Below are 144,179 nucleotides of genomic sequence, written 5' to 3'. Positions count from 1 at the left end.
CTCAGATTTCGCGAAACTCGTAGTATTTTGGAAGCTTGGCAACCCGTTTCCATGAAAGTGATTTGCGCCAGTCTCTGCTTAGGGCTACATCAATAGGAAACAAACCATAGAGATAGAACTTGGAACTACTTTATTGTGCCAAGTTTCAAAGAGCTAGCACAAACCGTGTTTGATTTAGAGTTCCAAATCTATGTATCCATATAGGAGAAAACAGAGTGAAACCTAAAAATTAAAACTGTTACTGCGAACGAACGGTTTTAACCTAGAAGAACGAAATTTGGTGAGCCAAGTGCGATTGGGGTACTGATCATTACCTTAAAGTGTCATGAAGATTGGGTGAAAAAATGTGTGCTCAGATTTCACCAAACTCGTAGTTTTTTGGAAGCATGGCAACCCCTTTCAATGAAAGTGATTTGCGCCAGTCTTTGCTTAGGGCTACATCAATAGGAAACAAACCATACAGATAGAACTTGGAACTAATTTATTGTGCCAAGTTTTAAAGAGCTAGCACAAACAGTGTTTGATTTAGAGTCCCAACTCCATGTATCCATATAGGAGAAAACCGAGTGAAACCTAAAAATTAAAACTGTTACTGCCAACGAACGGTTTAACCTAGAAGAACAAAATTTGGTGAGCCAAGTGGGATTGGGGTACTGATCATTACCTGAAAGTGTCATCAAGATTGGGTGAAAAAATGGGTGCTGAGATTTCACGAAACTCGTAGTTTTTTGGAAGCTTGGCAACCCCTTTCCATGAATGTGATTTGCGCCAGTCTCTGCTTAGGGCTACATCAATAGGAAACAAACCATAGAGATAGAACTTGGAACTACTTGATTATGTCAAGTTTCAAAGAGCTAGCACAAACCGTGTTTGATTTAGAGTTCCAACTACATGTATCCATATAGGAGAAAACAGAGTGAAACCTAAAATTTAAAACTGTTACTGCCAACGAACGGTTTAACCTAGAAGAACGAAATTGGTGAGCCAAGTAGGATTGGGGTACTGATCATTACCTGAAAGTGTCATGAAGATTGGTTGAAAAAATGTGAGCTGAGATTTCAGGAAACTCCTAGTTTTTTGGAAGCTTGGCAACCCCTTTCCATGAAAGTGATTTGTGCCAGTCTCTGCTTAGGGCTACATCAATGGGAAACAAACCATAGAGATAGAACTTGGAACTATTGACTGTGTCAAGTTTCAAAGCCTAGCACAAACCGTGTTTGATTTAGAGTTCCAACTACATGTATCGATATAGGAGAAAACAGAGTAAAACCTAAAAATTAAATCTGTTACTGAGAACGAACGTTTTAACCTAGAAGAACGAAATTTGGTAAGCCAAATGGTATTGGGGTACTGATCATTACCTGAAAGTGTCATCAAGATTGGTTGAAAAAATGTGTGCTGAGATTTCAGGAAAGTCGTAGTTTTTTGGAAGCTTGGCAACCCCTATCCATGAAACTGATTTGTGCCAGTCTCTGCTTAGGGCTACATCAATAGGAAACCAACCATAGAGATAGAAGTTGGACCTACTTGATTGTGTCAAGTTTCAAAGAGCTAGCACAAACTGTGTTTGATTTAGAGTTCCAACTACATGTATCCATATAGGAGAAAACAGAGTGAAACCTAAAAGTTAAAACTGTTACTGCCAATGATCGGTTTAACCTAGAAGAACGAAATTTGGTGAGCCAAGTGGGATTGGGGTACTGATCATTACCTGAAAGTGTCATCAAGATTGGGTGAAAAAATGGGTGCTCAGATTTCGCGAAACTCGTAGTATTTTGGAAGCTTGGCAACCCGTTTCCATGAAAGTGATTTGCGCCAGTCTCTGCTTAGGGCTACATCAATAGGAAACAAACCATAGAGATAGAACTTGGAACTACTTTATTGTGCCAAGTTTCAAAGAGCTAGCACAAACCGTGTTTGATTTAGAGTTCCAAATCTATGTATCCATATAGGAGAAAACAGAGTGAAACCTAAAAATTAAAACTGTTACTGCGAACGAACGGTTTTAACCTAGAAGAACGAAATTTGGTGAGCCAAGTGCGATTGGGGTACTGATCATTACCTTAAAGTGTCATGAAGATTGGGTGAAAAAATGTGTGCTCAGATTTCACCAAACTCGTAGTTTTTTGGAAGCATGGCAACCCCTTTCAATGAAAGTGATTTGCGCCAGTCTTTGCTTAGGGCTACATCAATAGGAAACAAACCATACAGATAGAACTTGGAACTAATTTATTGTGCCAAGTTTTAAAGAGCTAGCACAAACAGTGTTTGATTTAGAGTCCCAACTCCATGTATCCATATAGGAGAAAACCGAGTGAAACCTAAAAATTAAAACTGTTACTGCCAACGAACGGTTTAACCTAGAAGAACAAAATTTGGTGAGCCAAGTGGGATTGGGGTACTGATCATTACCTGAAAGTGTCATCAAGATTGGGTGAAAAAATGGGTGCTGAGATTTCACGAAACTCGTAGTTTTTTGGAAGCTTGGCAACCCCTTTCCATGAATGTGATTTGCGCCAGTCTCTGCTTAGGGCTACATCAATAGGAAACAAACCATAGAGATAGAACTTGGAACTACTTTATTGTGTCAAGTTTCAAAGAGCTAGCACAAACCTTGTTTGATTTAGAGTTCCAACTACATGTATCCATATAGGAGAAAACAGAGTGAAACCTAAAAATTAAAACTGTTACTGCCAACGAACGGTTTAACCTAGAAGAACGAAAATTGGTGAGCCAAATGGGATTGGGCTACTGATCATTACCTGAAAGTGTCATGAAGATTGGGTGAAAAAATGTGTGGTGAGATTTCAGGAAACTCGTAGTTTTTGGAAGCTTTGCAACCCCTTTCCACGAAAGGGATTTGCGCCAGTCTCTGCTTCGGGCTACATCAATAGGAAACAAACCATAGAGATAGAACTTGGAACTACTTTATTGTGTCAAGTTCCAAAGAGCTAGCAAAAACCGTGTTTGATTTAGAGTTCCAACTACATGTATCCATATAGGAGAAAACAGAGTGAAACCTAAAAATTAAAACTGTTACTTCCAACGAACGGTTTAACCTAGAAGAACGAAATTTGGTGAGCCAAATGGGATTGGGGTACTGATCATTACCTGAAAGTGTCATCAAGATTGGGTGAAAAAATGTGTGATGGGATTTCAGGAAACTCGTAGTTTTTTGGAAGCTTGGCAACCCCTTTCCATGAAAGTGATTTGTGCCAGCCTCTTCTTAGGGCTACATCAATAGGAAACAAACCATAGAGATAGAACTTGGAACTACTTGATTGTGTCAAGTTTCAAAGAGCTAGCACAAACTGTGTTTGATTTAGAGTTCCAACTACATGTATCCATATAGGAGAAAACAGAGTGAAACCTTAAAATTAAAACTGTTACTGCCAATGATCGGATTAACCTAGAAGAACGAAAGTTGGTGAGTCAAGTGGGATTGGTGTACTGATCATTACCTGAAAGTGTCATCAAGATTGGGTGAAAAAATGTGTGCTGAGATTTCAGGAAACTCCTAGTTTTTTGGAAGCTTGGCAACCCCGTTCCATGAAAGTGATTTGTGCCAGTCTCTGCTTAGGGCTACATCAATGGGAAACAAACCATAGAGATAGAACTTGGAACTATTGACTGTGTCAAGTTTCAAAGCCTAGCACAAACCGTGTTTGATTTAGAGTTCCAACTACATGTATCCATATAGGAGACAAAGAGTGAACCTAAAAGTTAAAACTGTTACTGCCAATGATCGGTTTCACCTAGAAGAACGAAATTTGGTGAGCCAAGTGGGATTGGTGTACTGATCATTACCTGAAAGTGTCATCAAGATTGGGTGAAAAAATGTGTGCTGAAATTTCAGGAAACTCGTAGTTTTTTGGAAGCTTAGCAACCCCTTTCCATGAAAGTGATTTGTGCCAGCCTCTTCTTAGGGCTACATCAATAGGAAACAAACCATAGAGATAGAACTTGGAACTACTTGATTATGTCAAGTTTCAAAGAGCTAGCACAAACCGTGTTTGATTTAGAGTTCCAACTACATGTATCCATATAGGAGAAAACAGAGTGAAACCTAAAATTTAAAACTGTTACTGCCAACGAACGGTTTAACCTAGAAGAACGAAATTGGTGAGCCAAGTAGGATTGGGGTACTGATCATTACCTGAAAGTGTCATGAAGATTGGTTGAAAAAATGTGAGCTGAGATTTCAGGAAACTCCTAGTTTTTTGGAAGCTTGGCAACCCCTTTCCATGAAAGTGATTTGTGCCAGTCTCTGCTTAGGGCTACATCAATGGGAAACAAACCATAGAGATAGAACTTGGAACTATTGACTGTGTCAAGTTTCAAAGCCTAGCACAAACCGTGTTTGATTTAGAGTTCCAACTACATGTATCGATATAGGAGAAAACAGAGTGAAACCTAAAAATTAAATCTGTTACTGAGAACGAACGTTTTAACCTAGAAGAACGAAATTTGGTAAGCCAAATGGTATTGGGGTACTGATCATTACCTGAAAGTGTCATCAAGATTGGTTGAAAAAATGTGTGCTGAGATTTCAGGAAAGTCGTAGTTTTTTGGAAGCTTGGCAACCCCTATCCATGAAACTGATTTGTGCCAGTCTCTGCTTAGGGCTACATCAATAGGAAACCAACCATAGAGATAGAAGTTGGACCTACTTGATTGTGTCAAGTTTCAAAGAGCTAGCACAAACTGTGTTTGATTTAGAGTTCCAACTACATGTATCCATATAGGAGAAAACAGAGTGAAACCTAAAAGTTAAAACTGTTACTGCCAATGATCGGTTTAACCTAGAAGAACGAAATTTGGTGAGCCAAGTGGGATTGGGGTACTGATCATTACCTGAAAGTGTCATCAAGATTGGGTGAAAAAATGGGTGCTCAGATTTCGCGAAACTCGTAGTATTTTGGAAGCTTGGCAACCCGTTTCCATGAAAGTGATTTGCGCCAGTCTCTGCTTAGGGCTACATCAATAGGAAACCAACCATAGAGATAGAACTTGGAACTATTTATTGTGCCAAGTTTCAAAGAGCTAGCACAAACCGTGTTTGATTTAGAGTTCCAACTCAATGTATCCATATAGGAGAAAACAGAGTGAAACCTAAAAATTTAAACTGTTACTGCCAACGATTGGTTTAACCTAGAAGAACGAAATTTGGTGAGTCAAGTGGGATTGGTTTACTGATCATTACCTGAAAGTGTCATCAAGATTGGGTGAAAAAATGTGTGCTGAAATTTCAGGAAACTCCTAGTTTTTTGGAAGCTTGGGCCTCCTTTCCATGAAAGTGATTTGCGCCAGTCTCTACTTAGGGCTACATCAATAGGAAACAAACCATAGAGATAGAACTTGGAACTACTTGATTATGTCAAGTTTCAAAGAGCTAGCACAAACCGTGTTTGATTTAGAGTTCCAACTACATGTATCCATATAGGAGAAAACAGAGTGAAACCTAAAATTTAAAACTGTTACTGCCAACGAACGGTTTAACCTAGAAGAACGAAATTGGTGAGCCAAGTAGGATTGGGGTACTGATCATTACCTGAAAGTGTCATGAAGATTGGTTGAAAAAATGTGAGCTGAGATTTCAGGAAACTCCTAGTTTTTTGGAAGCTTGGCAACCCCTTTCCATGAAAGTGATTTGTGCCAGTCTCTGCTTAGGGCTACATCAATGGGAAACAAACCATAGAGATAGAACTTGGAACTATTGACTGTGTCAAGTTTCAAAGCCTAGCACAAACCGTGTTTGATTTAGAGTTCCAACTACATGTATCGATATAGGAGAAAACAGAGTGAAACCTAAAAATTAAATCTGTTACTGAGAACGAACGTTTTAACCTAGAAGAACGAAATTTGGTAAGCCAAATGGTATTGGGGTACTGATCATTACCTGAAAGTGTCATCAAGATTGGTTGAAAAAATGTGTGCTGAGATTTCAGGAAAGTCGTAGTTTTTTGGAAGCTTGGCAACCCCTATCCATGAAACTGATTTGTGCCAGTCTCTGCTTAGGGCTACATCAATAGGAAACCAACCATAGAGATAGAAGTTGGACCTACTTGATTGTGTCAAGTTTCAAAGAGCTAGCACAAACTGTGTTTGATTTAGAGTTCCAACTACATGTATCCATATAGGAGAAAACAGAGTGAAACCTAAAAGTTAAAACTGTTACTGCCAATGATCGGTTTAACCTAGAAGAACGAAATTTGGTGAGCCAAGTGGGATTGGGGTACTGATCATTACCTGAAAGTGTCATCAAGATTGGGTGAAAAAATGGGTGCTCAGATTTCGCGAAACTCGTAGTATTTTGGAAGCTTGGCAACCCGTTTCCATGAAAGTGATTTGCGCCAGTCTCTGCTTAGGGCTACATCAATAGGAAACAAACCATAGAGATAGAACTTGGAACTACTTTATTGTGCCAAGTTTCAAAGAGCTAGCACAAACCGTGTTTGATTTAGAGTTCCAAATCTATGTATCCATATAGGAGAAAACAGAGTGAAACCTAAAAATTAAAACTGTTACTGCGAACGAACGGTTTTAACCTAGAAGAACGAAATTTGGTGAGCCAAGTGCGATTGGGGTACTGATCATTACCTTAAAGTGTCATGAAGATTGGGTGAAAAAATGTGTGCTCAGATTTCACCAAACTCGTAGTTTTTTGGAAGCATGGCAACCCCTTTCAATGAAAGTGATTTGCGCCAGTCTTTGCTTAGGGCTACATCAATAGGAAACAAACCATACAGATAGAACTTGGAACTAATTTATTGTGCCAAGTTTTAAAGAGCTAGCACAAACAGTGTTTGATTTAGAGTCCCAACTCCATGTATCCATATAGGAGAAAACCGAGTGAAACCTAAAAATTAAAACTGTTACTGCCAACGAACGGTTTAACCTAGAAGAACAAAATTTGGTGAGCCAAGTGGGATTGGGGTACTGATCATTACCTGAAAGTGTCATCAAGATTGGGTGAAAAAATGGGTGCTGAGATTTCACGAAACTCGTAGTTTTTTGGAAGCTTGGCAACCCCTTTCCATGAATGTGATTTGCGCCAGTCTCTGCTTAGGGCTACATCAATAGGAAACAAACCATAGAGATAGAACTTGGAACTACTTTATTGTGTCAAGTTTCAAAGAGCTAGCACAAACCTTGTTTGATTTAGAGTTCCAACTACATGTATCCATATAGGAGAAAACAGAGTGAAACCTAAAAATTAAAACTGTTACTGCCAACGAACGGTTTAACCTAGAAGAACGAAAATTGGTGAGCCAAATGGGATTGGGCTACTGATCATTACCTGAAAGTGTCATGAAGATTGGGTGAAAAAATGTGTGCTGAGATTTCAGGAAACTCGTAGTTTTTGGAAGCTTTGCAACCCCTTTCCATGAAAGGGATTTGCGCCAGTCTCTGCTTCGGGCTACATCAATAGGAAACAAACCATAGAGATAGAACTTGGAACTACTTTATTGTGTCAAGTTCCAAAGAGCTAGCAAAAACCGTGTTTGATTTAGAGTTCCAACTACATGTATCCATATAGGAGAAAACAGAGTGAAACCTAAAAATTAAAACTGTTACTTCCAACGAACGGTTTAACCTAGAAGAACGAAATTTGGTGAGCCAAATGGGATTGGGGTACTGATCATTACCTGAAAGTGTCATCAAGATTGGGTGAAAAAATGTGTGATGGGATTTCAGGAAACTCGTAGTTTTTTGGAAGCTTGGCAACCCCTTTCCATGAAAGTGATTTGTGCCAGCCTCTTCTTAGGGCTACATCAATAGGAAACAAACCATAGAGATAGAACTTGGAACTACTTGATTGTGTCAAGTTTCAAAGAGCTAGCACAAACTGTGTTTGATTTAGAGTTCCAACTACATGTATCCATATAGGAGAAAACAGAGTGAAACCTTAAAATTAAAACTGTTACTGCCAATGATCGGATTAACCTAGAAGAACGAAAGTTGGTGAGTCAAGTGGGATTGGTGTACTGATCATTACCTGAAAGTGTCATCAAGATTGGGTGAAAAAATGTGTGCTGAGATTTCAGGAAACTCCTAGTTTTTTGGAAGCTTGGCAACCCCGTTCCATGAAAGTGATTTGTGCCAGTCTCTGCTTAGGGCTACATCAATGGGAAACAAACCATAGAGATAGAACTTGGAACTATTGACTGTGTCAAGTTTCAAAGCCTAGCACAAACCGTGTTTGATTTAGAGTTCCAACTACATGTATCCATATAGGAGACAAAGAGTGAACCTAAAAGTTAAAACTGTTACTGCCAATGATCGGTTTCACCTAGAAGAACGAAATTTGGTGAGCCAAGTGGGATTGGTGTACTGATCATTACCTGAAAGTGTCATCAAGATTGGGTGAAAAAATGTGTGCTGAAATTTCAGGAAACTCGTAGTTTTTTGGAAGCTTAGCAACCCCTTTCCATGAAAGTGATTTGTGCCAGCCTCTTCTTAGGGCTACATCAATAGGAAACAAACCATAGAGATAGAACTTGGAACTACTTGATTATGTCAAGTTTCAAAGAGCTAGCACAAACCGTGTTTGATTTAGAGTTCCAACTACATGTATCCATATAGGAGAAAACAGAGTGAAACCTAAAATTTAAAACTGTTACTGCCAACGAACGGTTTAACCTAGAAGAACGAAATTGGTGAGCAAAGTAGGATTGGGGTACTGATCATTACCTGAAAGTGTCATGAAGATTGGTTGAAAAAATGTGAGCTGAGATTTCAGGAAACTCCTAGTTTTTTGGAAGCTTGGCAACCCCTTTCCATGAAAGTGATTTGTGCCAGTCTCTGCTTAGGGCTACATCAATGGGAAACAAACCATAGAGATAGAACTTGGAACTATTGACTGTGTCAAGTTTCAAAGCCTAGCACAAACCGTGTTTGATTTAGAGTTCCAACTACATGTATCGATATAGGAGAAAACAGAGTGAAACCTAAAAATTAAATCTGTTACTGAGAACGAACGTTTTAACCTAGAAGAACGAAATTTGGTAAGCCAAATGGTATTGGGGTACTGATCATTACCTGAAAGTGTCATCAAGATTGGTTGAAAAAATGTGTGCTGAGATTTCAGGAAAGTCGTAGTTTTTTGGAAGCTTGGCAACCCCTATCCATGAAACTGATTTGTGCCAGTCTCTGCTTAGGGCTACATCAATAGGAAACCAACCATAGAGATAGAAGTTGGACCTACTTGATTGTGTCAAGTTTCAAAGAGCTAGCACAAACTGTGTTTGATTTAGAGTTCCAACTACATGTATCCATATAGGAGAAAACAGAGTGAAACCTAAAAGTTAAAACTGTTACTGCCAATGATCGGTTTAACCTAGAAGAACGAAATTTGGTGAGCCAAGTGGGATTGGGGTACTGATCATTACCTGAAAGTGTCATCAAGATTGGGTGAAAAAATGGGTGCTCAGATTTCGCGAAACTCGTAGTATTTTGGAAGCTTGGCAACCCGTTTCCATGAAAGTGATTTGCGCCAGTCTCTGCTTAGGGCTACATCAATAGGAAACCAACCATAGAGATAGAACTTGGAACTATTTATTGTGCCAAGTTTCAAAGAGCTAGCACAAACCGTGTTTGATTTAGAGTTCCAACTCAATGTATCCATATAGGAGAAAACAGAGTGAAACCTAAAAATTTAAACTGTTACTGCCAACGATTGGTTTAACCTAGAAGAACGAAATTTGGTGAGTCAAGTGGGATTGGTTTACTGATCATTACCTGAAAGTGTCATCAAGATTGGGTGAAAAAATGTGTGCTGAAATTTCAGGAAACTCCTAGTTTTTTGGAAGCTTGGGCCTCCTTTCCATGAAAGTGATTTGCGCCAGTCTCTACTTAGGGCTACATCAATAGGAAACAAACCATAGAGATAGAACTTGGAACTACTTGATTATGTCAAGTTTCAAAGAGCTAGCACAAACCGTGTTTGATTTAGAGTTCCAACTACATGTATCCATATAGGAGAAAACAGAGTGAAACCTAAAATTTAAAACTGTTACTGCCAACGAACGGTTTAACCTAGAAGAACGAAATTGGTGAGCCAAGTAGGATTGGGGTACTGATCATTACCTGAAAGTGTCATGAAGATTGGTTGAAAAAATGTGAGCTGAGATTTCAGGAAACTCCTAGTTTTTTGGAAGCTTGGCAACCCCTTTCCATGAAAGTGATTTGTGCCAGTCTCTGCTTAGGGCTACATCAATGGGAAACAAACCATAGAGATAGAACTTGGAACTATTGACTGTGTCAAGTTTCAAAGCCTAGCACAAACCGTGTTTGATTTAGAGTTCCAACTACATGTATCGATATAGGAGAAAACAGAGTAAAACCTAAAAATTAAATCTGTTACTGAGAACGAACGTTTTAACCTAGAAGAACGAAATTTGGTAAGCCAAATGGTATTGGGGTACTGATCATTACCTGAAAGTGTCATCAAGATTGGTTGAAAAAATGTGTGCTGAGATTTCAGGAAAGTCGTAGTTTTTTGGAAGCTTGGCAACCCCTATCCATGAAAATGATTTGTGCCAGTCTCTGCTTAGGGCTACATCAATAGGAAACCAACCATAGAGATAGAAGTTGGACCTACTTGATTGTGTCAAGTTTCAAAGAGCTAGCACAAACTGTGTTTGATTTAGAGTTCCAACTACATGTATCCATATAGGAGAAAACAGAGTGAAACCTAAAAGTTAAAACTGTTACTGCCAATGATCGGTTTAACCTAGAAGAACGAAATTTGGTGAGCCAAGTGGGATTGGGGTACTGATCATTACCTGAAAGTGTCATCAAGATTGGGTGAAAAAATGGGTGCTCAGATTTCGCGAAACTCGTAGTATTTTGGAAGCTTGGCAACCCGTTTCCATGAAAGTGATTTGCGCCAGTCTCTGCTTAGGGCTACATCAATAGGAAACAAACCATAGAGATAGAACTTGGAACTACTTTATTGTGCCAAGTTTCAAAGAGCTAGCACAAACCGTGTTTGATTTAGAGTTCCAAATCTATGTATCCATATAGGAGAAAACAGAGTGAAACCTAAAAATTAAAACTGTTACTGCGAACGAACGGTTTTAACCTAGAAGAACGAAATTTGGTGAGCCAAGTGCGATTGGGGTACTGATCATTACCTTAAAGTGTCATGAAGATTGGGTGAAAAAATGTGTGCTCAGATTTCACCAAACTCGTAGTTTTTTGGAAGCATGGCAACCCCTTTCAATGAAAGTGATTTGCGCCAGTCTTTGCTTAGGGCTACATCAATAGGAAACAAACCATACAGATAGAACTTGGAACTAATTTATTGTGCCAAGTTTTAAAGAGCTAGCACAAACAGTGTTTGATTTAGAGTCCCAACTCCATGTATCCATATAGGAGAAAACCGAGTGAAACCTAAAAATTAAAACTGTTACTGCCAACGAACGGTTTAACCTAGAAGAACAAAATTTGGTGAGCCAAGTGGGATTGGGGTACTGATCATTACCTGAAAGTGTCATCAAGATTGGGTGAAAAAATGGGTGCTGAGATTTCACGAAACTCGTAGTTTTTTGGAAGCTTGGCAACCCCTTTCCATGAATGTGATTTGCGCCAGTCTCTGCTTAGGGCTACATCAATAGGAAACAAACCATAGAGATAGAACTTGGAACTACTTTATTGTGTCAAGTTTCAAAGAGCTAGCACAAACCTTGTTTGATTTAGAGTTCCAACTACATGTATCCATATAGGAGAAAACAGAGTGAAACCTAAAAATTAAAACTGTTACTGCCAACGAACGGTTTAACCTAGAAGAACGAAAATTGGTGAGCCAAATGGGATTGGGCTACTGATCATTACCTGAAAGTGTCATGAAGATTGGGTGAAAAAATGTGTGCTGAGATTTCAGGAAACTCGTAGTTTTTGGAAGCTTTGCAACCCCTTTCCACGAAAGGGATTTGCGCCAGTCTCTGCTTCGGGCTACATCAATAGGAAACAAACCATAGAGATAGAACTTGGAACTACTTTATTGTGTCAAGTTCCAAAGAGCTAGCAAAAACCGTGTTTGATTTAGAGTTCCAACTACATGTATCCATATAGGAGAAAACAGAGTGAAACCTAAAAATTAAAACTGTTACTTCCAACGAACGGTTTAACCTAGAAGAACGAAATTTGGTGAGCCAAATGGGATTGGGGTACTGATCATTACCTGAAAGTGTCATCAAGATTGGGTGAAAAAATGTGTGATGGGATTTCAGGAAACTCGTAGTTTTTTGGAAGCTTGGCAACCCCTTTCCATGAAAGTGATTTGTGCCAGCCTCTTCTTAGGGCTACATCAATAGGAAACAAACCATAGAGATAGAACTTGGAACTACTTGATTGTGTCAAGTTTCAAAGAGCTAGCACAAACTGTGTTTGATTTAGAGTTCCAACTACATGTATCCATATAGGAGAAAACAGAGTGAAACCTTAAAATTAAAACTGTTACTGCCAATGATCGGATTAACCTAGAAGAACGAAAGTTGGTGAGTCAAGTGGGATTGGTGTACTGATCATTACCTGAAAGTGTCATCAAGATTGGGTGAAAAAATGTGTGCTGAGATTTCAGGAAACTCCTAGTTTTTTGGAAGCTTGGCAACCCCGTTCCATGAAAGTGATTTGTGCCAGTCTCTGCTTAGGGCTACATCAATGGGAAACAAACCATAGAGATAGAACTTGGAACTATTGACTGTGTCAAGTTTCAAAGCCTAGCACAAACCGTGTTTGATTTAGAGTTCCAACTACATGTATCCATATAGGAGACAAAGAGTGAACCTAAAAGTTAAAACTGTTACTGCCAATGATCGGTTTCACCTAGAAGAACGAAATTTGGTGAGCCAAGTGGGATTGGTGTACTGATCATTACCTGAAAGTGTCATCAAGATTGGGTGAAAAAATGTGTGCTGAAATTTCAGGAAACTCGTAGTTTTTTGGAAGCTTAGCAACCCCTTTCCATGAAAGTGATTTGTGCCAGCCTCTTCTTAGGGCTACATCAATAGGAAACAAACCATAGAGATAGAACTTGGAACTACTTGATTATGTCAAGTTTCAAAGAGCTAGCACAAACCGTGTTTGATTTAGAGTTCCAACTACATGTATCCATATAGGAGAAAACAGAGTGAAACCTAAAATTTAAAACTGTTACTGCCAACGAACGGTTTAACCTAGAAGAACGAAATTGGTGAGCCAAGTAGGATTGGGGTACTGATCATTACCTGAAAGTGTCATGAAGATTGGTTGAAAAAATGTGAGCTGAGATTTCAGGAAACTCCTAGTTTTTTGGAAGCTTGGCAACCCCTTTCCATGAAAGTGATTTGTGCCAGTCTCTGCTTAGGGCTACATCAATGGGAAACAAACCATAGAGATAGAACTTGGAACTATTGACTGTGTCAAGTTTCAAAGCCTAGCACAAACCGTGTTTGATTTAGAGTTCCAACTACATGTATCGATATAGGAGAAAACAGAGTGAAACCTAAAAATTAAATCTGTTACTGAGAACGAACGTTTTAACCTAGAAGAACGAAATTTGGTAAGCCAAATGGTATTGGGGTACTGATCATTACCTGAAAGTGTCATCAAGATTGGTTGAAAAAATGTGTGCTGAGATTTCAGGAAAGTCGTAGTTTTTTGGAAGCTTGGCAACCCCTATCCATGAAACTGATTTGTGCCAGTCTCTGCTTAGGGCTACATCAATAGGAAACCAACCATAGAGATAGAAGTTGGACCTACTTGATTGTGTCAAGTTTCAAAGAGCTAGCACAAACTGTGTTTGATTTAGAGTTCCAACTACATGTATCCATATAGGAGAAAACAGAGTGAAACCTAAAAGTTAAAACTGTTACTGCCAATGATCGGTTTAACCTAGAAGAACGAAATTTGGTGAGCCAAGTGGGATTGGGGTACTGATCATTACCTGAAAGTGTCATCAAGATTGGGTGAAAAAATGGGTGCTCAGATTTCGCGAAACTCGTAGTATTTTGGAAGCTTGGCAACCCGTTTCCATGAAAGTGATTTGCGCCAGTCTCTGCTTAGGGCTACATCAATAGGAAACCAACCATAGAGATAGAACTTGGAACTATTTATTGTGCCAAGTTTCAAAGAGCTAGCACAAACCGTGTTTGATTTAGAGTTCCAACTCAATGTATCCATATAGGAGAAAACAGAGTGAAACCTAAAAATTTAAACTGTTACTGCCAACGATTGGTTTAACCTAGAAGAACGAAATTTGGTGAGTCAAGTGGGATTGGTTTACTGATCATTACCTGAAAGTGTCATCAAGATTGGGTGAAAAATTGTGTGCTGAAATTTCAGGAAACTCCTAGTTTTTTGGAAGCTTGGGCCTCCTTTCCATGAAAGTGATTTGCGCCAGTCTCTACTTAGGGCTACATCAATAGGAAACAAACCATAGAGATAGAACTTGGAACTACTTGATTATGTCAAGTTTCAAAGAGCTAGCACAAACCGTGTTTGATTTAGAGTTCCAACTACATGTATCCATATAGGAGAAAACAGAGTGAAACCTAAAATTTAAAACTGTTACTGCCAACGAACGGTTTAACCTAGAAGAACGAAATTGGTGAGCCAAGTAGGATTGGGGTACTGATCATTACCTGAAAGTGTCATGAAGATTGGTTGAAAAAATGTGAGCTGAGATTTCAGGAAACTCCTAGTTTTTTGGAAGCTTGGCAACCCCTTTCCATGAAAGTGATTTGTGCCAGTCTCTGCTTAGGGCTACATCAATGGGAAACAAACCATAGAGATAGAACTTGGAACTATTGACTGTGTCAAGTTTCAAAGCCTAGCACAAACCGTGTTTGATTTAGAGTTCCAACTACATGTATCGATATAGGAGAAAACAGAGTAAAACCTAAAAATTAAATCTGTTACTGAGAACGAACGTTTTAACCTAGAAGAACGAAATTTGGTAAGCCAAATGGTATTGGGGTACTGATCATTACCTGAAAGTGTCATCAAGATTGGTTGAAAAAATGTGTGCTGAGATTTCAGGAAAGTCGTAGTTTTTTGGAAGCTTGGCAACCCCTATCCATGAAACTGATTTGTGCCAGTCTCTGCTTAGGGCTACATCAATAGGAAACCAACCATAGAGATAGAAGTTGGACCTACTTGATTGTGTCAAGTTTCAAAGAGCTAGCACAAACTGTGTTTGATTTAAAGTTCCAACTACATGTATCCATATAGGAGAAAACAGAGTGAAACCTAAAAGTTAAAACTGTTACTGCCAATGATCGGTTTAACCTAGAAGAACGAAATTTGGTGAGCCAAGTGGGATTGGGGTACTGATCATTACCTGAAAGTGTCATCAAGATTGGGTGAAAAAATGGGTGCTCAGATTTCGCGAAACTCGTAGTATTTTGGAAGCTTGGCAACCCGTTTCCATGAAAGTGATTTGCGCCAGTCTCTGCTTAGGGCTACATCAATAGGAAACAAACCATAGAGATAGAACTTGGAACTACTTTATTGTGCCAAGTTTCAAAGAGCTAGCACAAACCGTGTTTGATTTAGAGTTCCAAATCTATGTATCCATATAGGAGAAAACAGAGTGAAACCTAAAAATTAAAACTGTTACTGCGAACGAACGGTTTTAACCTAGAAGAACGAAATTTGGTGAGCCAAGTGCGATTGGGGTACTGATCATTACCTTAAAGTGTCATGAAGATTGGGTGAAAAAATGTGTGCTCAGATTTCACCAAACTCGTAGTTTTTTGGAAGCATGGCAACCCCTTTCAATGAAAGTGATTTGCGCCAGTCTTTGCTTAGGGCTACATCAATAGGAAACAAACCATACAGATAGAACTTGGAACTAATTTATTGTGCCAAGTTTTAAAGAGCTAGCACAAACAGTGTTTGATTTAGAGTCCCAACTCCATGTATCCATATAGGAGAAAACCGAGTGAAACCTAAAAATTAAAACTGTTACTGCCAACGAACGGTTTAACCTAGAAGAACAAAATTTGGTGAGCCAAGTGGGATTGGGGTACTGATCATTACCTGAAAGTGTCATCAAGATTGGGTGAAAAAATGGGTGCTGAGATTTCACGAAACTCGTAGTTTTTTGGAAGCTTGGCAACCCCTTTCCATGAATGTGATTTGCGCCAGTCTCTGCTTAGGGCTACATCAATAGGAAACAAACCATAGAGATAGAACTTGGAACTACTTTATTGTGTCAAGTTTCAAAGAGCTAGCACAAACCTTGTTTGATTTAGAGTTCCAACTACATGTATCCATATAGGAGAAAACAGAGTGAAACCTAAAAATTAAAACTGTTACTGCCAACGAACGGTTTAACCTAGAAGAACGAAAATTGGTGAGCCAAATGGGATTGGGCTACTGATCATTACCTGAAAGTGTCATGAAGATTGGGTGAAAAAATGTGTGCTGAGATTTCAGGAAACTCGTAGTTTTTGGAAGCTTTGCAACCCCTTTCCATGAAAGGGATTTGCGCCAGTCTCTGCTTCGGGCTACATCAATAGGAAACAAACCATAGAGATAGAACTTGGAACTACTTTATTGTGTCAAGTTCCAAAGAGCTAGCAAAAACCGTGTTTGATTTAGAGTTCCAACTACATGTATCCATATAGGAGAAAACAGAGTGAAACCTAAAAATTAAAACTGTTACTTCCAACGAACGGTTTAACCTAGAAGAACGAAATTTGGTGAGCCAAATGGGATTGGGGTACTGATCATTACCTGAAAGTGTCATCAAGATTGGGTGAAAAAATGTGTGATGGGATTTCAGGAAACTCGTAGTTTTTTGGAAGCTTGGCAACCCCTTTCCATGAAAGTGATTTGTGCCAGCCTCTTCTTAGGGCTACATCAATAGGAAACAAACCATAGAGATAGAACTTGGAACTACTTGATTGTGTCAAGTTTCAAAGAGCTAGCACAAACTGTGTTTGATTTAGAGTTCCAACTACATGTATCCATATAGGAGAAAACAGAGTGAAACCTTAAAATTAAAACTGTTACTGCCAATGATCGGATTAACCTAGAAGAACGAAAGTTGGTGAGTCAAGTGGGATTGGTGTACTGATCATTACCTGAAAGTGTCATCAAGATTGGGTGAAAAAATGTGTGCTGAGATTTCAGGAAACTCCTAGTTTTTTGGAAGCTTGGCAACCCCGTTCCATGAAAGTGATTTGTGCCAGTCTCTGCTTAGGGCTACATCAATGGGAAACAAACCATAGAGATAGAACTTGGAACTATTGACTGTGTCAAGTTTCAAAGCCTAGCACAAACCGTGTTTGATTTAGAGTTCCAACTACATGTATCCATATAGGAGACAAAGAGTGAACCTAAAAGTTAAAACTGTTACTGCCAATGATCGGTTTCACCTAGAAGAACGAAATTTGGTGAGCCAAGTGGGATTGGTGTACTGATAATTACCTGAAAGTGTCATCAAGATTGGGTGAAAAAATGTGTGCTGAAATTTCAGGAAACTCGTAGTTTTTTGGAAGCTTAGCAACCCCTTTCCATGAAAGTGATTTGTGCCGGCCTCTTCTTAGGGCTACATCAATAGGAAACAAACCATAGAGATAGAACTTGGAACTACTTGATTATGTCAAGTTTCAAAGAGCTAGCACAAACCGTGTTTGATTTAGAGTTCCAACTACATGTATCCATATAGGAGAAAACAGAGTGAAACCTAAAATTTAAAACTGTTACTGCCAACGAACGGTTTAACCTAGAAGAACGAAATTGGTGAGCCAAGTAGGATTGGGGTACTGATCATTACCTGAAAGTGTCATGAAGATTGGTTGAAAAAATGTGAGCTGAGATTTCAGGAAACTCCTAGTTTTTTGGAAGCTTGGCAACCCCTTTCCATGAAAGTGATTTGTGCCAGTCTCTGCTTAGGGCTACATCAATGGGAAACAAACCATAGAGATAGAACTTGGAACTATTGACTGTGTCAAGTTTCAAAGCCTAGCACAAACCGTGTTTGATTTAGAGTTCCAACTACATGTATCGATATAGGAGAAAACAGAGTGAAACCTAAAAATTAAATCTGTTACTGAGAACGAACGTTTTAACCTAGAAGAACGAAATTTGGTAAGCCAAATGGTATTGGGGTACTGATCATTACCTGAAAGTGTCATCAAGATTGGTTGAAAAAATGTGTGCTGAGATTTCAGGAAAGTCGTAGTTTGTTGGAAGCTTGGCAACCCCTATCCATGAAACTGATTTGTGCCAGTCTCTGCTTAGGGCTACATCAATAGGAAACCAACCATAGAGATAGAAGTTGGACCTACTTGATTGTGTCAAGTTTCAAAGAGCTAGCACAAACTGTGTTTGATTTAGAGTTCCAACTACATGTATCCATATAGGAGAAAACAGAGTGAAACCTAAAAGTTAAAACTGTTACTGCCAATGATCGGTTTAACCTAGAAGAACGAAATTTGGTGAGCCAAGTGGGATTGGGGTACTGATCATTACCTGAAAGTGTCATCAAGATTGGGTGAAAAAATGGGTGCTCAGATTTCGCGAAACTCGTAGTATTTTGGAAGCTTGGCAACCCGTTTCCATGAAAGTGATTTGCACCAGTCTCTGCTTAGGGCTACATCAATAGGAAACCAACCATAGAGATAGAACTTGGAACTATTTATTGTGCCAAGTTTCAAAGAGCTAGCACAAACCGTGTTTGATTTAGAGTTCCAACTCAATGTATCCATATAGGAGAAAACAGAGTGAAACCTAAAAATTTAAACTGTTACTGCCAACGATTGGTTTAACCTAGAAGAACGAAATTTGGTGAGTCAAGTGGGATTGGTTTACTGATCATTACCTGAAAGTGTCATCAAGATTGGGTGAAAAAATGTGTGCTGAAATTTCAGGAAACTCCTAGTTTTTTGGAAGCTTGGGCCTCCTTTCCATGAAAGTGATTTGCGCCAGTCTCTACTTAGGGCTACATCAATAGGAAACAAACCATAGAGATAGAACTTGGAACTACTTGATTATGTCAAGTTTCAAAGAGCTAGCACAAACCGTGTTTGATTTAGAGTTCCAACTACATGTATCCATATAGGAGAAAACAGAGTGAAACCTAAAATTTAAAACTGTTACTGCCAACGAACGGTTTAACCTAGAAGAACGAAATTGGTGAGCCAAGTAGGATTGGGGTACTGATCATTACCTGAAAGTGTCATGAAGATTGGTTGAAAAAATGTGAGCTGAGATTTCAGGAAACTCCTAGTTTTTTGGAAGCTTGGCAACCCCTTTCCATGAAAGTGATTTGTGCCAGTCTCTGCTTAGGGCTACATCAATGGGAAACAAACCATAGAGATAGAACTTGGAACTATTGACTGTGTCAAGTTTCAAAGCCTAGCACAAACCGTGTTTGATTTAGAGTTCCAACTACATGTATCGATATAGGAGAAAACAGAGTAAAACCTAAAAATTAAATCTGTTACTGAGAACGAACGTTTTAACCTAGAAGAACGAAATTTGGTAAGCCAAATGGTATTGGGGTACTGATCATTACCTGAAAGTGTCATCAAGATTGGTTGAAAAAATGTGTGCTGAGATTTCAGGAAAGTCGTAGTTTTTTGGAAGCTTGGCAACCCCTATCCATGAAACTGATTTGTGCCAGTCTCTGCTTAGGGCTACATCAATAGGAAACCAACCATAGAGATAGAAGTTGGACCTACTTGATTGTGTCAAGTTTCAAAGAGCTAGCACAAACTGTGTTTGATTTAGAGTTCCAACTACATGTATCCATATAGGAGAAAACAGAGTGAAACCTAAAAGTTAAAACTGTTACTGCCAATGATCGGTTTAACCTAGAAGAACGAAATTTGGTGAGCCAAGTGGGATTGGGATACTGATCATTACCTGAAAGTGTCATCAAGATTGGGTGAAAAAATGGGTGCTCAGATTTCGCGAAACTCGTAGTATTTTGGAAGCTTGGCAACCCGTTTCCATGAAAGTGATTTGCGCCAGTCTCTGCTTAGGGCTACATCAATAGGAAACAAACCATAGAGATAGAACTTGGAACTACTTTATTGTGCCAAGTTTCAAAGAGCTAGCACAAACCGTGTTTGATTTAGAGTTCCAAATCTATGTATCCATATAGGAGAAAACAGAGTGAAACCTAAAAATTAAAACTGTTACTGCGAACGAACGGTTTTAACCTAGAAGAACGAAATTTGGTGAGCCAAGTGCGATTGGGGTACTGATCATTACCTTAAAGTGTCATGAAGATTGGGTGAAAAAATGTGTGCTCAGATTTCACCAAACTCGTAGTTTTTTGGAAGCATGGCAACCCCTTTCAATGAAAGTGATTTGCGCCAGTCTTTGCTTAGGGCTACATCAATAGGAAACAAACCATACAGATAGAACTTGGAACTAATTTATTGTGCCAAGTTTTAAAGAGCTAGCAAAAACAGTGTTTGATTTAGAGTCCCAACTCCATGTATCCATATAGGAGAAAACCGAGTGAAACCTAAAAATTAAAACTGTTACTGCCAACGAACGGTTTAACCTAGAAGAACAAAATTTGGTGAGCCAAGTGGGATTGGGGTACTGATCATTACCTGAAAGTGTCATCAAGATTGGGTGAAAAAATGGGTGCTGAGATTTCACGAAACTCGTAGTTTTTTGGAAGCTTGGCAACCCCTTTCCATGAATGTGATTTGCGCCAGTCTCTGCTTAGGGCTACATCAATAGGAAACAAACCATAGAGATAGAACTTGGAACTACTTTATTGTGTCAAGTTTCAAAGAGCTAGCACAAACCTTGTTTGATTTAGAGTTCCAACTACATGTATCCATATAGGAGAAAACAGAGTGAAACCTAAAAATTAAAACTGTTACTGCCAACGAACGGTTTAACCTAGAAGAACGAAAATTGGTGAGCCAAATGGGATTGGGCTACTGATCATTACCTGAAAGTGTCATGAAGATTGGGTGAAAAAATGTGTGCTGAGATTTCAGGAAACTCGTAGTTTTTGGAAGCTTTGCAACCCCTTTCCATGAAAGGGATTTGCGCCAGTCTCTGCTTCGGGCTACATCAATAGGAAACAAACCATAGAGATAGAACTTGGAACTACTTTATTGTGTCAAGTTCCAAAGAGCTAGCAAAAACCGTGTTTGATTTAGAGTTCCAACTACATGTATCCATATAGGAGAAAACAGAGTGAAACCTAAAAATTAAAACTGTAAATTCCAACGAACGGTTTAACCTAGAAGAACGAAATTTGGTGAGCCAAATGGGATTGGGGTACTGATCATTACCTGAAAGTGTCATCAAGATTGGGTGAAAAAATGTGTGATGGGATTTCAGGAAACTCGTAGTTTTTTGGAAGCTTGGCAACCCCTTTCCATGAAAGTGATTTGTGCCAGCCTCTTCTTAGGGCTACATCAATAGGAAACAAACCATAGAGATAGAACTTGGAACTACTTGATTGTGTCAAGTTTCAAAGAGCTAGCACAAACTGTGTTTGATTTAGAGTTCCAACTACATGTATCCATATAGGAGAAAACAGAGTGAAACCTTAAAATTAAAACTGTTACTGCCAATGATCGGATTAACCTAGAAGAACGAAAGTTGGTGAGTCAAGTGGGATTGGTGTACTGATCATTACCTGAAAGTGTCATCAAGATTGGGTGAAAAAATGTGTGCTGAGATTTCAGGAAACTCCTAGTTTTTTGGAAGCTTGGCAACCCCGTTCCATGAAAGTGATTTGTGCCAGTCTCTGCTTAGGGCTACATCAATGGGAAACAAACCATAGAGATAGAACTTGGAACTATTGACTGTGTCAAGTTTCAAAGCCGAGCACAAACCGTGTTTGATTTAGAGTTCCAACTACATGTATCCATATAGGAGACAAAGAGTGAACCTAAAAGTTAAAACTGTTACTGCCAATGATCGGTTTCACCTAGAAGAACGAAATTTGGTGAGCCAAGTGGGATTGGTGTACTGATCATTACCTGAAAGTGTCATCAAGATTGGGTGAAAAAATGTGTGCTGAAATTTCAGGAAACTCGTAGTTTTTTGGAAGCTTAGCAACCCCTTTCCATGAAAGTGATTTGTGCCAGCCTCTTCTTAGGGCTACATCAATAGGAAACAAACCATAGAGATAGAACTTGGAACTACTTGATTATGTCAAGTTTCAAAGAGCTAGCACAAACCGTGTTTGATTTAGAGTTCCAACTACATGTATCCATATAGGAGAAAACAGAGTGAAACCTAAAATTTAAAACTGTTACTGCCAACGAACGGTTTAACCTAGAAGAACGAAATTGGTGAGCCAAGTAGGATTGGGGTACTGATCATTACCTGAAAGTGTCATGAAGATTGGTTGAAAAAATGTGAGCTGAGATTTCAGGAAACTCCTAGTTTTTTGGAAGCTTGGCAACCCCTTTCCATGAAAGTGATTTGTGCCAGTCTCTGCTTAGGGCTACATCAATGGGAAACAAACCATAGAGATAGAACTTGGAACTATTGACTGTGTCAAGTTTCAAAGCCTAGCACAAACCGTGTTTGATTTAGAGTTCCAACTACATGTATCGATATAGGAGAAAACAGAGTGAAACCTAAAAATTAAATCTGTTACTGAGAACGAACGTTTTAACCTAGAAGAACGAAATTTGGTAAGCCAAATGGTATTGGGGTACTGATCATTACCTGAAAGTGTCATCAAGATTGGTTGAAAAAATGTGTGCTGAGATTTCAGGAAAGTCGTAGTTTTTTGGAAGCTTGGCAACCCCTATCCATGAAACTGATTTGTGCCAGTCTCTGCTTAGGGCTACATCAATAGGAAACCAACCATAGAGATAGAAGTTGGACCTACTTGATTGTGTCAAGTTTCAAAGAGCTAGCACAAACTGTGTTTGATTTAGAGTTCCAACTACATGTATCCATATAGGAGAAAACAGAGTGAAACCTAAAAGTTAAAACTGTTACTGCCAATGATCGGTTTAACCTAGAAGAACGAAATTTGGTGAGCCAAGTGGGATTGGGGTACTGATCATTACCTGAAAGTGTCATCAAGATTGGGTGAAAAAATGGGTGCTCAGATTTCGCGAAACTCGTAGTATTTTGGAAGCTTGGCAACCCGTTTCCATGAAAGTGATTTGCGCCAGTCTCTGCTTAGGGCTACATCAATAGGAAACCAACCATAGAGATAGAACTTGGAACTATTTATTGTGCCAAGTTTCAAAGAGCTAGCACAAACCGTGTTTGATTTAGAGTTCCAACTCAATGTATCCATATAGGAGAAAACAGAGTGAAACCTAAAAATTTAAACTGTTACTGCCAACGATTGGTTTAACCTAGAAGAACGAAATTTGGTGAGTCAAGTGGGATTGGTTTACTGATCATTACCTGAAAGTGTCATCAAGATTGGGTGAAAAAATGTGTGCTGAAATTTCAGGAAACTCCTAGTTTTTTGGAAGCTTGGGCCTCCTTTCCATGAAAGTGATTTGCGCCAGTCTCTACTTAGGGCTACATCAATAGGAAACAAACCATAGAGATAGAACTTGGAACTACTTGATTATGTCAAGTTTCAAAGAGCTAGCACAAACCGTGTTTGATTTAGAGTTCCAACTACATGTATCCATATAGGAGAAAACAGAGTGAAACCTAAAATTTAAAACTGTTACTGCCAACGAACGGTTTAACCTAGAAGAACGAAATTGGTGAGCCAAGTAGGATTGGGGTACTGATCATTACCTGAAAGTGTCATGAAGATTGGTTGAAAAAATGTGAGCTGAGATTTCAGGAAACTCCTAGTTTTTTGGAAGCTTGGCAACCCCTTTCCATGAAAGTGATTTGTGCCAGTCTCTGCTTAGGGCTACATCAATGGGAAACAAACCATAGAGATAGAACTTGGAACTATTGACTGTGTCAAGTTTCAAAGCCTAGCACAAACCGTGTTTGATTTAGAGTTCCAACTACATGTATCGATATAGGAGAAAACAGAGTAAAACCTAAAAATTAAATCTGTTACTGAGAACGAACGTTTTAACCTAGAAGAACGAAATTTGGTAAGCCAAATGGTATTGGGGTACTGATCATTACCTGAAAGTGTCATCAAGATTGGTTGAAAAAATGTGTGCTGAGATTTCAGGAAAGTCGTAGTTTTTTGGAAGCTTGGCAACCCCTATCCATGAAACTGATTTGTGCCAGTCTCTGCTTAGGGCTACATCAATAGGAAACCAACCATAGAGATAGAAGTTGGACCTACTTGATTGTGTCAAGTTTCAAAGAGCTAGCACAAACTGTGTTTGATTTAGAGTTCCAACTACATGTATCCATATAGGAGAAAACAGAGTGAAACCTAAAAGTTAAAACTGTTACTGCCAATGATCGGTTTAACCTAGAAGAACGAAATTTGGTGAGCCAAGTGGGATTGGGGTACTGATCATTACCTGAAAGTGTCATCAAGATTGGGTGAAAAAATGGGTGCTCAGATTTCGCGAAACTCGTAGTATTTTGGAAGCTTGGCAACCCGTTTCCATGAAAGTGATTTGCGCCAGTCTCTGCTTAGGGCTACATCAATAGGAAACAAACCATAGAGATAGAACTTGGAACTACTTTATTGTGCCAAGTTTCAAAGAGCTAGCACAAACCGTGTTTGATTTAGAGTTCCAAATCTATGTATCCATATAGGAGAAAACAGAGTGAAACCTAAAAATTAAAACTGTTACTGCGAACGAACGGTTTTAACCTAGAAGAACGAAATTTGGTGAGCCAAGTGCGATTGGGGTACTGATCATTACCTTAAAGTGTCATGAAGATTGGGTGAAAAAATGTGTGCTCAGATTTCACCAAACTCGTAGTTTTTTGGAAGCATGGCAACCCCTTTCAATGAAAGTGATTTGCGCCAGTCTTTGCTTAGGGCTACATCAATAGGAAACAAACCATACAGATAGAACCTGGAACTAATTTATTGTGCCAAGTTTTAAAGAGCTAGCACAAACAGTGTTTGATTTAGAGTCCCAACTCCATGTATCCATATAGGAGAAAACCGAGTGAAACCTAAAAATTAAAACTGTTACTGCCAACGAACGGTTTAACCTAGAAGAACAAAATTTGGTGAGCCAAGTGGGATTGGGGTACTGATCATTACCTGAAAGTGTCATCAAGATTGGGTGAAAAAATGGGTGCTGAGATTTCACGAAACTCGTAGTTTTTTGGAAGCTTGGCAACCCCTTTCCATGAATGTGATTTGCGCCAGTCTCTGCTTAGGGCTACATCAATAGGAAACAAACCATAGAGATAGAACTTGGAACTACTTTATTGTGTCAAGTTTCAAAGAGCTAGCACAAACCTTGTTTGATTTAGAGTTCCAACTACATGTATCCATATAGGAGAAAACAGAGTGAAACCTAAAAATTAAAACTGTTACTGCCAACGAACGGTTTAACCTAGAAGAACGAAAATTGGTGAGCCAAATGGGATTGGGCTACTGATCATTACCTGAAAGTGTCATGAAGATTGGGTGAAAAAATGTGTGCTGAGATTTCAGGAAACTCGTAGTTTTTGGAAGCTTTGCAACCCCTTTCCATGAAAGGGATTTGCGCCAGTCTCTGCTTCGGGCTACATCAATAGGAAACAAACCATAGAGATAGAACTTGGAACTACTTTATTGTGTCAAGTTCCAAAGAGCTAGCAAAAACCGTGTTTGATTTAGAGTTCCAACTACATGTATCCATATAGGAGAAAACAGAGTGAAACCTAAAAATTAAAACTGTTACTTCCAACGAACGGTTTAACCTAGAAGAACGAAATTTGGTGAGCCAAATGGGATTGGGGTACTGATCATTACCTGAAAGTGTCATCAAGATTGGGTGAAAAAATGTGTGATGGGATTTCAGGAAACTCGTAGTTTTTTGGAAGCTTGGCAACCCCTTTCCATGAAAGTGATTTGTGCCAGCCTCTTCTTAGGGCTACATCAATAGGAAACAAACCATAGAGATAGAACTTGGAACTACTTGATTGTGTCAAGTTTCAAAGAGCTAGCACAAACTGTGTTTGATTTAGAGTTCCAACTACATGTATCCATATAGGAGAAAACAGAGTGAAACCTTAAAATTAAAACTGTTACTGCCAATGATCGGATTAACCTAGAAGAACGAAAGTTGGTGAGTCAAGTGGGATTGGTGTACTGATCATTACCTGAAAGTGTCATCAAGATTGGGTGAAAAAATGTGTGCTGAGATTTCAGGAAACTCCTAGTTTTTTGGAAGCTTGGCAACCCCGTTCCATGAAAGTGATTTGTGCCAGTCTCTGCTTAGGGCTACATCAATGGGAAACAAACCATAGAGATAGAACTTGGAACTATTGACTGTGTCAAGTTTCAAAGCCTAGCACAAACCGTGTTTGATTTAGAGTTCCAACTACATGTATCCATATAGGAGACAAAGAGTGAACCTAAAAGTTAAAACTGTTACTGCCAATGATCGGTTTCACCTAGAAGAACGAAATTTGGTGAGCCAAGTGGGATTGGTGTACTGATCATTACCTGAAAGTGTCATCAAGATTGGGTGAAAAAATGTGTGCTGAAATTTCAGGAAACTCGTAGTTTTTTGGAAGCTTAGCAACCCCTTTCCATGAAAGTGATTTGTGCCAGCCTCTTCTTAGGGCTACATCAATAGGAAACAAACCATAGAGATAGAACTTGGAACTACTTGATTATGTCAAGTTTCAAAGAGCTAGCACAAACCGTGTTTGATTTAGAGTTCCAACTACATGTATCCATATAGGAGAAAACAGAGTGAAACCTAAAATTTAAAACTGTTACTGCCAACGAACGGTTTAACCTAGAAGAACGAAATTGGTGAGCCAAGTAGGATTGGGGTACTGATCATTACCTGAAAGTGTCATGAAGATTGGTTGAAAAAATGTGAGCTGAGATTTCAGGAAACTCCTAGTTTTTTGGAAGCTTGGCAACCCCTTTCCATGAAAGTGATTTGTGCCAGTCTCTGCTTAGGGCTACATCAATGGGAAACAAACCATAGAGATAGAACTTGGAACTATTGACTGTGTCAAGTTTCAAAGCCTAGCACAAACCGTGTTTGATTTAGAGTTCCAACTACATGTATCGATATAGGAGAAAACAGAGTGAAACCTAAAAATTAAATCTGTTACTGAGAACGAACGTTTTAACCTAGAAGAACGAAATTTGGTAAGCCAAATGGTATTGGGGTACTGATCATTACCTGAAAGTGTCATCAAGATTGGTTGAAAAAATGTGTGCTGAGATTTCAGGAAAGTCGTAGTTTTTTGGAAGCTTGGCAACCCCTATCCATGAAACTGATTTGTGCCAGTCTCTGCTTAGGGCTACATCAATAGGAAACCAACCATAGAGATAGAAGTTGGACCTACTTGATTGTGTCAAGTTTCAAAGAGCTAGCACAAACTGTGTTTGATTTAGAGTTCCAACTACATGTATCCATATAGGAGAAAACAGAGTGAAACCTAAAAGTTAAAACTGTTACTGCCAATGATCGGTTTAACCTAGAAGAACGAAATTTGGTGAGCCAAGTGGGATTGGGGTACTGATCATTACCTGAAAGTGTCATCAAGATTGGGTGAAAAAATGGGTGCTCAGATTTCGTGAAACTCGTAGTATTTTGGAAGCTTGGCAACCCGTTTCCATGAAAGTGATTTGCGCCAGTCTCTGCTTAGGGCTACATCAATAGGAAACCAACCATAGAGATAGAACTTGGAACTATTTATTGTGCCAAGTTTCAAAGAGCTAGCACAAACCGTGTTTGATTTAGAGTTCCAACTCAATGTATCCATATAGGAGAAAACAGAGTGAAACCTAAAAATTTAAACTGTTACTGCCAACGATTGGTTTAACCTAGAAGAACGAAATTTGGTGAGTCAAGTGGGATTGGTTTACTGATCATTACCTGAAAGTGTCATCAAGATTGGGTGAAAAAATGTGTGCTGAAATTTCAGGAAACTCCTAGTTTTTTGGAAGCTTGGGCCTCCTTTCCATGAAAGTGATTTGCGCCAGTCTCTACTTAGGGCTACATCAATAGGAAACAAACCATAGAGATAGAACTTGGAACTACTTGATTATGTCAAGTTTCAAAGAGCTAGCACAAACCGTGTTTGATTTAGAGTTCCAACTACATGTATCCATATAGGAGAAAACAGAGTGAAACCTAAAATTTAAAACTGTTACTGCCAACGAACGGTTTAACCTAGAAGAACGAAATTGGTGAGCCAAGTAGGATTGGGGTACTGATCATTACCTGAAAGTGTCATGAAGATTGGTTGAAAAAATGTGAGCTGAGATTTCAGGAAACTCCTAGTTTTTTGGAAGCTTGGCAACCCCTTTCCATGAAAGTGATTTGTGCCAGTCTCTGCTTAGGGCTACATCAATGGGAAACAAACCATAGAGATAGAACTTGGAACTATTGACTGTGTCAAGTTTCAAAGCCTAGCACAAACCGTGTTTGATTTAGAGTTCCAACTACATGTATCGATATAGGAGAAAACAGAGTGAAACCTAAAAATTAAATCTGTTACTGAGAACGAACGTTTTAACCTAGAAGAACGAAATTTGGTAAGCCAAATGGTATTGGGGTACTGATCATTACCTGAAAGTGTCATCAAGATTGGTTGAAAAAATGTGTGCTGAGATTTCAGGAAAGTCGTAGTTTTTTGGAAGCTTGGCAACCCCTATCCATGAAACTGATTTGTGCCAGTCTCTGCTTAGGGCTACATCAATAGGAAACCAACCATAGAGATAGAAGTTGGACCTACTTGATTGTGTCAAGTTTCAAAGAGCTAGCACAAACTGTGTTTGATTTAGAGTTCCAACTACAAGTATCCATATAGGAGAAAACAGAGTGAAACCTAAAAGTTAAAACTGTTACTGCCAATGATCGGTTTAACCTAGAAGAACGAAATTTGGTGAGCCAAGTGGGATTGGGGTACTGATCATTACCTGAAAGTGTCATCAAGATTGGGTGAAAAAATGGGTGCTCAGATTTCGCGAAACTCGTAGTATTTTGGAAGCTTGGCAACCCGTTTCCATGAAAGTGATTTGCGCCAGTCTCTGCTTAGGGCTACATCAATAGGAAACCAACCATAGAGATAGAACTTGGAACTATTTATTGTGCCAAGTTTCAAAGAGCTAGCACAAACCGTGTTTGATTTAGAGTTCCAACTCAATGTATCCATATAGGAGAAAACAGAGTGAAACCTAAAAATTTAAACTGTTACTGCCAACGATTGGTTTAACCTAGAAGAACGAAATTTGGTGAGTCAAGTGGGATTGGTTTACTGATCATTACCTGAAAGTGTCATCAAGATTGGGTGAAAAAATGTGTGCTGAAATTTCAGGAAACTCCTAGTTTTTTGGAAGCTTGGGCCTCCTTTCCATGAAAGTGATTTGCGCCAGTCTCTACTTAGGGCTACATCAATAGGAAACAAACCATAGAGATAGAACTTGGAACTACTTGATTATGTCAAGTTTCAAAGAGCTAGCACAAACCGTGTTTGATTTAGAGTTCCAACTACATGTATCCATATAGGAGAAAACAGAGTGAAACCTAAAATTTAAAACTGTTACTGCCAACGAACGGTTTAACCTAGAAGAACGAAATTGGTGAGCCAAGTAGGATTGGGGTACTGATCATTACCTGAAAGTGTCATGAAGATTGGTTGAAAAAATGTGAGCTGAGATTTCAGGAAACTCCTAGTTTTTTGGAAGCTTGGCAACCCCTTTCCATGAAAGTGATTTGTGCCAGTCTCTGCTTAGGGCTACATCAATGGGAAACAAACCATAGAGATAGAACTTGGAACTATTGACTGTGTCAAGTTTCAAAGCCTAGCACAAACCGTGTTTGATTTAGAGTTCCAACTACATGTATCGATATAGGAGAAAACAGAGTAAAACCTAAAAATTAAATCTGTTACTGAGAACGAACGTTTTAACCTAGAAGAACGAAATTTGGTAAGCCAAATGGTATTGGGGTACTGATCATTACCTGAAAGTGTCATCAAGATTGGTTGAAAAAATGTGTGCTGAGATTTCAGGAAAGTCGTAGTTTTTTGGAAGCTTGGCAACCCCTATCCATGAAACTGATTTGTGCCAGTCTCTGCTTAGGGCTACATCAATAGGAAACCAACCATAGAGATAGAAGTTGGACCTACTTGATTGTGTCAAGTTTCAAAGAGCTAGCACAAACTGTGTTTGATTTAGAGTTCCAACTACATGTATCCATATAGGAGAAAACAGAGTGAAACCTAAAAGTTAAAACTGTTACTGCCAATGATCGGTTTAACCTAGAAGAACGAAATTTGGTGAGCCAAGTGGGATTGGGGTACTGATCATTACCTGAAAGTGTCATCAAGATTGGGTGAAAAAATGGGTGCTCAGATTTCGCGAAACTCGTAGTATTTTGGAAGCTTGGCAACCCGTTTCCATGAAAGTGATTTGCGCCAGTCTCTGCTTAGGGCTACATCAATAGGAAACAAACCATAGAGATAGAACTTGGAACTACTTTATTGTGCCAAGTTTCAAAGAGCTAGCACAAACCGTGTTTGATTTAGAGTTCCAAATCTATGTATCCATATAGGAGAAAACAGAGTGAAACCTAAAAATTAAAACTGTTACTGCGAACGAACGGTTTTAACCTAGAAGAACGAAATTTGGTGAGCCAAGTGCGATTGGGGTACTGATCATTACCTTAAAGTGTCATGAAGATTGGGTGAAAAAATGTGTGCTCAGATTTCACCAAACTCGTAGTTTTTTGGAAGCATGGCAACCCCTTTCAATGAAAGTGATTTGCGCCAGTCTTTGCTTAGGGCTACATCAATAGGAAACAAACCATACAGATAGAACTTGGAACTAATTTATTGTGCCAAGTTTTAAAGAGCTAGCACAAACAGTGTTTGATTTAGAGTCCCAACTCCATGTATCCATATAGGAGAAAACCGAGTGAAACCTAAAAATTAAAACTGTTACTGCCAACGAACGGTTTAACCTAGAAGAACAAAATTTGGTGAGCCAAGTGGGATTGGGGTACTGATCATTACCTGAAAGTGTCATCAAGATTGGGTGAAAAAATGGGTGCTGAGATTTCACGAAACTCGTAGTTTTTTGGAAGCTTGGCAACCCCTTTCCATGAATGTGATTTGCGCCAGTCTCTGCTTAGGGCTACATCAATAGGAAACAAACCATAGAGATAGAACTTGGAACTACTTGATTGTGTCAAGTTTCAAAGAGCTAGCACAAACAGTGTTTGATTTAGAGTTCCAACTCCATGTATCCATATAGGAGAAAACAGAGTGAAACCTAAAAATTAAAACTGTTACTTCCAACGAACGGTTTAACCTAGAAGAACGAAATTTGGTGAGCCAAATGGGATTGGGGTACTGATCATTACCTGAAAGTGTCATCAATATAGGGTGAAAAAATGTGTGCTGAGATTTCAGGAAACTCGTAGTTTTTGGAAGCTTGGCAACCCTTTTCCATGAAAGTGATTTGCACCAGTCTCTGCTTAGGGCTACATCAATAGGAAACAAACCATAGAGATAGAACTTGGAACTACTTTATTGTGTCAAGTTTCAAAGAGCTAGCACAAACAGTGTTTGATTTAGAGTTCCAACTCCATGTATCCATATAGGAGAAAACAGAGTGAAACCTAAAAATTAAAACTGTTAATGCCAACCTACGGTTTAATCTAGAATAACGAAATTTGGTGAGCCAAGTGGGATTGGGGTACTGATCATTACCTGAAAGTGTCATGAAGATTGGATGAAAAAATGTGTGCTGAGATTTCAGGAAACTCGTATTTTTTTGGAAGCTTGGGAACCCATTTCCATGAAAGTGATTTGCGTCAGTCTCTGCTTAGGGCTACATCAATAGGAAACCAACCATAGAGATAGAACTTTTAACTACTTGATTGTGTCAAGTTTCAAAGAGCTAGCACAAACTGTGTTTGATTTAGAGTTCCAACTACATGTATTCATATATGGGAAAACAGAGTGAAACATAAAATTTAAAACTGTTACTGCCAAAGAATGGTTTATCCAAGAAGAACGAAATTTGGTGAGCCAAGTGGGATTGGGGTACTGATCATTACCTGAAAGTGTCATGAAGATTGGTTGAAAAAATGTGTCCTCTGATATCACGAAACTCGTAGTTTTTTGGAAGCATGGCAACCCATTTCTATGAAAGTGATTTGTGCCAGTCTCTGCTTAGGGCTACATCAATAGGAAACAAACCATAGTGATAGAACTTGGAACTACTTGATTGTGTCAAGTTTCAAAGAGCTAGCACAAACAGTGTTTGATTTAGAGTTCCAACTACATGTATCCATATAGGAGAAAACAGAGTGAAACCTAAAAATTAAAACTGTTACTGCTAATGAACGGTTTAACTTAGAAGAACGAAATTTGGTGAGCCAAGTGGTATTGGGGTACTGATCATTACCTGAAAGTGTCATGAACATTGGGTGAAAAAATGTGTGCTCAGATTTCACGAAACTCGTAGTTTTTTGGAAGCTTGGCAACCCCTTTACATGAAAGTGATTTGCGCCAGTCTCTGTTTAGGGCTACATCAATAGAAAAAAAGCCATAGAGATAGAACTTGAAACTACTTTATTGTGTCAAGTTTCAAAGAGCTAACACAAACGGTGTTTGATTTAGAGTTCCAACTACATGTATCCACATAGGAGAAAACAGAATGAAACCTAAAAGTTAAAACTGTGACTGCCTACAAACGGTTTAACCTGGAAGAACTAAATTTGGTGAGCCAAGTGAAATTGGGGTACTGATCATTACCTGACAATGTCATGAAGATTGGGTGAAAAAATGTGTGCTGAGATTTCAGGAAACTCGTAGTTTTTGGAAGCTTGGCAACCCCTTTCCATGAAAGTGATTTGCACCAGTCTCTGCTTAGGGCTACATCAATAGGAAACAAACCATAGAGATAGAACTTGGAACTACTTGACTGTGTCAAGTTTCAAAGAGCTCGCACAAACCGTGTTTGATTTAGAGTTCCAACTACATGTATCGATATAGGAGAAAACAGAGTGAAACCTAAAAATTAAAACTGTTACTGCCAACGAACGTTTTAAACTAGAAGAACGAAATTTGGTGAGCCAAATGGGATTGGGGTACTGATCATTACCTGAAAGTGTCATCAATTTTGGGAGAAAAAATGTGTGCTGAGATTTCAGGAAACTCATAGTTTTTGGAAGCTTGGCAACCCCTTTTTATGAAAGTGATTTGTGCCAGTCTCTTCTTAGGGCTACATCAATAGGAAACCAACCATAGAAATAGAACTTGGAACTACTTGATTGTGTCAAGTTTCAAAGAGCTAGCATAAACTGTGTTTGATTTAGAGTTCCAACTACATGTATCGATATAGGAGAAAACAGAGTGAAACCTAAAAATTAAAACTGTTACTGCCAATGATCGGATTAACCTAGAAGAACGAAAGTTGGTGAGTCAAGTGGGATTGGTGTACTGATCATTACCTGAAAGTGTCATCAAGATTGGGTGAAAAAATGTGTGCTGACATTTCAGGAAACTCCTAGTTTTTTGGAAGCTTGGCAACCCCGTTCCATGAAAGTGATTTGTGCCAGTCTCTGCTTAGGGCTACATCAATGGGAAACAAACCATAGAGATAGAACTTGGAACTATTGACTGTGTCAAGTTTCAAAGCCTAGCACAAACCGTGTTTGATTTAGAGTTCCAACTACATGTATCCATATAGGAGACAAAGAGTGAACCTAAAAGTTAAAACTGTTACTGCCAATGATCGGTTTCACCTAGAAGAACGAAATTTGGTGAGCCAAGTGGGATTGGTGTACTGATCATTACCTGAAAGTGTCATCAAGATTGGGTGAAAAAATGTGTGCTGAAATTTCAGGAAACTCGTAGTTTTTTGGAAGCTTGGCAACCCCTTTCCATGAAAGTGATTTGCACCAGTCTCTGCTTATGGCTACATCAATAGGAAACAAACCATAGAGATAGAACTTGGAACTACTTGATTGTGTCAAGTTTCAAAGAGCTAGCACAAACTGTGTTTGATTTAGAGTTCCAACTACATGTATCCATATAGGAGAAAACAGAGTGAAACCTTAAAATTAAAACTGTTACTGCCAACGAACGGTTTAACTTAGAAGAACGAAATTTAGTGAGCCAAGTGGGATTGTGGTACAGATCATTACCTGAAAGTGTCATCAAGAGTGGGTGAAAAAATGTGTGTTCAGATTTCACGAAACTCGTAGTTTTTTGGAAGCTTGGCAACCCCTTTCCATGAAAGTGATTTGCGCCTGTCTCTGCTCAGTGCTACATCAATAGGAAACCAACCATAGAGATAGAACTTGGAACTATTTATTGTGCCAAGTTTCAAAGAGCTAGCACAAACCGTGTTTGATTTAGAGTTCCAACTCAATGTATCCATATAGGAGAAAACAGAGTGAAACCTAAAATTAAAACTGTTACTGTCAACGAACGGTTTAACCTAGAAGAACGAAATTTGGTGAGTCAAGTGGGATTGGTTTACTGATCATTACCTGAAAGTGTCATCAAGATTGGGTGAAAAAATGTGTGCTGAAATTTCAGGAAACTCCTAGTTTTTTGGAAGCTTGGGCCTCCTTTCCATGAAAGTGATTTGCGCCAGTCTCTACTTAGGGCTACATCAATAGGAAACAAACCATAGAGATAGAACTTGGAACTACTTGATTATGTCAAGTTTCAAAGAGCTAGCACAAACCGTGTTTGATTTAGAGTTCCAACTACATGTATCCATATAGGAGAAAACAGAGTGAAACCTAAAATTTAAAACTGTTACTGCCAACGAACGGTTTAACCTAGAAGAACGAAATTGGTGAGCCAAGTAGGATTGGGGTACTGATCATTACCTGAAAGTGTCATGAAGATTGGCTGAAAAAATGTGAGCTGAGATTTCAGGAAACTCCTAGTTTTTTGGAAGCTTGGCAACCCCTTTCCATGAAAGTGATTTGTGCCAGTCTCTGCTTAGGGCTACATCAATGGGAAACAAACCATAGAGATAGAACTTGGAACTATTGACTGTGTCAAGTTTCAAAGCCTAGCACAAACCGTGTTTGATTTAGAGTTCCAACTACATGTATCGATATAGGAGAAAACAGAGTAAAACCTAAAAATTAAATCTGTGACTGAGAACGAACGTTTTAACCTAGAAGAACGAAATTTGGTAAGCCAAATGGTATTGGGGTACTGATCATTACCTGAAAGTGTCATCAAGATTGGTTGAAAAAATGTGTGCTGAGATTTCAGGAAAGTCGTAGTTTTTTGGAAGCTTGGCAACCCCTATCCATGAAACTGATTTGTGCCAGTCTCTGCTTAGGGCTACATCAATAGGAAACCAACCATAGAGATAGAAGTTGGACCTACTTGATTGTGTCAAGTTTCAAAGAGCTAGCACAAACTGTGTTTGATTTAGAGTTCCAACTACATGTATCCATATAGGAGAAAACAGAGTGAAACCTAAAAGTTAAAACTGTTACTGCCAATGATCGGTTTAACCTAGAAGAACGAAATTTGGTGAGCCAAGTGGGATTGGGGTACTGATCATTACCTGAAAGTGTCATCAAGATTGGGTGAAAAAATGGGTGCTCAGATTTCGCGAAACTCGTAGTATTTTGGAAGCTTGGCAACCCGTTTCCATGAAAGTGATTTGCGCCAGTCTCTGCTTAGGGCTACATCAATAGGAAACAAACCATAGAGATAGAACTTGGAACTACTTTATTGTGCCAAGTTTCAAAGAGCTAGCACAAACCGTGTTTGATTTAGAGTTCCAAATCTATGTATCCATATAGGAGAAAACAGAGTGAAACCTAAAAATTAAAACTGTTACTGCGAACGAACGGTTTTAACCTAGAAGAACGAAATTTGGTGAGCCAAGTGCGATTGGGGTACTGATCATTACCTTAAAGTGTCATGAAGATTGGGTGAAAAAATGTGTGCTCAGATTTCACCAAACTCGTAGTTTTTTGGAAGCATGGCAACCCCTTTCAATGAAAGTGATTTGCGCCAGTCTTTGCTTAGGGCTACATCAATAGGAAACAAACCATACAGATAGAACTTGGAACTAATTTATTGTGCCAAGTTTTAAAGAGCTAGCACAAACAGTGTTTGATTTAGAGTCCCAACTCCATGTATCCATATAGGAGAAAACCGAGTGAAACCTAAAAATTAAAACTGTTACTGCCAACGAACAGTTTAACCTAGAAGAACAAAATTTGGTGAGCCAAGTGGGATTGGGGTACTGATCATTACCTGAAAGTGTCATCAAGATTGGGTGAAAAAATGGGTGCTGAGATTTCACGAAACTCGTAGTTTTTTGGAAGCTTGGCAACCCCTTTCCATGAATGTGATTTGCGCCAGTGTCTGCTTAGGGCTACATCAATGGGAAACAAACCATAGAGATAGAACTTGGAACTACTTGATTGTGTCAAGTTTCAAAGAGCTAGCACAAACCGTGTTTGATTTAGAGTTCCAACTACATGTATCGATATAGGAGAAAACAGAGTGAAACCTAAAAATTAAAACTGTTACTGCCAACGAACGGTTTAACCTAGAAGTAACGAAATTTGGTGAGCCTAATGGGATTGGGGAACTGATCATTACCCGAAAGTGTCATCAAGATAGGGTGAAAAAATGTGTGCTGGGATTTCAGGAAACTCGTAGTTTTTTGGAAGCTTGGCAACCCCTTTCCATGAAAGTGATTTGCGCCAGTCTCTTCTTAGGGCTACATCAGTAGGAAACAAACCATAGAGATAGAACTTGGAACTAATGTATTGTGTCAAGTTTCAAAGAGCTAGGACAAACCGTGTTTGATTTAGAGCTCCAACTACATGTATCAATATAGGAGAAAACAGAGTGAAACCTAAAAATTAAAACTGTTCCTGCCAACGAACGGTTTAACCTAGAAGAACGAAATTTGGTGAGCCAAGTGGGATTGGGGTACTGATCATTACCTGAAAGTGTCATGAAGATTGGGTGAAAAAATGTGTGCTGAGATTTCAGGAAACTCGTAGTTTTTTGGATGCTTGGCAATCCCTTTTCATGAAAGTGATTTGTGCCAGTCTCTGCTTAGGGCTACATCAATAGGAAACCAACCGTAGAGATAGAATTTGCAACTACATTATTGTGCCAAGTTTCAAAGAGCTAGCACAAACCGTGTTTGATTTATGGTTCCAAATCCATGTATCCATATAGGAGAAAACAGAGTGAAACCTAAAATATAAACTGTTACTCCCAATGAACGGTTTAACCTAGAAGAACGAAATTTGGTGAGCCAAGTGGGATTGCGGTACTGATCATTACCTGAAAGTGTCATCAAGATTGGGTGAAAAAATGTTTGCTGATATTTCACGAAACTGGTAGTTTTTTGGAAGCTTGGCAACCCCTTTCCATGAAAGTGATTTGCGCCAGTCTCTGCTTAGGGCTACATCAAAAGGAAACAAACCATAGAGATAGAACTTGGAACTAATGTATTGTGTCAAGTTTCAAAGAGCTATGACAAACCGAGTTTGATTTAGAGTTCCAACTATATGTATCCATATAGGAGAAAACAGAGTGAAACCTAAAAATTAAAACTGTTACTGCCAATGAACGGTTTAACCTAGAAGAATGAAATTTGGTGAGCCAAGTGGGATTGCGGTACTGATCATTACCTGAAAGTGTCATCAAGATTGGGTGAAAAAATGTGTGCTCAGATTTCACGAAACTCGTAGTTTTTTGGAAGCTTGGCAACCCCTTTCCATGAAAGTGATTTGCGCCAGTCTCTGCTTAGGGCTACATCAGTAGGAAACAAACCATAGAGATAGAACTTGGAACTAATGTATTGTGTCAAGTTTCAAAGAGCTCGGACAAACCGTGTTTGATTTAGAGTTCCAAATCCATGTATCCATATAGGAGAAAACAGAGTGAAACCTAAAAATTAAAACTGTTACTGCCAACGAACGGTTTAACCTAGAAGAACGTAATTTGGTGAGTCAAGTGGGATTGGTGTACTGATCATTACCTGAAAGTGTCATCAAGATTGGGTGAAAAAATGTGTGCTGAAATTTCAGGAAACTCGTAGTTTTTTGGAAGCTTGGCAACCCCTTTCCATGAAAGTGATTTGCGCCAGTCTCTGCTTAGGGCTACATCAATAGGAAACCAACCGTAGAGATAGAATTTGCAACTACTTTATTGTGCCAAGTTTCAAAGAGCTAGCACAAACCGTGTTTGATTTATGGTTCCAAATCCATGTATCCATATAGGAGAAAACAGAGTGAAACCTAAAATATAAACTGTTACTCCCAATGAACGGTTTAACCTAGAAGAACGTAATTTGGTGAGTCAAGTGGGATTGGAGTACTGATCATTACCTGAAAGTGTCATCAAGATTGGGTGAAAAAATGTGTGCTGAAATTTCAGGAAACTCGTAGTTTTTTGGAAGCTTGGCAACCCCTTTCCATGAAAGTGATTTGCGCCAGTCTCTGCTTAGGGCTACATCAATAGGAAACAAACCGTAGTGATAGAACTTGGAACTACTTGATTGTGTCAAGTTTCAAAGAGCTAGCACAAACTGTGTTTGATTTAGAGTTCCAACTCCATGTATCCATATAGGAGAAAACAGAGTGAAACCTAAAAATTAAAACTGTTACTGCCAACGAAGGGTTTAACCTAGAAGAATGAAATTTGGTAAGCCAAGTGGGATTGGGGTACTGATTATTACCTGAAAGTGTCATGAAGATTGGGTGAAAAAATGTGTGCTCAGATTTCACGAAACTCGTAGTTTTTTGCAACCTTGGCAACCCCTTTCGATTAAAGTGATTTGTGCCAGTCTCTGCTTAGGTCTACATCAATAGGAAACAAACCATAGAGATAGAACTTGGAACTACTTTATTTTGCCAAGTTTTAAAGAGCTAGCACAAACCGTGTTTGATTTAGAGTTCCAAATCCATGTATCCATATGGGAGAAAACAGAGTGAAACCTGAAAATTAAAACTGTTACTGCCAACGAACGGTTTAACCAATGAAGAACGAAATTTGGTGAGCCAAGTGGGATTGGGGTACTGATCATTACCTGAAAGTGTCATCAAAATTGGGTGAAAAAATGTGTGCTCAGATTTCACGAAACTCGTATTTTTTTGGAAGCTTGGCAACCCCTTTCCATGAAAGTGATTTGCGCCAGTCTCTGCTTAGGGCTACATCAATAGGAAACCAACCATAGAGACAGAACTTGCAACTACTTTATTGTGCCAAGTTTCAAGAGCTAGCACAAACCATGTTTGATTTAGAGTTCCAACTACATGTATCCATATAGGAGAAAACAGAGTGAAACCTAAAATATAAACTGTTATGCCAATGAATGGTTTAACCTAGAAGAACGAAATTTGGTGAGCCAAGTGGGATTGGGGTACTGATCATTACCTGAAAGTGTCATGAAGATTGGGTGAAAAAATGTGTGCTCAGATTTCACGAAACTCGTAGTTTTTTGAAAGCTTGGCAACCCCTTTCCATGAAAGTGATTTGCACCAGTCTCTGCTTAGGGATACATCAATAGGAAACAAACCATAGAGACAGAACTTGGAACTAATGTATTGTGTCAAGTTTCAAACAGCTAGGACAAACCGTGTTTGATTTAGAGTTCCAACTCCATGTTTCCATATAGGAGAAAACAGAGTGAAACCTAAAAATTAAAACTGTTACTGCCAACGAACGGTTTAACCTAGAAAAACGAAATTTGGTGAGCCTAATGGGACTGGGGAACTTATCATTACCTTAAAGTGTCATCAAGATAGGGTGAAAAAATGTGTGCTGGGATTTCAGGAAACTCGTAGTTTTTTGGAAGCTTGGCAACCCCTTTCCATGAAAGTGATTTGCGCCAGTCTCTGCTTAGGGCTACATCATTAGGAAACAAACCATAGAGAAAGAACTTGGAACTAATGTATTGTGTCAAGTTTTAAAGAGCTAGCACAAACCGTGTTTGATTTAGAGTTCCAACACAATGTATCCATATAGGAGAAAACAGAGTGAAACCTAAAAATTAAAACTGTTACTGCCAACGAACGGTTTAACCTAGAAGAACGAAATTTGGTGAGCCAAGTGGGACTCGGTTACTGATCATTACCTGAAAGTGTCATGAAGATTGGGTGAAAAAATGTGTGCTGAGATTTCAGGAAACTCGTAGATTTTTGGAAGCTTGTCAACCCTTTTTCATGAAAGTGATTTGTGCCAGTCTCTGCTTAGGGCTACATCAATAGGAAACAAACCCCAGAGAGAGAACTTGGAACTACTTTATTGTGTCAAGTTTCAAAGAGCTAGCACAAACTGTGTTTGATTTAGAGTTCCAAATACATGTATCCATATAGGAGAAAACAGAGTGAAACCTAAAATATAAACTGTTACTGCCAATGAACGGTTTAACCTAGAAGAACGAAATTTGGTGAGTCAAGTGGGATTGGTGTACTGATCATTACCTGAAAATGTCATCAAGATTGGGTGAATAAATGTGTGCTGAAATTTCAGGAAACTCGTAGTTTTTTGAAAGCTTGGCAACCCCTTTCCATTAAAGTGATTTGTGCCAGTCTCTGCTTAGGGCTACATCAATAGGAAACCAACCATAGAGACAGAACTTGCAACTACTTTATTGTGCCAAGTTTCAAAGAGCTAGCACAAACCGTGTTTGATTTAGAGTTCCAACTACATGTATCCATATAGGAGAAAACAGAGTGAAACCTAAAATATAAACTGTTATGCCAATGAATGGTTTAACCTAGAAGAACGAAATTTGGTGAGCCAAGTGGGATTGGGGTACTGATCATTACCTGAAAGTGTCATCAAGATTGGGTGAAAAAATGTGTGCTGAGATTTCACGAAACTGGTAGTTTTTTGGAAGCTTGGCAACCCCTTTCCATGAAAGTGATTTGCGCCAGTCTCTGATTAGGGCTACATCAAAAGGAAACAAACCATAGAGATAGAACTTGGAACTAATGTATTGTGTCAAGTTTCAAAGAGCTATGACAAACCGTGTTTGATTTAGAGTTCCGACTATATGTATCCATATAGGAGAAAACAGAGTGAAACCTAAAAATTAAAACTGTTACTGCCAATGAACGGTTTTACCTAGAAGAATGAAATTTGGTGAGCCAAGTGGGATTGCGGTACTGATCATTATCTGAAAGTGTCATCAAGATTGGGTGAAAAAATGTGTGCTCAGATTTCACGAAACTCGTAGTTTTTTGGAAGCTTGGCAACCCCTTTCCATTAAAGTGATTTGTGCCAGTCTCTGCTTAGGGCTACATCAATAGGAAACAAACCATAGAGATAGAACTTGGAACTACTTTATTTTGCCAAGTTTTAAAGAGCTCGGACAAACCGTGATTGATTTAGAGTTCCAAATCCATGTATCCATATATGAGAAAACAGAGTGAAACCTAAAAATTAAAACTGTTACTGCCAACGAACGGTTTAACCAATGAAGAACGAAATTTGGTGAGCCAAGTGGGATTGGGGTACTGATCATTACCTGAAAGTGTCATCAATATTGGGTGAAAAAATGTGTGCTCAGATTTCACGAAACTCGTAGTTTTTTGGAAGCTTGGCAACCCCTTTCCATGAAAGTGATTTGCGCCAGTCTCTGCTTAGGGCTACATCAGTAGGAAACAAACCATAGAGATAGAACTTGGAACTAATGTATTGTGTCAAGTTTCAAAGAGCTTGGACAAACCGTGTTTGATTTAGAGTTCCAAATCCATGTATCCATATAGGAGAAAACAGAGTGAAACCTAAAAATTAAAACTGTTACTGCCAACGAACGGTTTAACCTAGAAGAACGGAATTTGGTGAGCCAAGTGGGATTGGGGTTGTGATCATTACCTGAAAGTGTCATGAAGATTGGGTGAAAAAATGTGTGCTGAGATTTCAGGAAACTCGTAGATTTTTGGAAGCTTGTCAACCCCTTTTCATGAAAGTGATTTGTGCCAGTCTCTGCTTAGGGCTACATCAATAGGAAACAAACCCCAGAGATAGAAATTCGAACTACTTTATTGTGTCAAGTTTCAAAGAGCTAGCACAAACTGTGTTTGATTTAGAGTTCCAAATACATGTATCTATATAGGAGAAAACAGAGTGAAACCTAAAATTTAAAACTGTTACTGCCAACGAACGGTTTAACCTAGAAAAACGAAATTTGGTGAGCCAAGTGGGATTGGGGTACTGATCATTACCTGAGAGTGTCATGAAGATTGGGTGAAAAAATGTGTGCTCAGATTTCATGAAACTCGTAGTTTTTGGAAGCTTGGCAACCCCTTTCCATGAAAGTGATTTCCGCCAGTCTCTGCTTAGGGCTACATCAATAGGAAACCAACCGTAGAGATAGAATTTGCAACTACTTTATTGTGCCAAGTTTCAAAGAGCTAGCACAAACCGTGTTTGATTTAGGGTTCCAAATCCATGTATCCATATAGGAGAAAACAGAGTGAAACCTAAAATATAAACTGTTACTCCCAATGAACAGTTTAACCTAGAAGAACGTAATTTGGTGAGTCAAGTGGGATTGGTGTACTGATCATTACCTGAAAGTGTCATCAAGATTGGGTGAAAAAATGTGTGCTGAAATTTCAGGAAACTCGTAGTTTTTTGGAAGCTTGGCAACCCCTTTCCATGAAAGTGATTTGCGCCAGTCTCTGCTTAGGGCTACATCAATAGGAAACAAACCGTAGTGATAGAACTTGGAACTACTTGATTGTGTCAAGTTTCAAAGAGCTAGCACAAACTGTGTTTGATTTAGAGTTCCAACTCCATGTATCCATATAGGAGAAAACAGAGTGAAACCTAAAAATTAAAACTGTTACTGCCAACGAAGGGTTTAACCTAGAAGAATGAAATTTGGTAAGCCAAGTGGGATTGGGGTACTGATTATTACCTGAAAGTGTCATGAAGATTGGGTGAAAAAATGTGTGCTCAGATTTCACGAAACTCGTAGTTTTTTGAAAGCTTGGCAACCCCTTTCGATTAAAGTGATTTGTGCCAGTCTCTGCTTAGGTCTACATCAATAGGAAACAAACCATAGAGATAGAACTTGGAACTACTTTATTTTGCCAAGTTTTAAAGAGCTAGCACAAACCGTGTTTGATTTAGATTTCCAAATCCATGTATCCATATGGGAGAAAACAGAGTGAAACCTAAAAATTAAAACTGTTACTGCCAACGAACGGTTTAACCAATGAAGAACGAAATTTGGTGAGCCAAGTGGGATTGGGGTACTGATCATTACCTGAAAGTGTCATCAAAATTGGGTAAAAAATGTGTGCTCAGATTTCACGAAACTCGTATTTTTTTGGAAGCTTGGCAACCCCTTTCCATGAAAGTGATTTGCGCCAGTCTCTGCTTAGGGATACATCAATAGGAAACAAACCATAGAGATAGAACTTGGAACTAATGTATTGTGTCAAGTTTCAAAGAGCTAGGACAAACCGTTTTTGATTTAGAGTTCCAACTCCATGTATCCATATTGAGAAAACAGAGTGAAACCTAAAAATTAAAGCTGTTACTGCCAACGAATGGTTTAACCAATGAAGAACGAAATTTGGTGAGCCAAGTGGGATTGGGGTACTGATCATTACCTGAAAGTGTCATCAAGATTGGGTGAAAAAATGTGTGCTGAGATTTCACGAAACTCGTAGTTTTTGGAAGCTTGGCAACCCCTTTCCATGAAAGTGATTTGCGCCAGTCTCTGCTTAGGGCTACATCAATAGGAAACAAACCGTAGTGATAGAACTTGGAACTAATGTATTGTGTCAAGTTTCAAAGAGCTAGGACAAACTGTGTTTCATTTAGAGTTCCAACTCCATGTATCCATATAGGAGAAAACAGAGTGAAACCTAAAAATTAAAACTGTTACTGCGAACGAACGGTTTAACCTAGAAGAACGAAATTTGATGAGCCTAATGGGATTGGGGAACTGATCATTACCTGAAAGTGTCATCAAGATAGGGTGAAAAAATGTGTGCTGGGATTTCAGGAAACTCGTAGTTTTTTGGAAGCTTGGCAACCCCTTTCCATGAAAGTGATTTGCGCCAGTCTCTGCTTAGGGCTACATCAGTAGGAAACAAACCATAGTGATAGAACTTGGAACTAATGTATTGTGTCAAGTTTTAAAGAGCTAGCACAAACCGTGTTTGATTTAGAGTTCCAACACAATGTATCCATATAGGAGAAAACAGAGTGAAACCTAAAAATTAAAACTGTTACTGCCAACGAACGGTTTAACCTAGAAGAACGAAATTTGGTGAGCCAAGTGGGACTCAGTTACTGATCATTACCTGAAAGTGTCATGAAGATTGGGTGAAAAAATGTGTGCTGAGATTTCAGGAAACTCGTAGATTTTTGGAAGCTTGTCAACCCCTTTTCATGAAAGTGATTTGTGCCAGTCTCTGCTTAGGGCTACATCAAGAGGAAACAAACCCCAGAGAGAGAACTTGGAACTACTTTATTGTGTCAAGTTTCAAAGAGCTAGCACAAACTGTGTTTGATTTAGAGTTCCAAATACATGTAACTATATAGGAGAAAACAGAGTGAAACCTAAAATTTAAAACTGTTACTGCCAAGGAAGGGTTTAACCTAGAAGAATGAAATTTGGTAAGCCAAGTGGGATTGGGGTACTGATCATTACCTGAAAGTGTCATGAAGATTGGGTGAAAAAATTTGTGCTGAAATTTCAGGAAACTCGTAGTTTTTTGGAAGCTTGGCAACCCCTTTCCATGAAAGTGATTTGCGCCAGTCTCTGCTTAGGGCTACATCAATAGGAAACAAACCGTAGAGATAGAACTTGGAACTACTTGATTGTGTCAAGTTTCAAAGAGCTAGCACAAACTGTGTTTGATTTAGAGTTCCAACTCCATGTATCTATATAGGAGAAAACAGAGTGAAACCTAAAAATTAAAACTGCTACTGCCAAGGAAGGGTTTAACCTAGAAGAATGAAATTTGGTAATCCAAGTGGGAATGGGGTACTGATCATTACCTGAAAGTGTCATGAAGATTGGGTGAAAAAATGTGTGCTCAGATTTCACGGAACTCGTAGTTTTTTGAAAGCTTGGCAACCCCTTTCCATTAAAGTGATTTGTGCCAGTCTCTGCTTAGGGCTACATCAATAGGAAACAAACCATAGAGATAGAACTTGGAACTACTTTATTTTGCCAAGTTTTAAAGAGCTAGCACAAACCGTGTTAGATTTAGAGTTCCAACTCCATGTATCCATATAGGAGAAAACAGAGTGAAACCTAAAAATTAAAACTGTTACTGCCAACGAACGGTTTAACCTAGAAGAACGAAATTTGGTGAGCCAAGTGGGATTGGGGTCCTGATCATTACCTGAAAGTGTCATCAAGATTGGGTGAAAAAATGTGTGCTGAGATTTCAGGAAACTCGTAGTTTTTTGGAAGCTTGGCAACCCCTTTCCATGAAAGTGATTTGCGCCAGTCTCTGCTTAGGGCTACATCAATAGGAAACAAACCGTAGAGATAGAAGTTGGAACTACTTGATTGTGTCAAGTTTCAAAGAGCTAGCACAAACTGTGTTTGATTTAGAGTTCCAACTCCATGTATCCATATAGGAGAAAACAGAGTGAAACCTAAAAATTAAAACTGTTACTGCCAACGAAGGGTTTAACCTAGAAGAATGAAATTTGGTAAGCCAAGGGGGATTGGGGTACTGATCATTACCTGAAAGTGTCATGAAGATTGGGTGAAAAAATGTGTGCTCAGATTTCACGAAACTCGTAGTTTTTTGAAAGCTTGGCAACCCCTTTCCATGAAAGTGATTTGTGCCAGTCTCTGCTTTGGGCTACATCAATAGGAAACAAACCCATAGAGATAGAACTTGGAACTACTTTATTTTGCCCAGTTTTAAAGAGCTAGCACAAACCGTGTTTGATTTAGAGTTCCAACTCCATGTATCCATATAGGAGAAAACAGAGTGAAACCTAAAAATTATAACTGTTACTGCCTACGAACGGTTTAACCAATGAAGAACGAAATTTGGTGAGCCAAGTGGGATTGGGGTACTGATCATTACCTGAAAGTGTCATCAAGAGTGGGTGAAAAACTGTGTGCTGAGATTTCACGAAACTCGTAGTTTTTTGGAAGCATGGCAACCCGTTTCAATGAAAGTGATTTGCGCCAGTCTCTGCTTAGGGCTACATCAATAGGAAACAAACCATAGAGATAGAACTTGGAACTAATTTATTGTGCCAAGTTTTAAAGAGCTAGCACAAACAGTGTTTGATTTAGAGTTCCAACTCCATGTATCCATATAGGAGAAAACAGAGTGAAACCTAAAAATTAAAACTGTTACTGCCAACGAACGGTTTAACGTAGAAGAACAAAATTTGGTGAGCCAAGTGGGATTGGTGTACTGATCATTACCTGAAAGTGTCATCAAGATTGGGTGAAAAAATGGGTGCTCAGATTTCATGAAACTCGTAGTTGTTTGGAAGCTTGGCAACGCCTTTCCATGAAAGTGATTTGCGCCAGTCTCTGCTTAGGGCTACATCAATAGGAAACAAACCATAGAGATAGAACTTGGAACTACTTGATTGTGCCAAGTTTCAAAGAGCTAGCACAAACCGTGTTTGATTTAGAGTTCCAAATACATGTATCCATATAGGAGAAAACAGAGTGAAACCTAAAAATGAAAACTGTTACTGCGAACGAACGGTTTAACCTAGAAGAACAAAATTTGGTGAGCCAAGTGGGATTGGGGTACTGATCATTACCTGAAAGTGTCATGACGATTGTGTGAAAAAATGTGTGCTGAGATTTCACGAAACTCGTAGTTTTTTGGAAGCATGGCAACCCCTTTCCATGAAAGTGATTTGCGCCAGTCTCTGCTTAGGGCTACATCAATAGGAAACAAACCACAGAGATAGAACTTAGAACTACTTTATTGTGCCAAGTATTAAAGAGCTCGGACAAACCGTGTTTGATTTAGAGTTCCAACTCCATGTATCCATATAGGAGAAAACAGAGTGAAACCTAAAAATTAAAACTGTTACTGCCAACGAACGGTTTAACCTAGAAGAACAAAATTTGGTTAGCCAAGTGGGATTGGGGTACTGATCATTACCTGAAAGTGTCATTAATATTGGGTGAAAAAATATGTGCTCAGATGTTACCAAACTCGTAGATTTTGGAAGCATGGCAACCCATTTCAATGAAAGTGATTTGCGCCAGTCTCTGCTTAGGGCTACATCAATAGGAAACAAACCATAGAGATAGAACTTGGAACTACTTTATTTTGCCAAGTTTTAAAGAGCTAGCACAAACCGTGTTTGATTTAGATTTCCAAATCCATGTATCCATATGGGAGAAAACAGAGTGAAACCTAAAAATTAAAACTGTTACTGCCAACGAACGGTTTAACCAATGAAGAACGAAATTTGGTGAGCCAAGTGGGATTGGGGTACTGATCATTACCTGAAAGTGTCATCAAAATTGGGTGAAAAATGTGTGCTCAGATTTCACGAAACTCGTATTTTTTTGGAAGCTTGGCAACCCCTTTCCATGAAAGTGATTTGCGCCAGTCTCTGCTTAGGGCTACATCAATAGGAAACAAACCATAGAGATAGAACTTGGAACTACTTGATTGTGTCAAGTTTCAAAGAGCTAGCACAAACCGTGTTTGATTTAGAGTTCCAAATACATGTATCCATATAGGAGAAAACAGAGTGAAACCTAAAAATTAAAACTGTTACTTCCAACGAACGGTTTAACCTAGAAGAACAAAATTTGGTGAGCCAAGTGGGATTGGGGTACTGATCATTACCTGAAAGTGTCATGACGATTGTGTGAAAATATGTGTGCTGAGATTTCACGAAACTCGTAGTTTTTTGGAAGCATGGCAACCCCTTTCCATGAAAGTGATTTGCTCCAGTCTCTGCTTAGGGCTACATCAATAGGAAACAAACCACAGAGATAGAACTTAGAACTACTTTATTGTGCCAAGTATTAAAGAGCTCGGACAAACCGTGTTTGATTTAGAGTTCCAACTCCATGTATCCGTATAGGAGAAAACCGAGTGAAACCTAAAATTTAAAACTGTTACTGCCTTAACGGTTTAACCTAGAAGAACGAAATTTGGTGAGCCAAGTGGGATTGGGGTACTGATCATTACCTGAAAGTGTCATCAAGATAGGGTGAAAAAATGTGTGATGGGATTTCAGGAAACTCGTAGTTTTTTGGAAGCTTGGCAACGCCTTTCCATGAAAGTGATTTGCGCCAGTCTCTGCTTAGGGCTACATCAATAGGAAACAAACCATAGAGATAGAACTTGGAACTACTTGATTGTGTCAAGTTTCAAAGAGCTAGCACAAACCGTGTTTGATTTAGAGTTCCAAATACAAGAATCCATATAGGAGAAAACCGAGTGAAACCTAAAAATTAAAACTGTTACTGCCAACGAACGTTTTAACCAATGAAGAACGAAATTTGGTGAGCCAAGTGGGATTGGGGTACTGATCATTACCTGATAGTGTCATCAAGATAGGGTGAAAAAATGTGTGCTCAGATTTCACGAAACTCGTAGTTTTTTGGAAGCTTGGCAACCCCTTTCCATGAAAGTGATTTGCGCAAGTCTCTGCTTAGGGCTACATCAATAGGAAACGAACCATAGAGATAGAACTTGGAACTACTTGATTGTGTCAAGTTTCAAAGATCTAGCAAAAACCGTGTTTGATTTAGAGTTCCAACTACATGTATCGATATAGGAGAAAACAGAGTGAAACCTAAAAATTAAAACTGTTACTGCCAACGAAGGGTTTAACCTAGAAGAACGAAATTTGGTGAGCCTAATGGGATTGGGGAACTGATCATTACCTGAAAGTGTCCTCAAGATAGGGTGAAAAAATGTGTGCTGGGATTTCAGAAAACTCGTAGTTTTTTGGAAGCTTGGCAACCCCTTTCCATGAAAGTGATTTGCGCCAGTCTCTGCTTAGGGCTACATCAATAGGAAACCAACCATAGAGATAGAACTTGGACCTACTTGATTGTCTCAAGTTTCAAAAGGCTAGCACAAACTGTGTTTGATTTAGATTTCCAACTACATGTATCCATATAGGAGAAAACCGAGTGAAACCTAAAAATTAAAACTGTTACTGCCAACGAACGGTTTATCCTAGAAGAACGAAATTTGGTGAGCCAAGTGGGATTGGGGTACTGATCATTACCTGAAAGTGTCATGAAGATTGGGTGAAAAAATGTGTGCTCAGATTTCACCAAACTCGTAGTTTTTTGGAAGCATGGCAACCCCTTTCTATTAAAGTGATTTGCGCCAGTCTTTGCTTAGGGCTACATCAATAGGAAAAAAACCATAGAGATAGAACTTGGAACTAATTTATTGTGCCAAGTTTTAAAGAGCTAGCACAAACAGTGTTTGATTTAGAGTCCCAACTCCATGTATCCATCTAGGAGAAAACAGAGTGAAACCTAAAAATTAAAACTGTTACTGCCAACGAACGGTTTAACCTAGAAGAACGAAATTGGTGAGCCAAGTGGGATTGGGGTACTGATCATTACCTGAAAGAGTCATGAAGATTGGGTGAAAAAATGTGTGCTGAGATATCAGGAAACTCATAGTTTTTTGGAATCTTGGGAACCCCTTTCCGTGAAAGTGATTTGTGCCAGTCTCTGCTTAGGGCTACATCAATAGGAAACAAAAGATAGAGATAGAACTTGGAATTATTGACTGTGTCAAGTTTCAAAGAGCTAGCACAAACCGTGTTTGATTTAGAGTTCCAACTACATGTATCCATATAGGAGAAAACAGAGTGAAACCTAAAAATTAAAACTGTTACTGCCAACGAACATTTTAACCTAGAAGAACGAAATTTGGTGAGCCAAATTGTATTGGGGTACTGATCATTACCTGAAAGTGTCATGACGATTGTGTGAAAAAATGTGTGCTGAGATTTCACGAAACTCGTAGTTTTTTGGAAGCATGGCAACCCCTTTCCATGAAAGTGATTTGCGCCAGTCTCTGCTTAGGGCTACATCAATAGGAAACAAACCACAGAGATAGAACTTAGAACTACTTTATTGTGCCAAGTATTAAAGAGCTCGGACAAACCGTGTTTGATTTAGAGTTCCAACTCCATGTATCCATATAGGAGAAAACAGAGTGAAACCTAAAAATTAAAACTGTTACTGCCAACGAACGGTTTAACCTAGAAGAACAAAATTTGGTTAGCCAAGTGGGATTGGGGTACTGATCATTACCTGAAAGTGTCATCAATATTGGGTGAAAAAATATGTGCTCAGATGTTACCAAACTCGTAGATTTTGGAAGCATGGCAACCCATTTCAATGAAAGTGATTTGCGCCAGTCTCTGCTTAGGGCTACATCAATAGGAAACAAACCATAGAGATAGAACTTGGAACTAATTTATTGTGCCAAGTTTTAAAGAGCTAGCACAAACAGTGTTTGATTTAGAGTTCCAAATCCATGTATCCATATAGGAGAAAACCGAGTGAAACCTAAAAATTAAAACTGTTACTGCCAACGAACGGTTTAACGTAGAAGAACAAAATTTGGTGAGCCAAGTGGGATTGGGGTACTGATCATTACCTGAAAGTGTCATCAAGATTGGGTGAAAAAATGGGTGCTCAGATTTTAGGAAACTCGTAGTTTTTTGGAAGCTTGGCAACTCCTTTCCATGAAAGTGATTTGCGCCAGTCTCTGCTTAGGGCTACATCAATAGGAAACAAACCATAGAGATAGAACTTGGAACTACTTGATTGTGTCAAGTTTCAAAGAGCTAGCACAAACCGTGTTTGATTTAGAGTTCCAAATACATGTATCCATATAGGAGAAAACAGAGTGAAACCTAAAAATTAAAACTGTTACTTCCAACGAACGGTTTAACCTAGAAGAACAAAATTTGGTGAGCCAAGTGGGATTGGGGTACTGATCATTACCTGAAAGTGTCATGACGATTGTGTGAAAATATGTGTGCTGAGATTTCACGAAACTCGTAGTTTTTTGGAAGCATGGCAACCCCTTTCCATGAAAGTGATTTGCTCCAGTCTCTGCTTAGGGCTACATCAATAGGAAACAAACCACAGAGATAGAACTTAGAACTACTTTATTGTGCCAAGTATTAAAGAGCTCGGACAAACCGTGTTTGATTTAGAGTTCCAACTCCATGTATCCATATAGGAGAAAACAGAGTGAAACCTGAAAATTAAAACTGTTACTGCCAACGAACGGTTTAACCTAGAAGAACAAAATTTGGTGAGCCAAGTGGGATTGGGGTACTGATCATTACCTGAAAGTGTCATCAAGATTGGGTGAAAAAATATTTGCTCAGATTTCACCAAACTCGTAGTTTTTTGGAAGCATGGCAACCCGTTTCAATGAAAGTGATTTGCGCCAGTCTCTGCTTAGGGCTACATCAATAGGAAACAAACCATAGAGATAGAACTTGGAACTAATTTATTGTGCCAAGTTTTAAAGAGCTAGCACAAACAGTGTTTGATTTAGAGTTCCAACTCCATGTATCCGTATAGGAGAAAACCGAGTGAAACCTAAAAATTAAAACTGTTACTGCCTTAACGGTTTAACCTAGAAGAACAAAATTTGGTGAGCCAAGTGGGATTGGGGTACCGATCATTACCTGAAAGTGTCATCAAGATAGGGTGAAAAAATGTGTGCTGGGATTTCAGGAAACTCGTAGTTTTTTGGAAGCTTGGCAACGCCTTTCCATGAAAGTGATTTGCGCCAGTCTCTGCTTAGGGCTACATCAATAGGAAACAAACCATAGAGATAGAACTTGGAACTACTTGATTGTGTCAAGTTTCAAAGAGCTAGCACAAACCGTGTTTGATTTAGAGTTCCAAATACATGAATCCATATAGGAGAAAACCGAGTGAAACCTAAAAATTAAAACTGTTACTGCCAACGAACGTTTTAACCAATGAAGAACGAAATTTGGTGAGCCAAGTGGGATTGGGGTACTGATCATTACCTGATAGTGTCATCAAGATAGGGTGAAAAAATGTGAGCTCAGATTTCACGAAACTCGTAGTTTTTTGGAAGCTTGGCAACCCCTTTCCATGAAAGTGATTTGCGCCAGTCTCTGCTTAGGGCTACATCAATAGGAAACGAACCATAGAGATAGAACTTGGAACTACTTGATTGTGTCAAGTTTCAAAGAGCTAGCAAAAACCGTGTTTGATTTAGAGTTCCAACTACATGTATCGATATAGGAGAAAACAGAGTGAAACCTAAAAATTAAAACTGTTACTGCCAACGAACGGTTTAACCTAGAAGAACGAAATTTGGTGAGCCTAATGGGATTGGGGAACTGATCATTACCTGAAAGTGTCCTCAAGATAGGGTGAAAAAATGTGTGCTGGGATTTCAGAAAACTCATAGTTTTTTGGAAGCTTGGCAACCCCTTTCCATGAAAGTGATTTGCGCCAGTCTCTGCTTAGGGCTACATCAGTAGGAAACAAACCATAGAGATAGAACGTGGAACTAATGTATTGTGTCAAGTTTCAAAGAGCCAGAACAAACCGTGTTTGATTTAGAGTTCCAAATACATGTATCTATATAGGAGAAAACAGAGTGAAACCTAAAATTTAAAACTGTTACTGCCAACGAACTGTTTAAACAAGAAAAACGAAATTTGGTGAGCCAAGTGGGATTGGGGTACTGATCATTACCTGAGAGTTCATGAAGATTGAGTGAAAAATTGTGTGCTCAGATTTCATGAAACTCGTAGTTTTTTGGAAGCTTGGCAACCCCTTTCCATGAAAGTGATTTGCGCCAGTCTCTGCTTAGGGCGACATCAATAGGAAACCAACCATAGAGATAGAATTTGCAACTACTTTATTGTGCCAAGTTTCACAGAGCTAGCACAAACCGTGTTTGATTTAGGGTTCCAAATCCATTTATCCATATGGGAGAAAACAGAGTGAAACCTAAAATATAAACTGTTACTGCCAATGAACGGTTTAACCTAGAAGAACGAAATTTGGTGAGTCAAGTGCGATTGGGGTACTGATCATTACCTGAAAGTGTCATGAAGATTGGGTGAAAAAATGTGTGCTCAGATTTCACGAAACTCGTAGTTTTTTGGAAGCTTGGCAACCCCTTTCCATTAAAGTGATTTGCGCCAGTCTCTGCTTAGGGCTACATCAATAGGAAACAAACCATAGAGATAGAACTTGGAACTAATGTATTGTGTCAAGTTTCAAAGAGCTAGGACAAACCGTGTTTGATTTAGAGTTCCAACTATATGTATCCATATAGGAGAAAACAGAGTGAAACCTAAAAATTAAAACTGTTACTGCCAATGAACGGTTTAACCTAGAAGAAAGAAATTTGGTGAGCCAAGTGCAATTGCGGTACAGATCATTACCTGAAAGTGTCAGGAAGATTGGGTGAAAAAATGTGTGCTCAGATTTCACGAAACCCGTAGTTTTTTGGAAGCTTGGCAACCCCTTTCCATGAAAGTGATTTGTGCCAGTCTCTGCTTAGGGCTACATCAATAGGAAACAAACCATAGAGATAGAACTTGGAACTACTTTATTTTGCCAAGTTTTAAAGAGCTAGCACAAACCGTGTTTGATTTAGAGTTCCAACTCCATGTATCCATATTGGAGAAAACAGAGTGAAACCTAAAAATTAAAACTGTTACTGCCAACGAACGGTTTAACCTAGAAGAACGAAATTTGGTGAGCCTAATGGGATTGGGGAACTGATCATTACCCGAAAGTGTCATCAAGATAGGGTGAAAAAATGTGTGCTGGGATTTCAGGAAACTCGTAGTTTTTTGGAAGCTTGGCAAACCCTTTCCATGAAAGTGATTTGCGCCAGTCTCTTCTTAGGGCTACATCAGTAGGAAACAAACCATAGAGATAGAACTTGGAACTAATGTATTGTGTCAAGTTTCAAAGAGCTAGGACAAACCGTGTTTGATTTAGAGCTCCAACTACATGTATCAATATAGGAGAAAACAGAGTGAAACCTAAAAATTAAAACTGTTCCTGCCAACGAACGGTTTAACCTAGAAGAACGAAATTTGGTGAGCCAAGTGGGATTGGGGTACTGATCATTACCTGAAAGTGTCATCAAGAGTGGGTGAAAAAATGTGTGCTCAGATTTCACGAAACTCGTAGTTTTTTGGAAGCTTGGCAACCCCTTTCCATTAAAGTGATTTGCGCCAGTCTCTGCTTAGGGCTACATCAATAGGAAACAAACCATAGATATAGAACTTGGAACTAATGTATTGTGTCAAGTTTCAAACAGCTAGGACAAACCGTGTTTGATTTAGAGTTCCAACTATATGTATCCATATAGGAGAAAACAGAGTGAAACCTAAAAATTAAAACTGTTACTGCCAATGAACGGTTTAACCTAGAAGAAAGAAATTTGGTGAGCCAAGTGCAATTGCGGTACAGATCATTACCTGAACTTGTCAGGAAGATTGGGTGAAAAAATGTGTGCTCAGATTTCACGAAACTCGTAGTTTTTTGGAAGCATGGCAACCCCTTTCCATGAAAGTGATTTGCGCCAGTCTCTGCTTAGGGCTAAATCAATAGGAAAAAAAACATAGAGATAGAACTTGGAACTACTTTATTGTGCCAAGTTTTAAAGAGCTCGGACACACCGTGATTGATTTAGAGTTCCAACTCCATGTATCCATATAGGAGAAAACAGAGTGAAACCTAAAAATTAAAACTGTTACTGCCAACGAACGTTTTAACCTAGAAGAACGAAATTTGGTGAGCCAAATGGTATTGGGGTACTGATCATTACCTGAAAGTGTCATCAAGATTGGGTGAAAAAATGTGTGCTGAGATTTCAGGAAACTCGTAGTTTTTTGGAAGCTTGGCAACCCCTATCCATGAAACTGATTTGCGCCAGTGTCTGCTTAGGGCTACATCAATAGGAAACCAACCATAGAGATAGAACTTGGACCTACTTGATTGTCTCAAGTTTCAAAGAGCTAGCACAAACTGTGTTTGATTTAGATTTCCAACTACATGTATCCATATAGGAGAAAACCGAGTGAAACCTAAAAATTGAAACTGTTACTGCCAACGAACGGTTTATCCTAGAAGAACGAAATTTGGTGAGCCAAGTGGGATTGGGGTACTGATCATTACCTGAAAGTGTCATGAAGATTGGGTGAAAAAATGTGTGCTCAGATTTCACCAAACTCGTAGTTTTTTGGAAGCATGGCAACTCCTTTCTATTAAAGTGATTTGCGCCAGTCTTTGCTTAGGGTACATCAATAAGAAAAAAACCATAGAGATAGAACTTGGAACTAATTTATTGTGCCAAGTTTTAAAGAGCTAGCACAAAGAGTGTTTGATTTAGAGTCCCAACTCCATGTATCCATCTAGGAGAAAACAGAGTGAAACCTAAAAATTAAAACTGTTACTGCCAACGAACGGTTTAACCTAGAAGAACGAAATTGGTGAGCCAAGTGGGATTGGGGTACTGATCATTACCTGAAAGAGTCATGAAGATTGGGTGAAAAAATGTGTGCTGAGATATCAGGAAACTCATAGTTTTTTGGAATCTTGGGAACCCCTTTCCGTGAAAGTGATTTGTGCCAGTCTCTGCTTAGGGCTACATCAATAGGAAACAAAAGATAGAGATAGAACTTGGAATTATTGACTGTGTCAAGTTTCAAAGAGCTAGCACAAACCGTGTTTGATTTATAGTTCCAACTACATGTATCCATATAGGAGAAAACAGAGTGAAACCTAAAAATTAAAACTGTTACTGCCAACGAACATTGTAACCTAGAAGAACGAAATTTGGTGAGCCAAATTGTATTGGGGTACTGATCATTACCTGAAAGTGTCATCAAGTTTGGGTGAAAAAATGTGTGCTGAGATTTCAGGAAACTCGTAGTTTTTTGGAAGCTTGGCAACCCCTTTCCATGAAACTGATTTGCGCCAGTGTCTGCTTAGGGCTACATCAATAGGAAACCAACCATAGAGACAGAACTTGGACCTACTTGATTGTGTCAAGTTTCAAAGAGCTAGCACAAACTGTGTTTGATTTAGATTTCCAACTACATGTATCCATATAGGAGAAAACCGAGTGAAACCTAAAAATTAAAACTGTTACTGCCAACGAACGGTTTATCCTAGAAGAACGAAATTTGGTGAGCCAAGTGGGATTGGGGTACTGATCATTACCTGAAAGTGTCATGAAGATTGGGTGAAAAAATGTGTGCTCAGATTTCACCAAACTCGTAGTTTTTTGGAAGCATGGCAACCCCTTTCAATGAAAGTGATTTGCGTCAGTCTTTGCTTAGGGCTACATCAATAGGAAACAAACCATAGAGATAGAACTTGGAACTAATTTATTGTGCCAAGTTTCAAAGAGCTAGCACAAACCGTGTTTGATTTAGAGTTCCAACTACATGTATCCATATAGGAGAAAACAGAGTGAAACCTAAAATATAAACTGTTATGCCAATGAATGGTTTAACCTAGAAGAACGAAATTTGGTGAGCCAAGTGGGATTGGGGTACTGATCATTACCTGAAAGTGTCATCAAGATTGGGTGAAAAAATATTTGCTGATATTTCACGAAACTAGTAGTTTTTTGGAAGCTTGGCAAACCCTTTCCATGTAAGTGATTTGCACCAGTCTCTGCTGAGGGCTACATCAAAAGGAAACAAACCATAGAGATAGAACTTGGAACTAATGTATTGTGTCAAGTTTCAAAGAGCTATGACAAACCGTGTTTGATTTAGAGTTCCAACTATATGTATCCATATAGGAGAAAACAGAGTGAAACCTAAAAATTAAAACTGTTACTGCCAATGAACGGTTTAACCTACAAGAATGAAATTTGGTGAGCCAAGTGGGATTGCGGTACTGATCATTACCTGAAAGTGTCATCAAGATTGGGTGAAAAAATGTGTGCTCAGATTTCACGAAACTCGTAGTTTTTTGGAAGCTTGGCAACCCCTTTCCATGAAAGTGATTTGCGCCAGTCTCTGCTTAGGGCTACATCAGTAGGAAACAAACCATAGAGATAGAACTTGGAACTAATGTATTGTGTCAAGTTGCAAAGAGCTCGGACAAACCGTGTTTGATTTAGAGTTCCAAATCCATGTATCCATATAGGAGAAAACAGAGTGAAACCTAAAAATTAAAACTGTTACTGCCAACGAACGGTTTAACCTAGAAGAACGTAATTTGGTGAGTCAAGTGGGATTGGTGTACTGATCATTACCTGAAAGTGTCATCAAGATTGGGTGAAAAAATGTGTGCTGAAATTTCAGGAAACTCGTAGTTTTTTGGAAGCTTGGCAACCCCTTTCCATGAAAGTGATTTGCGCCAGTCTCTGCTTAGGGGTACATCAATAGGAAACCAACCATAGAGATAGAATTTGCAACTACTTTATTGTGCCAAGTTTCAAAGAGCTAGCACATACCGTGTTTGATTTAGGGTTCCAAATCCATGTATCCATATAGGAGAAAACAGAGTGAAACCTAAAATATAAACTGTTACTCCCAATGAACGGTTTAACCTAGAAGAACGTAATTTGGTGAGTCAAGTGGGATTGGTGTACTGATCATTACCTGAAAGTGTCATCAAGATTGGGTGAAAAAATGTGTGCTCAGATTTCACGAAACTCGTAGTTTTTTGGAAGCTTGGCAACCCCTTTCCATGTAAGTGATTTGCGCCAGTCTCTGCTTAGGGCTACATCAATAGGAAACAAACCGTAGTGATAGAACTTGGAACTACTTGATTGTGTCAAGTTTCAAAGAGCTAGCACATACTGTGTTTGATTTAGAGTTCCAAATCCATGTATCCATATAGGAGAAAACAGAGTGAAACCTAAAAATTAAAACTGTTACTGCCAACGAAGGGTTTAACCTAGAAGAATGAAATTTGGTAAGCCAAGTGGGATTGGGGTACTGATTATTACCTGAAAGTGTCATGAAGCTTGGGTGAAAAAATGTGTGCTCAGATTTCACGAAACTCGTAGTTTTTTGAAAGCTTGGCAACCCCTTTCGATTAAAGTGATTTGTGCCAGTCTCTGCTTATGTCTACATCAATAGGAAACAAACCATAGAGATAGAACTTGGAACTACTTTGTTTTGCCAAGTTTTAAAGAGCTAGCACAAACCGTGTTTGATTTAGAGTTCCAAATCCATGTATCCATATGGGAGAAAACAGAGTGAAACCTAAAAATTAAAACTGTTACTGCCAACGAACGGTTTAACCAATGAAGAACGAAATTTGGTGAGCCAAGTGTGATTGGGGTACTGATCATTACCTGATAGTGTCATCAAAATTGGGTGAAAAAATGTGTGCTCAGATTACACGAAACTCGTATTTTTTTGGAAGCTTGGCAACCCCTTTCCATGAAAGTGATTTGCGCCAGTCTCTGCTTAGGGCTACATCAATAGGAAACCAACCATAGAGATAGAACTTGCAACTACTTTATTGTGCCAAGTTTCAAAGAGCTAGCACAAACCGTGTTTGATTTAGAGTTCCAAATACATGTATCCATATAGGAGAAAACAGAGTGAAACCTAAAATATAGACTGTTATGCCAATGAATGGTTTAACCTAGAAGAACGAAATTTGGTGAGCCAAGTGGGATTGGGGTACTGATCATTACCTGAAAGTGTCATGAAGATTGGGTGAAAAAATGTGTGCTCAGATTTCACGAAACTCGTAGTTTTTTGAAAGCTTGGCAACCCCTTTCCATGAAAGTGATTTGCGCCAGTCTCTGCTTAGGGATACATCAATAGGAAACAAACCATAGAGACAGAACTTGGAACTAATGTATTGTGTCAAGTTTCAAAGAGCTAGGACAAACCGTGTTTGATTTAGAGTTCCAACTCCATGTATCCATATAGGAGAAAACAGAGTGAAACCTAAAAATTAAAACTGTTACTGCCAACGAACGGTTTAACCTAGAAGAACGAAATTTGGTGAGCCTAATGGGATTGGGGAACTGATCATTACCTGAAAGTGTCATCAAGATAGGGTGAAAAAATGTGTGCTGGGATTTCAGGAAACTCGTAGTTTTTTGGAAGCTTGGCAACCCCTTTCCATGAAAGTGATTTGCGCCAGTCTCTGCTTAGGGCTACATCAGTAGGAATCAAACCATAGAGAAAGAACTTGGAACTAATGTATTGTGTCAAGTTTTAAAGAGCTAGCACAAACCGTGTTTGATTTAGAGTTCCAACACAATGTATCCATATAGGAGAAAACAGAGTGAAACCTAAAAATTAAAACTGTTACTGCCAACGAACGGGTTAACCTAGAAGAACGAAATTTGGTGAGCCAAGTGGGACTCGGTTACTGATCATTACCTGAAAGTGTCATGAAGATTGGGTGAAAAAATGTGTGCTGAGATTTCAGGAAACTCGTAGATTTTTGGAAGCTTGTCAACCCCTTTTCATGAAAGTGATTTGTGCCAGTCTCTGCTTAGGGCTACATCAATAGGAAACAAACCCCAGAGAGAGAACTTGGAACTACTTTATTGTGTCAAGTTTCAAAGAGCTAGCACAAACCGTGTTTGATTTAGAGTTCCAACACAATGTATCCATATAGGAGAAAACAGAGTGAAACCTAAAAATTAAAACTGTTACTGCCAATGAACGGTTTAACCTAGAAGAACGAAATTTGGTGAGTCAAGTGGGATTGGTGTACTGATCATTACCTGAAAGTGTCATCAAGATAGGGTGAATAAATGTGTGCTGAAATTTCAGTAAACTCGTAGTTTTTTGAAAGCTTGGCAACCCCTTTCCATTAAAGTGATTTGTGCCAGTCTCTGCTTAGGGCTACATCAATAGGAAACCAACCATAGAGACAGAACGTGCAACTACAATATTGTGCCAAGTTTCAAAGAGCTAGCACAAACCGTGTTTGATTTAGAGTTCCAACTACATGTATCCATATAGGAGAAAACAGAGTGAAACCTAAAATATAAACTGTTATGCCAATGAATGGTTTAACCTAGAAGAACAAAATTTGGTGAGCCAAGTGGGATTGGCGTACTGATCATGACCTGAAAGTGTCATCAAGATTGGGTGAAAAAATGTGTGCTGAGATTTCACGAAACTCGTAGTTTTTTGGAAGCTTGGCAACCCCTTTCCATGAAAGTGATTTGCGCCAGTCTCTGCTTAGGGCTACATCAAAAGGAAACAAACCATAGAGATAGAACTTGGAACTAATGTATTGTGTCAAGTTTCAAAGAGCTATGACAAACCGTGTTTGATTTAGAGTTCCAACTATATGTATCCATATAGGAGAAAACAGAGTGAAACCTAAAAATTAAAACTGTTACTGCCAATGAACGGTTTAACCTAGAAGAATGAAATTTGGTGAGCCAAGTGGGATTGCGGTACTGATCATTATCTGAAAGTGTCATCAAGATTGGGTGAAAAAATGTGTGCTCAGATTTCACGAAACTCGTAGTTTTTTGGAAGCTTGGCAACCCCTTTCCATTAAAGTGATTTGTGCCAGTCTCTGCTTAGGGCTACATCAATAGGAAACAAACCATAGAGATAGAACTTGGAACTACTTTATTTTGCCAAGTTTTAAAGAGCTCGGACAAACCGTGTTTGATTTAGAGTTCCAAATCCATGTATCCATATAGGAGAAAACAGAGTGAAACCTAAAAATTAAAACTGTTACTGCCAACGAACGGTTTAACCTAGAAGAACGAAATTTCATGAGCCAAGTGGGATTGGGGTACTGATCATTACCTGAAAGTGTCATCAATATTGGGTGAAAAAATGTGTACTCAGATTTCACGAAACTCGTAGTTTTTTGGAAGCTTGGCAACCCCTTTCCTTGAAAGTGATTTGCGCCAGTCTCTGCTTAGGGCTACATCAGTAGGAAACAAACCATAGAGATAGAACTTGGAACTAATGTATTGTGTCAAGTTTTAAAGAGCTAGCACAAACCGTGTTTGATTTAGAGTTCCAACACAATGTATCCATATAGGAGAAAACAGAGTGAAACCTAAAAATTAAAACTGTTACTGCCAACGAACGGTTTAACCTAGAAGAACGAAATTTGGTGAGCCAAGTGGGACTCAGTTACTGATCATTACCTGAAAGTGTCATGAAGATTGGGTGAAAAAATGTGTGCTGAGATTTCAGGAAACTCGTAGATTTTTGGAAGCTTGTCAACCCCTTTTCATGAAAGTTATTTGTGCCAGTCTCTGCTTAGGGCTACATCAATAGGAAACAAACCCCAGAGAGAGAACTTGGAACTACTTTATTGTGTCAAGTTTCAAAGAGCTAGCACAAACTGTGTTTGATTTAGAGTTCCAAATACATGTATCTATATAGGAGAAAACAGAGTGAAACCTAAAATTTAAAACTGTTACTGCCAACGAACGTTTTAACCTAGAAGAACGAAATTTGGTGAGCCAAGTGGTATTGGGGTACTGATCATTACCTGAGAGTGTCATGAAGATTGGGTGAAAAAATGTGTGCTCACATTTCATGAAACTCGTAGTTTTTTGGAAGCTTGGCAACCCCTTTCCATGAAAGTGATTTGCGCCAGTCTCTGCTTAGGGCTACATCAATAGGAAACCAACCATAGAGATAGAATTTGCAACTACTTTATTGTGCCAAGTTTCAAAGAGCTAGCACAAACCGTGTTTGATTTAGGGTTCCAAATCCATGTTTCCATATAGGAGAAAACAGAGTGAAACCTAAAATATAAACTGTTACTGCCAATGAACGGTTTAACCTAGAAGAACGAAATTTGGTGAGTCAAGTGGGATTGGTGTACTGATCATTACCTGAAAGTGTCATCAAGATTGGGTGAATAAATGTGTGCTGAAATTTCAGGAAACTCGTAGATTTTTGAAAGCTTGGCAACCCCTTTCCATTAAAGTGATTTGTGCCAGTCTCTGCTTAGGGCTACATCAATAGGAAACAAACCATAGAGATAGAACTTGGAACTACTTTATTTTGCCAAGTTTTAAAGAGCTAGCACAAACCGTGTTTGATTTAGAGTTCCAACTCCATGTATCCATATAGGAGAAAACAGAGTGAAACCTAAAAATTAAAGCTGTTACTGCCAACGAACGGTTTAACCAATGAAGAACGGAATTTGGTGAGCCAAGTGGGATTGGGGTACTGATCATTACCTGAAAGTGTCATCAAGATTGGGTGAAAAAATGTGTGCTGAGATTTCACGAAACTCGTAGTTTTTTGGAAGCTTGGCAACCCCTTTCCATGAAAGTGATTTGCGCCCGTCTCTGTTTAGGGCTACATCAAAAGGAAACAAACCATAGAGATAGAACTTGGAACTAATGTATTGTGTCAAGTTTCAAAGAGCTAGGACAAACTGTGTTTGATTTAGAGTTCCAACTATATGTATCCATATAGGAGTAAACAGAGTGAAACCTAAAAATTAAAACTGTTACTGCCAATGAACGGTTTAACCTAGAAGAATGAAATTTGGTGAGCCAAGTGGGATTTCGGTACTGATCATTACCTGAAAGTGTCATCAAGATTGGGTGAAATAATGTGTGCTCAGATTTCACGAAACTCGTAGTTTTTTGGAAGCTTGGCAACCCCTTTCCATTAAAGTGATTTGTGCCAGTCTCTGCTTAGGGCTACATCAATAGGAAACAAATCATAGAGATAGAACTTGGAACTACTTTATTTTGCCAAGTTTTAAAAAGCTCGGACAAACCGTGTTTGATTTAGAGTTCCAACTCCATGTATCCATATAGGAGAAAACAGAGTGAAACCTAAAAATTAAAACTGTTACTGACAACGAACGGTTTAACCTAGAAGAACGAATTTTCATGAGCCAAGTGGGATTAGGGTACTGATCATTACCTGAAAGTGTCATCAAAATTGGGTGAAAAAATGTGTGCTCAGATTTCACGAAACTCGTAGTTTTTTGAAAGCTTGGCAACCCCTTTCCATGAAAGTGATTTGCGCCAGTCTCTGCTTAGGGCTACATCAATAGGAAACAAACCATAGAGATAGAACTTGGATCTACTTTATTTTGCCAAGTTTTAAAGAACTCGGACAAACCGTGTTTGATTTAGAGTTCCAACTCCATGTATCCATATAGGAGAAAACAGAGTGAAACCTAAAAATTAAAACTGTTACTGCCAACGAACGGTTTAACCTAGAAGAACGAAATTTCGTGAGCTAAGTGGGATTGGGGTACTGATCATTACCTGAAAGTGTCATGAAGATTGGGTGAAAAAATGTGTGCTCAGATTTCACGAAACTGGTAGTTTTTTGGAAGCATGGCAACCCCTTTCCATGAAAGTGATTTGCGCCAGTCTCTGCTTAGGGCTACATCAATAGGAAACAAACCCCAGAGATACAACTTGGAACTACTTTATTGTGTCAAGTTTCAAAGAGTTAGCACAAACTGTGTTTGATTTAGAGTTCCAAATACATGTATCTATATAGGCGAAAACAGAGTGAAACCTAAAAATTAAAACTGTTACTGCCAACGAACGGTTTAACCTAGAAGAACGAAATTTGGTGAGCCAAGTGGGATTGGGGTACTGATCATTACCTGAAAGTGTCATGAAGATTGGGTGAAAAAATGTGTGCTCAGATTTCACGAAATTGGTAGTTTTTTGGAAGCATGGCAACCCCTTTCCATGAAAGTGATTTGCGCCAGTCTCTGCTTAGGGCTACATCAATAGGAAACAAACCATAGAGATAGAACTTGGAACTACTTTATTGTGCCAAGTTTTAAAGAGCTAGCACAAACCGTGTTTGATTTAGAGTTCCAACTCCATGTATCCATATAGGAGAAAACAGAGTGAAACCTAAAAATTAAAACTGTTACTGCCAACGAACGGTTTAACCTAGAAGAAAGAAATTTGGTGAGCCAAGTGGGATTGGGGTTCTGATCATTACCTGAAAGTGTCATGAAGATTGGGTGAAAAAATGTGTGCTCAGATTTCACGAAACTCGTAGTTTTTTGAAAGCTTGGCAACCCCTTTCCATGAAAGTGATTTGCGCCAGTCTCTGCTGAGGGATACATCAATAGGAAACAAACCATAGAGATAGAACTTGGAACTAATGTATTGTGTCAAGTTTCAAAGAGCTAGGACAAACCGTGTTTGATTTAGAGTTCCAACTCCATGTATCCATATAGGAGAAAACAGAGTGAAACCTAAAAATTAAAACTGTTACTGCCAACGAACGGTTTAACCTAGAAGAACGAAATTTGGTGAGCCTAATGGGATTGGGGAACTGATCATTACCTGAAAGTGTCATCAAGATAGGGTGAAAAAATGTGTGCTGGGATTTCAGGAAACTCGTAGTTTTTTGGAAGCTTGGCAACCCCTTTCCATGAAAGTGATTTGCGCCAGTCTCTGCTTAGGGCTACATCAGTAGGAAACAAACCATAGAGATAGAACTTGGAACTAATGTATTGTGTCAAGTTTTAAAGAGCTAGCACAAACCGTGTTTGATTTAGAGTTCCAACACAATGTATCAATATAGGAGAAAACAGAGTGAAACCTAAAAATTAAAACTGTTACTGCCAACGAACGGTTTAACCTAGAAGAACGAAATTTGGTGAGCCAAGTGGGACTCGGTTACTGATCATTACCTGAAAGTGTCATGAAGATTGGGTGAAAAAATGTGTGCTGAGATTTCAGGAAACTCGTAGATTTTTGGAAGCTTGTCAACCCCTTTTCATGAAAGTGATTTGTGCCAGTCTCTTAATAGGGCTACATCAATAGGAAACAAACCCCAGAGAGAGAACTTGGAACTACTTTATTGTGTCAAATTTCAAAGAGCTAGCACAAACTGTGTTTGATTTAGAGTTCCAAATACATGTATCTATATAGGAGAAAACAGAGTGAAACATAAAATTTAAAACTGTTACTGCCAACGAACGGTTTAACCTAGAAAAACGAAATTTGGTGAGCCAAGTTGGATTGGGGTACTGATAATTACCTGAGAGTGTCATGAAGATTGGGTGAAAAAATGTGTGCTCAGATTTCATGAAACTCGTAGTTTTTTGGAAGCTTGGCAACCCCTTTCCATGAAAGTGATTTGCGCCAGTCTCTGCTTAGGGCTACATCAATAGGAAACCAACCATAGAGATAGAATTTGCAACTACTTTATTGTGCCAAGTTTCAAAGAGCTAGCACAAACTGTGTTTGATTTAGGGTTCCAAATCCATGTATCCATATAGGAGAAAACAGAGTGAAACCTAAAATATAAACTGTTACTGCCAATGAACGGTTTAACCTAGAAGAACGAAATTTGGTGAGTCAAGTGGGATTGGTGTACTGATCATTACCTGAAAGTGTCATCAAGATTGGGTGAAAAAATGTGTGCTCAGATTTCAGGAAACTCGTAGTTTTTTGGAAGCTTGGGAAACCCTTTCCTTGAAAGTGATTTGTGCCAGTCTCTTCTTAGGGCTACATCAATGGGAAACAAACCATAAGATAGATCTTGGAACTACTTGCTTGTGTCAAGTTTCAAAGAGCTAGCACAAACCGTGTTTGATTTAGAGTTCCAACTACATGTATCCATATAGGAGAAAACAGAGTGAAACCTAAAAATTAAAACTGTTACTGCCAACGAACGGTTTAACCTAGAAGAACGAAATTTGGTGAGCCAAGTGGGATTGGGGTACTGATCATTACCTGAAAGTGTCATCAAGACTGGGTGAAAATTTGTGGGCTGAGATTTCAGGAAACTCGTAGTTTTTTGGAAGCTTGGCAATCTCTTTCCATGAAAGTGATTTGTGCCAGTCTCTGCTTAGGGCTACAACAATAGGAAACAAACCATAGAGATAGAACTTGGAACTACTTGATTGTGTCAAGTTTCAAAGAGCTAGCACAAACTGTGTTTGATTTAGAGTTCCAACTACATGTATCCATATAGGAGAAAACAGAGTGAAACCTAAAAATTAAAACTGTTACTGCCAACGAACGGTTTAACCTAGAAGAACGAAATTTGGTGAGCCAAGTGGAATTGGGGTACTGATCATTACCTTAAAGTGTCATCAAGATTGTGTGAAAAAATGTGTGCTGATATTTCAGGAAACTCGTAGTTTTTTGGAAGCTTGGCAACCCCTTTCCATGAAAGTGATTTGCGCCAGTCTCTGCTTAGGGATACATCAATAGGAAACAAACCATAGAGATAGAACTTGGAACTAATGTATTGTGTCAAGTTTCAAAGAGCTAGGACAAACCGTGTTTGATTTAGAGTTCCAACTCCATGTATCCATATAGGAGAAAACAGAGTGAAACCTAAAAATTAAAACTGTTACTGCCAACGAACGGTTTAACCTAGAAGAACGAAATTTGGTGAGCCTAATGGGATTGGGGAACTGATCATTACCTGAAAGTGTCATCAAGATAGGGTGAAAAAATGTGTGCTGGGATTTCAGGAAACTCGTAGTTTTTTGGAAGCTTGGCAACCCCTTTCCATGAAAGTGATTTGCGCCAGTCTCTGCTTAGGGCTACATCAGTAGGAAACAAACCATAGAGATAGAACTTGGAACTACTTGATTGTGTCAAGTTTCAAAGAGCTAGCACAAACCGTGTTTGATTTAGAGTTCCAACACAATGTATCCATATAGGAGAAAACAGAGTGAAACCTAAAAATTAAAACTGTTACTTCCAACGAACTGTTTAACCTAGAAGAACGAAATTGGTGAGCCATGTGGGATTGGGGTACTGATCATTACCTGAAAGTGTCATGAAGATTGGGTGAAAAAATGTGTGCTGAGATTTCAGGAAACTGGTAGTTTTTTGGAAGCTTGGGAACCCCTTTCCTTGAAAGTCATTTGTGCCAGTCTCTGCTTAGGGCTACATCAATGGGAAACAAACCATAGAGATAGAACTTGGAACTATTGACTGTGTCAAGTTTCAAAGAGCTAGCACAAACCGTGTTTGATTTAGAGTTCCAACTACATGTATCGATATAGGAGAAAACAGAGTGAAACGTAAAAATTAAAACTGTTACTGCCAACGAACGTTTTAAAGTAGAAGAACGAAATTTGGTGAGCCAAATGGGATTGGGGTACTGATCATTACCTGAAAGTGTCATCAAGTTTGGGTGAAAAAATGTGTGCTGAGATTTCAGGAAACTCATAGTTTTTTGGAAGCTTGACAACCCCTTTTTATGAAAGTGATTTGTGCCAGTCTCTGCTTAGGGCTACATCAATAGGAAACAAACCATAGAGATAGAACTTGGAACTACTTGATTGTGTCAAGTTTCAAAGAGCTAGCACAAACCGTGTTTGATTTAGAGTTCCAACTCCATGTATCCATACAGGAGAAAACAGAGTGAAACCTAAAAATTAAAACTGTTACTTCCAACGAACGGTTTAACCTAGAAGAACGAAATTTGGTGAGCCAAGTGGGATTGGGGTACTGATCATTACCTGAAAGTGTCATCAAGATTGGGTGACAAAATATGTGCTCAGATTTCACGAAACTCCTAGTTTTTTGGAAGCTTGGCAACCCCTTTCCATGAAAGTGATTTGCGCAAGTCTCTACTTAGGGCTACATCAATAGGAAATAAACATAGAGATAGAACTTGGAACTACTTGATTATGTCAAGTTTCAAAGAGCTAGCACAAACCGTGTTTGATTTAGAGTTCCAACTACATGTATCCATATAGGAGAAAACAGAGTGAAACCTAAAATTTAAAACTGTTACTGCCAATGAACGGTTTAACCTAGAAGAATGATATTGGTGAGCCAAGTAGGATTGGGGTACTGATCATTACCTGAAAGAGTCATCAAGATTGGGTGAAAGTATGGGTGCTGAGATTTCACGAAACTCGTAGTTTTTTGGAAGCTTGGCAACCCCTTTCCATGAAAGTGATTTGCGCCTGTCTCTGCTTAGTGCTACATCAATAGGAAACCAACCATAGAGATAGAACTTGGAACTATTTATTGTGCTAAGTTTCAAAGAGCTAGCACAAACCGAGTTTGATTTAGAGTTCCAACTCCATGTATCCATATAGGAGAAAACAGAGTGAAACCTAAAATTTAAAACTGTTACTGCCAACGAATGGTTTAACCTAGAAGAACGATATTGGTGAGCCAAGTAGGATTGGGGTACTGATCATTACCTGAAAGTGTCATGAAGATTGGTTGAAAAAACGTGTGCTGAGATTTCAGGAAACTCCTAGTTTTTTGTAAGCTTGGCAACCCCTTTCCGTGAAAGTGATTTGCTCCAGTCTCTGCTTAGTGCTACATCAATAGGAAACAAACCATAGAGATAGAACTTGGAACTACTTGATTGTGTCAATTTTCAAGGAGCTAGCACAAACCGTGTTTGATTTAGAGTTCCAACTACATATATCCATATAGGAGAAAACAGAGTGAAACCTAAAAATTAAAACTGTTACTGCCAATGAACGGTTTAACCTAGAAGAACGAAATTGATGAGCCAAGTGGGATTGGGGTACTGATCATTACCTGAAAGAGTCATAAAGATTGGGTGAAAAAATGTGTGCTGAGATTTCAGGAAACTCGTAGTTTTTTGGAATCTTGGGAACCCCTTTCCTTGAAAGTGATTTGTGCCAGTCTCTGCTTAGGGCTACATCAATGGGAAACAAACCATAGAGATAGAACTTGGAACTATTGACTGTGTCAAGTTTCAAAGAGCTAGCACAAACCGTGTTTGATTTAGAGTTCCAACTACATATATCGATATAGGAGAAAAGAGAGTGAAATAAAAATTAAAACTGTTACTGCCAACGAACGTTTTAACCTAGAAGAACGAAATTTGGTGAGCGAATTAGGATTGGGGTACTGATCATTACCTGAAAGTGTCATCAAGATTGGGTGAAAGAATGGGTGCTCAGATTTCAAGAAACTCGTAGTTTTTTGGAAGCTTGGCAACCCCTTTCCATGAAAGTGATTTGCGCCAGTCTCTGCTTAGGGCTACATCAATAGAAAACAAACCATAGAGATAGAACTTGGAACTACTTGATTGTGTCAAGTTTCAAACAGCTAGCACAAACCGTGTTTGATTTAGAGTTCCAACTCCAAGTATCCATAAAGGAGAAAACAGAGTGAAACCTAAAAATTAAAACTGTTACTGCCAACGAACGGTTTAACCTAGAAGAACGACATTTGGTGAGCCTAATTGGATTGGGGAACTGATCATTACCTGAAAGTGTCATCAAGATTGGGTGAAAAAATGTGTGCTGGGATTTCAGGAAACTCGTAGTTTTTTGGAAGCTTGGCAACCCCTTTCCATGAAAGTGATTTGCGCCAGTCTCTGCTTAGGGCTACATCAGTAGGAAACAAACCATAGAGATAGAACTTGGAACTAATGTATTGTGTCAAGTTTCAAAGAGCCAGAACAAACCGTGTTTGATTTAGAGTTCCAACTACATGTATCCATATAGGAGAAAACAGAGTGAAACCTAAAAATTAAAACTGTTACTGCCAACGTACGGTTTAACTTAGAAGAACGAAATTTGGTGAGCCAAGTGGGATTGGGGTACTGATCATTGCCTGAAAGTGTCATCAAGTTTGGGTGAAAAAATGTGTGCTGAGATTTCAGGAAACTCGTAGATTTTTGGTAGCTTGGCAACCCCTTTTCATGAAAGTGATTTGTGCCAGTCTCTGCTTAGGGCTACATCAATAGGAAACATACCCCAGAGATAGAACTTGGAACTACTTTATTGTGTAAAGTTTCAAAGAGCTAGCACAAACTGTGTTTGATTTAGAGTTCCAACTACATGTATCCATATAGGAGAAAACAGAGTGAAACCTAAAATTTAAAACTGTTACTGCCAACGAACGTTTTAACCTAGAAGAACGAAATTTGGTGAGCCAAGTGGGATTGGGGTACTGATCATTACCTGAAAGTGTCATGAAGATTGGGTAAAAAAATGTGTGCTCAGATTTCATGAAACTCGTAGTTTTTTGGAAGCTTGGGAACCCCTTTCCCTGAAAGTGATTTGCGCCAGTCTCTGCTTAGGGCTACATCAATAGGAAACCAACCATAGAGACAGAACTTGCAACTACTTTATTGTGCCAAGTTTCAAAGAGCTAGCACAAACCGTGTTTGATTTAGAGTTCCAACTCCATGTATCCATATAGGAGAAAACAGAGTGAAACATAAAAATTAAAACTGTTACTGCCAACGTACGGTTTAACCAATGAAGAACGAAATTTGGTGAGCCAAGTGGGATTGGGATACTGATCATTACCTGAAAGTGTCATCAAGATTGGGTGAAGAAATGTGTGCACAGATTTCACGAAACTTGTAGTTTTTTGGAAGCTTGGCAACCCCTTTCCATGAAAGTGATTTGCGCCAGTCTCTGCTTAGGGCTACATCAGTAGGAAACAAACCCTAGAGATAGAACTTGGAACTAATGTATTGTGTCAAGTTTCAAAGAGCCAGAACAAACCGTGTTTGATTTAGAGTTCCAACTACATGTATCCATATAGGAGAAAACAGAGTGAAACCTAAAAATTAAACTGTTACTGCCAATGAATGGTTTAACCTAGAAGAACGAAATTTGGTGAGTCAAGTGAGATTGGTGTACTGATCATTACCTGAAAGTGTCATCAATATTGGGTGAAAAAATACGTGCTGAAATTTCAGGAAACTCGTAGTTTTCTGGAAGCTTGGCAACCCCTTTCCATGAAAGTGATTTGCGCCAGTCTCTGCTTAGGGCTACATCAATAGGAAACAAACCGTAGAGATAGATCTTGGAACTACTTTATTGTTCCAAGTTTCAAAGAGCTAGCACAAACCGTGTTTGATTTAGAGTTCCAAGTACATGTATCCATATAGGAGAAAAGAGAGTGAAACCTAAAATGTAAAACTGTTACTGCCAAGGAACGGTTTAACCTAGAAGAACGAAATTTAGTGAGCCAAGTTGCATTGGGGTCCTGATCTTTACATGAAAGTGTCATGAAGATTGGGTGAAAAAATGTGTGCTCAGATTTCACGAAACCCGTAGTTTTTTGGAAGCTTGGCAACCCCTTTCCATTAAAGTGATTTGTGCCAGTCTCTGCTTAGGGCTACATCAATAGGAAACAAACCATAGAGATAGAACTTGGAACTACTTGATTGAGTCAAGTTTCAAAGAGCTAGCACAAACCGTGTTTGATTTAGAGTTCCAACTCCATGTATCCATATAGGAGAAAACAGAGTGAAACCTAAAAATTAAAACTGTTACTGCCAACGAACGGTTTAACCTAGAAGAACGAAATTTGGTGAGCCAAGTGGGAATCGAATACTGATCATTACCTGAAAGTGTCATCAAAATTGGGTAAAAAAATGTGTGCTCAGATTTCAGGAAACTGGTAGTTTTTTGGAAGCTTGGCAACCCCTTTCCATGAAAGTGATTTGCGCCAGTCTCTGCTTAGGGCTACATCAATAGGAAACAAACCATAGAGATAGAACTTGGAACTAATGTATTGTGTCAAGTTTCAAGGAGCTAGGACAAACCGTGTTTGATTTAGAGTTCCAACTCCGTGTATCCATATAGGAGAAAACAGAGTGAAACCTAAAAATTAAAACTGTTTCTGCCAACGAACGGTTTAACCAATGAAGAACGAAATTTGGTGAGCCAAGTGGGATTGGGGTACTGATCATTTCCTGAAAGTGTCATCAAGATTGGGTTAAAAAATGTGTGCTCAGATTTCACGAAACTCTTAGTTTTTTGGAAGCTTGGCAACCCCTTTCCATGAAAGTGATTTGCGCCAGTCTCTGCTTAGGGCTACATCAATAGGAAACAAACCATAGTGATAGAACTTGGAACTTGTATTGTGTCAAGTTTCAAAGAGCTAGGACAAACTGTGTTTGATTTAGAGTTCCAACTATATGTATCCATATAGGAGAAAACAGAGTGAAACCTAAAAGTTAAAACTGTTACTGCCAATGATCGGTTTAACTTAGAAGAACGAAGTTTGGTGAGTCAAGTGGGATTGGTGTACTGATCATTACCTGAAAGTGTCATCAAGATTGGGTGAAAAAATGTGTGCTGAAATTTCAGGAAACTCGTAGTTTTTTGGAAGCTTGGCAACCCCTTTCCATGAAAGTGATTTGCGCCAGTCTCTGCTTATGGCTACATCAATAAGAAACAAACCATAGAGATAGAACTTGGAACTACTTGATTGTGTCAAGTTTCAAAGAGCTAGCACAAACCGTGTTTGATTTAGAGTTCCAACTACATGTATCCATATAGGAGAAAACAGAGTGAAACCTAAAAATTAAAACTGTTACTGCCAGCGTACGGTTTAACTTAGAAGAACTAAATTTGGTGAGCCAAGTGGGATTGGGGTACAGATCATTACCTGAAAGTTCATCAAGATTGGGCGAAAAAATGTGTGCTGAGATTTCACGAAACTCGTAGTTTTTTGGGAAGCTTGGCAACCCCTTTCCATGAAAGTGATTTGCGCCTGTCTCTGCTTAGTGCTACATCAATAGGAAACCAACCATAGAGATAGAACTTGGAACTATTTATTGTGCTAAGTTTCAAAGAGCTAGCACAAACCGAGTTTGATTTAGAGTTCCAACTCCATGTATCCATATAGGAGAAAACAGAGTGAAACCTAAAATTTAAAACTGTTACTGCCAACGAATGGTTTAAACTAGAAGAACGATATTGGGGAGCCAAGCAGGATTGGGGTACTGATCATTACCTGAAAGTTTCATGAAGATTGGTTGAAAAAATGTGTGCTCAGATTTCATGAAACTCGTAGTTTTTTGGAAGCTTGGCAACCCCTTTCCATGAAAGTGATTTGTGCCAGTCTCTGCTTAGGGATACATCAATAGGAAACAAACCATAGAGATAGAACTTGGAACTACTTTATTTTGCCAAGTTTCATAGAGCTAGCGAAAACCGTGTTTGATTTAGAGTTCCAACTACATGTATCCATATAGGAGAAAACAGAGTGAAACCTAAAAATTAAACTGTTACTGCCAATGAATGGTTTAACCTAGAAGAACGAAATTGATGAGCCAAGTGGGATTGGGGTACTGATCATTACCTGAAAGAGTCATGACGATTGGGTAAAAAAATGTGTGCTGAGATTTCAGGAAACTCGTAGTTTTTTTGAATCTTGGGAACCCCTTTCCTTGAAAGTGATTTGTGCCAGTCTCTGCTTAGGGCTACATCAATGGGAAAAAACCATAGAGATAGAACTTGGAACTAATGTATTGTGTCAAGTTTCAAAGAGCTAGGACAAACCGTGTTTGATTTAAGGTTCCAACTATATGTATCCATATAGGAGAAAACAGAGTGAAACCTAAAAATTAAAACTGTTGCTGCCAATGAACGGTTTAACCTAGAAGAATGAAATTTGGTGAGCCAAGTGGGATTGCGGTACTGATCATTACCTGAAAGTGTCATGAAGTTTGGGTGAAAAAAATGTGTGCTCACATTTCACGAAACCCGTAGTTTTTTGGAAGCTTGGCAACCCTTTTCCATTAAAGTGATTTGTGCCAGTCTCTGCTTAGGGCTACATCAATAGGAAAAAACCATAGAGATAGAACTTGGAACTACTTTATTTTGCCAAGTTTTAAAGAGCTAGCACAAACCGTGTTTGATTTAGAGTTCCAACTACATGTATCCATATAGGAGAAAACAGAGTGAAACCTAAAAATTAAAACTGTTACTGCCAACGAACGGTTTTACCTAGAAGATCGAAATTTGGTGAGCCAAGTGGGAATGGAATACTGATCATTACCTGAAAGTGTCATCAAAATTGGGTGAAAAAATGTGTGCTCAGATTTCACGAAACTCGTAGTTTTTTGGAAGCTTGGCAACCCCTTTCCATGAAAGTGATTTGCGCCAGTCTCTGCTTAGGGCTACATCAATAGGAAACAAACCATAGAGATAGAACTTGGAACTAATGTATTGTGTCAAGTTTCAAGGAGCTAGGACAAACCGTGTTTGATTTAGAGTTCCAACTCCGTGTATCCATATAGGAGAAAACAGAGTGAAACCTAAAAATTAAAACTGTTACTGACAACGAACGGTTTAACCAATGAAGAACGAAATTTGGTGAGCCAAGTGGGATTGGGGTACTGATCATTACCTGAAAGTGTCATCAAGATTGGGTGAAAAAATGTGTGCTCTGATTTCACGAAACTCGTAGTTTTTTGGAAGCTTGGCAACCCCTTTCCATGAAAGTGATTTGCGCCAGTCTCTGCTTAGGGCTACATCAATAGGAAACAAACCATAGTGATAGAACTTGGAACTAATGTATTGTGTGAAGTTTCAAAGAGCTAGGACAAACTGTGTTTGATTTAGAGTTCCAACTATATGTATCCATATAGGAGAAAACAGAGTGAAACCTAAAAGTTAAAACTGTTACTGCCAATGATCGGTTTAACTTAGAAGAACGAAATTTGGTGAGTCAAGTGGGATTGGTGTACTGATCATTACCTGAAAGTGTCATCAAGATTGGGTGAAAAAATGTGTGCTGAAATTTCAGGAAACTCGTAGTTTTTTGGAAGCTTGGCAACCCCTTTCCATGAAAGTGATTTGCGCCAGTCTCTGCTTATGGCTACATCAATAGGAAACAAACCATAGAGATAGAACTTGGAACTACTTGATTGTGTCAAGTTTCAAAGAGCTAGCACAAACTGTGTTTGATTTAGAGTTCCAACTCCATGTATCCATATAGGAGAATACAGAGTGAAACCTAAAAATTAAAACTGTTACTGCCTACGTACGGTTTAACTTAGAAGAACGAAATTTGGTGAGCCAAGTGGGATTGGGGTACAGATCATTACCTGAAAGTGTCATGAAGATTGGGTGAAAAAATGTGAGCTCAGATTTCACGAAACTCGTAGTTTTTTGGAAGCTTGGCAACCCCTTTCCATGAAAGTGATTTGCGCCTGTCTCTGCTTAGTGCTACATCAATAGGAAACCAACCATAGAGATAGAACATGGAACTATTTATTGTGCTAAGTTTCAAAGAGCTAGCACAAACCGAGTTTGATTTAGAGTTCCAACTCCATGTATCCATATAGGAGAAAACAGAGTGAAACCTAAAATTTAAAACTGTTACTGCCAACGAATGGTTTAAACTAGAAGAACGATATTGGGGAGCCAAGTAGGATTGGGGTACTGATCATTACCTGAAAGAGTCATGAAGATTGGGTGAAAAAATGTGTGCTGAGATTTCAGGAAACTCGTAGTTTTTTTGAATCTTGGGAACCCCTTTCCTTGAAAGTGATTTGTGCCAGTCTCTGCTTAGGGCTACATCAATGGGAAACAAACCATAGAGATAGAACTTGGAACTATTGACTGTGTCAAGTTTCAAAGAGCTAGCACAAACCGTGTTTGATTTAGAGTTCCAACTACATATATCGATATAGGAGAAAAGAGAGTGAAATAAAAATTAAAACTGTTACTGCCAACGAACGCTTTAACCTAGAAGAACGAAATTTGGTGAGCCAAATGGTATTGGGGTACTGATCATTACCTGAAAGTGTCATCAAGATTGGGTGAAAAAATGTGTGCTGAGATTTCAGGAAACTCGTAGTTTTTTGGAAGCTTGGCAACCCCTATCCATGAAACTGATTTGCGCCAGTCTCTGCTTAGGGCTACATCAATAGGAAACCAACCATAGAGATAGAACTTGGAACTAATGTATTGTGTCAATTTTCAAAGAGCCAGAACAAACCGTGTTTGATTTAGAGTTCCAACTACATGTATCCATATAGGAGAAAACCGAGTGAAACCTAAAAATTAAAACTGTTACTGCCAACGAACGGTTTAACCTAGAAGAACGAAATTTGGTGAGCCTAATTGGATTGGGGAACTGATCATTACATGAAAGTGTCATCAAGATTGGGTGAAAAAATGTGTGCTCAGATTTCACGAAACTCGTAGTTTTTTGGAAGCTTGGCAAACCCTTTCCATGAAAGTGATTTGCGCCAGTCTCTGCTTAGGGCTACATCAATAGGAAACAAACCATAGAGATAGAACTTGGAACTACTTTATTGTGCCAAGTTTCATACAGCTAGCGAAAACCGTGTTTGATTTAGAGTTCCAAACACATGTATCCATATAGGAGAAAACAGAGTGAAACCTAAAAATAAAACTGTTACTGCCAATGAATGGTTTAACGTAGAAGAACGAAATTTGGTGAGTCAAGTGGGATTGGTGTACTGATCATTACCTGACAGTGTCATCAATATTGGGTGAAAAAATGTGTGCTGAAATTTCAGGAAACTCGTAGTTTTTTGGAAGCTTGGCAACCCCTTTCCATGAAAGTGATTTGCGCCAGTCTCTGCTTAGGGCTACATCAATAGGAAACAAACGATAGAGATAGATCTTGGAACTACTTTATTGTTCCAAGTTTCAAAGAGCTAGCACAAACCGTGTTTGATTTAGAGTTCCAACTCCATGTATCCATATAGGAGAAAAGAGAGTGAAACCTAAAATGTAATACTGTTACTGCCAACGAACGGTTTAACCTAGAAGAACGTTATTTAGTGAGCCAAGTTGAATTGGGGTCCTGAACTTTACATGAAAGTGTCATGAAGATTGGTTGAAAAAATGTGTGCTCAGATTTCACGAAACCCGTAGTTTTTTGGAAGCTTGGCAACCCCTTTCCATTAAAGTGATTTGTGCCAGTCTCTGCTTAGGGCTACATCAATAGGAAACAAACCATAGAGATAGAACTTGGAACTACTTGATTGTGTCAAGTTTCAAAGAGCTAGCACAAACTGTGTTTGATTTAGAGTTCCAACTCCATGTATCCATATAGGAGAAAACAGAGTGAAACCTAAAAATTAAAACTGTTACTGCCAACGAAGGGTTTAACCTAGAAGAATGAAATTTGGTAAGCCAAGTGGGATTGGGGTACTGATCATTACCTGAAAGTGTCATCAAGATTGGGTGAAAAAATGTGTGCTCAGATTTCACGAAACTCGTAGTTTTTTGGAAGCTTGGCAACCCCTTTCCATGAAAGTGATTTGCGCCAGTCTCTGCTTAGGGCTACATCAATAGGAAACAAACCATAGTGATAGAACTTGGAACTAATGTATTGTGTCAAGTTTCAAAGAGCTAGGACAAACTGTGTTTGATTTAGAGTTCCAACTATATGTATCCATATAGGAGAAAACAGAGTGAAACCTAAAATTTAAAACTGTTACTGCCAATGATCGGTTTAACTTAGAAGAACGAAATTTGGTGAGTCAAGTGGGATTGGTGTACTGATCATTACCTGAAAGTGTCATCAAGATTGGGTGAAAAAATGTGTGCTGAAATTTCAGGAAACTCGTAGTTTTTTGGAAGCTTGGCAACCCCTTTCCATGAAAGTGATTTGCGCCAGTCTCTGCTTATGGATACATCAATAGGAAACAAACCATAGAGATAGAACTTGGAACTACTTGATTGTGTCAAGTTTCAAAGAGCTAGCACAAACCGTGTTTGATTTAGAGTTCCAACTACATGTATCCATATAGGAGAAAACAGAGTGAAACCTAAAAATTAAAACTGTTACTGCCAACGTACGGTTTAACTTAGAAGAACGAAATTTGGTGAGCCAAGTGGGATTGGGGTACAGATCATTACCTGAAAGTGTCATCAAGATTGGGTGAAAAAATGTGTGCTGAGATTTCACGAAACTCGTAGTTTTTTGAGAAGCTTGGCAACCCATTTCCATGAAAGTGATTTGCGCCTGTCTCTGCTTAGTGCTACATCAATAGGAAACCAACCATAGAGATAGAACTTGGAACTATTTATTGTGCTAAGTTTCAAAGAGCTAGCACAAACCGAGTTTGATTTAGAGTTCCAACTCCATGTATCCATATAGGAGAAAACAGAGTGAAACCTAAAATTTAAAACTGTTACTGCCAACGAATGGTTTAACCTAGAAGAACAAAATTTGGTGAGCCAAGTGGGATTGGGGTACTGATCATTACCTGAAAGTGTCATGAAGATTGGGTGAAAAAATGTGTGCTGAGATTTCAGGAAACTCGTAGTTTTTTGGAAGCTTGGGAACCCGTTTCCATGAAAGTGATTTGTGCCAGTCTCTGCTTAGGGCTACATCAATAGGAAACAAACCATAGAGATAGAACTTGGAACTATTTATTGTGCCAAGTTTCAAAGAGCTAGCACAAACCGTGTTTGATTTACAGTTCCAACTCCATATATCCATATAGGAGAAAACAGAGTGAAACCTAAAAATTTAAACTGTTACTGCCAACGAACGGTTTAATCTAGAAGAACGAAATTTAGTGAGCCAAGTGGCATTGGGGTCCTGATCTTTACCTGAAAGTGTCATCAAGATTGGGTGAAAAAATGTGTGCTCAGATTTCACGAAACTCGTAGTTTTTTGGAAGCTTCTCAACCCCTTTCCATGAAAGTGATTTGTGCCAGTCTCTGCTTAGGGCTACATCAATAGGAAATAAACCATAGAGATAGAACTTGGAACTACTTTATTGTGCCAAGTTTCAAAGAGCTAGCACAAACCGTGTTTGATTTAGAGTTCCAACTCCATGTATCCATATAGGAGAAAAGAGAGTGAAACCTAAAATGTAAAACTATTACTGCCAACGAACGGTTCAACCTAGAAGAACGAAATTTAGTGAGCCAAGTTGCATTGGGGTCCTGATCTTTACATGAAAGTGTCAGGAAGATTGGGTGAAAAAATGTGTGCTCAGATTTCACGAAACCCGTAGTTTTTTGGAAGCTTGGCTACCCCTTTCCATTAAAGTGATTTGTGCCAGTCTCTGCTTACGGCTACATCAATAGGAAACAAACCATAGACATAGAACTTGGAACTACTTGATTGTGTCAAGTTTCAAAGAGCTAGCACAAACTGTGTTTGATTTAGAGTTCCAACTCCATGTATCCATATAGGAGAAAACAGAGTGAAACCTAAAAATTAAAACTGTTACTGCCAACGAAGGGTTTAACCTAGAAGAATGAAATTTGGTAAGCCAAGTGGGATTGGGGTACTGATCATTACCTGAAAGTGTCATGAAGATTGGGTGAAAAAATGTGTGCTCAGATTTCACGAAACCCGTAGTTTTTTGGAAGCTTGGCAACCCCTTTCCATGAAAGTGATTTGTGCCAGTCTCTGCTTAGGGATACATCAATAGGAAACAAACCATAGAGATAGAACTTGGAACTAATGTATTGTGTCAAGTTTCAAAGAGCTAGGACAAACCGTGTTTGATTTAGAGTTCCAAATCCATGTATCCATATAGGAGAAAACAGAGTGAAACCTAAAAATTAAAACTGTTACTGCCAACGAATGGTTTAACCAATGAAGAACGAAATTTGTTGAGCCAAGTGGGATTGGGGTACTGATCATTACCTGAAAGTGTCATCAAGATTGGGTGAAAAAATGTGTGCTCAGATTTCACGAAACTCGTAGTTTTATGGAAGCTTGGCAAACCCTTTCCATGAAAGTGATTTGCGCCAGTCTCTGCTTAGGGCTACATCAATAGGAAACAAACCATAGAGATAGAACTTGGAACTAATGTATTGTGTCAAGTTTCAAAGAGCTAGGACAAACCGTGTTTGATTTAGAGTTCCAACAATATGTATCCATATAGGAGAAAACAGAGTGAAACCTAAAAATTAAAACTGTTACTGCCAATGAACGGTTTAACCTAGAAGAATGAAATTTGGTGAGCCAAGTGGGATTGCGGTACTGATCATTACCTGAAAGTGTCATGAAGATTGGGTGAAAAAATGTGTGCTCAGATTTCACGAAACCCGTAGTTTTTTGGAAGCTTGGCAACCCCTTTCCATTAAAGTGATTTGTGCCAGTCTCATCTTAGGGCTACATCAATAGGAAACAAACCATAGAGATAGAACTTGGAACTACTTTATTTTGCCAAGTTTTAAAGAGCTAGCACAACCGTGTTTGATTTAGAATTCCAACTACATGTATCCATATAGGAGAAAACAGAGTGAGACCTAAAAATTAAAACTGTTACTGCCATCGAACTGTTTAACCTAGAAGAACGAAATTTGGTGAGCCAAGTGGGATTGGGGTACTGATCATTACCTGAAAGTGTCATGAAGATTGGGTGAAAAAATGCGTGCTCAGATTTCATGAAACTAGTAGTTTTTTGGAAGCATGGCAACCCCTTTCCATGAAAGTGATTTGCGCCAGTCTCTGCTTAGGGCTACATCAATAGGAAACAAACCATAGAGATAGAACTTGGAACTACTTTATTTTGCCAAGTTTTAAAGAGCTAGCACAAACCGTGTTTGATTTAGAGTTCCAACTCCATATATCCATACAGGAGAAAACCGAGTGAAACCTAAAAATTAAAACTTTTACTGCCAACGAACGGTTTAACCTAGAGGAACGAAATTTGGTGAGCCAAGTGGGATTGGGGTACTGATCATTACCTGAAAGTGTCATCAAGATTGGGTGAAAAAATGTGTGCTCAGATTTCACGAAACTCGTAGTTTTTTGGAAGCTTGGCAACCCCTTTCCATGAAAGTGATTTGCGCCAGTCTCTGCTTAGGGCTACACCAATAGGAAACAAACCATAGAGATAGAACTTGGAACTAATGTATTGTGTCAAGTTTCAAAGAGCTAGGACAAACCGTGTTTGATTTAGAGTTCCAACTACATGTACCCATATAGGAGAAAACAGAGTGAAACCTAAAAATAAAAACTGTTACTGCGAACGAACGGTTTAACCTAGAAGAACGAAATTTGGTGAGCCAAGTGTGATTGGGGTACTGATCATTACCTGAAAGTGTCATGAAGATTGGGTGAAAAAATATGTGCTGAGATTTCAGGAAACTCGTAATTTTTTGGAAGCTTGGGAACCCCTTTCCTTGAAAGTGATTTGTGCCAGTCTCTGCTTAGGGCTACATCAATAGGAAACAAACCATAGAGATAGAACTTGGAACTACTTTATTGTGCCAAGTTTCAAAGAGCTAGCACAAACCGTGTTTGATTTAGAGTACCAACTCCATGTATCCATATAGGAGAAAACAGAGTGAAACCTAAAAATTAAAACTGTTACTGCCAACGAACGGTTTAACCTAGAAGAACGAAATTTAGTGAGCCAAGTGGCATTGGGGTCCTGATCTTTACCTGAAAGTGTCATCAAGATTGGGTGAAAAAATGTGTGCTCAGATATCACGAAACCCGCAGTTTTTTGGAAGCTTGGCAACCCCTTTCCATTAAACTGATTTGTGCCAGTCTCTGCTTAGGGCTACATCAATAGGAAACAAACCATAGAGATAGAACTTGGAACTACTTGATTGTGTCAAGTGTCAAAGAGCTAGCACAAACTGTGTTTGATTTAGAGTTCCAACTCCATGTATCCATATAGGAGAAAACAGACTGAAACCGAAAAATTAAAACTGTTACTGCCAACGAAGGGTTTAACCTAGAAGAATGAAATTTGGTAAGCCAAGTGGGCTTGGGGTACTGATCATTACCTGAAAGTGTCATCAAGATTGGGTGAAAAAATGTGTGCTCAGATTTCATGAAACTCATAGTTTTTTGAAAACTTGGCAACCCCTTTCCATTAAAGTGATTTGTGCCAGTCTCTGCTTAGGGCTACATCAATAGGAAACAAACCATAGAGATAGAACTTGGAACTACTTGATTGTGTCAAGTTGCAAAGAGCTAAGACAAACCGAGTTTGATTTAGAGTTCCAACTCCATGTATCCATATAGGAGAAAACAGAGTGAAATCTAAAAATTAAAACTGTTACTGCCAACGAACGGTTTAACCTAGAAGAACAAAATTAGGTGAGCCAAATGGGATTGGGGTACTGATCATTACCTAAAAGTGTCATCAAGATAGGGTGAAAAAATCTGTGCTGAGGTTTCAGGAAACTCGTAGTTTTTTAGTAGCTTGGCAACCCCTTTCCATGAAAGTGATTTGCGCCAGTCTCTGCTTAGGGCTACATCAATAGGAAACAAACCATAGAGATAGAACTTGGAACTAATGTATTGTGTCAAGTTTCAATGAGCTAGGACAAACCGTGTTTGATTTAGAGTTCCAACTATATGTATCCATATAGGAGAAAACAGAGTGAAACCTAAAAATTAAAACTGTTGCTGCCAATGAACGGTTTAACCTAGAAGAATGAAATTTGGTGAGCCAAGTGGGATTGCGGTACTGATCATTACCTGAAAGTGTCATGAAATTGGGTGAAAAAATGTGTGCTCAGATTTCACGAAACCCGTAGTTTTTTGGAAGATTGGCAACCCCTTTCCATTAAAGTGATTTGTGCCAGTCTCTGCTTAGGGCTACATCAATAGGAAACAAACCATAGAGATAGAACTAGGAACTTCTTTATTTTGCCAAGTTTTAAGGAGCTAGCACAAACCGTGTTTGATTTAGAGTTCCAACTACATGTATCCATATAGGAGAAAACAGAGTGAAATCTAAAAATTAAAACTGTTACTGCCAACGAACGGTTTAACCTAGAAGAACGACATTTGGTGAGCCAAATGAGATTGGGGTACTGATCATTACCTGAAAGTGTCATCAAGATAGGGTGAAAAAATTTGTGCTGAGATTTCAGGAAACTCGTAGTTTTTTACTAGCTTGGCCACCCCTTTCCATGAAAGTGATTTGCGCCAGTCTCTGCTTAGGGCTACATCAACAGGAAACAAATCATAGAGATAGAACTTGGAACTAATGTATTGTGTCAAGTTTCAAAGAGCTAGGTCAAACCGTGTTTGATTTAGAGTTCCAAATACATGTATCCATATAGGAGAAAACAGAGTGAAACCTAAAAATTAAAACTGTTACTGCCAACGATCGGTTTAACCTAGAAGAACGAAATTTAGTGAGCCAAGTGCCATTGGGGTCCTGATCTTTACCTGAAAGTGTCATGAAGATTGGGTGAAAAAATGTGTGCTCAGATTTCACGAAACTCATAGTTTTTTGGAAGCTTTGCAACCCCTTTCCATGAAAGTGATTTGTGCCAGTCTCTGCTTAGGGCTACATCAATAGGAAAAAAAACCTTAGAGATAGAACTTGGAACTACTTTATTGTGCCAAGTTTCATAGAGCTAGCGAAAACCGTGTTTGATTTAGAGTTCCAAATATATGTATCTATATAGGAGAAAACAGAGTGAAACCTAAAAATTAAACTGTTACTGCCAATGAATGGTTTAACCTAGAAGAACGAAATTTGGTGAGTCAAGTGGGATTGGTGTTCTGATCATTACCTGAAAGAGTCATCAAGATTGGGTGAAAAAATACGTGCTGAAATTTCAGGAAACTCGTAGTTTTTTGGAAGCTTGGCAACCCCTTCCCATGAAAGTGATTTGCTCCAGTCTCTGCTTAGGGCTACATCAATAGGAAACAAACCATAGAGATAGAACTAGGAACTACTTTATTTTGCCAAGTTTTAAAGAGCTAGCACAACCGTGTTTGATTTAGAGTTCCAACTACATGTATCCATATAGGAGAAAACAGAGTGAAACCTAAAAATTAAAACTGTTACTGCCAACGAATGGTTTAACCTAGAAGAACGAAATTTCGTGAGCCAAGTGGGACTGGGGTACTGATCATTACCTGAAAGTGTCATCAAAATTGGGTGAAAAAATGTGTGCTCAGATTTCACGAAACTCGTAGTTTTTTGGAAGCTTGGAAACCCCTTTCCATGAAGATGATTTGCGCCAGTCTCTGCTTAGGGCTACATCAATAGGAAACAAACCATGGAGATAGAACTTGGAACTAATGTATTGTGTCAAGTTTCAAAGAGCTAGGTCAAACCGTGTTTGATTTAGATTTCCAACTACATGTATCCATATAGGAGAAAACAGAGTGAAACCTAAAAATTAAAACTGTTACTGCCAACGAACGGTTTAACCTAGAAGAACAAAATTGGTGAGCCAAGTGGGATTGGGGTACTGATCATTACCTGAAAGTGTCATGAAGATTGGGTGAAAAAATATGTGCTGAGATTTCAGGAAACTCGTAATTTTTTGGAAGCTTGGGAACCCCTTTCCTTGAAAGTGATTTGTGCCAGTCTCTGCTTAGGGCTACATCAATAGGAAACAAACCATAGAGATAGAACTTGGAACTACTTTATTGTGCCAAGTTTCATAGAGCTAGCGAAAACCGTGTTTGATTTAGCGTTCCAAATACATGTATCCATATAGGAGAAAACAGAGTGAAACCTAAAAATTAAACTGTTACTGCCAATGAATGGTTTAACCTAGAAGAACGAAATTTGGTGAGTCAAGTGGGATTGGTGTTCTGATCATTACCTGAAAGTGTCATCAAGATTGGGTGAAAAAATACGTGCTGAAATTTCAGGAAACTCGTAGTTTTTTGGAAGCTTGGCAACCCCTTTCCATGAAAGTGATTTGCGCCAGTCTCTGCTTAGGGCTACATCAATAGGAAACAAACCGTAGAGATAGAACTTGGAACTACTTTATTGTTCCAAGTTTCAAAGAGCTAGCACAAACCGTGTTTGATTTAGAGTTCCAACTCCATGTGTCCATATAGGAGAAAACAGAGTGAAACCTAAAAATTAAAACTGTTACTGCCAATGAACGGTTTAACCTAGAAGAATGAAATTTGGTGAGCCAAGTGGGATTGCAGTACTGATCATTACCTGAAAGTGTCATGAAGATTGGGTGAAAAAATGTGTGCTCAGATTTCACGAAACCCGTAGTTTTTTGGAAGCAAGGCAACCCCTTTCCATTAAAGTGATTTGTGCCAGTCTCTGCTTAGGGCTACATCAATAGGAAACAAACCATAGAGATAGAACTAGGAACTACTTTATTTTGCCAAGTTTTAAAGAGCTAGCACAACCGTGTTTGATTTAGAGTTCCAACTACATGTATCCATATAGGAGAAAACAGAGTGAAACCTAAAAATTAAAACTGTTACTGCCAACGAACGGTTTAACCTACAAGAACGAAATTTCGTGAGCCAAGTGGGACTGGGTACTGATCGTTACCTGAAAGTGTCATCAAAATTGGGTGAAAAAATGTGTGCTCAGATTTCACGAAACTCGTAGTTTTTTGGAAGCTTGGCAACCCCTTTCCATGAAAGTGATTTGCGCCAGTCTCTGCTTAGGGCTACATCAATAGGAAACAAACCATAGAGATAGAACTTGGAAGTAATGCATTGTGTCAAGTTTCAAAGAGCTAGGTCAAACCGTGTTTGATTTAGAGTTCCAACTACATGTATTTATGTAGGAGAAAACAGAGTGAAACCTAAAAATTAAAACTGTTACTGCCAACGAACGGTTTAACCTAGAGGAACGAAATTTGGTGAGCCAAGTGGGATTGGGGTACTGATCATTACCTGAAAGTGTCATCAAGATTGAGTGAAAAAATGTGTGCTCAGATTTCACGAAACTCGTAGTTTTTTGAAAGCCTGGCAACCCCTTTACATGAAAGTGATTTGCGCCAGTCTCTGCTTAGGGCTACATCAATAGGAAACAAACCATAGAGATAGAACTTGGAACTAATGTATTGTGTCAAGTTTCAAAGAGCTAGCACAAACAGTGTTTGATTTAGAGTTCCAAATCCATGTATCCATATAGGAGAAAACAGAGTGAAACATAAAAATTTAAACTGTTACTGCCAACGAACGGTTTATCCTAGAAGAACGAAATTTGGTGAGCCAAGTGGGATTGGGGTACTGATCATTACCTGAAAGTGTCATGAAGATTGGGTGAAAAAATGTGTGCAGAGATTTCAGGAAACTCGTAGTTTTTTGGAAGCTTGGGAACCCCTTACCTTGAAAGTGATTTGTGCCAGTCTCTGCTTAGGGCTACATCAATAGGAAACAAACCATAGAGATAGAACTTGGAACTACTTTATTGTGCCAAGTTTCATAGAGCTAGCGAAAACCGTGTTTGATTTAGAGTTCCAAATATATGTATCTATATAGGAGAAAACAGAGTGAAACCTAAAAATTAAACTGTTACTGCCAATGAATGGTTTAACCTAGAAGAACGAAATTTGGTGAGTCAAGTGGGATTTTTGTACTGATCATTACCTGAAAGTGTCATCAAGATTGGATGAAAAAATACGTGCTGAAATTTCAGGAAACTCGTAGTTTTTTGTAAGCTTGGCAACCCCTTCCCATGAAAGTGATTTGCGCCAGTCTCTGCTTAGGGCTACATCAATAGGAAACAAACCATAGAGATAGAACTAGGAACTACTTTATTTTGCCAAGTTTTAAAGAGCTAGCACAACCGTGTTTGATTTAGAGTTCCAACTACATGTATCCATATAGGAGAAAACAGAGTGAAACCTAAAAATTAAAACTGTTACTGCCAACGAATGGTTTAACCTAGAAGAACGAAATTTCGTGAGCCAAGTGGGACTGGGGTACTGATCATTACCTGAAAGTGTCATCAAAATTGGGTGAAAAAATGTGTGCTCAGATTTCACGAAACTCGTAGTTTTTTGGAAGCTTGGAAACCCCTTTCCATGAAGATGATTTGCGCCAGTCTCTGCTTAGGGCTACATCAATAGGAAACAAACCATAGAGATAGAACTTGGAACTAATGTATTGTGTCAAGTTTCAAAGAGCTAGGTCAAACCGTGTTTGATTTAGATTTCCAACTACATGTATCCATATAGGAGAAAACAGAGTGAAACCTAAAAATTAAAACTGTTACTGCCAACGAACGGTTTAACCTAGAAGAACAAAATTGGTGAGCCAAGTGGGATTGGGGTACTGATCATTACCTGAAAGTGTCATGAAGATTGGGTGAAAAAATATGTGCTGAGATTTCAGGAAACTCGTAATTTTTTGGAAGCTTGGGAACCCCTTTCCTTGAAAGTGATTTGTGCCAGTCTCTGCTTAGGGCTACATCAATAGGAAACAAACCATAGAGATAGAACTTGGAACTACTTTATTGTGCCAAGTTTCAAAGAGCTAGCACAAACCGTGTTTGATTTAGAGTTCCAACTCCATGTATCCATATAGGAGAAAACAGAGTGAAACCTAAAAATTAAAACTGTTACTGCCAACGAACGGTTTAACCTAGAAGAACAAAATTTAGTGAGCCAAGTGGCATTGGGGTCCTGATCTTTACCTGAAAGTGTCATCAAGATTGGGTGAAAAAATGTGTGCTCAGATTTCACGAAACCCGCAGTTTTTTGGAAGCTTGGCAACCCCTTTCCATGAAAGTGATTTGTGCCAGTCTCTGCTTAGGGCTACATCAATAGGAAAAAAAACCTTAGAGATAGAACTTGGAACTACTTTATTGTGCCAAGTTTCATAGAGCTAGCGAAAACCGTGTTTGATTTAGAGTTCCAAATATATGTATCTATATAGGAGAAAACAGAGTGAAACCTAAAAATTAAACTGTTACTGCCAATGAATGGTTTAACCTAGAAGAACGAAATTTGGTGAGTCAAGTGGGATTGGTGTACTGATCATTACCTGAAAGAGTCATCAAGATTGGGTGAAAAAATACGTGCTGAAATTTCAGGAAACTCGTAGTTTTTTGGAAGCTTGGCAACCCCTTCCCATGAAAGTGATTTGCTCCAGTCTCTGCTTAGGGCTACATCAATAGGAAACAAACCATAGAGATAGAACTAGGAACTACTTTATTTTGCCAAGTTTTAAAGAGCTAGCACAACCGTGTTTGATTTAGAGTTCCAACTACATGTATCCATATAGGAGAAAACAGAGTGAAACCTAAAAATTAAAACTGTTACTGCCAACGAATGGTTTAACCTAGAAGAACGAAATTTCGTGAGCCAAGTGGGACTGGGGTACTGATCATTACCTGAAAGTGTCATCAAAATTGGGTGAAAAAATGTGTGCTCAGATTTCACGAAACTCGTAGTTTTTTGGAAGCTTGGAAACCCCTTTCCATGAAGATGATTTGCGCCAGTCTCTGCTTAGGGCTACATCAATAGGAAACAAACCATAGAGATAGAACTTGGAACTACTTGATTGTGTCAAGTTTCAAAGAGCTAGCACAAACTGTGTTTGATTTAGAGTTCCAACTCCATGTATCCATATAGGAGAAAACAGAGTGAAACCTAAAAATTAAAACTGTTACTGCCAACGAAGGGTTTAACCTAGAAGAATGAAATTTGGTAAGCCAAGTGGGATTGGGGTACTGATCATTACCTGAAAGTGTCATCAAGATTGGGTGAAAAAATGTGTGCTCAGATTTCACGAAACTCGTAGTTTTTTGGAAGCTTGGCAACCCCTTTCCATGAAAGTGATTTGCGCCAGTCTCTGCTTAGGGCTACATCAATAGGAAACAAACCATAGTGATAGAACTTGGAACTAATGTATTGTGTCAAGTTTCAAAGAGCTAGGACAAACTGTGTTTGATTTAGAGTTCCAACTATATGTATCCATATAGGAGAAAACAGAGTGAAACCTAAAATTTAAAACTGTTACTGCCAATGATCGGTTTAACTTAGAAGAACGAAATTTGGTGAGTCAAGTGGGATTGGTGTACTGATCATTACCTGAAAGTGTCATCAAGATTGGGTGAAAAAATGTGTGCTGAAATTTCAGGAAACTCGTAGTTTTTTGGAAGCTTGGCAACCCCTTTCCATGAAAGTGATTTGCGCCAGTCTCTGCTTATGGATACATCAATAGGAAACAAACCATAGAGATAGAACTTGGAACTACTTGATTGTGTCAAGTTTCAAAGAGCTAGCACAAACCGTGTTTGATTTAGAGTTCCAACTACATGTATCCATATAGGAGAAAACAGAGTGAAACCTAAAAATTAAAACTGTTACTGCCAACGTACGGTTTAACTTAGAAGAACGAAATTTGGTGAGCCAAGTGGGATTGGGGTACAGATCATTACCTGAAAGTGTCATCAAGATTGGGTGAAAAAATGTGTGCTGAGATTTCACGAAACTCGTAGTTTTTTGAGAAGCTTGGCAACCCATTTCCATGAAAGTGATTTGCGCCTGTCTCTGCTTAGTGCTACATCAATAGGAAACCAACCATAGAGATAGAACTTGGAACTATTTATTGTGCTAAGTTTCAAAGAGCTAGCACAAACCGAGTTTGATTTAGAGTTCCAACTCCATGTATCCATATAGGAGAAAACAGAGTGAAACCTAAAATTTAAAACTGTTACTGCCAACGAATGGTTTAACCTAGAAGAACAAAATTTGGTGAGCCAAGTGGGATTGGGGTACTGATCATTACCTGAAAGTGTCATGAAGATTGGGTGAAAAAATGTGTGCTGAGATTTCAGGAAACTCGTAGTTTTTTGGAAGCTTGGGAACCCGTTTCCATGAAAGTGATTTGTGCCAGTCTCTGCTTAGGGCTACATCAATAGGAAACAAACCATAGAGATAGAACTTGGAACTATTTATTGTGCCAAGTTTCAAAGAGCTAGCACAAACCGTGTTTGATTTACAGTTCCAACTCCATATATCCATATAGGAGAAAACAGAGTGAAACCTAAAAATTTAAACTGTTACTGCCAACGAACGGTTTAATCTAGAAGAACGAAATTTAGTGAGCCAAGTGGCATTGGGGTCCTGATCTTTACCTGAAAGTGTCATCAAGATTGGGTGAAAAAATGTGTGCTCAGATTTCACGAAACTCGTAGTTTTTTGGAAGCTTCTCAACCCCTTTCCATGAAAGTGATTTGTGCCAGTCTCTGCTTAGGGCTACATCAATAGGAAATAAACCATAGAGATAGAACTTGGAACTACTTTATTGTGCCAAGTTTCAAAGAGCTAGCACAAACCGTGTTTGATTTAGAGTTCCAACTCCATGTATCCATATAGGAGAAAAGAGAGTGAAACCTAAAATGTAAAACTATTACTGCCAACGAACGGTTCAACCTAGAAGAACGAAATTTAGTGAGCCAAGTTGCATTGGGGTCCTGATCTTTACATGAAAGTGTCAGGAAGATTGGGTGAAAAAATGTGTGCTCAGATTTCACGAAACCCGTAGTTTTTTGGAAGCTTGGCTACCCCTTTCCATTAAAGTGATTTGTGCCAGTCTCTGCTTACGGCTACATCAATAGGAAACAAACCATAGACATAGAACTTGGAACTACTTGATTGTGTCAAGTTTCAAAGAGCTAGCACAAACTGTGTTTGATTTAGAGTTCCAACTCCATGTATCCATATAGGAGAAAACAGAGTGAAACCTAAAAATTAAAACTGTTACTGCCAACGAAGGGTTTAACCTAGAAGAATGAAATTTGGTAAGCCAAGTGGGATTGGGGTACTGATCATTACCTGAAAGTGTCATGAAGATTGGGTGAAAAAATGTGTGCTCAGATTTCACGAAACCCGTAGTTTTTTGGAAGCTTGGCAACCCCTTTCCATGAAAGTGATTTGTGCCAGTCTCTGCTTAGGGATACATCAATAGGAAACAAACCATAGAGATAGAACTTGGAACTAATGTATTGTGTCAAGTTTCAAAGAGCTAGGACAAACCGTGTTTGATTTAGAGTTCCAAATCCATGTATCCATATAGGAGAAAACAGAGTGAAACCTAAAAATTAAAACTGTTACTGCCAACGAATGGTTTAACCAATGAAGAACGAAATTTGTTGAGCCAAGTGGGATTGGGGTACTGATCATTACCTGAAAGTGTCATCAAGATTGGGTGAAAAAATGTGTGCTCAGATTTCACGAAACTCGTAGTTTTATGGAAGCTTGGCAAACCCTTTCCATGAAAGTGATTTGCGCCAGTCTCTGCTTAGGGCTACATCAATAGGAAACAAACCATAGAGATAGAACTTGGAACTAATGTATTGTGTCAAGTTTCAAAGAGCTAGGACAAACCGTGTTTGATTTAGAGTTCCAACAATATGTATCCATATAGGAGAAAACAGAGTGAAACCTAAAAATTAAAACTGTTACTGCCAATGAACGGTTTAACCTAGAAGAATGAAATTTGGTGAGCCAAGTGGGATTGCGGTACTGATCATTACCTGAAAGTGTCATGAAGATTGGGTGAAAAAATGTGTGCTCAGATTTCACGAAACCCGTAGTTTTTTGGAAGCTTGGCAACCCCTTTCCATTAAAGTGATTTGTGCCAGTCTCATCTTAGGGCTACATCAATAGGAAACAAACCATAGAGATAGAACTTGGAACTACTTTATTTTGCCAAGTTTTAAAGAGCTAGCACAACCGTGTTTGATTTAGAATTCCAACTACATGTATCCATATAGGAGAAAACAGAGTGAGACCTAAAAATTAAAACTGTTACTGCCATCGAACTGTTTAACCTAGAAGAACGAAATTTGGTGAGCCAAGTGGGATTGGGGTACTGATCATTACCTGAAAGTGTCATGAAGATTGGGTGAAAAAATGCGTGCTCAGATTTCATGAAACTAGTAGTTTTTTGGAAGCATGGCAACCCCTTTCCATGAAAGTGATTTGCGCCAGTCTCTGCTTAGGGCTACATCAATAGGAAACAAACCATAGAGATAGAACTTGGAACTACTTTATTTTGCCAAGTTTTAAAGAGCTAGCACAAACCGTGTTTGATTTAGAGTTCCAACTCCATATATCCATACAGGAGAAAACCGAGTGAAACCTAAAAATTAAAACTTTTACTGCCAACGAACGGTTTAACCTAGAGGAACGAAATTTGGTGAGCCAAGTGGGATTGGGGTACTGATCATTACCTGAAAGTGTCATCAAGATTGGGTGAAAAAATGTGTGCTCAGATTTCACGAAACTCGTAGTTTTTTGGAAGCTTGGCAACCCCTTTCCATGAAAGTGATTTGCGCCAGTCTCTGCTTAGGGCTACACCAATAGGAAACAAACCATAGAGATAGAACTTGGAACTAATGTATTGTGTCAAGTTTCAAAGAGCTAGGACAAACCGTGTTTGATTTAGAGTTCCAACTACATGTACCCATATAGGAGAAAACAGAGTGAAACCTAAAAATAAAAACTGTTACTGCGAACGAACGGTTTAACCTAGAAGAACGAAATTTGGTGAGCCAAGTGTGATTGGGGTACTGATCATTACCTGAAAGTGTCATGAAGATTGGGTGAAAAAATATGTGCTGAGATTTCAGGAAACTCGTAATTTTTTGGAAGCTTGGGAACCCCTTTCCTTGAAAGTGATTTGTGCCAGTCTCTGCTTAGGGCTACATCAATAGGAAACAAACCATAGAGATAGAACTTGGAACTACTTTATTGTGCCAAGTTTCAAAGAGCTAGCACAAACCGTGTTTGATTTAGAGTACCAACTCCATGTATCCATATAGGAGAAAACAGAGTGAAACCTAAAAATTAAAACTGTTACTGCCAACGAACGGTTTAACCTAGAAGAACGAAATTTAGTGAGCCAAGTGGCATTGGGGTCCTGATCTTTACCTGAAAGTGTCATCAAGATTGGGTGAAAAAATGTGTGCTCAGATATCACGAAACCCGCAGTTTTTTGGAAGCTTGGCAACCCCTTTCCATTAAACTGATTTGTGCCAGTCTCTGCTTAGGGCTACATCAATAGGAAACAAACCATAGAGATAGAACTTGGAACTACTTGATTGTGTCAAGTGTCAAAGAGCTAGCACAAACTGTGTTTGATTTAGAGTTCCAACTCCATGTATCCATATAGGAGAAAACAGACTGAAACCGAAAAATTAAAACTGTTACTGCCAACGAAGGGTTTAACCTAGAAGAATGAAATTTGGTAAGCCAAGTGGGCTTGGGGTACTGATCATTACCTGAAAGTGTCATCAAGATTGGGTGAAAAAATGTGTGCTCAGATTTCATGAAACTCATAGTTTTTTGAAAACTTGGCAACCCCTTTCCATTAAAGTGATTTGTGCCAGTCTCTGCTTAGGGCTACATCAATAGGAAACAAACCATAGAGATAGAACTTGGAACTACTTGATTGTGTCAAGTTGCAAAGAGCTAAGACAAACCGAGTTTGATTTAGAGTTCCAACTCCATGTATCCATATAGGAGAAAACAGAGTGAAATCTAAAAATTAAAACTGTTACTGCCAACGAACGGTTTAACCTAGAAGAACAAAATTAGGTGAGCCAAATGGGATTGGGGTACTGATCATTACCTAAAAGTGTCATCAAGATAGGGTGAAAAAATCTGTGCTGAGGTTTCAGGAAACTCGTAGTTTTTTAGTAGCTTGGCAACCCCTTTCCATGAAAGTGATTTGCGCCAGTCTCTGCTTAGGGCTACATCAATAGGAAACAAACCATAGAGATAGAACTTGGAACTAATGTATTGTGTCAAGTTTCAATGAGCTAGGACAAACCGTGTTTGATTTAGAGTTCCAACTATATGTATCCATATAGGAGAAAACAGAGTGAAACCTAAAAATTAAAACTGTTGCTGCCAATGAACGGTTTAACCTAGAAGAATGAAATTTGGTGAGCCAAGTGGGATTGCGGTACTGATCATTACCTGAAAGTGTCATGAAATTGGGTGAAAAAATGTGTGCTCAGATTTCACGAAACCCGTAGTTTTTTGGAAGATTGGCAACCCCTTTCCATTAAAGTGATTTGTGCCAGTCTCTGCTTAGGGCTACATCAATAGGAAACAAACCATAGAGATAGAACTAGGAACTTCTTTATTTTGCCAAGTTTTAAAGAGCTAGCACAAACCGTGTTTGATTTAGAGTTCCAACTACATGTATCCATATAGGAGAAAACAGAGTGAAATCTAAAAATTAAAACTGTTACTGCCAACGAACGGTTTAACCTAGAAGAACGACATTTGGTGAGCCAAATGAGATTGGGGTACTGATCATTACCTGAAAGTGTCATCAAGATAGGGTGAAAAAATTTGTGCTGAGATTTCAGGAAACTCGTAGTTTTTTACTAGCTTGGCCACCCCTTTCCATGAAAGTGATTTGCGCCAGTCTCTGCTTAGGGCTACATCAACAGGAAACAAATCATAGAGATAGAACTTGGAACTAATGTATTGTGTCAAGTTTCAAAGAGCTAGGTCAAACCGTGTTTGATTTAGAGTTCCAAATACATGTATCCATATAGGAGAAAACAGAGTGAAACCTAAAAATTAAAACTGTTACTGCCAACGATCGGTTTAACCTAGAAGAACGAAATTTAGTGAGCCAAGTGCCATTGGGGTCCTGATCTTTACCTGAAAGTGTCATGAAGATTGGGTGAAAAAATGTGTGCTCAGATTTCACGAAACTCATAGTTTTTTGGAAGCTTTGCAACCCCTTTCCATGAAAGTGATTTGTGCCAGTCTCTGCTTAGGGCTACATCAATAGGAAAAAAAACCTTAGAGATAGAACTTGGAACTACTTTATTGTGCCAAGTTTCATAGAGCTAGCGAAAACCGTGTTTGATTTAGAGTTCCAAATATATGTATCTATATAGGAGAAAACAGAGTGAAACCTAAAAATTAAACTGTTACTGCCAATGAATGGTTTAACCTAGAAGAACGAAATTTGGTGAGTCAAGTGGGATTGGTGTTCTGATCATTACCTGAAAGAGTCATCAAGATTGGGTGAAAAAATACGTGCTGAAATTTCAGGAAACTCGTAGTTTTTTGGAAGCTTGGCAACCCCTTCCCATGAAAGTGATTTGCTCCAGTCTCTGCTTAGGGCTACATCAATAGGAAACAAACCATAGAGATAGAACTAGGAACTACTTTATTTTGCCAAGTTTTAAAGAGCTAGCACAACCGTGTTTGATTTAGAGTTCCAACTACATGTATCCATATAGGAGAAAACAGAGTGAAACCTAAAAATTAAAACTGTTACTGCCAACGAATGGTTTAACCTAGAAGAACGAAATTTCGTGAGCCAAGTGGGACTGGGGTACTGATCATTACCTGAAAGTGTCATCAAAATTGGGTGAAAAAATGTGTGCTCAGATTTCACGAAACTCGTAGTTTTTTGGAAGCTTGGAAACCCCTTTCCATGAAGATGATTTGCGCCAGTCTCTGCTTAGGGCTACATCAATAGGAAACAAACCATGGAGATAGAACTTGGAACTAATGTATTGTGTCAAGTTTCAAAGAGCTAGGTCAAACCGTGTTTGATTTAGATTTCCAACTACATGTATCCATATAGGAGAAAACAGAGTGAAACCTAAAAATTAAAACTGTTACTGCCAACGAACGGTTTAACCTAGAAGAACAAAATTGGTGAGCCAAGTGGGATTGGGGTACTGATCATTACCTGAAAGTGTCATGAAGATTGGGTGAAAAAATATGTGCTGAGATTTCAGGAAACTCGTAATTTTTTGGAAGCTTGGGAACCCCTTTCCTTGAAAGTGATTTGTGCCAGTCTCTGCTTAGGGCTACATCAATAGGAAACAAACCATAGAGATAGAACTTGGAACTACTTTATTGTGCCAAGTTTCATAGAGCTAGCGAAAACCGTGTTTGATTTAGCGTTCCAAATACATGTATCCATATAGGAGAAAACAGAGTGAAACCTAAAAATTAAACTGTTACTGCCAATGAATGGTTTAACCTAGAAGAACGAAATTTGGTGAGTCAAGTGGGATTGGTGTTCTGATCATTACCTGAAAGTGTCATCAAGATTGGGTGAAAAAATACGTGCTGAAATTTCAGGAAACTCGTAGTTTTTTGGAAGCTTGGCAACCCCTTTCCATGAAAGTGATTTGCGCCAGTCTCTGCTTAGGGCTACATCAATAGGAAACAAACCGTAGAGATAGAACTTGGAACTACTTTATTGTTCCAAGTTTCAAAGAGCTAGCACAAACCGTGTTTGATTTAGAGTTCCAACTCCATGTGTCCATATAGGAGAAAACAGAGTGAAACCTAAAAATTAAAACTGTTACTGCCAATGAACGGTTTAACCTAGAAGAATGAAATTTGGTGAGCCAAGTGGGATTGCAGTACTGATCATTACCTGAAAGTGTCATGAAGATTGGGTGAAAAAATGTGTGCTCAGATTTCACGAAACCCGTAGTTTTTTGGAAGCAAGGCAACCCCTTTCCATTAAAGTGATTTGTGCCAGTCTCTGCTTAGGGCTACATCAATAGGAAACAAACCATAGAGATAGAACTAGGAACTACTTTATTTTGCCAAGTTTTAAAGAGCTAGCACAACCGTGTTTGATTTAGAGTTCCAACTACATGTATCCATATAGGAGAAAACAGAGTGAAACCTAAAAATTAAAACTGTTACTGCCAACGAACGGTTTAACCTACAAGAACGAAATTTCGTGAGCCAAGTGGGACTGGGTACTGATCGTTACCTGAAAGTGTCATCAAAATTGGGTGAAAAAATGTGTGCTCAGATTTCACGAAACTCGTAGTTTTTTGGAAGCTTGGCAACCCCTTTCCATGAAAGTGATTTGCGCCAGTCTCTGCTTAGGGCTACATCAATAGGAAACAAACCATAGAGATAGAACTTGGAAGTAATGCATTGTGTCAAGTTTCAAAGAGCTAGGTCAAACCGTGTTTGATTTAGAGTTCCAACTACATGTATTTATGTAGGAGAAAACAGAGTGAAACCTAAAAATTAAAACTGTTACTGCCAACGAACGGTTTAACCTAGAGGAACGAAATTTGGTGAGCCAAGTGGGATTGGGGTACTGATCATTACCTGAAAGTGTCATCAAGATTGAGTGAAAAAATGTGTGCTCAGATTTCACGAAACTCGTAGTTTTTTGAAAGCCTGGCAACCCCTTTACATGAAAGTGATTTGCGCCAGTCTCTGCTTAGGGCTACATCAATAGGAAACAAACCATAGAGATAGAACTTGGAACTAATGTATTGTGTCAAGTTTCAAAGAGCTAGCACAAACAGTGTTTGATTTAGAGTTCCAAATCCATGTATCCATATAGGAGAAAACAGAGTGAAACATAAAAATTTAAACTGTTACTGCCAACGAACGGTTTATCCTAGAAGAACGAAATTTGGTGAGCCAAGTGGGATTGGGGTACTGATCATTACCTGAAAGTGTCATGAAGATTGGGTGAAAAAATGTGTGCAGAGATTTCAGGAAACTCGTAGTTTTTTGGAAGCTTGGGAACCCCTTACCTTGAAAGTGATTTGTGCCAGTCTCTGCTTAGGGCTACATCAATAGGAAACAAACCATAGAGATAGAACTTGGAACTACTTTATTGTGCCAAGTTTCATAGAGCTAGCGAAAACCGTGTTTGATTTAGAGTTCCAAATATATGTATCTATATAGGAGAAAACAGAGTGAAACCTAAAAATTAAACTGTTACTGCCAATGAATGGTTTAACCTAGAAGAACGAAATTTGGTGAGTCAAGTGGGATTTTTGTACTGATCATTACCTGAAAGTGTCATCAAGATTGGATGAAAAAATACGTGCTGAAATTTCAGGAAACTCGTAGTTTTTTGTAAGCTTGGCAACCCCTTCCCATGAAAGTGATTTGCGCCAGTCTCTGCTTAGGGCTACATCAATAGGAAACAAACCATAGAGATAGAACTAGGAACTACTTTATTTTGCCAAGTTTTAAAGAGCTAGCACAACCGTGTTTGATTTAGAGTTCCAACTACATGTATCCATATAGGAGAAAACAGAGTGAAACCTAAAAATTAAAACTGTTACTGCCAACGAATGGTTTAACCTAGAAGAACGAAATTTCGTGAGCCAAGTGGGACTGGGGTACTGATCATTACCTGAAAGTGTCATCAAAATTGGGTGAAAAAATGTGTGCTCAGATTTCACGAAACTCGTAGTTTTTTGGAAGCTTGGAAACCCCTTTCCATGAAGATGATTTGCGCCAGTCTCTGCTTAGGGCTACATCAATAGGAAACAAACCATAGAGATAGAACTTGGAACTAATGTATTGTGTCAAGTTTCAAAGAGCTAGGTCAAACCGTGTTTGATTTAGATTTCCAACTACATGTATCCATATAGGAGAAAACAGAGTGAAACCTAAAAATTAAAACTGTTACTGCCAACGAACGGTTTAACCTAGAAGAACAAAATTGGTGAGCCAAGTGGGATTGGGGTACTGATCATTACCTGAAAGTGTCATGAAGATTGGGTGAAAAAATATGTGCTGAGATTTCAGGAAACTCGTAATTTTTTGGAAGCTTGGGAACCCCTTTCCTTGAAAGTGATTTGTGCCAGTCTCTGCTTAGGGCTACATCAATAGGAAACAAACCATAGAGATAGAACTTGGAACTACTTTATTGTGCCAAGTTTCAAAGAGCTAGCACAAACCGTGTTTGATTTAGAGTTCCAACTCCATGTATCCATATAGGAGAAAACAGAGTGAAACCTAAAAATTAAAACTGTTACTGCCAACGAACGGTTTAACCTAGAAGAACAAAATTTAGTGAGCCAAGTGGCATTGGGGTCCTGATCTTTACCTGAAAGTGTCATCAAGATTGGGTGAAAAAATGTGTGCTCAGATTTCACGAAACCCGCAGTTTTTTGGAAGCTTGGCAACCCCTTTCCATGAAAGTGATTTGTGCCAGTCTCTGCTTAGGGCTACATCAATAGGAAAAAAAACCTTAGAGATAGAACTTGGAACTACTTTATTGTGCCAAGTTTCATAGAGCTAGCGAAAACCGTGTTTGATTTAGAGTTCCAAATATATGTATCTATATAGGAGAAAACAGAGTGAAACCTAAAAATTAAACTGTTACTGCCAATGAATGGTTTAACCTAGAAGAACGAAATTTGGTGAGTCAAGTGGGATTGGTGTACTGATCATTACCTGAAAGAGTCATCAAGATTGGGTGAAAAAATACGTGCTGAAATTTCAGGAAACTCGTAGTTTTTTGGAAGCTTGGCAACCCCTTCCCATGAAAGTGATTTGCTCCAGTCTCTGCTTAGGGCTACATCAATAGGAAACAAACCATAGAGATAGAACTAGGAACTACTTTATTTTGCCAAGTTTTAAAGAGCTAGCACAACCGTGTTTGATTTAGAGTTCCAACTACATGTATCCATATAGGAGAAAACAGAGTGAAACCTAAAAATTAAAACTGTTACTGCCAACGAATGGTTTAACCTAGAAGAACGAAATTTCGTGAGCCAAGTGGGACTGGGGTACTGATCATTACCTGAAAGTGTCATCAAAATTGGGTGAAAAAATGTGTGCTCAGATTTCACGAAACTCGTAGTTTTTTGGAAGCTTGGAAACCCCTTTCCATGAAGATGATTTGCGCCAGTCTCTGCTTAGGGCTACATCAATAGGAAACAAACCATAGAGATAGAACTTGGAACTAATGTATTGTGTCAAGTTTCAAAGAGCTAGGTCAAACCGTGTTTGATTTAGATTTCCAACTACATGTATCCATATAGGAGAAAACAGAGTGAAACCTAAAAATTAAAACTGTTACTGCCAACGAACGGTTTAACCTAGAAGAACAAAATTGGTGAGCCAAGTGGGATTGGGGTACTGATCATTACCTGAAAGTGTCATGAAGATTGGGTGAAAAAATATGTGCTGAGATTTCAGGAAACTCGTAATATTTTGGAAGCTTGGGAACCCCTTTCCTTGAAAGTGATTTGTGCCAGTCTCTGCTTAGGGCTACATCAATAGGAAACAAACCATAGAGATAGAACTTGGAACTACTTTATTGTGCCAAGTTTCATAGAGCTAGCGAAAACCGTGTTTGATTTAGCGTTCCAAATACATGTATCCATATAGGAGAAAACAGAGTGAAACCTAAAAATTAAACTGTTACTGCCAATGAATGGTTTAACCTAGAAGAACGAAATTTGGTGAGTCAAGTGGGATTGGTGTACTGATCATTACCTGAAAGTGTCATCAAGATTGGGTGAAAAAATACGTGCTGAAATTTCAGGAAACTCGTAGTTTTTTGGAAGCTTGGCAACCCCTTTCCATGAAAGTGATTTGTGCCAGTCTCTGCTTAGGGCTACATCAATAGGAAAAAAAACCTTAGAGATAGAACTTGGAACTACTTTATTGTGCCAAGTTTCATAGAGCTAGCGAAAACCGTGTTTGATTTAGAGTTCCAAATATATGTATCTATATAGGAGAAAACAGAGTGAAACCTAAAAATTAAACTGTTACTGCCAATGAATGGTTTAACCTAGAAGAACGAAATTTGGTGAGTCAAGTGGGATTGCAGTACTGATCATTACCTGAAAGTGTCATGAAGATTGGGTGAAAAAATGTGTGCTCAGATTTCACGAAACCCGTAGTTTTTTGGAAGCTTGGCAACCCCTTTCCATTAAAGTGATTTGTGCCAGTCTCTGCTTAGGGCTACATCAATAGGAAACAAACCATAGAGATAGAACTAGGAACTACTTTATTTTGCCAAGTTTTAAAGAGCTAGCACAACCGTGTTTGATTTAGAGTTCCAACTACATGTATCCATATAGGAGAAAACAGAGTGAAACCTAAAAATTAAAACTGTTACTGCCAACGAACGGTTTAACCTACAAGAACGAAATTTCGTGAGCCCAGTGGGACTGGGGTACTGATAATTACCTGAAAGTGTCATCAAAATTGGGTGAAAAAATGTGTGCTCAGATTTCACGAAACTCGTAGTTTTTTGGAAGCTTGGCAACCCCATTCCATGAAAGTGATTTGCGCCAGTCTCTGCTTAGGGCTACATCAATAGGAAACAAACCATAGAGATAGAACTTGGAAGTAATGCATTGTGTCAAGTTTCAAAGAGCTAGGTCAAACCGTGTTTGATTTAGAGTTCCAACTACATGTATTTATGTAGGAGAAAACAGAGTGAAACCTAAAAATTAAAACTGTTACTGCCAACGAACGGTTTAACCTAGAGGAACGAAATTTGGTGAGCCAAGTGGGATTGGGGTACTGATCATTACCTGAAAGTGTCATCAAGATTGAGTGAAAAAATGTGTGCTCAGATTTCACGAAACTCGTAGTTTTTTGAAAGCCTGGCAACCCCTTTCCATGAAAGTGATTTGCGCCAGTCTCTGCTTAGGGCTACATCAATAGGAAACAAACCATAGAGATAGAACTTGGAACTAATGTATTGTGTCAAGTTTCAAAGAGCTAGGTCAAACCGTGTTTGATTTAGAGTTCCAACTACATGTATTTTATAGGAGAAAACAGAGTGAAACCTAAAAATTAAAACTGTTACTGCCAACGAACGGTTTAACCTAGAGGAACGAAATTTGGTGAGCCAAGTGGGATTGGGGTACTGATCATTACCTGAAAGTGTCATGAAGATTGGGTGAAAAAATGTGTGCTCAGATTTCACGAAAGTCGTAGTTTTTTGGAAGCTTGGCAACCCCTTTCCATGAAAGTGATTTGCGCCAGTCTCTGCTTAGGGCTACATCAATAGGAAACAATCCATAGAGATAGAACATGGAACTACTTGATTGTGTCAAGTTTCAAAGAGCTAGCACAAACAGTGTTTGATTTAGAGTTCCAAATCCATGTATCCATATAGGAGAAAACAGAGTGAAACATAAAAATTTAAACTGTTACTGCCAACGAACGGTTTATCCTAGAAGAACGAAATTTGGTGAGCCAAGTGGGATTGGGGTACTGATCATTACCTGAAAGTGTCATGAAGATTGGGTGAAAAAATGTGTGCAGAGATTTCAGGAAACTCGTAGTTTTTTGGAAGCTTGGGAACCCCTTACCTTGAAAGTGATTTGTGCCAGTCTCTGCTTAGGGCTACATCAATAGGAAACAAACCATAGAGATAGAACTTGGAACTACTTTATTGTGCCAAGTTTCATAGAGCTAGCGAAAACCGTGTTTGATTTAGAGTTCCAAATATATGTATCTATATAGGAGAAAACAGAGTGAAACCTAAAAATTAAACTGTTACTGCCAATGAATGGTTTAACCTAGAAGAACGAAATTTGGTGAATCAAGTGGGATTTTTGTACTGATCATTACCTGAAAGTGTCATCAAGATTGGATGAAAAAATACGTGCTGAAATTTCAGGAAACTCGTAGTTTTTTGTAAGCTTGGCAACCCCTTCCCATGAAAGTGATTTGCGCCAGTCTCTGCTTAGGGCTACATCAATAGGAAACAAACCATAGAGATAGAACTAGGAACTTCTTTATTTTGCCAAGTTTTAAAGAGCTAGCACAACCGTGTTTGATTTAGAGTTCCAACTACATGTATCCATATAGGAGAAAACAGAGTGAAATCTAAAAATTAAAACTGTTACTGCCAACGAACGGTTTAACCTAGAAGAACGACATTTGGTGAGCCAAATGAGATTGGGGTACTGATCATTACCTGAAAGTGTCATCAAGATAGGGTGAAAAAATTTGTGCTGAGATTTCAGGAAACTCGTAGTTTTTTACTAGCTTGGCCACCCCTTTCCATGAAAGTGATTTGCGCCAGTCTCTGCTTAGGGCTACATCAACAGGAAACAAATCATAGAGATAGAACTTGGAACTAATGTATTGTGTCAAGTTTCAAAGAGCTAGGTCAAACCGTGTTTGATTTAGAGTTCCAAATGCATGTATCCATATAGGAGAAAACAGAGTGAAACCTAAAAATTAAAACTGTTACTGCCAACGATCGGTTTAACCTAGAAGAACGAAATTTAGTGAGCCAAGTGCCATTGGGGTCCTGATCTTTACCTGAAAGTGTCATGAAGATTGGGTGAAAAAATGTGTGCTCAGATTTCACGAAACTCATAGTTTTTTGGAAGCTTTGCAACCCCTTTCCATGAAAGTGATTTGTGCCAGTCTCTGCTTAGGGCTACATCAATAGGAAAAAAAACCTTAGAGATAGAACTTGGAACTACTTTATTGTGCCAACTTTCATAGAGCTAGCGAAAACCGTGTTTGATTTAGAGTTCCAATTATATGTATCTATATAGGAGAAAACAGAGTGAAACCTAAAAATTAAACTGTTACTGCCAATGAATGGTTTAACCTAGAAGAACGAAATTTGGTGAGTCAAGTGGGATTGGTGTACTGATCATTACCTGAAAGTGTCATCAAGATTGGGTGAAAAAATACGTGCTGAAATTTCAGGAAACTCGTAGTTTTTTGGAAGCTTGGCAACCCCTTTCCATGAAAGTGATTTGCGCCAGTCTCTGCTTAGGGCTACATCAATAGGAAACAAACCGTAGAGATAGAACTTGGAACTACTTTATTGTTCCAAGTTTCAAAGAGCTAGCACAAACCGTGTTTGATTTAGAGTTCCAACTCCATGTATCCATATAGGAGAAAACAGAGTGAAACCTAAAAATTAAAACTGTTACTGCCAATGAACGGTTTAACCTAGAAGAATGAAATTTGGTGAGCCAAGTGGGATTGCAGTACTGATCATTACCTGAAAGTGTCATGAAGATTGGGTGAAAAAATGTGTGCTCAGATTTCACGAAACCCGTAGTTTTTTGGAAGCTTGGCAACCCCTTTCCATTAAAGTGATTTGTGCCAGTCTCTGCTTAGGGCTACATCAATAGGAAACAAACCATAGAGATAGAACTTGGAACTACTTGATTGTGTCAAGTGTCAAAGAGCTAGCACAAACTGTGTATGATTTAGAGTTCCAACTCCATGTATCCATATAGGAGAAAACAGAGTGAAACCGAAAAATTAAAACTGTTACTGCCAACGAAGGGTTTAACCTAGAAGAATGAAATTTGGTAAGCCAAGTGGGATTGGGGTACTGATCATTACCTGAAAGTGTCATCAAGATTGGGTGAAAAAATGTGTGCTCAGATTTCATGAAACTCATAGTTTTTTGAAAACTTGGCAACCCCTTTCCATTAAAGTGATTTGTGCCAGTCTCTGCTTAGGGCTACATCAATAGGAAACAAACCATAGAGATAGAACTTGGAACTACTTGATTGTGTCAAGTTTCAAAGAGCTAAGACAAACCGAGTTTGATTTAGAGTTCCAACTCCATGTATCCATATAGGAGAAAACAGAGTGAAATCTAAAAATTAAAACTATTACTGCCAACGAACGGTTTAACCTAGAAGAACAAAATTAGGTGAGCCAAATGGGATTGGGGTACTGATCATTACCTAAAAGTGTCATCAAGATAGGGTGAAAAAATCTGTGCTGAGGTTTCAGGAAACTCGTAGTTTTTTAGTAGCTTGGCAACCCCTTTCCATGAAAGTGATTTGCGCCAGTCTCTGCTTAGGGCTACATCAATAGGAAACAAACCATAGAGATAGAACTTGGAACTAATGTATTGTGTCAAGTTTCAATGAGCTAGGACAAACCGTGTTTGATTTAGAGTTCCAACTATATGTATCCATATAGGAGAAAACAGAGTGAAACCTAAAAATTAAAACTGTTGCTGCCAATGAACGGTTTAACCTAGAAGAATGAAATTTGGTGAGCCAAGTGGGATTGCGGTACTGATCATTACCTGAAAGTGTCATGAAATTGGGTGAAAAAATGTGTGCTCAGATTTCACGAAACCCGTAGTTTTTTGGAAGATTGGCAACCCCTTTCCATTAAAGTGATTTGTGCCAGTCTCTGCTTAGGGCTACATCAATAGGAAACAAACCATAGAGATAGAACTAGGAACTTCTTTATTTTGCCAAGTTTTAAAGAGCTAGCACAAACTGTGTTTGATTTAGAGTTCCAACTACATGTATCCATATAGGAGAAAACAGAGTGAAATCTAAAAATTAAAACTGTTACTGCCAACGAACGGTTTAACCTAGAAGAACGACATTTGGTGAGCCAAATGAGATTGGGGTACTGATCATTACCTGAAAGTGTCATCAAGATAGGGTGAAAAAATTTGTGCTGAGATTTCAGGAAACTCGTAGTTTTTTACTAGCTTGGCCACCCCTTTCCATGAAAGTGATTTGCGCCAGTCTCTGCTTAGGGCTACATCAACAGGAAACAAATCATAGAGATAGAACTTGGAACTAATGTATTGTGTCAAGTTTCAAAGAGCTAGGTCAAACCGTGTTTGATTTAGAGTTCCAAATGCATGTATCCATATAGGAGAAAACAGAGTGAAACCTAAAAATTAAAACTGTTACTGCCAACGATCGGTTTAACCTAGAAGAACGAAATTTAGTGAGCCAAGTGCCATTGGGGTCCTGATCTTTACCTGAAAGTGTCATGAAGATTGGGTGAAAAAATGTGTGCTCAGATTTCACGAAACTCATAGTTTTTTGGAAGCTTTGCAACCCCTTTCCATGAAAGTGATTTGTGCCAGTCTCTGCTTAGGGCTACATCAATAGGAAAAAAAACCTTAGAGATAGAACTTGGAACTACTTTATTGTGCCAACTTTCATAGAGCTAGCGAAAACCGTGTTTGATTTAGAGTTCCAATTATATGTATCTATATAGGAGAAAACAGAGTGAAACCTAAAAATTAAACTGTTACTGCCAATGAATGGTTTAACCTAGAAGAACGAAATTTGGTGAGTCAAGTGGGATTTGTGTACTGATCATTACCTGAAAGTGTCATCAAGATTGGGTGAAAAAATACGTGCTGAAATTTCAGGAAACTCGTAGTTTTTTGGAAGCTTGGCAACCCCTTTCCATGAAAGTGATTTGCGCCAGTCTCTGCTTAGGGCTACATCAATAGGAAACAAACCGTAGAGATAGAACTTGGAACTACTTTATTGTTCCAAGTTTCAAAGAGCTAGCACAAACCGTGTTTGATTTAGAGTTCCAACTCCATGTATCCATATAGGAGAAAACAGAGTGAAACCTAAAAATTAAAACTGTTACTGCCAATGAACGGTTTAACCTAGAAGAATGAAATTTGGTGAGCCAAGTGGGATTGCAGTACTGATCATTACCTGAAAGTGTCATGAAGATTGGGTGAAAAAATGTGTGCTCAGATTTCACGAAACCCGTAGTTTTTTGGAAGCTTGGCAACCCCTTTCCATTAAAGTGATTTGTGCCAGTCTCTGCTTAGGGCTACATCAATAGGAAACAAACCATAGAGATAGAACTTGGAACTACTTGATTGTGTCAAGTGTCAAAGAGCTAGCACAAACTGTGTATGATTTAGAGTTCCAACTCCATGTATCCATATAGGAGAAAACAGAGTGAAACCGAAAAATTAAAACTGTTACTGCCAACGAAGGGTTTAACCTAGAAGAATGAAATTTGGTAAGCCAAGTGGGATTGGGGTACTGATCATTACCTGAAAGTGTCATCAAGATTGGGTGAAAAAATGTGTGCTCAGATTTCATGAAACTCATAGTTTTTTGAAAACTTGGCAACCCCTTTCCATTAAAGTGATTTGTGCCAGTCTCTGCTTAGGGCTACATCAATAGGAAACAAAACATAGAGATAGAACTTGGAACTACTTGATTGTGTCAAGTTTCAAAGAGCTAAGACAAACCGAGTTTGATTTAGAGTTCCAACTCCATGTATCCATATAGGAGAAAACAGAGTGAAATCTAAAAATTAAAACTATTACTGCCAACGAACGGTTTAACCTAGAAGAACAAAATTAGGTGAGCCAAATGGGATTGGGGTACTGATCATTACCTAAAAGTGTCATCAAGATAGGGTGAAAAAATCTGTGCTGAGGTTTCAGGAAACTCGTAGTTTTTTAGTAGCTTGGCAACCCCTTTCCATGAAAGTGATTTGCGCCAGTCTCTGCTTAGGGCTACATCAATAGGAAACAAACCATAGAGATAGAACTTGGAACTAATGTATTGTGTCAAGTTTCAATGAGCTAGGACAAACCGTGTTTGATTTAGAGTTCCAACTATATGTATCCATATAGGAGAAAACAGAGTGAAACCTAAAAATTAAAACTGTTGCTGCCAATGAACGGTTTAACCTAGAAGAATGAAATTTGGTGAGCCAAGTGGGATTGCGGTACTGATCATTACCTGAAAGTGTCATGAAATTGGGTGAAAAAATGTGTGCTCAGATTTCACGAAACCCGTAGTTTTTTGGAAGATTGGCAACCCCTTTCCATTAAAGTGATTTGTGCCAGTCTCTGCTTAGGGCTACATCAATAGGAAACAAACCATAGAGATAGAACTAGGAACTTCTTTATTTTGCCAAGTTTTAAAGAGCTAGCACAAACTGTGTTTGATTTAGAGTTCCAACTACATGTATCCATATAGGAGAAAACAGAGTGAAATCTAAAAATTAAAACTGTTACTGCCAACGAACGGTTTAACCTAGAAGAACGACATTTGGTGAGCCAAATGAGATTGGGGTACTGATCATTACCTGAAAGTGTCATCAAGATAGGGTGAAAAAATTTGTGCTGAGATTTCAGGAAACTCGTAGTTTTTTACTAGCTTGGCCACCCCTTTCCATGAAAGTGATTTGCGCCAGTCTCTGCTTAGGGCTACATCAACAGGAAACAAATCATAGAGATAGAACTTGGAACTAATGTATTGTGTCAAGTTTCAAAGAGCTAGGTCAAACCGTGTTTGATTTAGAGTTCCAAATGCATGTATCCATATAGGAGAAAACAGAGTGAAACCTAAAAATTAAAACTGTTACTGCCAACGATCGGTTTAACCTAGAAGAACGAAATTTAGTGAGCCAAGTGCCATTGGGGTCCTGATCTTTACCTGAAAGTGTCATGAAGATTGGGTGAAAAAATGTGTGCTCAGATTTCACGAAACTCATAGTTTTTTGGAAGCTTTGCAACCCCTTTCCATGAAAGTGATTTGTGCCAGTCTCTGCTTAGGGCTACATCAATAGGAAAAAAAACCTTAGAGATAGAACTTGGAACTACTTTATTGTGCCAACTTTCATAGAGCTAGCGAAAACCGTGTTTGATTTAGAGTTCCAATTATATGTATCTATATAGGAGAAAACAGAGTGAAACCTAAAAATTAAACTGTTACTGCCAATGAATGGTTTAACCTAGAAGAACGAAATTTGGTGAGTCAAGTGGGATTGGTGTACTGATCATTACCTGAAAGTGTCATCAAGATTGGGTGAAAAAATACGTGCTGAAATTTCAGGAAACTCGTAGTTTTTTGGAAGCTTGGCAAACCCTTTCCATGAAAGTGATTTGCACCAGTCTCTGCTTAGGGCTACATCAATAGGAAACAAACCGTAGAGATAGAACTAGGAACGACTTGATTGTGTCAAGTTTCAAAGCGCTAGCACAAACTGTGTTTGATTTAGAGTTCCAACTCCATGTATTTATGTAGGAGAAAACAGAGTGAAACCTAAAAATTAAAACTGTTACTGCCAACGAACGGTTTAACCTAGAGGAACGAAATTTGGTGAGCCAAGTGGGATTGGGGTACTGATCTTTACCTGAAAGTGTCATCAAGATTGGGTGAAAAAATGTGTGCTAAGATTTCACGAAACTCGTAGTTTTTTGAAAGCCTGGCAACCCCTTTCCATGAAAGTGATTTGCGCCAGTCTCTGCTTAGGGCTACATCAATAGGAAACAAACCATAGAGATAGAACTTGGAACTAATGTATTGTGTCAAGTTTCAAAGAGCTAGGTCAAATCGTGTTTGATTTAGAGTTCCAACTACATGTATTTTATAGGAGAAAACAGAGTGAAACCTAAAAATTAAAACTGTTACTGCCAACGAACGGTTTAACCTAGAGGAACGAAATTTGGTGAGCCAAGTGGGATTGGGGTACTGATCATTACCTGAAAGTGTCATGAAGATTGGGTGAAAAAATGTGTGCTCAGATTTCACGAAAGTCGTAGTTTTTTGGAAGCTTGGCAACCCCTTTCCATGAAAGTGATTTGCGCCAGTCTCTGCTTAGGGCTACATCAATAGGAAACAATCCATAGAGATACAACATGGAACTACTTGATTGTGTCAAGTTTCAAAGAGCTAGCACAAACAGTGTTTGATTTAGAGTTCCAACTGCATGTATCCATATAGGAGAAAACAGAGTGAAACCTAAAAATTAAAACTGTTACTGCCAACGAACGGTTTATCCTAGAAGAACGAAATTTGGTGAGCCAAGTGGGATTGGAGTACTGATCATTACCTGAAAGTGTCATGAAGATTGGGTGAAAAAATGTGTGCAGAGATTTCAGGAAACTCGTAGTTTTTTGGAAGCTTGGGAACCCCTTTCCTTGAAAGTGATTTGTGCCAGTCTCTGCTTAGGGCTACATCAATAGGAAACAAACCATAGAGATAGAACTTGGAACTACTTTATTGTGCCAAGTTTCATAGAGCTAGCGAAAACCATGTTTGATTTAGCGTTCCAAATACATGTATCCATATAGGAGAAAATAGAGTGAAACCTAAAAATTAAACTGTTACTGCCAATGAATTGTTCAACCTAGAAGAACGAAATTTGGTGAGTCAAGTGGGATTGGTGTACTGATCATTACCTGAAAGTGTCATCAAGATTGTGTGAAAAAATACGTGCTGAAATTTCAGAAAACTCGTAGTTTTTTGGAAGCTTGGCAACCCCTTTCCATGAAAGTGGTTTGCGCCAGTCTCTGCTTAGGGCTACATCAATTGGAAACAAACCGTAGAGATAGAACTTGGAACTACTTTATTGTTCCAAGTTTCAAAGAGCTAGCACAAAGCGTGTTTGATTTAGAGTTCCAAATCCATGTATCCATATAGGAGAAAACAGAGTGAAACCTAAAAATTAAAACTGTTACTGCCAACGAACGGTTTAACCAATGAAGAAAGAAATTTGGTGAGCCAAGCGGGATTGGGGTACTGATCATTACCTGAAAGTGTCATCAAAATTGGGTGAAAAAATGTGTGCTCAGATTTCACGAAACTCGTAGTTTTTTGGAAGCTTGGCAACCCCTTTCCATGAAAGTGATTTGCGCCAGTCTCTGCTTAGGGATACATCAATAGGAAACAAACCATAGAGATAGAACTTGGAACTAATGTATTGTGTCAAGTTTCAAAGAGCTAGGACAAACCGTGTTTGATTTAGAGTTCCAACTCCATGTATCCATATAGGAGAAAACAGAGTGAAACCTAAAAATTAAAACTGTTACTGCCAATGAACGGTTTAACCTAGAAGAATGAAATTTGGTGAGCCAAGTGGGATTGCGGTACTGATCATTACCTGAAAGTGTCATGAAGATTGGGTGAAAAAATGTGTGCTCAGATTTCACGAAACCCGTAGTTTTTTGAAAGCTTGGCAACCCCTTTCCATTAAAGTGACTTGTGCCAGTCTCTGCTTAGGGCTACATCAATAGGAACCAAACCATAGAGATAGAACTTGGAACTACTTTATTTTGCCAAGTTTTAAAGAGCTAGCACAAACCGTGTTTGATTTAGAGTTCCAACTACATGTATCCATATAGGAGAAAACAGAGTGAAACCTAAAAATTAAAACTGTTACTGCCAACGAACGGTTTAAACTAGAAGAACAAAATTTGGTTAGCCAAGTGGGATTGGGGTACTGATCATTACCTGAAAGTGTCATGAAGATTGGGTGAAAAAATGTGTGCTCAGATTTCACGAAACTCGTAGTTTTTTGGAAGCTTGGCAACCCCTTTCCATGAAAGTGATTTGCGCCAGTCTCTGCTTAGGGATACATCAATAGGAAACAAACCATAGAGATAGAACTTGGAACTACTTTATTTTGCCAAGTTTTAAAGAGCTAGGACAAACCGTGTTTGATTTGGAGTTCCAAATATATGTATACATATAGGAGAAAACAGAGTGAAACCTAAAAATTAAAACTGTTACTGCCAACGAACGGTTGAACCTAGAAGAACGAAATTTGGTGAGCCAAGTGGGATTGGGGTACTGATCATTACCTGAAAGTGTCATCAAGACTGGGTGAAAATTTGTGTGCTGAGATTTCAGGAAACTCGTAGTTTTTTGGAAGCTTGGCAATCTCTTTCCATGAAAGTGATTTGTGTCAGTCTCTGCTTAGGGCTACATCAATAGGAAACAAAAAATAGAGATAGAACTTGGAACTACTTTATTGTGTCAAATTTCAAAGAGCTAGCATAAACCGTGTTTGATTTAGAGTTCCAACTCCATGTATCCATATAGGAGAAAACAGAGTGAAACCTAAAAATTAAAACTGTTACTGCCAACTAACGGTTTAACCTAGAAGAACGAAATTTGGTGAGCCAAGTGGGATTGGGGTACTGATCATTACCTGAAAGTGTCATCAAGATTGGGTGAAAAAATGTGTGCTCAGATTTCACGAAACTCATAGTTTTTTGGAAGCTTGGCAACGCCTTTCCATGAAAGTGATTTGCCCCAGTCTCTGCTTAGGGCTACATCAATAGGAAACAAACCATAGAGATAGAACTTGGAACTACTTGATTGTGTCAAGTTTCAAAGAGCTAGCACAAACCGTGTTTGATTTAGAGTTCCAAATACATGTATCCATATAGGAGAAAACAGAGTGAAACCTAAAAAGTAAAACTGTTACTGCCAACGAACGGTTTAACCTAGAAGAACAAAATTTGGTGAGCCAAGTGGGATTGGGGTACTGATCATTACCTGAAAGTGTCATGACGATTGTGTGAAAAAATGTGTGCTGAAATTTCACGAAACTCGTAGTTTCTTGGAAGCATGGCAACCCCTTTCCATGAAAGTGATTTGCGCCAGTCTCTGCTTAGGGCTACATCAATAGGAAACAAACCACAGAGATAGAACTTAGAACTACTTTATTGTGCCAAGTTTTAAAGAGCTCGGACAAACCGTGTTTGATTTAGAGTTCCAACTCCATGTATCCATATAGGAGAAAACAGAGTGAAACCTAAAAATTAAAACTGTTACTGCCAACGAACGGTTTAACCTAGAAGAACAAAATTTGGTGAGCCAAGTGGGATTGGGGTACTGATCATTACCTGAAAGTGTCATCAAGATTGGGTGAAAAAATGTGTGCTGAGATTTCAGGAAACTCGTAGTTTTTTGGAAGCTTGGCAACCCCTTTCCATGAAAGTGATTTGCGCCAGTGTCTTCTTAGGGCTACATCAATGGGAAACAAACCATAGAGATAGAACTTGGAACTACTTGATTGTGTCAAGTTTCAAAGAGCTAGCACAAACCGTGTTTGATTTAGAGTTCCAACTACATGTATCGATATAGGAGAAAACAGAGTGAAACCTAAAAATTAAAACTGTTACTGCTAACGAATGGTTTAACCTAGAAGAACGAAATTTGGTGAGCCTAATGGGATTGGGGAACTGATCATTACCTGAAAGTGTCATCAAGATAGGGTGAAAAAATGTGTGCTGGGATTTCAGGAAACTCGTAGGTTTTTGGAAGTTTGGCAACCCCTTTCCATGAAAGTGATTTGCGCCAGTCTCTGCTTAGGGCTACATCAGTAGGAAACAAACCATAGAGATAGAACTTGGAACTAATGTATTGTGTCAAGGTTCAAAGAGCTAGGACAAACCGTGTTTGATTTAGAGCTTCAACTACATGTATCCATATAGGAGAAAACAGAGTGAAACCTAAAAATTAAAATTGTTACTGCCAACGAACGGTTTAACCTAGAAGAACGAAATTTGGTGAGCCAAGTGGGATTGGGGTACTGATCATTACCTGAAAGTGTCATGAAGTTTGGGTGAAAAAATGTGTGCTGAGATTTCAGGAAACTCGTAGTTTTTTGGAAGCTTGGCAACCCCTTTTCATGAAAGTGATTTGTGCCAGTCTCTGCTTAGGGCTACATCAACAGGAAACCAACCATAGAGATAGAACTTGCAACTACTTTATTGTGCCAAGTTTCAAAGAGCTAGCACAAACCGTGTTTGATTTAGAGTTCCAAATCCATGTATCCATATAGGAGAAAACAGAGTGAAACCTAAAATATAAACTGTTATGCCAATGAATGGTTTAACCTAGAAGAACGAAATTTGGTGAGTCAAGTGGGATTAGTGTACTGATCATTACCTGAAAGTGTCATCAAGATTGGTTGAAAAAATGTGTGCTGAAATTTCAGGAAACTCGTAGTTTTTTGGAAGCTTGGCAACCCCTTTCCATGAAAGTTATTTGCACCAGTCTCTGCTTAGGGCTACATCAATAGGAAACAAACCGTAGAGATAGAACTAGGAACGACTTGATTGTGTCAAGTTTCAAAGAGCTAGCACAAACTGTGTTTGATTTAGAGTTCCAACTCCATGTATCCATATAGGAGAAAACGGAGTGAAACCTAAAAATTAAAACTGTTACTGGCAATGAACGGTTTATCCTAGAAGAACAAAACTTGGTGAGCCAAGTGGGATTGGGGTACTGATCATTACCTGAAAGTGTCATCAAGATTGGGTGAAAAAATGTGTGCTGAGATTTCAGGAAACTCGTAGTATTTTGGAAGCGTGGCAACCCCTTTCCATGAAAGTGATTTGCGCCAGTGTCTGCTTAGGGCTACATCAATGGGAAACAAACCATAGAGATAGAACTTGGAACTACTTGACTGTGTCATGTTTCAAAGAGCTAGCAAAAACCGTGTTTGATTTAGAGTTCCAACTACATGTATCGATATAAGAGAAAATAGAGTGAAACCTAAAAATTAAAACTGTTACTGCCAACGAACGGTTTAACCTAGAAGAACGAAATTTGGTGAGCCTAATGGGATTGGGGAACTTATCATTACCTGAAAGTGTCATCAAGATAGGGTGAAAAAATGTGTGCTGGGATTTCAGGAAACTCGTAGTTTTTTGGAAGCTTGGCAACCCCTTTCCATGAAAGTGATTTGCGCCAGTCTCTGCTTAGGGCTACATCAGTAGGAAACAAACCATAGTGATAGAACTTGGAACTAATGTATTGTGTCAAGTTTCAAAGAGCCAGAACAAACCGTGTTTGATTTAGAGTTCCAACTACATGTTTCCCTATAGGAGAAAACAGAGTGAAACCTAAAAATTAAAACTGTTACTGCCAACGAACGATTTAACCTAGAAGAACGAAATTTGGTGAGCCAAGTGGGATTGGGGTACTGATCATTACCTGAAAGTGTCATGAAGATTGGGTGAAAAAATGTATGCTGAGATTTCAGGAAACTCGTAGATTTTTGGAAGCTTGTCAACCCCTTTTCATGAAAGTGATTTGTGCCAGTCTCTGCTTAGGTCTACATCAATAGGAAACAAACCACAGAGATAGAACTTGGAACTACTTTATTGTGTCAAGTTTCAAAGAGCTAGCACAAACTGTGTTTGATTTAGAGTTCCAAATACATGTATCTATATAGGAGAAAACAGAGTGAAACGTAAAATTTAAAACTGTTACTGCCAACGAACGGTTTAACCTAGAAAAACGAAATTTCGTGGGCCAAGTGGGATTGGGGTACTGATCATTACCTGAAAGTGTCATGAATATTGGGTGAAAAAATGTGTGCTCAGATTTCATGAAACTCGTAGTTTTTTGGAAGCTTGGCAACCCCTTTCCATGAAAGTGATTTGCGCCAGTCTCTGCTTAGGGCTACATCAATAGGAAACCAACCATAGAGATGGAATTTGCAACTACTTTATTGTGCCAAGTTTCAAAGAGCTAGCACAAACCGTGTTTGATTTAGAGTTCCAAATCCATGTATCCATATAGGAGAAAACGGAGTGAAACCTAAAATATAAACTGTTACTGCCAAAGAACGGTTTAACCTAGAAGAACGAAATTTGGTGCGTCAAGTGGGATTGGTGTACTGATCATTACCTGAAAGAGTCATGAAGATTGGGTGAAAAAATGTGTGCTGAGATTTCAGGAAACTCGTAGTTTTATGGAATCTTGGGAACCCCATTCCTTGAAAGTGATTTGTGCCAGTCTCTGCTTAGGGCTACATCAATGGGAAACAAACCATAGAGATAGAAATTGGAACTATTGACTGTGTCAAGTTTCAAAGAGCTAGCACAAACCGTGTTTGATTTAGAGTTCCAACTACATGTATCCATATAGGAGAAAACAGAGTGAAACCTAAAAATTAAAACTGTTACTGCCAACGAACGGTTTAACCTAGAAGAACGAAATTTGGTGAGCCAAATGGTATTGGGGTACTGATCATTACCTGAAAGTGTCATCAAGATTGGGTGAAAAAATGTGTGCTGAAATTTCAGGAAACTCGTAGTTTTATGGAAGCTTGGCAACCCCTTTCCATGAAAGTGATTTGCGCCAGTCTCTGCTTAGGGCTACATCAATAGGACACAAACCGTAGTGATAGAACTTGGAACTACTTGATTGTGTCAAGTTTCAAAGAGCTAGCACAAACTGTGTTTGATTTAGAGTTCCAACTCCATGTATTCATATAGGAGAAAACAGAGTGAAACCTAAAAATTAAAATTGTTACTGCCAATGAACGGTTTAACCAATGAAGAACGAAATTTGGTGAGCCAAGTGGGATTGGGGTACTGATCATTACCTGAAAGTGTCATCAAAATTGGGTGAAAAAATGTGTGCTCAGATTTCACGAAACTCGTATTTTTTTGGAAGCTAGGCAACCCCTTTCCATGAAAGTGATTTGCGCCAGTCTCTGCTTAGGGATACATCAATAGGAAAGAAACCATAGAGATAGAACTTGGAACTACTTGATTGTGTCAAGTTTCAAAGAGCTAGGACAAACCGTGTTTGATTTAGAGTTCCAACTCCATGTATCCATATAGGAGAAAACAGAGTGAAACATAAAAATTAAAGCTGTTACTGCCAACGAACGGTTTAACCAATGAAGAACGAAATTTGGTGAGCCAAGTGGGATTGGGGTACTGATCATTACCTGAAAGTGTCATCAAAATTGGGTGAAAAAATGTGTGCTCAGATTTCACGAAACTCGTAGTTTTTTGGAAGCTTGGCAACCCCTTTCCATGAAAGTGATTTGCGCCAGTCTCTGCTTAGGGCTACATCAATAGGAAACAAACCATAGAGATAGAACTTGGAACTAATGTATTGTGTCAAGTTTCAAAGAGCTAGGACAAACCGTGTTTGATTTAGAGTTCCAACTATATGTATCCATATAGGAGAAAACAGAGTGAAACCTAAAAATTAAAACTGTTACTGCCAACGAACGGTTTAACCTAGAAGAATGAAATTTGGTGAACCAAGTGGGATTGGGGTACTGATCATTACCTGAAAGTGTCATCAAGATTGTGTGAAAAAATGGGTGCTCAGATTTCACGAAACTCCTAGTTTTTTGGAAGCTTGGCAACGCCTTTCCATGAAAGTGATTTGCGCCAGTCTCTGCTTAGGGCTACATCAATAGGAAACAAACCATAGAGATAGAACTTGGAACTACTTGATTGTGTCAAGTTTCAAAGAGCTAGCACAAACCGTGTTTGATTTAGAGTTCCAACTCCATGTATCCATATAGGAGAAAACAGAGTGAAACCTAAAAATTAAAACTGTTACTGTCAACGAACGGTTTAACCTAGAAGAACAAAATTTGGTGAGCCAAGTGGGATTGGGGTACTGATCATTACCTGAAAGTGTCATGACGATTGTGTGAAAAAATGTGTGCTGAGATTTCACGAAACTTGTAGTTTTTTGGAAGCATGGCAACCCCTTTCCATGAAAGTGATTTGTGCCAGTCTCTGCTTAGGGCTACATCAATAGGAAACAAACCATAGAGATAGAAGTTGGAACTACTTGATTGTGTCAAGTTTCAAAGAGCTAGCACAAACCGTGTTTGATTTAGTGTTCCAACTACATGTATCCATATAGGAGAAAACAGAGTGAAACCTAAAAATTAAAACTGTTACTGCCAATGAACGGTTTAACCTAGTAGAACGAAATTGGTGAGCCAAGTGGGATTGGGGTACTGATCATTACCTGAAAGTGTCTTGAAGATTGGGTGAAAAAATGTGTGCTGAGATTTCAGGAAACTCGTAGTTTTTTGGAAGCTTGGGAACCCCTTTCCTTGAAAGTGATTTGTGCCAGTCTCTGCTTAGGGCTACATCAATGGGAAACAAACCATAGAGATAGAACTTGGAACTACTTGATTGTGTCAAATTTCAAAGAGCTAACACAAACCGTGTTTGATTTAGAGTTCCAACTCCATGTATCCATATAGGAGAAAACAGAGTGAACCTAAAAATTAAAACTGTTACTGCCAACGAACGGTTTAACCTAGCAGAACGAAATTTGATGAGTTAATGGGATTGGGGTACTGATCATTACCTGAAAGTATCATCAACTTTGGGTGAAAAAAATGTGTGCTCAGATTTCACGAAACTCGTAGTTTTTTAGTAGCTTGGCAACCCCTTTCCATGAAAGTGATTTGCGCCAGTCTCTGCTTAGGGCTACATCAATAGGAAACAATCCATAGAGATAGAACTTGGAACTAATGTATTGTGTCAAGTTTCAAAGAGCTAGGACAAACCGTGTTTGATTTAGAGTTCCAACTATATGTATCCATATAGGAGAAAACAGAGTGAAACCTAAAAATTAAAACTGTTACTGCCAACGAACGGTTTAACCTAGAAGAATGAAATTTGGTGAGCCAAGTGGGATTGGGGTACTGATCATTACCTGAAAGTGTCATCAAGATTGTGTGAAAAAATGGGTGCTCAGATTTCACGAAACTCCTAGTTTTTTGGAAGCTTGGCAACGCCTTTCCATGAAAGTGATTTGCGCCAGTCTCTGCTTAGGGCTACATCAATAGGAAACAAACCATAGAGATAGAACTTGGAACTACTTGATTGTGTCAAGTTTCAAAGAGCTAGCACAAACCGTGTTTGATTTAGAGTTCCAACTCCATGTATCCATATAGGAGAAAACAGAGTGAAACCTAAAAATTAAAACTGTTACTGTCAACGAACGGTTTAACCTAGAAGAACAAAATTTGGTGAGCCAAGTGGGATTGGGGTACTGATCATTACCTGAAAGTGTCATGAAGATTGTGTGAAAAAATGTGTGCTGAGATTTCACGAAACTTGTAGTTTTTTGGAAGCATGGCAACCCCTTTCCATGAAAGTGATTTGTGCCAGTCTCTGCTTAGGGCTACATCAATAGGAAACAAACCATAGAGATAGAAGTTGGAACTACTTGATTGTGTCAAGTTTCAAAGAGCTAGCACAAACCGTGTTTGATTTAGTGTTCCAACTACATGTATCCATATAGGAGAAAACAGAGTGAAACCTAAAAATTAAAACTGTTACTGCCAATGAACGGTTTAACCTAGTAGAACGAAATTGGTGAGCCAAGTGGGATTGGGGTACTGATCATTACCTGAAAGTGTCTTGAAGATTGGGTGAAAAAATGTGTGCTGAGATTTCAGGAAACTCGTAGTTTTTTGGAAGCTTGGGAACCCCTTTCCTTGAAAGTGATTTGTGCCAGTCTCTGCTTAGGGCTACATCAATGGGAAACAAACCATAGAGATAGAACTTGGAACTACTTGATTGTGTCAAATTTCAAAGAGCTAACACAAACCGTGTTTGATTTAGAGTTCCAACTCCATGTATCCATATAGGAGAAAACAGAGTGAACCTAAAAATTAAAACTGTTACTGCCAACGAACGGTTTAACCTAGCAGAACGAAATTTGATGAGTTAATGGGATTGGGGTACTGATCATTACCTGAAAGTGTCATCAACATTGGGTGAAAAAAATGTGTGCTCAGATTTCACGAAACTCGTAGTTTTTTAGTAGCTTGGCAACCCCTTTCCATGAAAGTGATTTGCGCCAGTCTCTGCTTAGGGCTACATCAATAGGAAACAAACCATAGAGATAGAACTTGGAACTAATGTATTGTGTCAAGTTTCAAAGAGCTAGGACAAACCGTGTTTAATTTAGAGTTCCAACTACATGTATCCATATAGGAGAAAACAGAGTGAAACCTAAAAATTAAAACTGTTACTGCCAACGAACGGTTTAACCTCGAAAAACGAAATTTGGTGAGCCAAGTGGGATTGGGGTACTGATCATTACCTGAAAGTGTCATCAAGATTGGGTGAAAAAATGTGTGCTCAGATTTCACGAAACTCGTAGTTTTTTGGAAGCTTGGCAACAACTTTCCATGAAAGTGATTTGCGCCACTCTCTGCTTAGGGCTACATCAATAGGAAACAAACCATAGAGATGGAATTTGCAACTACTTTATTGTGCCAAGTTTCAAAGAGCTAGCACAAACCATGTTTGATTTAGAGTTCCAAATCCATGTATCCATATAGGAGAAAACGGAGTGAAACCTAAAATATAAACTGTTACTGCCAAAGAACGGTTTAACCTAGAAGAACGAAATTTGGTGCGTCAAGTGGGATTGGTGTACTGATCATTACCTGAAAGAGTCATGAAGATTGGGTGAAAAAATGTGTGCTGAGATTTCAGGAAACTCGTAGTTTTATGGAATCTTGGGAACCCCATTCCTTGAAAGTGATTTGTGCCAGTCTCTGCTTAGGGCTACATCAATGGGAAACAAACCATAGAGATAGAAATTGGAACTATTGACTGTGTCAAGTTTCAAAGAGCTAGCACAAACCGTGTTTGATTTAGAGTTCCAACTACATGTATCCATATAGGAGAAAACAGAGTGAAACCTAAAAATTAAAACTGTTACTGCCAACGAACGGTTTAACCTAGAAGAACGAAATTTGGTGAGCCAAATGGTATTGGGGTACTGATCATTACCTGAAAGTGTCATCAAGATTGGGTGAAAAAATGTGTGCTGAAATTTCAGGAAACTCGTAGTTTTATGGAAGCTTGGCAACCCCTTTCCATGAAAGTGATTTGCGCCAGTCTCTGCTTAGGGCTACATCAATAGGACACAAACCGTAGTGATAGAACTTGGAACTACTTGATTGTGTCAAGTTTCAAAGAGCTAGCACAAACTGTGTTTGATTTAGAGTTCCAACTCCATGTATTCATATAGGAGAAAACAGAGTGAAACCTAAAAATTAAAATTGTTACTGCCAATGAACGGTTTAACCAATGAAGAACGAAATTTGGTGAGCCAAGTGGGATTGGGGTACTGATCATTACCTGAAAGTGTCATCAAAATTGGGTGAAAAAATGTGTGCTCAGATTTCACGAAACTCGTATTTTTTTGGAAGCTAGGCAACCCCTTTCCATGAAAGTGATTTGCGCCAATCTCTGCTTAGGGATACATCAATAGGAAAGAAACCATAGAGATAGAACTTGGAACTACTTGATTGTGTCAAGTTTCAAAGAGCTAGGACAAACCGTGTTTGATTTAGAGTTCCAACTCCATGTATCCATATAGGAGAAAACAGAGTGAAACATAAAAATTAAAGCTGTTACTGCCAACGAACGGTTTAACCAATGAAGAACGAAATTTGGTGAGCCAAGTGGGATTGGGGTACTGATCATTACCTGAAAGTGTCATCAAAATTGGGTGAAAAAATGTGTGCTCAGATTTCACGAAACTCGTAGTTTTTTGGAAGCTTGGCAACCCCTTTCCATGAAAGTAATTTGCGCCAGTCTCTGCTTAGGGCTACATCAATAGGAAACAAACCATAGAGATAGAACTTGGAACTACTTGATTGTGTCAAGTTTCAAAGAGCTAGGACAAACCGTGTTTGATTTAGAGTTCCAACTATATGTATCCATATAGGAGAAAACAGAGTGAAACCTAAAAATTAAAACTGTTACTGCCAACGAACGGTTTAAACTAGAAGAATGAAATTTGGTGAGCCAAGTGGGATTGGGGTACTGATCATTACCTGAAAGTGTCATCAAGATTGTGTGAAAAAATGGGTGCTCAGATTTCACGAAACTCCTAGTTTTTTGGAAGCTTGGCAACGCCTTTCCATGAAAGTGATTTGCGCCAGTCTCTGCTTAGGGCTACATCAATAGGAAACAAACCATAGAGATAGAACTTGGAACTACTTGATTGTGTCAAGTTTCAAAGAGCTAGCACAAACCGTGTTTGATTTAGAGTTCCAAATACATGTATCCATATAGGAGAAAACAGAGTGAAACCTAAAAATTAAAACTGTTACTGCCATCGAACGGTTTAACCTAGAAGAACAAAATTTGGTGAGCCAAGTGGGATTATGGTACTGATCATTACCTGAAAGTGTCATGACGATTGTGTGAAAAAATGTGTGCTGAGATTTCACGAAACTTGTAGTTTTTTGGAAGCATGGCAACCCCTTTCCATGAAAGTGATTTGTGCCAGTCTCTGCTTAGGGCTACATCAATAGGAAAAAACCACAGAGATAGAACTTAGAACTACTTTATTGTGCCAAGTTTTAAAGAGCTCGGACAAACCGTGTTTGATTTAGAGTTCCAACTCCATGTATTCATAAAGGAGAAAACAGAGTGAAACCTAAAAATTAAAACTGTTACTGCCAACGAACGGTTTAACCTAGAAGAACAAAATTTGGTGAGCCAAGTGGGATTGGGTTACTGAACATTACCTGAAAGCGTCATCAAGATAGGGTGAAAAAATGTGTGCTGGGATTTCAGGAAACTCGTAGTTTTTTGGAAGCTTGGCAACCCCTTTCCATGAAAGTGATTTGCCCCAGTCTCTGCTTAGGGCTACATCAGTAGGAAACAAACCATAGAGATAGAACTTGGAACTAATGTATTGTGTCAAGTTTCAAAGAGCCAGAACAAACCGTGTTTGATTTAGAGTTCCAACTACATGTATCCATATAGGAGAAAACAGAGTGAAACCTAAAAATTAAAACTGTTACTGCCAACGAACTTTTTAACCTAGAAAAACGAAATTTGGTGAGCCAAGTGGGATTCGGGTACTGATCATTACCTGAAAGTGTCATGAAGATTGGGTAAAAAAATGTGTGCTCAGATTTCATGAAACTCGTAGTTTTTTGGAAGCTTGGCAACCCCTTTCCATGAAAGTGATTTGCGCCAGTCTTTGCTTAGGGCTACATCAATAGGAAACCAACCATAGAGATAGAACTTGCAACTACTTTATTGTGCCAAGTTTCAAAGAGCTAGCACATTCCGTGTTTGATTTAGAGTTCCAAATCCATGTATCCATATAGGAGAAAACAGAGTGAAACCTAAAAATTAAAACTGTTACTCCCAATGAACGCTTTAACCTAGAAGAACGAAATTTGGTGAGTCAAGTGGGATTGGTGTACTGATCATTACCTGAAAGTGTCATCAAGATTGGGTGAAAAAATGTGAGCTGAAATTTCTGGAAACTCGTAGTATTTTGGAAGCTTGGCAACCCCTTTCCATGAAAGTGATTTGCGCCAATCTCTGCTTAGGGCTACATCAATAGGAAACAAACCATAGAGAGAGAACTTGGAACTACTTGGTTTTGTCAAGTTTCAAAGAGCTAGGACAAACCGTGTTTGATTTAGAGTTCCAAGTTCATGTATCCATATAGGAGAAAACAGAGTGCATAAACCGTGTTTGATTTAGAGTTACAACTCCATGCATCCATATAGGAGAAAACAGAGTGAAACCTAAAAATTAAAACTGTTACTGCCAAGTAACGGTTTAACCTAGAACAACGAAATTTGGTGAGCCAAGTGGGATTGGGGTACTGATCATTACCTGAAAGTGTCATCAAGATTGGGTGAAAAAATGTGTGCTCAGATTTCACAAAACTCGTAGTTTTTTGAAGCTTGGCAACGCCTTTCCATGAAAGTGATTTGCGCCAGTCTCTGCTTAGGGCTACATGAATAGGAAACAAACCATAGAGATAGAACTTGGAACTACTTGATTGTGTCAAGTTTCAAAGAGCTAGCACAAACCGTGTTTGATTTAGAGTTCCAAATACATGTATCCATATAGGAGAAAACAGAGAGAAACCTAAAAATTAAAACTGTTACTGCCAACGAACGGTTTAACCTAGAAGAACAAAATTTGGTGAGCCAAGTGGGATTGGGGTACTGATCATTACCTGAAAGTGTCATTAAGATTGGGTGAAAGAATATGTGCTGAGATTTCAGGAAACTCGTAGTTTTTTGGAAGCTTGGCAACCCCTTTCCATGAAAGTGATTTGCGCCAGTGTCTTCTTATGGCTACATCAATGGGAAACAAACCATAGAGATAGAACTTGGAACTACTTGATTGTGTCAAGTTTCAAAGAGCTAGCACAAACCGTGTTTGATTTAGAGTTCCAACTACATGTATCGATATAGGAGAAAACAGAGTGAAACCTAAAAATTAAAACTGTTACTGCCAACGAATGGTTGAACCTAGAAGAACGAAATTTGGTGAGCCTAATGGGATTGGGGAACTGATCATTACCTGAAAGTGTCATCAAGATAGGTTGAAAAAATGTGTGCTGGGATTTCAGGAAACTCGTAGTTTTTTGGAAGCTTGGCAACCCCTTTCCATGAAAGTGATTTGCGCCAGTCTCTGCTTAGGGCTACATCAGTAGGAAACAAACCATAGAGATAGAACTTGGAACTAATGTATTGTGTCAAGTTTCAAAGAGCTAGGACAAACCGTGTTTGATTTAGAGCTTCAACTACATGTATCCATATAGGAGAAAACAGAGTGAAACCTAAAAATTAAAACTGTTACTGCCAACGAACGGTTTAACCTAGAAGAATGAAATTTGGTGAGCCAAGTGTGATTGCGGTACTGATCATTACCTGAAAGGGTCATCAAGATTGGGTGAAAAAATGTGTGCTCAGATGTCACGAAACTCGTAGTTTTTTGGAAGCTTGGCAACCCCTTTCCATTAAAGTGATTTGTGCCAGTCTCTGCTTAGGGCTACATCAATAGGAAACAAACCATAGAGATAGAACTTGGAACTACTTGATTGTGTCAAGTTTCAAAGAGCTAGGACAATCCGTGTTTGATTTAGAGTTCCAAATACATGTATCCATATAGGAGAAAACAGAGTGAAACCTAAAAATTAAAACTGTTACTGCCAACGAACGGTTTAACCTAGAAGAACGAAATTTGGTGAGCCTAATGGGATTGGGGAACTGATCATTACATGAAAGTGTCATCAAGATAGGGTGAAAAAATGTGTGCTGGGATTTCAGGAAACTCGTAGTTTTTTGGAAGCTTGGCAACCCCTTTCCATGAAACTGATTTGCGCCAGTCTCTGCTTAGGGCTACATCAGTAGGAAACAAACCATAGAGATAGAACTTGGAACTAAAGTATTGTGTCAAGATTCAAAGAGCCAGAACAAACCGTGTTTGATTTAGAGTTCCAAATACATGTATCCATATAGGAGAAAACAGAGTGAAACCTAAAAATTAAAACTGTTACTGCCAACGAACGGTTTAACCTAGAAGAACAAAATTTGGTGAGCCAAGTGGGATTATGGTACTGATCATTATCTGAAAGTGTCATGACGATTGTGTGAAAAAATGTGTGCTGAGATTTCACGAAACTTGTAGTTTTTTGGAAGCATGGCAACCCCTTTCCATGAAAGTGATTTGTGCCAGTCTCTGCTTAGGGCTACATCAATAGGAAACAAACCACAGAGATAGAACTTAGAACTACTTTATTGTGCCAAGTTTTAAAGAGCTCAGACAAACCGTGTTTGATTTAGAGTTCCAACTCCATGTATCCATATAGGAGAAAACAGAGTGAAACCTAAAAATTAAAACTGTTACTGCCAACGAACGGTTTAACCTAGAAGAACAAAATTTGGTGAGCCAAGTGGGGTTGGGGTACTGATCATTACCTGAAAGCGTCATCAAGATAGGGTGAAAAAATGTGTGCTGGGATTTCAGGAAACTCGTAGTTTTTTGGAAGCTTGGCAACCCCTTTCCATGAAAGTGATTTGCGCCAGTCTCTGCTTAGGGCTACATCAATAGGACACAAACCGTAGTGATAGAACTTGGAACTACTTGATTGTGTCAAGTTTCAAAGAGCTAGCACAAACTGTGTTTGATTTAGAGTTCCAACTCCATGTATTCATATAGGAGAAAACAGAGTGAAACCTAAAAATTAAAATTGTTACTGCCAATGAACTGTTTAACCAATGAAGAACGAAATTTGGTGAGCCAAGTGGGATTGGGGTACTGATCATTACCTGAAAGTGTCATCAAAATTGGGTGAAAAAATGTGTGCTCAGATTTCACGAAACTCGTATTTTTTTGGAAGCTAGGCAACCCCTTTCCATGATAGTGATTTGCGCCAGTCTCTGCTTAGGGATACATCAATAGGAAAGAAACCATAGAGATAGAACTTGGAACTACTTGATTGTGTCAAGTTTCAAAGAGCTAGGACAAACCGTGTTTGATTTAGAGTTCCAACTATATGTATCCATATAGGAGAAAACAGAGTGAAACCTAAAAATTAAAACTGTTACTGCCAACGAACGGTTTAACCTAGAAGAATGAAATTTGGTGAGCCAAGTGGGATTGGGGTACTGATCATTACCTGAAAGTGTCATCAAGATTGTGTGAAAAAATGGGTGCTCAGATTTCACGAAACTCCTAGTTTTTTGGAAGCTTGGCAACGCCTTTCCATGAAAGTGATTTGCGCCAGTCTCTGCTTAGGGCTACATCAATAGGAAACAAACCATAGAGATAGAACTTGGAACTACTTGATTGTGTCAAGTTTCAAAGAGCTAGCACAAACCGTGTTTGATTTAGAGTTCCAACTCCATGTATCCATATAGGAGAAAACAGAGTGAAACCTAAAAATTAAAACTGTTACTGCCAACGAACGGTTTAACCTAGAAGAACAAAATTTGGTGAGCCAAGTGGGATTGGGGTACTGATCATTACCTGAAAGTGTCATGACGATTGTGTGAAAAAATGTGTGCTGAGATTTCACGAAACTTGTAGTTTTTTGGAAGCATGGCAACCCCTTTCCATGAAAGTGATTTGTGCCAGTCTCTGCTTAGGGCTACATCAATAGGAAACAAACCATAGAGAAAGAAGTTGGAACTACTTGATTGTGTCAAGTTTCAAAGAGCTAGCACAAACCGTGTTTGATTTAGTGTTCCAACTACATGTATCCATATAGGAGAAAACAGAGTGAAACCTAAAAATTAAAACTGTTACTGCCAATGAACGGTTTAACCTAGTAGAACGAAATTGGTGAGCCAAGTGGGATTGGGGTACTGATCATTACCTGAAAGTGTCTTGAAGATTGGGTGAAAAAATGTGTGCTGAGATTTCAGGAAACTCGTAGTTTTTTGGAAGCTTGGGAACCCCTTTCCTTGAAAGTGATTTGTGCCAGTCTCTGCTTAGGGCTACATCAATGGGAAACAAACCATAGAGATAGAACTTGGAACTACTTGATTGTGTCAAATTTCAAAGAGCTAACACAAACCGTGTTTGATTTAGAGTTCCAACTCCATGTATCCATATAGGAGAAAACAGAGTGAACCTAAAAATTAAAACTGTTACTGCCAACGAACGGTTTAACCTAGCAGAACGAAATTTGATGAGTTAATGGGATTGGGGTACTGATCATTACCTGAAAGTGTCATCAACATTGGGTGAAAAAAATGTGTGCTCAGATTTCACGAAACTCGTAGTTTTTTAGTAGCTTGGCAACCCCTTTCCATGAAAGTGATTTGCGCCAGTCTCTGCTTAGGGCTACATCAATAGGAAACAAACCATAGAGATAGAACTTGGAACTAATGTATTGTGTCAAGTTTTAAAGAGCTAGCACAAACCGTGTTTGATTTAGAGTTCCAACTCCGTGTATCCATATAGGAGAAAACAGAGTGAAACCTAAAAATTAAAACTGTTTCTGCCAACGAACGGTTTAACCTCGAAAAACGAAATTTGGTGAGCCAAGTGGGATTGGGGTACTGATCATTACCTGAAAGTGTCATCAAGATTGGGTGAAAAAATGTGTGCTCAGATTTCACGAAACTCGTAGTTTTTTGGAAGCTTGGCAACCCGTTTCCATGAATGTGATTTGCGCCAGTCTCTGCTTAGGGCTACATCAATAGGAAAAAATCCATAGAGATAGAACTTGGAACTACTTGATTGTGTCAAGTTTCAAAGAGCTATCACAAACCGTGTTTATTTTAGAGTTCCAACTCCATGTATCCATATAGGAGAAAACAGAGTGAAAGCTAAAAATTAAAACTGTTACTGCCAACGAACGGTTTAACCTAGAAGAATGAAATTGGTGAGCCAAGTGGGATTGGGGTACTGTTCATTACCTGAAAGTGTCATGAAGATTGGATAAAAAAATGTGTGCTGAGATTTCAGGAAACTCGTAGTTTTTTGGAAGCTTGGGAACCCCTTTCCTTGAAAGTGATTTGTGCCAGTCTCTGCTTAGGGCTACATCAATAAAAAAGAAACCATAGAGATAGAACTTGGAACTACTTTATTGTGCCAAGTTTCAAAGAGCTAGCACAAACCGTGTTTGATTTAGAGTTCCAAATCCATGTATCCATATATGAGAAAACAGAGTGAAACCTAAAAATTAAAACTGTTACTGCCAACGAACGGTTTAACCTAGAAGAACGAAATTTAGTGAGCCAAGTGGCATTGGGGTCCTGATCTTTACCTGAAAGTGTCATCAAGATTCGGTGAAAAAATATGTGCTCAGATTTCACGAAACTCGTAGTTTTTTGGAAGCTTCTCAACCCCTTTCCATGAAAGTGATTTGTGCCAGTCTCTGCTTAGGGCTACATCAATAGGAAACAAACCATAGAGATAGAACTTGGAACTACTTTATTGTGCCAAGTTTTAAAGAGCTAGCACAAACCGTGTTTGATTTAGAGTTCCAAATCCATGTATCCGTATAGGAGAAAACAGAGTGAAACCTAAAAATTAAAACTGTTACTGCCAACGAACGGTTTAACCTAGAAGAACGAAATTTGGTGAGCCAAGTGGGATTGGGGTACTGATCATTACCTGAAAGTGTCATCAAGATTGGGTGAAAAAATGTGTGCTCAGATTTCACGAAACTCGTAGTTTTTTGGAAGCTTGGCAATCCCTTTCCATGAAAGTGATTTGTGCCAGTCTCTGCTTAGGGCTACATCAATAGGAAACAAACCATAGAGATAGAAGTTGGAACTACTTGATTGTGTCAAGTTTCAAAGAGGTAGCACAAACCGTGTTTGATTTAGAGTTCCAACTACATGTATCCATATAGGAGAAAACAGAGTGAAACCTAAAAATTAAAACTGTTACTGCCAACGAACGGTTTAACCTCGAAAAACGAAATTTGGTGAGCCAAGTGGGATTGGGGTACTGATCATTACCTGAAAGTGTCATCAAGATTGGGTGAAAAAATATGTGCTCAGATTTCATGAAACTCGTAGTTTTTTGGAAGCTTGGCATCCCCTTTCCATAAAAGTGATTTGCGCCAGTCTCTGCTTAGGGCTACATCAATAGGAAACAAACCATAGAGATAGAACTTGGAACTACTTTATTTTGCCAAGTTTTAAAGAGCTAGCACAAACCGTGTTTAATTTAGAGTTCCAACTCCATGTATCCATATAGGAGAAAACAGAGTGAAAAATAAAAAATTAAAACTTTTACTGCCAACGAACGGTTTAACCAATGAAGAACGAAATTTGGTGAGCCAAGTGGGATTGGGGTACTGATCATTACCTGAAAGTGTCATCAAGATTGGGTGAAAAAATGTGTGCTCAGATTTCACGATACTCGTAGTTTTTTGGAAGCTTGGCAACCCCTTTCCATGAAAGTGATTTGCGCCAGTCTCTGCTTAAGGCTACATCAATAGGAAACAAACCATAGAGATAGAAGTTGGAACTACTTGATTGTGTCAAGTTTCAAAGAGCTAGCACAAACCGTGTTTGATTTAGAGTTCCAACTACATGTATCCATATAGGAGAAAACAGAGTGAAACCTAAAAATTAAAACTGTTACTGCCAATGAACGGTTTAACCTAGTAGAACGAAATTGGTGAGCCAAGTGGGATTGGGGTACTGATCATTACCTGAAAGTGTCTTGAAGATTGGGTGAAAAAATGTTTGCTGAGATTTCAGGAAACTCGTAGTTTTTTGGAAGCTTGGGAACCCCTTTCCTTGAAAGTGATTTGTGCCAGTCTCTGCTTAGGGCTACATCAATGGGAAACAAACCATAGAGATAGAACTTGGAACTACTTGATTGTGTCAAATTTCAAAGAGCTAACACAAACCGTGTTTGATTTAGAGTTCCAACTCCATGTATCCATATAGGAGAAAACAGAGTGAACCTAAAAATTAAAACTGTTACTGCCAACGAACGGTTTAACCTAGCAGAACGAAATTTGATGAGTTAATGGGATTGGGGTACTGATCATTACCTGAAAGTGTCATCAACATTGGGTGAAAAAAATGTGTGCTCAGATTTCACGAAACTCGTAGTTTTTTAGTAGCTTGGCAACCCCTTTCCATGAAAGTGATTTGCGCCAGTCTCTGCTTAGGGCTACATCAATAGGAAACAAACCATAGAGATAGAACTTGGAACTAATGTATTGTGTCAAGTTTCAAAGAGCTAGGACAAACCGTGTTTAATTTAGAGTTCCAACTACATGTATCCATATAGGAGAAAACAGAGTGAAACCTAAAAATTAAAACTGTTACTGCCAACGAACGGTTTAACCTCGAAAAATGAAATTTGGTGAGCCAAGTGGGATTGGGGTACTGATCATTACCTGAAAGTGTCATCAAGATTGGGTGAAAAAATGTGTGCTCAGATTTCACGAAACTCATAATTTTTTGGAAGCTTGGCAACCCGTTTCCATGAATGTGATTTGCGCCAGTCTCTGCTTAGGGCTACATCAATAGGAAACAATCCATAGAGATAGAACTTGAAACTACTTGATTGTGTCAAGTTTCAAAGAGCTAGCACAAACCGTGTTTATTTTAGAGTTCCAACTCCATGTATCCATATAGGAGAAAACAGAGTGAAAGCTAAAAATTAAAACTGTTACTGCCAACGAACGGTTTAACCTAGAAGAATGAAATTGGTGAGCCAAGTGGGATTGGGGTACTGTTCATTACCTGAAAGTGTCATGAAGATTGGATAAAAAAATGTGTGCTGAGATTTCAGGAAACTCGTAGTTTTTTGGAATCTTGGGAACCCCTTTCCTTGAAAGTGATTTGTGCCAGTCTCTGCTTAGGGCTACATCAATAAAAAACAAACCATAGAGATAGAACTTGGAACTACTTTATTGTGCCAAGTTTCAAAGAGCTAGCACAAACCGTGTTTGATTTAGAGTTCCAACTCCATGTATCCATATATGAGAAAACAGAGTGAAACCTAAAAATTAAAACTGTTACTGCCAACGAACGGTTTAACCTAGAAGAACGAAATTTGGTGAGCCAAGTGGGATTGGGGTACTGATCATTACCTGAAAGTGTCATCAAGATTGGTTAAAAAAATGTGTGCTCAGATTTAACGAAACTCGTAGTTTTTTAGTAGCTTGGCAACCCCTTTCCATGAAAGTGATTTGCGCCAGTCTCTGCTTAGGGCTACATCAATAGGAAACAAACCATAGAGATAGAACTTGGAACTAATGTATTGTGTCAAGTTTCAAAGAGCTAGCACAAACCGTGTTTATTTTAGAGTTCCAACTCCATGTATCCATATAAGAGAAAACAGAGTGAAAGCTAAAAATTAAAACTGTTACTGCCAACGAACGGTTTAACCTAGAAGAATGAAATTGGTGAGCCAAGTGGGATTGGGGTACTGTTCATTACCTGAAAGTGTCATTAAGATTGGATAAAAAAATGTGTGCTGAGATTTCAGGAAACTCGTAGTTTTTTGGAAGCTTGGGAACCCCTTTCCTTGAAAGTGATTTGTGCCAGTCTCTGCTTAGGGCTACATCAATAAAAAACAAACCATAGAGATAGAACTTGGAACTACTTTATTGTGCCAAGTTTCAAAGAGCTAGCACAAACCGTGTTTGATTTAGAGTTCCAACTCCATGTATCCATATATGAGAAAACAGAGTGAAACCTAAAAATTAAAACTGTTACTGCCAACGAACGGTTTAACCTAGAAGAACGAAATTTAGTGAGCCAAGTGCCATTGGGGTCCTGATCTTTACCTGAAAGTGTCATCAAGATTCGGTGAAAAAATATGTGCTCAGATTTCACGAAACTCGTAGTTTTTTGGAAGCTTCTCAACCCCTTTCCATGAAAGTGATTTGTGCCAGTCTCTGCTTAGGGCTACATCAATAGGAAACAAACCATAGAGATAGAACTTGGAACTACTTTATTGTGCCAAGTTTTAAAGAGCTAGCACAAACCGTGTTTGATTTAGAGTTCCAAATCCATGTATCCATATAGGAGAAAACAGAGTGAAACCTAAAAATTAAAACTGTTACTGCCAACGAACGGTTTAACCTAGAAGAACGAAATTTGGTGAGCCAAGTGGGATTGGGGTACTGATCATTACCTGAAAGTGTCATCAAGATTGGGTGAAAAAATGTGTGCTCAGATTTCACGAAACTCGTAGTTTTTTGGAAGCTTGGCAATCCCTTTCCATGAAAGTGATTTGCGCCAGTCTCTGCTTAGGGCTACATCAATAGGAAACAAACCATAGAGATAGAAGTTGGAACTACTTGATTGTGTCAAGTTTCAAAGAGGTAGCACAAACCGTGTTTGATTTAGAGTTCCAACTACATGTATCCATATAGGAGAAAACAGAGTGAAACCTAAAAATTAAAACTGTTACTGCCAACGAACGGTTTAACCTCGAAAAACGAAATTTGGTGAGCCAAGTGGGATTGGGGTACTGATCATTACCTGAAAGTGTCATCAAGATTGGGTGAAAAAATATGTGCTCAGATTTCATGAAACTCGTAGTTTTTTGGAAGCTTGGCATCCCCTTTCCATAAAAGTGATTTGCGCCAGTCTCTGCTTAGGGCTACATCAATAGGAAACAAACCATAGAGATAGAACTTGGAACTACTTTATTTTGCCAAGTTTTAAAGAGCTAGCACAAACCGTGTTTAATTTAGAGTTCCAACTCCATGTATCCATATAGGAGAAAACAGAGTGAAAAATAAAAAATTAAAACTTTTACTGCCAACGAACGGTTTAACCAATGAAGAACGAAATTTGGTGAGCCAAGTGGGATTGGGGTACTGATCATTACCTAAAAGTGTCATCAAGATTGGGTGAAAAAATGTGTGCTCATATTTCACGAAACTCGTAGTTTTTTGGAAGCTTGGCAACCCCTTTCCATGAAAGTGATTTGCGCCAGTCTCTGCTTAAGGCTACATCAATAGGAAACAAACCATAGAGATAGAAGTTGGAACTACTTGATTGTGTCAAGTTTCAAAGAGCTAGCACAAACCGTGTTTGATTTAGAGTTCCAACTACATGTATCCATATAGGAGAAAACAGAGTGAAACCTAAAAATTAAAACTGTTACTGCCAATGAACGGTTTAACCTAGTAGAACGAAATTGGTGAGCCAAGTGGGATTGGGGTACAGATCATTACCTGAAAGTGTCTTGAAGATTGGGTGAAAAAATGTGTGCTGAGATTTCAGGAAACTCGTAGTTTTTTGGAAGCTTGGGAACCCCTTTCCTTGAAAGTGATTTGTGCCAGTCTCTGCTTAGGGCTACATCAATGGGAAACAAACCATAGAGATAGAACTTGGAACTACTTGATTGTGTCAAATTTCAAAGAGCTAACACAAACCGTGTTTGATTTAGAGTTCCAACTCCATGTATCCATATAGGAGAAAACAGAGTGAACCTAAAAATTAAAACTGTTACTGCCAACGAACGGTTTAACCTAGCAGAACGAAATTTGATGAGTTAATGGGATTGGGGTACTGATCATTACCTGAAAGTGTCATCAACATTGGGTGAAAAAAATGTGTGCTCAGATTTAACGAAACTCGTAGTTTTTTAGTAGCTTGGCAACCCCTTTCCATGAAAGTGATTTGCGCCAGTCTCTGCTTAGGGCTACATCAATAGGAAACAAACCATAGAGATAGAACTTGGAACTAATGTATTGTGTCAAGTTTCAAAGAGTAGGACAAACCGTGTTTAATTTAGAGTTCCAACTACATGTATCCATATAGGAGAAAACAGAGTGAAACCTAAAAATTAAAACTGTTACTGCCAACGAACGGTTTAACCTCGAAAAACGAAATTTGGTGAGCCAAGTGGGATTGGGGTACTGATCATTACCTGAAAGTGTCATCAAGATTGGGTGAAAAAATGTGTGCTCAGATTTCACGAAACTCGTAGTTTTTTGGAAGCTTGGCAACCCGTTTCTATGAATGTGATTTGCGCCAGTCTCTGCTTAGGGCTACATCAATAGGAAACAATCCATAGAGATAGAACTTGGAACTACTTGATTGTGTCAAGTTTCAAAGAGCTAGCACAAACCGTGTTTATTTTAGAGTTCCAATTCCATGTATCCATATAGGAGAAAACAGAGTGAAAGCTAAAAATTAAAACTGTTACTGCCAACGAACGGTTTAACCTAGAAGAATGAAATTGGTGAGCCAAGTGGGATTGGGGTACTGTTCATTACCTGAAAGTGTCATGAAGATTGGATAAAAAAATGTGTGCTGAGATTTCAGGAAACTCGTAGTTTTTTGGAAGCTTGGGAACCCCTTTCCTTGAAAGTGATTTGTGCCAGTCTCTGCTTAGGGCTACATCAATAAAAAAGAAACCATAGAGATAGAACTTGGAACTACTTTATTGTGCCAAGTTTCAAAGAGCTAGCACAAACCGTGTTTGATTTAGAGTTCCAAATCCATGTATCCATATATGAGAAAACAGAGTGAAACCTAAAAATTAAAACTGTTACTGCCAACGAACGGTTTAACCTAGGAGAACGAAATTTAGTGAGCCAAGTGGCATTGGGGTCCTGATCTTTACCTGAAAGTGTCATCAAGATTCGGTGAAAAAATATGTGCTCAGATTTCACGAAACTCGTAGTTTTTTGGAAGCTTCTCAACCCCTTTCCATGAAAGTGATTTGTGCCAGTCTCTGCTTAGGGCTACATCAATAGGAAACAAACCATAGAGATAGAACTTGGAACTACTTTATTGTGCCAAGTTTTAAAGAGCTAGCACAAACCGTGTTTGATTTAGAGTTCCAAATCCATGTATCCGTATAGGAGAAAACAGAGTGAAACCTAAAAATTAAAACTGTTACTGCCAACGAACGGTTTAACCTAGAAGAACGAAATTTGGTGAGCCAAGTGGGATTGGGGTACTGATCATTACCTGAAAGTGTCATCAAGATTGGGTGAAAAAATGTGTGCTCAGATTTCACGAAACTCGTAGTTTTTTGGAAGCTTGGCAATCCCTTTCCATGAAAGTGATTTGTGCCAGTCTCTGCTTACGGCTACATCAATGGGAAACAAACCATAGAGATAGAACTTGGAACTACTTGATTGTGTCAAGTTTCAAAGAGGTAGCACAAACCGTGTTTGATTTAGAGTTCCAACTACATGTATCCATATAGGAGAAAACAGAGTGAAACCTAAAAATTAAAACTGTTACTGCCAACGAACGGTTTAACCTCGAAAAACGAAATTTGGTGAGCCAAGTGGGATTGGGGTACTGATCATTACCTGAAAGTGTCATCAAGATTGGGTGAAAAAATATGTGCTCAGATTTCATGAAACTCGTAGTTTTTTGGAAGCTTGGCATCCCCTTTCCATAAAAGTGATTTGCGCCAGTCTCTGCTTAGGGCTACATCAATAGGAAACAAACCATAGAGATAGAACTTGGAACTACTTTATTTTGCCAAGTTTTAAAGAGCTAGCACAAACCGTGTTTAATTTAGAGTTCCAACTCCATGTATCCATATAGGAGAAAACAGAGTGAAAAATAAAAAATTAAAACTTTTACTGCCAACGAACGGTTTAACCAATGAAGAACGAAATTTGGTGAGCCAAGTGGGATTGGGGTACTGATCATTACCTGCAAGTGTCATCAAGATTGGGTGAAAAAATGTGTGCTCAGATTTCACGATACTCGTAGTTTTTTGGAAGCTTGGCAACCCCTTTCCATGAAAGTGATTTGCGCCAGTCTCTGCTTAAGGCTACATCAATAGGAAACAAACCATAGAGATAGAAGTTGGAACTACTTGATTGTGTCAAGTTTCAAAGAGCTAGCACAAACCGTGTTTGATTTAGAGTTCCAACTACATGTATCCATATAGGAGAAAACAGAGTGAAACCTAAAAATTAAAACTGTTACTGCCAATGAACGGTTTAACCTAGTAGAACGAAATTGGTGAGCCAAGTGGGATTGGGGTACTGATCATTACCTGAAAGTGTCTTGAAGATTGGGTGAAAAAATGTTTGCTGAGATTTCAGGAAACTCGTAGTTTTTTGGAAGCTTGGGAACCCCTTTCCTTGAAAGTGATTTGTGCCAGTCTCTGCTTAGGGCTACATCAATGGGAAACAAACCATAGAGATAGAACTTGGAACTACTTGATTGTGTCAAATTTCAAAGAGCTAACACAAACCGTGTTTGATTTAGAGTTCCAACTCCATGTATCCATATAGGAGAAAACAGAGTGAACCTAAAAATTAAAACTGTTACTGCCAACGAACGGTTTAACCTAGCAGAACGAAATTTGATGAGTTAATGGGATTGGGGTACTGATCATTACCTGAAAGTGTCATCAACATTGGGTGAAAAAAATGTGTGCTCAGATTTCACGAAACTCGTAGTTTTTTAGTAGCTTGGCAACCCCTTTCCATGAAAGTGATTTGCGCCAGTCTCTGCTTAGGGCTACATCAATAGGAAACAAACCATAGAGATAGAACTTGGAACTAATGTATTGTGTCAAGTTTCAAAGAGCTAGGACAAACCGTGTTTAATTTAGAGTTCCAACTACATGTATCCATATAGGAGAAAACAGAGTGAAACCTAAAAATTAAAACTGTTACTGCCAACGAACGGTTTAACCTCGAAAAACGAAATTTGGTGAGCCAAGTGGGATTGGGGTACTGATCATTACCTGAAAGTGTCATCAAGATTGGGTGAAAAAATGTGTGCTCAGATTTCACGAAACTCATAGTTTTTTGGAAGCTTGGCAACCCGTTTCCATGAATGTGATTTGCGCCAGTCTCTGCTTAGGGCTACATCAATAGGAAACAATCCATAGAGATAGAACTTGAAACTACTTGATTGTGTCAAGTTTCAAAGAGCTAGCACAAACCGTGTTTATTTTAGAGTTCCAACTCCATGTATCCATATAGGAGAAAACAGAGTGAAAGCTAAAAATTAAAACTGTTACTGCCAACGAACGGTTTAACCTAGAAGAATGAAATTGGTGAGCCAAGTGGGATTGGGGTACTGTTCATTACCTGAAAGTGTCATGAAGATTGGATAAAAAAATGTGTGCTGAGATTTCAGGAAACTCGTAGTTTTTTGGAAGCTTGGGAACCCCTTTCCTTGAAAGTGATTTGTGCCAGTCTCTGCTTAGGGCTACATCAATAAAAAACAAACCATAGAGATAGAACTTGGAACTACTTTATTGTGCCAAGTTTCAAAGAGCTAGCACAAACCGTGTTTGATTTAGAGTTCCAACTCCATGTATCCATATATGAGAAAACAGAGTGAAACCTAAAAATTAAAACTGTTACTGCCAACGAACGGTTTAACCTAGAAGAACGAAATTTAGTGAGCCAAGTGGCATTGGGGTCCTGATCTTTACCTGAAAGTGTCATCAAGATTCGGTGAAAAAATATGTGCTCAGATTTCACGAAACTCGTAGTTTTTTGGAAGCTTCTCAACCCCTTTCCATGAAAGTGATTTGTGCCAGTCTCTGCTTAGGGCTACATCAATAGGAAACAAACCATAGAGATAGAACTTGGAACTACTTTATTGTGCCAAGTTTTAAAGAGCTAGCACAAACCGTGTTTGATTTAGAGTTCCAAATCCATGTATCCATATAGGAGAAAACAGAGTGAAACCTAAAAATTAAAACTGTTACTGCCAACGAACGGTTTAACCTAGAAGAACGAAATTTGGTGAGCCAAGTGGGATTGGGGTACTGATCATTACCTGAAAGTGTCATCAAGATTGGGTGAAAAAATGTGTGCTCAGATTTCACGAAACTCGTAGTTTTTTGGAAGCTTGGCAATCCCTTTCCATGAAAGTGATTTGCGCCAGTCTCTGCTTAGGGCTACATCAATAGGAAACAAACCATAGAGATAGAAGTTGGAACTACTTGATTGTGTCAAGTTTCAAAGAGGTAGCACAAACCGTGTTTGATTTAGAGTTCCAACTACATGTATCCATATAGGAGAAAACAGAGTGAAACCTAAAAATTAAAACTGTTACTGCCAACGAACGGTTTAACCTCGAAAAACGAAATTTGGTGAGCCAAGTGGGATTGGGGTACTGATCATTACCTGAAAGTGTCATCAAGATTGGGTGAAAAAATATGTGCTCAGATTTCATGAAACTCCTAGTTTTTTGGAAGCTTGGCATCCCCTTTCCATAAAAGTGATTTGCGCCAGTCTCTGCTTAGGGCTACATCAATAGGAAACAAACCATAGAGATAGAACTTGGAACTACTTTATTTTGCCAAGTTTTAAAGAGCTAGCACAAACCGTGTTTAATTTAGAGTTCCAACTCCATGTATCCATATAGGAGAAAACAGAGTGAAAAATAAAAAATTAAAACTTTTACTGCCAACGAACGGTTTAACCAATGAAGAACGAAATTTGGTGAGCCAAGTGGGATTGGGGTACTGATCATTACCTAAAAGTGTCATCAAGATTGGGTGAAAAAATGTGTGCTCAGATTTCACGAAACTCGTAGTTTTTTGGAAGCTTGGCAACCCCTTTCCATGAAAGTGATTTGCGCCAGTCTCTGCTTAAGGCTACATCAATAGGAAACAAACCATAGAGATAGAAGTTGGAACTACTTGATTGTGTCAAGTTTCAAAGAGCTAGCACAAACCGTGTTTGATTTAGAGTTCCAACTACATGTATCCATATAGGAGAAAACAGAGTGAAACCTAAAAATTAAAACTGTTACTGCCAATGAACGGTTTAACCTAGTAGAACGAAATTGGTGAGCCAAGTGGGATTGGGGTACAGATCATTACCTGAAAGTGTCTTGAAGATTGGGTGAAAAAATGTGTGCTGAGATTTCAGGAAACTCGTAGTTTTTTGGAAGCTTGGGAACCCCTTTCCTTGAAAGTGATTTGTGCCAGTCTCTGCTTAGGGCTACATCAATGGGAAACAAACCATAGAGATAGAACTTGGAACTACTTGATTGTGTCAAATTTCAAAGAGCTAACACAAACCGTGTTTGATTTAGAGTTCCAACTCCATGTATCCATATAGGAGAAAACAGAGTGAACCTAAAAATTAAAACTGTTACTGCCAACGAACGGTTTAACCTAGCAGAACGAAATTTGATGAGTTAATGGGATTGGGGTACTGATCATTACCTGAAAGTGTCATCAACATTGGGTGAAAAAAATGTGTGCTCAGATTTAACGAAACTCGTAGTTTTTTAGTAGCTTGGCAACCCCTTTCCATGAAAGTGATTTGCGCCAGTCTCTGCTTAGGGCTACATCAATAGGAAACAAACCATAGAGATAGAACTTGGAACTAATGTATTGTGTCAAGTTTCAAAGAGCTAGCACAAACCGTGTTTATTTTAGAGTTCCAACTCCATGTATCCATATAAGAGAAAACAGAGTGAAAGCTAAAAATTAAAACTGTTACTGCCAACGAACGGTTTAACCTAGAAGAATGAAATTGGTGAGCCAAGTGGGATTGGGGTACTGTTCATTACCTGAAAGTGTCATGAAGATTGGATAAAAAAATGTGTGCTGAGATTTCAGGAAACTCGTAGTTTTTTGGAAGCTTGGGAACCCCTTTCCTTGAAAGTGATTTGTGCCAGTCTCTGCTTAGGGCTACATCAATAAAAAAGAAACCATAGAGATAGAACTTGGAACTACTTTATTGTGCCAAGTTTCAAAGAGCTAGCACAAACCGTGTTTGATTTAGAGTTCCAACTCCATGTATCCATATATGAGAAAACAGAGTGAAACCTAAAAATTAAAACTGTTACTGCCAACGAACGGTTTAACCTAGAAGAACGAAATTTAGTGAGCCAAGTGGCATTGGGGTCCTGATCTTTACCTGAAAGTGTCATCAAGATTCGGTGAAAAAATATGTGCTCAGATTTCACGAAACTCGTAGTTTTTTGGAAGCTTCTCAACCCCTTTCCATGAAAGTGATTTGTGCCAGTCTCTGCTTAGGGCTACATCAATAGGAAACAAACCATAGAGATAGAACTTGGAACTACTTTATTGTGCCAAGTTTTAAAGAGCTAGCACAAACCGTGTTTGATTTAGAGTTCCAAATCCATGTATCCATATAGGAGAAAACAGAGTGAAACCTAAAAATTAAAACTGTTACTGCCAACGAACGGTTTAACCTAGAAGAACGAAATTTGGTGAGCCAAGTGGGATTGGGGTACTGATCATTACCTGAAAGTGTCATCAAGATTGGGTGAAAAAATGTGTGCTCAGATTTCACGAAACTCGTAGTTTTTTGGAAGCTTGGCAATCCCTTTCCATGAAAGTGATTTGCGCCAGTCTCTGCTTAGGGCTACATCAATAGGAAACAAACCATAGAGATAGAAGTTGGAACTACTTGATTGTGTCAAGTTTCAAAGAGGTAGCACAAACCGTGTTTGATTTAGAGTTCCAACTACATGTATCCATATAGGAGAAAACAGAGTGAAACCTAAAAATTAAAACTGTTACTGCCAACGAACGGTTTAACCTCGAAAAACGAAATTTGGTGAGCCAAGTGGGATTGGGGTACTGATCATTACCTGAAAGTGTCATCAAGATTGGGTGAAAAAATATGTGCTCAGATTTCATGAAACTCGTAGTTTTTTGGAAGCTTGGCATCCCCTTTCCATAAAAGTGATTTGCGCCAGTCTCTGCTTAGGGCTACATCAATAGGAAACAAACCATAGAGATAGAACTTGGAACTACTTTATTTTGCCAAGTTTTAAAGAGCTAGCACAAACCGTGTTTAATTTAGAGTTCCAACTCCATGTATCCATATAGGAGAAAACAGAGTGAAAAATAAAAAATTAAAACTTTTACTGCCAACGAACGGTTTAACCAATGAAGAACGAAATTTGGTGAGCCAAGTGGGATTGGGGTACTGATCATTACCTAAAAGTGTCATCAAGATTGGGTGAAAAAATGTGTGCTCAGATTTCACGAAACTCGTAGTTTTTTGAAAGCTTGGCAACCCCTTTCCATGAAAGTGATTTGCGCCAGTCTCTGCTTAAGGCTACATCAATAGGAAACAAACCATAGAGATAGAAGTTGGAACTACTTGATTGTGTCAAGTTTCAAAGAGCTAGCACAAACCGTGTTTGATTTAGAGTTCCAACTACATGTATCCATATAGGAGAAAACAGAGTGAAACCTAAAAATTAAAACTGTTACTGCCAATGAACGGTTTAACCTAGTAGAACGAAATTGGTGAGCCAAGTGGGATTGGGGTACAGATCATTACCTGAAAGTGTCTTGAAGATTGGGTGAAAAAAATGTGTGCTGAGATTTCAGGAAACTCGTAGTTTTTTGGAAGCTTGGGAACCCCTTTCCTTGAAAGTGATTTGTGCCAGTCTCTGCTTAGGGCTACATCAATGGGAAACAAACCATAGAGATAGAACTTGGAACTACTTGATTGTGTCAAATTTCAAAGAGCTAACACAAACCGTGTTTGATTTAGAGTTCCAACTCCATGTATCCATATAGGAGAAAACAGAGTGAACCTAAAAATTAAAACTGTTACTGCCAACGAACGGTTTAACCTAGCAGAACGAAATTTGATGAGTTAATGGGATTGGGGTACTGATCATTACCTGAAAGTGTCATCAACATTGGGTGAAAAAAATGTGTGCTCAGATTTAACGAAACTCGTAGTTTTTTAGTAGCTTGGCAACCCCTTTCCATGAAAGTGATTTGCGCCAGTCTCTGCTTAGGGCTACATCAATAGGAAACAAACCATAGAGATAGAACTTGGAACTAATGTATTGTGTCAAGTTTCAAAGAGTAGGACAAACCGTGTTTAATTTAGAGTTCCAACTACATGTATCCATATAGGAGAAAACAGAGTGAAACCTAAAAATTAAAACTGTTACTGCCAACGAACGGTTTAACCTCGAAAAACGAAATTTGGTGAGCCAAGTGGGATTGGGGTACTGATCATTACCTGAAAGTGTCATCAAGATTGGGTGAAAAAATGTGTGCTCAGATTTCACGAAACTCGTAGTTTTTTGGAAGCTTGGCAACCCGTTTCTATGAATGTGATTTGCGCCAGTCTCTGCTTAGGGCTACATCAATAGGAAACAATCCATAGAGATAGAACTTGGAACTACTTGATTGTGTCAAGTTTCAAAGAGCTAGCACAAACCGTGTTTATTTTAGAGTTCCAACTCCATGTATCCATATAGGAGAAAACAGAGTGAAAGCTAAAAATTAAAACTGTTACTGCCAACGAACGGTTTAACCTAGAAGAATGAAATTGGTGAGCCAAGTGGGATTGGGGTACTGTTCATTACCTGAAAGTGTCATGAAGATTGGATAAAAAAATGTGTGCTGAGATTTCAGGAAACTCGTAGTTTTTTGGAAGCTTGGGAACCCCTTTCCTTGAAAGTGATTTGTGCCAGTCTCTGCTTAGGGCTACATCAATAAAAAACAAACCATAGCGATAGAACTTGGAACTACTTTATTGTGCCAAGTTTCAAAGAGCTAGCACAAACCGTGTTTGATTTAGAGTTCCAACTCCATGTATCCATATATGAGAAAACAGAGTGAAACCTAAAAATTAAAACTGTTACTGCCAATGAACGGTTTAACCTAGAAGAACGAAATTTAGTGAGCCAAGTGGCATTGGGGTCCTGATCTTTACCTGAAAGTGTCATCAAGATTCGGTGAAAAAATATGTGCTCAGATTTCACGAAACTCGTAGTTTTTTGGAAGCTTCTCAACCCCTTTCCATGAAAGTGATTTGTGCCAGTCTCTGCTTAGGGCTACATCAATAGGAAACAAACCATAGAGATAGAACTTGGAACTACTTTATTGTGCCAAGTTTTAAAGAGCTAGCACAAACCGTGTTTGATTTAGAGTTCCAAATCCATGTATCCATATAGGAGAAAACAGAGTGAAACCTAAAAATTAAAACTGTTACTGCCAACGAACGGTTTAACCTAGAAGAACGAAATTTGGTGAGCCAAGTGGGATTGGGGTACTGATCATTACCTGAAAGTGTCATCAAGATTGGGTGAAAAAATGTGTGCTCAGATTTCACGAAACTCGTAGTTTTTTGGAAGCTTGGCAATCCCTTTCCATGAAAGTGATTTGCGCCAGTCTCTGCTTAGGGCTACATCAATAGGAAACAAACCATAGAGATAGAAGTTGGAACTACTTGATTGTGTCAAGTTTCAAAGAGGTAGCACAAACCGTGTTTGATTTAGAGTTCCAACTACATGTATCCATGTAGGAGAAAACAGAGTGAAACCTAAAAATTAAAACTGTTACTGCCAACGAACGGTTTAACCTCGAAAAACGAAATTTGGTGAGCCAAGTGGGATTGGGGTACTGATCATTACCTGAAAGTGTCATCAAGATTGGGTGAAAAAATATGTGCTCAGATTTCATGAAACTCCTAGTTTTTTGGAAGCTTGGCATCCCCTTTCCATAAAAGTGATTTGCGCCAGTCTCTGCTTAGGGCTACATCAATAGGAAACAAACCATAGAGATAGAACTTGGAACTACTTTATTTTGCCAAGTTTTAAAGAGCTAGCACAAACCGTGTTTAATTTAGAGTTCCAACACAATGTATCCATATAGGAGAAAACAGAGTGAAAAATAAAAAATTAAAACGTTTACTGCCAACGAATGGTTTAACCAATGAAGAACGAAATTTGGTGAGCCAAGTGGGATTGGGGTACTGATCATTACCTGAAAGTGTCATCAAAATTGGGTGAAAAAATGTGTGCTCAGATTTCACGAAACTCGTAGTTTTTTGGAAGCTTGGCAACCCCTTTCCATGAAAGTGATTTGCGCCAGACTCTGCTTAGGGCTACATCAATAGGAAACAAACCATAGAGATACAACTTGGAACTAATGTATTGTGGCAAGTTTCAAAGAGCTAGCACAAACCGTGTTTGATTTAGAGTTCCAACTATATGTATCCATATAGGAGAAAACAGAGTGAAACCTAAAAATAAAAACTGTTACTGCCAACGAACGATTTAACCTAGAAGAACGAAATTTGGTGAGCCAAGTAGGATTGGGGTACTGATCATTACCTGAAAGTGTCATAAAGATTGGGAGAAAAAATGTGTGCTCAGATTTCACGAAACTCGTAGTTTTTTGGAAGCATGGCAACCTCTTTCCATGAAAGTGATTTGCGCCAGTCTCTGCTTAGGGCTACATCAATAGGAAAAAAAACATAGAGATAGAACTTGGAACTACTTTATTGTGCCAAGTTTTAAAGAGCTAGCACAAACCGTGTTTGATTTAGAGTTCCAACTCCATGTATCCATATAGGAGAAAACAGAGTGAAACCTAAAAATTAAAACTGTTACTGCCAACGAACGGTTTAACCTAGAAGAACGAAATTTGGTGAGCCAAGTGGGATTGGGGTACTGATCATTACCTGAAAGTGTCATCAAGATTGGGTGAAAAAATGTGTGCTCAGATTTCACGAAACTCGTAGTTTTTTGGAAGCTTGGCAACCCCTTTCCATGAAAGTGATTTGCGCCAGTCTCTGCTTAAGGCTACATCAATAGGAAACAAACCATAGAGATAGAAGTTGGAACTACTTGATTGTGTCAAGTTTCAAAGAGCTAGCACAAACCGTGTTTGATTTAGAGTTCCAACTACATGTATCCATATAGGAGAAAACAGAGTGAAACCTAAAAATTAAAACTGTTACTGCCAATGAACGGTTTAACCTAGTAGAACGAAATTGGTGAGCCAAGTGGGATTGGGGTGCTGATCATTACCTGAAAGTGTCTTGAAGATTGGGTGAAAAAATGTGTGCTGAGATTTCAGGAAACTCGTAGTTTTTTGGAAGCTTGGGAACCCCTTTCCTTGAAAGTGATTTGTGCCAGTCTCTGCTTAGGGCTACATCAATGGGAAACAAACCATAGAGATAGAACTTGGAACTACTTGATTGTGTCAAATTTCAAAGAGCTAACACAAACCGTGTTTGATTTAGAGTTCCAACTCCATGTATCCATATAGGAGAAAACAGAGTGAACCTAAAAATTAAAACTGTTACTGCCAACGAACGGTTTAACCTAGCAGAACGAAATTTGATGAGTTAATGGGATTGGGGTACTGATCATTACCTGAAAGTGTCATCAACATTGGGTGAAAAAAATGTGTGCTCAGATTTCACGAAACTCGTAGTTTTCTAGTAGCTTGGCAACCCCTTTCCATGAAAGTGATTTGCGCCAGTCTCTGCTTAGGGCTACATCAATAGGAAACAAACCATAGAGATAGAACTTGGAACTAATGTATTGTGTCAAGTTTCAAAGAGCTAGGACAAACCGTGTTTAATTTAGAGTTCCAACTACATGTATCCATATAGGAGAAAACAGAGTGAAACCTAAAAATTAAAACTGTTACTGCCAACGAACGGTTTAACCTCGAAAAACGAAATTTGGTGAGCCAAGTGGGATTGGGGTACTGATCATTACCTGAAAGTGTCATCAAGATTGGGTGAAAAAATGTGTGCTCAGATTTCACGAAACTCGTAGTTTTTTGGAAGCTTGGCAACCCCTTTCCATGAATGTGATTTGTGCCAGTCTCTGCTTAGGGCTACATCAATAGGAAACA

The sequence above is a fragment of the Spermophilus citellus genome (genome assembly GCF_964194105.1).
Source record: "Spermophilus citellus genome assembly, chromosome: 7".
Lineage (NCBI taxonomy): Eukaryota > Metazoa > Chordata > Mammalia > Rodentia > Sciuridae > Spermophilus > Spermophilus citellus.
Note: the sequence above shows the minus strand (reverse complement) of the source record.